This window comes from Ceratotherium simum, chromosome 5, assembly GCF_057802395.1.
Source record: "Ceratotherium simum simum isolate JZ-2026a chromosome 5, ASM5780239v1, whole genome shotgun sequence".
NCBI lineage: Eukaryota > Metazoa > Chordata > Mammalia > Perissodactyla > Rhinocerotidae > Ceratotherium > Ceratotherium simum.
The window spans coordinates 78,915,359-79,059,537 of NC_141904.1; the positions used below are offsets into that span (position 1 = coordinate 78,915,359).

Genomic DNA, 144,179 nt, shown 5'->3' on the forward strand with positions numbered 1-144,179 from the left:
CTGCATTTGCAGGAGGCAGTGGGGCAGGACAATCAAAAGAAAATGACCAATAGCGTCTTATTTTATTTTGTGTGTATTTTCCCATTAGCAAACTATAAAATGTAATTGCTTGGTAGTATAGCTTTAATTTACTTGCATTAGAATATCATAAGAAACGATGAAATCGAGGCATTTGTGACAACATGGATGGACATTGAGGGTATAATGCAAAGTGAAATAAGTCAGAGGGAGAAGGTCAAATACCGTATGATTTCCTTCATTAAGTAGTAGATAATAACAACAATAAACAAACACATAGAGACAGAGATCGGATTGGTGGTTACCAGAGGGGAAGGGGGGAGGGAGGAGGGCGAAAGGGATAATTCGGCACATGTGTGTGGTGATGGGTTGTAATTAGTATTTGGGTGGTGAATGTGATGTAATCTACGCAGAAATAGAAGTATAATGATGTACACCTGAAATTTATACAATGTTATAAACCAATGTTACTGCAATAAACAAAAAAGTAAAAAAAAAGAATGTCTGGAATGGTCCTTTTTTTTTTTTTTTTTTTTTTAGCTTTTACTTGAGACCAGCCAGAACTATCTAAATAGTGTTTTGAAATTACTTAAACTCTTTCTTGGCTTTCCTTTGCTCTCCTGATGAAAATTCAAAATCTCGAGGCTTCCCACAAGGGTTAGACACCAGCTCCTATCTTTCTCTGTGGCTTCACCTCATGACTGTCCTCTTCTTGCTGACTACACTTCAGCTTCCTGGACCTTCTGCCTCCTGCCTATCACCCCAAACTCTTTCTCTCCTCAGGATCTCTGTGTGTGTGTGCTGTGTCTTCTGTTATTCCCCATCCCTTTCCTCCAACTTGTCCTCCTATTTGCCTGCCCTTCCCATCTGGCCCCCTGCTATATCCTGTTAGAGCACCCTGCAATGCTCCCTAGTTGAGCTTAACACCATTGTAGTTATATAGTTATTGGTGGCGTGATTTATTTAATGTTTGTTTTTATTTTCCCACAATGACTGTTTTGTTCAAAACTCATCCTAGTGCATCATACAGTGGTTGGCATCTAATAGGTATTGTTAGCAAGTTTTCGGTGAATAAATGAGCAAGTGGATGACTCAGTAGATGTTTATCAATTACCTTCTTATTGTCTGTGTGTCATTATAACTTTTCTTTTGACTTAAACATGGTATCTCCCCTATAATGTGGGGGGTTGATCAATTAAATCATAAGGTGCCAGATTTGCCCTTCAGGAAAAGTCCCACAGGTTTATCCTCGAGATCCATCTTTGCTGTTTACATCAAGAGCTGAATTCCTCATTTTTTAATGGCTCAAATATCTTAATTCACTTTGTCTTCATGTGAGCACCACCCTATCACCCTTGTCTGGGACAATGCCCATCACACACAACCATTTGTTGAAAGAATGAGCAAGAAATGGGCCAAAAGTTTTCTTTTCGAAATGCATACATCATTTATGAATTGGGGTATGTTCTGAGAAATTTGCAAGTTTTAGATTTTAGATTTAGACAAATAATGAATCATTCATTACTTTGATGTCTTCTCAATGCAAAGAGTTAATGAGGGGAGTTTGCTTCAGGGCTTATGCCCAGGATGTCTAACCTGATCACCAGTGCTTTAGGGGCTCAAGATCAACCAGGTGCCTAGTAGGACAGTCAGCTGGGGGAGAAATCACCAAGCCAGGATGAGGATGAATTGCCATTGACTTTCATGAAGGAGATAATCCACATGGAAAATTCAGGACAAATAGAAACGACCCGTGCTGAACCTGTATGGATTTCTAGCATGGCAAGTCCTTATCTGTTCTACATCATCTCCTCCCTTTTCAATGTGATATCCATGATTGATTTTTGTCTTTCCACCTCTTGCTCTGTACCTTGCCCACTATAGGGCACTCAGTAAATGCATGAAAGAATTCCTTTAGTGCAATACAGAATCGTCAGGCTTCCGAGAATTTTTTATTAAGAATTTCAACTCTTCAGTAACAAGTTTAAAAGTTCATTTTTTTCCAGCCAAAGCATTTTTTGGGTTGCTCTGAAATATTTGGATAACGCAACCAGCAACACTTTGAGTCAGGGATAGGATCTGCCCCATGATAATATCTATCTACTTGTCTATTAGTTTATTATATGTATGTGCCCAGACTGTATTCGAAGGATATGTTTTGGCTAAAATAATGTTATTGAGACAAACATTTAATAACATGCCTAGTTTTCTGCTGTGACATCCCTCCTTTCTTGTGACAAGCTCTGTTTATCCTTCACTTCTATCTTAAATTTTTATGTTCATTGCCACCTCCTTAGTCCAAACCACCATCATCCCTCATCAGAGCTACTCTAACAGCCATCTGATTAGTCTCATCCATCTGCACCTCTCTGCAAACTATTCTTAGCTCTAAATCCAGAGGGACACGTTCAAATCTCAGATTCTCTCTTGTCCTTGCCTTAGCTTAAAACATTTCCAAGTCTTCTCATTTCACTTAGAATAAAGGTCAATAACTAGTCTCTGCAGCCACATTGTTCACTGGGCTTATTACACTCCACATTCAGCCACACAAGCTTCCATCCTGCCCCAGGGCCTTTGTATATGCTGTTCCTTTTGCCTGGAATATTCTTTCTTCTCATCTTCACCTAGCTTACTCCTATTCACCTTTAGATCTTAGCCATCAATTGCCCAGTTAGAACCCTTTCCACCACACACACTTGTATCCACGCTTCTGCAGCAGTACTTTTTAGGACATAAATATTTGAAATTTTACATCTATTTGTGTTATTAATTAAACCTTTCCCCACTATAATAAACGCTCCAAGAGGGCAGGGACAAAGACTTTTCTGACATTCTACTAGCATATAGCACACAGCACTATGTCTGGCACAAACATATTTGATAAAAACAATGGAGTTTACTCCCATAGGGAAACCTAGGCCATCATGGGACATAGGATACATCTTTTCCTAAAGAGTGTTTCAGGGGATCTTGGTTCAACTGCATCAAGTTAACCTTCTTTTCGTCTTGATTGAATTTCCAAATCAAGCAACTGAGATCCTGCCTCATTTGTAACCTAGGTTCCATCTGTAGCCTTTGTTTGCTGTCCTGGAGTCCCTGCTTTGATAATCTCCCTTGTATCTCAGGAGCTCAGTATGGAGAAGCTGCCTTGTTCCCAACAGTCCAATCACAAGTCCACGTGTGTTCCCCGACTTCAGCCCAATGATTGTATCCCTGCTGTCTGTTGTAGAAACATCCCTTCTTGACCACTGTTATCCCTCTCTAGACCTTCTTTTCACTAGCCACTGCCTGAATTCTCCTCTGTCATACTCTCAGGATGTCATTTCAATCCTGTTAGCTTGCCTCTAGCTTTCGTTGCCAAAGCTGAGGCTTCCAAATACAGGCCCATTCTGGAAAAGAAATCTCTTCTCCAAATCCTGGAACTATCAAGAATGGCCTGGTTTGCTGTCAGCTGAGCTCCATGTCTGTCAAAACATGCTTCAGATTCTTTACTTGTAGCGGGTTTTAACAGTTTCTCTGCAGGTCAACATGACATTCATTTGGACTCATCCAAAAAGAACAGCATGTTCTCTTTATGTTTGCATTTTCTAGAATAAATGACTTTCTCTCCCTTAATTTCTACTTTTAGAATCTTAACGAGCATTGAGTTTTAGAGACAGTGACCTTGTTTTCAAGTGTAGGAATTAATTACTTTAAAATGTCACTGTTAAAGGAATATCAGCACTCTATTCTTACTCATGTATTATCATTAACTAAAATCTCACAAAAATTATATCAATTTCTTCTTACAAAACGTCCTAACGTTTTATGTGCAGAGGATGGTTCAGGGTGCTCCTCAAACAATTATATCAAAATTACTTGGATGGGGGGAGGTGATTCTTAAAAATCCATATTCCAGGGCCCCACTGCAGGCCCTATGACCGGAATCTGCCGGGACCTTGGAATCTACAATTTAAACAAGGGATTCCAATGAATTTTAAATACGTTAAAGGTAAAAAAAAAAAAAAAAAAAAAATAAATTTTTTTCATTGAGCACTGTCTGGAAAACAAAAGAGCTGGCACCTTTAACATATGTTTGTTTGTTTATTACATGTACTTTACTGAAATGATAAGTACATTATAAATGATATCTCAAAAGTATTTTAAAAAGATGAGAGAAAAGATCAACATAAATGGAAGCTGTATTTGCTTGTCATACCCTACAGTGGATCTTCTGCACACCCCACATGAGGTAAGCACTCTACTTTGGAAACTATTGTTTTGTAGTTTGCAGAATATGAAATTTACCTCTGGGATTGCTCTGTATTCCATTCTAGCAGAGAATAGGGCCTAGCTTAGATGGGCAACAGGATAAATTTTGCTGAGGGATTGTAAGGGGAGTTGCAGGTGTGGGGGACTTGTAGAAAGGAGTTCTGGACATGCAAGATGCAGTTTAAGGGCCCAAGTGAGGTGGGGGGGTCAAAGGTAGCACAGGGAAGCATTGCTGACAGAGGGACTATATTTGAAGACCAAAGGGGGCACATCAAATAGCTTCTTGCCAACTGAGCCTGGATCAGCACTGTATGCTGTCTTATGTGTACCCCCTCTCTCTTTCCTGCCCCCCCCCCTGCCATATTGTACTGCTCAAAGTGTATGTGATCAGAAGGCCAGTGCCAAACCACAAACTGTTACTGGCCAACGACAAGTATAGAAATTGAGAGTAAGTGTTTAGAAATGTTTAGAGCAATTTGGTGTGGCTGTGACATCTAGTAATTCATATTTATTGTATTTTACAGAAGTGTCAGTCTGCGGTAGATTGGAAATTAAAGAAAAACCAGTGGCCCTTCCCTCTAGATAGTTTGAGAAGCACCACCCAAGATGATGCATGAGACCGAATTCTCCAACCTCTTGCCTTGTTTTAGCCACTAAAGGCCAATGTGCTGGCGTCTGCTTTTCTCACCTGAAGGAGTTTCCTGCCTGGGCTTTTTGGAGGAGACTGGCAGGGAAGGAACAATCTTGAGCTTGGGCACGTCACGTGGCCTCTCTGGGTCCTCTTTGTCATCTGTAAATTGCCATAATGGAACCATATGCTCAACACAGTGTCCTGGGTTCTAATTTTCTATCATCTTGTAAAACAATGAGTGCTTCCTTTCCCTGTGGCTGCCTCTCTCCCGGGAAAGTTAGGGTTACAACCAATGAAGCAAATATCCTGACTGTTAGAGTCCAGAAAATGTTTGAGGAAACTTAGAGGCCACATTTTTGTTGCATCATAGGCCAAGCTCCTGGTGACATGAAGGCAGATTTGTCTTCTTGCATTTCTCCCTAATTACAACCTGCTTACCTGGTTACAAGGAAGAAAAGGCCAGGATGGTATAGTTATTGAGGAAAGAAAATGTGGAATCAGGTAGCATTGTGTCAACCCCCAGCTTGGTGACCTACTAGCTAATGATAAAGCTGCTCTGAGCCTCAATTTCTTAATCTATTCAATGGGCACAATGATCCTATCTAGTAGGGTTTCAGTGGAGATTAAATGACATTATTTTTGTAATGCACTTAGCTCTGTGAAGATGTATAGAACATTTTATATACATTATATTGTTATTATCATGCTTTTTAACTCAATAAATAGATGAGCACCTACCATCTGCTGGGAATTGTACTAATTACTGAGGGAACTATAATGATAAATCATGATCCCCATCCAAAAGGAGCTTGTAATCTAGTTGACCCCAACACAATTCATTTCCTGTGCACTTCAGATTTCCAACCAGAAGGTCAGGAATAGCCTCTGACCCATCTCTGCATCCACAGTGGGTAGCCTGGTGCAGGCACATAGAAAGTGCTTAAGAAATCCATGCTGAACTGAACTGAACTTCATCATCTTCCCCGTTCTTGGTTTGGCTAGATGCAAAGGTTCAGGTGTAAGCAGTTTATTTAGGAAATGATTCCAAGTAACAACCTACGGGATTGGAGAAGTGAGACAGAGCAGGGAAGGAAGCCAATAAAACATGTTTTATTCTATAGCACACTTACCACTGACGGCAACTAGAACTTAATCCTCCTGGGGACATCATGGGAGGCAGAGGGGTGAGGGAGCTGGGTTGTTTATTCATCAACTAGGATAAACTGAGAACTTCTTGAGGGGCGTGGTGAGTATTAATCTTCTAGCACTTCTGCCTGAACCGATGGCCAGAGAAAGTGCCCAGGCACAGAATCACAAGGGCTGGCAGCTGGAAGTCAGCCTGCTTGCGTGGAAATAGTATGTGCCATGAGGATATGGGGGGACACCTATCTTCACTCTATTTGTCAGCTAGTGTCCTAGAATCTTGCCATGCATAGTCTTGCCCCTCTTCTCCACACTGAGAGTGTCTACAATATATTTATGGCTGAACTCATGTCTGCCATCTTCCCTGAGTCTTCCCCAAGCACTCTAGCTCGCACTGATTCCTTCTTCCTCTCAGCTCCTTGTTCACTTATTGTTAATTTTTAACTGCCCTGCCTTTGGCACAGACACACACAAAGTTATTTCAGTGCTCTGTGTGGTTGTCTCACCTTCCCAGCTCAATGTGAACTCCCGAGGAGAGACCCCAGGCTTTATTCATCCTCTGTTCCTGCCACATAGCTCAGGACAAATGAGGCTGCAAGAAATTGAATTTGGGGCCTAATTTAACTTTTAGGTAAAGGATTGGTGATTTGAACTACTTCCCCTTTTTTAGCCGTATCTTCTACTCTGACTTGACTAAACTGACTAATTTGCAATTTTGTTGATTCCAAAGTATCTTGATAAGAACACTAACTACAATCACCGCAATGGGTAGCTACCATTTATTAATAAGCACTTATGTGCCTGGCACAGTGCATTTAATATATTCTCTCACATAATCCTCACAACAAGAGTAGTGTGAGATGAGGAAACAGTCTAAATAATTAAATGACTTACCTAAGATCCTATGTAATTTGTTAGCAGAAGATTATCAATTTAAACTCAGGACTAACCTAGAATTCCAGACTTTTATCTACCCGTATAGTATCTCCCAATTGTTATAAACAATAAAAAATACTGAAAATAGCTAATTCATTGATTCATTCACCTATCAGTCCAACTATTCAACTAAAGAAACACCCAACTTTATGGAGTTTATGTCGTCCTTAGACTGGGCTAGTCAAAGACAAATGAGACTCATTCTTGGGAGACAAAGTGCAGGAACTGTCTTGGGGACCCCTCCATGTCTAAGTTACCTTCTTTTCTCTGTCTCCCAGTCCTCCAAATCCAAGGACACTCCGTCTAGTGTGAAGGCTACAAAAAATTGCCTCTGACATTACATATTCTCCAAAATGGCTTGTTAATGCCTAGACCTTGGTTTCCATAAACACAGAAAAATATACTGTTATAACATATACAAAATATTCCCTTATCCATGTTGGGAGTATTTCCCTCTGTCCCTGAGGTTCAGCCTAGGTGGCACAGATACACTTTGGCTCTCGGCTCTCCCCTCTTCCTTGTACATTCTCTCCCAGCACCCTCCACCTGGAGAAGCATCATTTGTCTGTGGGAGGCTGGAAGCCTTGCTCTGACTCATTAAGCATGTTCCCAAACCCATAGTCTCTGCCAGGACTTCTCCCTTTCCCTGCAAAATGTAAACTCTTGAAAGGCAAAGCCAGGAAGAGAGATTTTGTTGCTCTGCTTATCCTTCCCTTCCTTGGAGCAAGGAGTAGTGAAGCTAGCCTTACCTGGCTGAAGGGAGAAGGGCACTTGGGCATAAGACAGTACAAGATCAAAAAACTGTACCAGTTAATATTTTAGAGAAGAATAGCCATATGTTTATATGCTTATAAATATGTTTATATGTGTGTGACCATAGGTGTATATTTCTAATCTTTGCTAATTCGTTTTCTCTTATTGTTTTTGCCCATGCTGACAAATCAGATTATAGGACCTCCTTATACTGGACGGAGAATAAAAGGCAAAAGTGGTTCAACAGAGAGTCATGAACTGTTTAATTCCAGTTTTGTGTGGCTTGTTGAACTGTTGTAGAGCCAGCTGCTTTATCCCACAGGCCTAATTTCTGTACTATTCTACCAGCACTCAAATGCATTGACCCCAAATGTTTTCTAAGTATGGAATTTGGAGTTTAATCTTGTCTGCAATTTCATTAGAAGATTGTCTGATTAGCCTGAATCAGAAACTGCCTTCCAAATAGTGTATTAGAAAATGTTAGTGAATTGTCTAGCATTTTCTAAAAGAAAAACATGATTCATTGATTGTCTTCTGAGCATTTTCCTTATTGTAATAAATGGAGAATTATAGTGGCCTTGTTTGAATAACTATAATTAAGATTGCTTTGTTGTTTCAGTGATAGACCCCTATTTACTAGATTTTTGAATGGAAAAAAAAAATCCTGCCTTGGCAAACCCTTAAGTATAAAGAATCAGAGGGAGACATGCCAAGATGATTTTTTAAAAAACGTAATACATGGTTTGATGAACTTTTTTAGTAGTCAGTATATGGAGAAATTCCAGTTTCAGACATTAAGCTAGTATTTTATGCATATAAGTCAAGAATTTGAAGTGGGCATTTTTCAGACCATTAATCTGTAATGTTGTGTTGGGAACAATTTGAAAATGACTGACTTAGTTTAGTTTATATTTCACTATATTGTTCTCAGGGATTAACAAGAAAGGCCCATCACAACCCACCACCACTCCCCCACACATATACCCACACACATGAACACACCACACACACACACTCCCACACACACACTCCCCTTCCAAGACTGCTTCAGCACAAGCCCCAGGTAAGCATTTCTGCTCAGATGACATCCAGTCCTAGCTCCAGATCATCCATTATAGGTTATCACGGGCATATCTTTGCACTGAAAAGATTTTCTTCACCCAGCGTTAATGGCTTTTTTCAGAACTATTGACATTTACCTAGTTGGGGCACATTAATTGAATGCTTGCTAGGGTGTCAGGCATAGTGTTTAGCATGGTATGTTCATTATTTTGTTCAATGGTCACATGTATCTTGTGCTGGCAGCTACTTTTATGACATCTACTTTGCCGATAAGGAAACTGATGATTTGAGAACTCAAATGATTTGTTCAGGACTACACAACTGATAAGTAGCAGAGTTGAGAATCCTGTTCTCTCAAGTCTCTGCCATTTTGCTTCAGTATAATTACCTAAAGTGTAAAGACTGGCACCCAATCTCCTTGACAGTCTGCATAATTTGTGGGGCTCAGTGAAAAATGAAATCAGGGCCCCTTATTAAAAAGTTATTAAGAATTTCAAGACAGTGACAGTAGAATGTTAAACTAAGTGAGGGATCCTCTTAAGCACAGGGCCATGTGCATGCCCATGAAGCTGGCCCTACCTGTGAGGAGCTTGGGTGGAATGCTTCCCACCCAACTCGGGGAGGAAATCTAAATTGCTGGGAAACCTTTTTCTTTGGGAATTAGGATTTGTTATTCTCTCTTGCTTTGGGGATGATTTCTGAATTAGGTTTACCCAGAGAAATTGAACCAAATGAGAAAGCACTAAAACAGCTATTCCCAATCTTTTAAAATATTACGACCCTTTTTTCAGAACCAATCATTTTCCTAGGTTGACCAGAAGTTATCCTAAAATCTATTATGCTCAATCTCATGGTTAAAATCTATTGTGCTCAATCTTATGGAAACCTGAGCAACTTATATATCTTTGCCTCATCAAGACCTAACTATTCTTCTAATAAGGTATGAAAAGTAAGAACTAAAAGATTAACTTCAAGAGTACCATTTGGGGTGACCAGCTATAGATGGAGATGATAAGAGGCTAACTTTTACAGTAAACCTTTGGTGCTTAGAGTAGACTTTCAGCTAGAGCATCTTCTGCTATAGGGATAAAGCAATAAGATTAGTCATGTAGTTAAGCTTAAAGAAGGCAAATGAAGCAATGCAAGGCTCAACACCATTCTAGACTCTAATGTTTGTCAGCTTTAAGTACATACTTTCAAAGGTCTGGGCTGCCCCTTGTGTTGGCCTGTTGATTTGAGGACCATGATCCTCAGGATCTTAGAAAATTTGTTAAATAATTTTTGAATAAATTGAGTGTGGCATTTTTCTAAGGAGAGAAGGCAAAAGTAACTATTTCTAAATCCATAGAGACTGCAATGACTCCTTGATAGGTCATGAAACCAAGAGCTCTCGTTTGTGGTGATAGAGCAATTAACACCTTCACAATGTAGGAAGGTCTCTTAGCACTCTGACCCTGCCATTCTGGTAATAGTTCCTTTGGTTGCTTTCTAGCCAACACTTCCAAGTTAGGAAAGCTTTCCCTACTCAAATTTGAATAATTTTATACACTTTTTTGTTTTTTTCCCAAAAAACATAGCTCAGTTCCTTATGGAGCCAATTCCATCCATTTATTATTCCCAAATGCATCTTAGGCTTTTTTACTTCCCCACTTATTTTTCTCATACTATTTTCCTTTCCAGAAATTCCTTCCATATCCATTCCTGGCTAGTCCTATTCTAACGGTTATGAAGATCAAGGTCGTATGCTACCCTCTCTGGGAAACCTTCTCTGAACCAGCATAGGACCTGCATTTTCTTGCCTGGATGTAACAGTCCCTTTATCTTCTTGTATTCCATTTTGAGGATACTCATCTTGTGCTCCTGAGTAGACTCTAACGTTTTTGAAGAAATGGACTCCACCTTATGCTTTGCTGTATGACCATGAGCTCTTGGACTGATGCTTCTATGTGGTAAGTACTCTGTAATAATTTGTTGATTTTTGTTTGATGCTTAGACATTAATGTGCGTTACTTAGATGTTTATACCAGGTTATGAATATTAGACTAGTTCAAAGACATAAAGTTCTGGGTGAGAGGATCTCAATTGTGACCCCTAGGAAGGGAATGTTTGAAAAAATGTAGTTAGATATACAAACAACTCAATGGAGAAGTACAGAGGTAATTAAAAGTCGTGTTAAGAAGAACATGGGGGAATAAGAAGACTGGTTTCTAGTCCAAAATAATCTCACTATATCATACTTCATCATGATTAAATCCCCAGTGCCTAAACCAGTGCTTGGCAGATGCTCATTAAATATTTGTTGAGTGAATGACTGAGGAATGAATGAATGCAAGGGAATGATGGGAGCTGCAGGTAAAACCACTAACACACATGTTGCTGAACGTCTTCAAGCCTATGTTTTCCGAGCAGTAAATTAAAGGGATTGGATTAGAGCATCTTTTCAATGTCTTTGAGATCTTTTCTGTGATCAATATGGTTTTGTACCTCAAAACAAAACATCATGATTACAAGCTGTGATTTGTAGAGTGTTCTAAAACATCTCCTCCTGTTTGTCGCAATGGCTGAGATTTCACTGTTGAAAAGGAAAACTCCTTTGCATTTTAGAGTCTTTTTATTCCTTGAAATTTTCCTGTTAAATAGCCATTTTGAGTCTTTATTAGCTCATACCTTACTGGGACCATTTTAGGCAACTGTGTGGTCAGGCGTTAGGAAAGTGTCCCTGAGAGAGTAGCAGACAATCAAGCAAGTGTGGGAGATGTTACAGACCTGCTCCTGGCTGTCCTAGGTAAGAACAATTTACACTCAGGCCTGGGAGCCTACAGGCCTGGAGGGTCAGAGGTTGGCTGTAGGTAAATATGAAAGGGGATCTCCAGATCAAGATTCACTCTTGAAAGCTGGTGAAACTCTAAAGTGTATCTCTATTTAACTCTGACTACCAGAATTAATTGAATTTTTTTTTCAAACTAAAGATCATTGTTGAGGATTTCTGTGAATAAGAGACACTGTTCTACTTCATCCTCTATCTTTAAAGAGGACTCATTTTTACTCAAGGTGAAGTTTTAAGGCAAAAATTTATTTGACAATTACCCTTTAAAGTTCTTTACCAAGGTGCCCTATTAGAGAACAGTATAAGCACTATGTAGCTCAGAACAGCAAGCTTTTCTGTAAGTACTAGAATGAGTCATATTTTCTTTAACTGAGCCAGCTGATGGAGTTGACTGCCAGTTGATGGAGTTGGCTTGTACTTGAGGGCCATTTTTTCCCTGAAGAACATGTTTCGTTAAATGCTAAGATCACACTTCTACATCACACTCAGTGTAACAAGATGCTCATACTATGAGAGTTACATAGGGCCTGAGACTCACTGGAAAGCATCAGACTCAGGTTTCCTCTGGGGTGTGTGCTCATTAAATGGAATGCTGATGTCCCAAGACCAAGACACTTACAGAAATTATTCTCTCTCTCTTGTTTGTTATCTCCTCCCTCCCTCTCTCCCATTCCCAAACCTGTATAATGAAATAATTAAATTGGCAAAAGGAAACGGGCAGAGAATGCACCCCCATTGTGCTTGCTTACTTTTTCATTGCCATACTTTCTAAACTTGATGGAGTGCTTTCTATCCAAGAATCTGACTCTTATAGACCATGAATTTGTCTTCTGTTGCTGTAATTATAAATTACTACAAATTTAGTGACTTAAGGCAACACAGATTTATTATCTTATACTTCTGTAGGTCAGAAGTCTGACATGGGTGTCAGGAGGCTAAAATAAAAGTGTAGACAAGGCTGTGGTCTTTTTTGGAGGTTCTGGGAGAGAATCTGTTTCCTGCTCATTCAGGCCATTGGTAGAATTCAGTTCTTCGTGGTTATGAACTGAGGTCTCTCTTTCTTTGCTGGCAGCTCTGGGTTGATCCCAGCTTCTAAAGGCTGCCCTGATGCATTGGCTCATGCCCCCCTCCTCTCTTCTCAAAGCTGGCATTGATGGGTCAAGTCCTTCTTACACTTCCAATCTCCCCTGCCTCTTCTTTCATTGTTGCATCTCTTTCACAGACTTTTCTGCCTTTCTCTTCTACTTTAAAGAGCCCATGTGATTACAGGATAATTTCAGGATAATCTCCGTAAGTTACAGTCCATAACCTTAATTCCATCTACAAAGTCCCTTTTGCCATATAATGTAACATATTCTCAGGTTCCAGGGATTAGGATCTAGAAACATTAGGGGAAGGGGGTAGGAAGAGGAGGGGTATTATTCTGTCTACCATGGACCACCCGAAAGGAGCTGATCATTTCCTTTTCTTCTAAAATACAGGGAAGCTTCATACAGTTAGTTTCTGCAAGGAATGATTTTTATGGATAGCTACTTCCAGGAGGTGGGGACCAGGAAGGACAGGGACTTGAAATGGCTCTGCGTCCCTCGGTGACCATACTTATCAAAGATAACAGATGAATTCAAGGTGTTCCTGGCAGGTAAGTAGCCATGATACAGTTCTATGGGAAGCATTGTTACTGTTGGTTAGCTGGAGGATAAAAGTAAGAATAGAGGTAAACCAAATAAAGCGGTGCTAAGTTTTTGTTTTGTTTTCAGGTACAAAAAGGACTGTAAACTAGTCAACTCTCTATTGGAGCTCAAAGAAGTAAACGTTGAATAAAAATGCAGTCCATTGCACTGCCAGAGCAATGTGCTTCCCGAAACAGCTCATTAAGGTGTCATAGCTGCTTTGGTGGGCTGACATTTTGATATTTCTAAGGCTCGCAATTTGCCTTTTGTGTGTTATAGTGTCTCATCAAGGGACCAACAAAACTCTGTTACAATAGAGCTGAAGTATTAGCGCCATCAAAAATACATTCCCCTGGTAATTCAGTCACTTCATATAAGTAATTAACTCCGCTTTTCAAAGCCAGAGACGCCCACTCTTGGTTTAGAATGCAGGTCCTTGCTAACAGAACAGAGCAGATAGAAATGAGATGCAGGGATAGTGTCGTCAGGAAAGGCAGAAGATTCAATCCAGGTGACATTCGGATGCCAGGAATTTGAGCTGGTTCAATTATTTTTCAGTTTCTTAACCAGACTTGTCTATCCATCAGCAAGCAAGGCTTTGAAATATGACACCTTGTTCAGGGTCCTGTGTCCCGTGAGTATAGAGGAAGTGTCTCCAGTTAATATGAAATTCCAGGAAGAGATGGTGATGGCATGAAGACTCTCTTTGCATCTCAGGAAACCCAAATCTTTGAAGTAAAGTGAAATTTTTAAGAGATAAATTAGATCATGTCACTCTTCTGCCCCAAACCCTGCAATTATTTTTACAAAACTCAAAAACTTGACTTGAACCTCCAATGCCTTAAGTCAGTGCTGCTTGAAGTGTGGTCAGTGCCAGTCCACAGACTCTTAATAGTCCTCAATCTGTCCCCAAATAAAATCAACAATGTCACTGAGCACTGTTTAATTCAGCTGATTTTGTTTTTTTAGTAGCTACACATTCTCAATGAAGGAGGGGCTACACTGACATATTTGTATACACACACATACCTACATACATACGTATGTATACACACTTATATATGCATGTGTGTAGGCATATATGTGTGGAGGTGCATGTATATACATGTGAATATTTTTTATTTGCCTCCCTTGCTCCCCGTAGTCTTTGATTTAAAAGTCACCTCAAAAGTGACCTTTTTGGTAAGGCTTCTCTGGCCATTTGTCTACACTTTTACCACCTTCATCCTGCCTAACATTTGCTATTCCACTTCCTTTTTTGTTCTTTCTCCTTAACACGAATCACTAGTTATTTTGCTATATATCTTACGTATTTTTTTTGTTGTTGTTATTGTTGTTTATTATCTTTCCCTGTGGAGGTAAGCTCCACGAAAGCAGAGATAATGGTCTGCTTTGTTTAATTCTGCATCTCAGCTTCTAGAAATGTACCTGGCACATAGCAAGGATTCAATAAATATTTTTTTTGACCAAAAGATTGAATGAAGGGTTGGAAGAATTAATGGATTATTGAATAAATAGATAAACATGTGAATAGATAAATGAATGGATGAATAAAAAAATATATGTAAAAGTAGATGAAGGAGGGGATGAATGAATGAATGAATATTTGATATTATAAAACCTAATGTTGTTTGTCTATTTGTATAAACCTGAAGGAGGAGCCTCTAATCACTGGTTTAAGCTGGTTGACTCTTTCCTCCAGGACTACAGCAATGAGGTGTTTTCTCGTAGATTAATCGCCATGCTTGTGGCCTGACTGTCTCATCTTCTGCCTTGGAGCACATTTCTATCACTTATAAAAGAGTAATCTATGATCTTAATGATGACAATTCAAAAATGTAGTTTTACAGACTAGCTGCTACCCAGAAGACTGACTCATTGTGAGTGAAAAGGACTTGAGATTTCATACTGTGGGAAGTAACAGATCATGGTGACCAATAGCTTGAGCCCGTAAGTTATATCAACAAATAGATCAAATCCTACTTCTGTGTACCATCCATGTGACCTCAGGGACATCCCTTACCTTTTCTAAGCCTCAGTTTTCACATCTGTGATATGGAAATAATTACTTCCTGGGGAAGCTATGAGCATTAAATGAAATAGTGTTTGTAAAGTTAAATTTAACATTGTTTATAAAATTAATATAGAGCCTGTTACAGTATAGTCACTCAATGAATGTTGGCCAGCTCTGCATGCTGTTCCTCCCTCCATACCCTCTAACTCTGTTGTCAGCAATTTTGGAGGAATGTGACATCTGTCATTTTCAAACTTGGTTTCCTTTTACTCACACCGTTAAAAGATTTGTTTTGGTTTGTTTATTTGTTTTTTCCAGTTTCTTAACAGGATACAAATAACCGAGTTTCACAAAGTATTGCACATACATTGCTAGAGTTTGTGAGATTTGTATAGATACATTGAATATTTTTAATTTTAAGCATTATACATTTTAATCTGTATGTGGATAAAACTACAGCGCATACCAAGAAGAGAAAAACTTTTAAAAATACAAATTAAAGAAAAGTAATAGATAATTAATAGTACATACGCTAAGTAGACAAGGCCAAAAAAAAATGCAATGGCCTTAAACTTTAGGAAACATCCATTTGGTTACTGGCAGCTCTAACTGCTGCTACAATGCACTGACGACAGGTATTGTTACTGTCTTGTGTTGCCAGATCATCCTTCCTTGTTGTAGCTCGAGTTGTAGCTCATCCTCGGTTGTTGCATTTCTCTAGGTCCATTGCTCACTTTGTTTCATATCCGGTCTTCTCAACAACCTACTCAAATAAGTCGAGGCAATGTGTCTTATGCTGGTCTTGTGCTCTTCAGTCATTAACTAATTTAATAATGACAACAACTCTATGCCATTGGTAGTAGTATTCATATACTATAGGCCGGGAAACTAAGCTTTAGTGAAGTAAATAACTTGAAAGAGGTTGTGGAAGGTGAGTGGCACAGAAAACTTTAATCTCTCTGACCCTAAAACACCATTTCTTTTTCTTACATTAGCAGTTCTCAACCCAAGCTGCATATTGGATCCTGTTAAAAGTACCGATGCCTGGGGCCTCACAACAGGCCAGTTGATCTAGAATTCTGGGGTGGGGTCTGGAAATGATATTTTTTAAATTTTATTTTTCCTTAATTTTTTATTCTGAAAATTTCAAACTCACAGTAAATTTGAAATAATAGTACAGTAAGCACCTTTCCCTTCACCTAAAGCTATTAATTATTAATATTTTGCCTCATTGGCTTATCTCCATTCCTTGCTCCCTTCCATCATCCTTTTTCTCACATATGCATACACACACATATATACACACACATATACATACTTATTTTCCTCTTTTATTTCCCTAGTCCATTTGGAAGTAAGTGGTAGATATCATATCACTTTACTCTTAAATCTTCAGCATGCACTTACCTAGAACAAGGATATCCTGCTTTGTAACCACAATATCATTTTTACACCCTAGATATCTAACACTGATAAAATAATATGGTTCTTTTGTATATTACATATTGTCCACATTCAAATTTTTACACTTGTTTCAAAAATATAATTTATTGATTTTTTTCTTTTTTGTTTAATTCTGAATCCAATCAAGGATCACACATTGCATTTGATTTTTACACCCCTTTAGTCTCCTTTAACCGAGAATACAGGTTAGAAAACTATAGCCCAAATCTGGCCTACTGCTTGGTTTTGTGTGACTTGCAAGCTAACAACAGTTTTTACATTTTGTAATAGTGGAAAAAAATTTTTTAAAAATACAATGTACTTTGAATTATATAAAATTCAAATTTTAGTGTTCACAAATAAAGTTTTGATGGGACCTGGCTACACTCATATGTTTAATGTATTGTCCATGAATGCATTCAGGGCTGCAAGGGCAAAATTGAGTAGCTGCAACAGAGACCATATGGCAAAGCCTAAAATATTTACTATCTAGCCTTCCACAGAAAGAAGTTTGCTGACTCTGATCTAGAATATTGCACTCCCTTAAAAAAACAAAATTTTTGTGACTCAAATACTTTAAAGAATCCAAGCTAGCTTTCTAGTAGAATCTCCTACCATCTGGAGTTGTTTCCTCATTTTTAGATTTAGATCAAAGATTTTTGGCAATAATGAGATTTGGTGATGTTATATACTTTCCACTGTATTGCATCAGGAGTCATACATATTGGTTTGTTCTATTAGTGGTGATACTAGCTATTGTCATTTGGTTCAGGTGGTGTCTACCAGATCTCTCCATTGTAAAGGCACCTTTTATCTTTGTAAATAATAATTACCATGGTCTGAGTGTGTACCCCCAAAATTCATATGTTGAAATCCTAACCCCTAGGTGATGGTATTAGGAGTTGAGGCCTTTGGGAGGTGATTAGGTCACGAGAGCAGACACCTCGTGAATGGGATCAGTGCCCTTTTAAAAGAGGCCTGAGACTCCCTAGTTCCTTCCACCTTGTGAGGACACGGTGAAAACACAGCCATCTATGAACCAGGAACATCTCACCAGACACCAAATCTGCAGGCACCATGATCTTGGACTTCTCAGCCTCTAGAACTGTGGGAAGTAAATTTCTGTTGTCTATGAGCTAACCAGTCAGTAATTTATTATAGCAGCAGAAACATATTAGGACAATAATCAATGGAATATTTGATTTGCTTTTTTACCTCTAGCTTCTTGAGATTGAAGCTTGGCTCATTTTTTGTTTTTGGGGGGGTGGGGAGGAGCATTTTTCTATTCTAATATATGTATTCTAATATATTCTAATAATGCACTTCTATGCTCCCATTAGCTGCATTCCTGATGTTTTTATATGTCTTGTTTTATTATTGTTCAAGGGAAAACATTTTCCAAACTTCATTTTATTTCTTTAATCTATGGGTTGTTTTCAAGTACATTGCTTAATTGCCAAGCAGTTGGAGGTTTTCTAGTTATATTTTTCTTATTAATTTCTAGCTTAATTTCACTGTGGTTAGAGGAAATACTCTGACAAATAACAATCCTTTGATATTATCTGAGGCTTGCTTTGTGACCCAGCATGTGACCAATTTTGGTAAATATTTTATGTGCGCTTGAAATTAATGTGTATTCTATTGTTGTTGAGTGTGATGTTCTCTGCCAATTTGGTCAATTTTTCAATCATGTTTTTCAGATTTTCTATACTATTTATTTTTTTATTTGCTAGTTCTATCAGCCATTGAAAGACATATGTTAGTCTTCCACTGTGATTATGAATGTGGATATTTCTGCTTTAAGTTCTGTCACTTTTTGCTTTATATATTTTGAAGCTATGTTATTGGGTACATAAAGATTTAGAATTAAGATAACTTCCTGATGGATTGACCCCTCTATCATAATGAAACATCCTTCTTTATTTTTATGATTTCTTTGCCTTAAAATCTGCTTTATCTAATAATAGTGTGGCTATTCTGGTTTTAATTTTGGTTATCATATGATATATATCATATATATATATATACACACAGTGCTAAAATATACAGATATATTATACATACAGTGGTAAAATATGTATAACATAAAAGTTACCATTTTTGCCACTTTTAAGCATACAGTTCAGTAGCATTAAGTACATTCATGTTATTGTGCAACCATCACCACCGTCCATCTCCAGAACTTTTTCGTTTTCCCTGATTGAAACATATTAAACACTAACTCCCCATTGTCCCCACCCCAGCCTCTAGCAACTACAATTCTACTTTCTGTCTCTATGAATTTGACTACTCTAGGTACTTATGTAAGTGGAGTCATACAATATTTGTCCTTTTGTGATGGCTTATTTCACTTAGCATAATGTTTTCAAGGTACTGAATACTTAGGTAATATTGACATTAAGTCTCCCAATCCATGAATCAAGGATATCTTTCCATTTATTCGTGTCTTCTTTAATTTCTTTCAACAACATTTTGTAGTTTTAAGTGTACAAGTATTTCATTGCCATGGTTAAGTTTATTCCTAAGTATTTTTTTTTTTTATGCTATTCTAAGTGAAATTGTTTTCTTAATTTCTTTTCTGGATTGTTCATTGTTAGTATATAGAAATGCATCTGATTTTTGTGCATTGATTTTGCATCCTGCAACTTTGCATTTGCTGAGTTCATTTATTAGTTGTAACAGTTTTTCTTTTGTGTGTGTGGAATTGTTAGGGTTTTCTATATATAAGATTATGTCATCTGCAAACAGAGATAATGTCACTTCTTTCTGATTTAAATGTCTTTTATTTATTTTTATTACCTAATTGTTCTGGTTACAGCTTCTAGTAATATGCTGAATAGAAGTGGTAAAACAAGTTTCCTTTTCTTGTTCCAGATCTTAGGGGAAAAGCTTTCAGTCTCTCACCAATGAATGTGATGTTAGCTGTGGGTTTTTCATCCATGGGCTTTTATTATGTTGAAGTAGTTCCCTTCTATTCCTAGTTTATTGAGTGTTTTTATCATGAAAGGGTGTTGAATTTTGTAAAATGCTTTTTCTACTTCAATTGTGTTGATCATGTGATTTTTTCCCCTTCATTCTGTTAATATGTTGTATTTGATTGAATTTCATATATTGAACCACCCTTGCATTCCCACTTGATCATTGTGCATAATCCTTTATGCTGTTGAATTTGATTTGCTAGTATTTTGTGAGGATTTTTATATGAATATTCATGAGGGATATTGATTTACAGCTTTCTTTTCTTGCAGTATTTTTGTCTCCCTTTGGTATCAGGGTAATGCTGGCCTCGTAGAATGAGTTTGGAAGTGTTGTCTCCTCTTCAGTGTTCTAGAAGAGGTTGAAAAGGATTAGTGTTAGTTCTTTAAATGTTTGGTAGAATTTACCAGTTGAAGCCATCTGGTCCAGAGCTTTTCTTTGTTGGGAGGTGTTTGATTACTGATTCAATGTCCTTACTAGTTATAGGTCAGTCTATTCAGATTTTTTATTTCTTCATGAATCAGTCTTGGTAGGTTGTGTGTTGCCAGGAATTTGTCTGTTTCATCTAGGTTATCCAATTTGTTGGCATGCAGTTGTTCATAGCACTCTTTTATAATCTTTTTGTTTCTGCAAAATCAGTAGCAATGTCTTCTCTTTCATTTCTGATTTTAGTTATTTGAGTTTTCTCTTATATTCTTAGTCAATCTAGTTAAAATTTGTAAATTTTTGTTGATCTTTTTAAAGAACCAACTTTTTGTCTTTGTTGATTTTCTCTATTGTTTTTCTAATCTATGTTTCATTTACCTCAGCCCTAGATGTTTATTATTTCCTTCCTTCTTCCAGCTGGGCTTAGTTTGTTCTTATTTTTCTAGTTCCTTAAGGTGTAAAGTTAGGTTGTTGATTTGAGACCTTTTTCTTTTTTAATGTAAGCATTTACAGCTTTAAATTTCCCCCCTTAGCACTGCCTTTGCTGCATTCTATAAGTTTTGGCATGTTGTGTTTTTATTTTCTTTTGTCTCGAGGTACTTTCCAATTTCTCATATGATTCTTTGACCCATTGGTTGTTTAAAGAGTGTGTTGTTTAATTTCCACATATTTGTGAATTTTTAGTTTTTTTTCTGCCATTGATTTCTAGTTTCAATCCATTGTGATTAAAACGAGATACTTTGTATGATTTCAATATTTTTAAATTTATTAAAAAGTTGTTTTGTGTCCTAAGATACGGTCTTTCCTGGATAATGTTCCATGTGCACTTGAGGAAAATGTGTAGCCTGCTGTTGTTGGGTTGAGCATTCTCTATATGTTTGTTTAGTGCATTAATATATGGTATTTTTCAAGTCTTCTTTTTCCTTATTGATCTTATGTCTGGTTGTTCTATCCATTACTGAAAGTGAGTTATTGAAGTCTCCTACTTTTGTTGTAGAGATGTCTATTTCTCCCTTCAAGTCAGTTAATGTTTGACTCATATGTTTTGGATTGCTGACGTTTGGTGCATATATATTTATAATTGTTATATCTTCTCAGTGAATTGATCTTTTAATCATTATATAATTTCCTTCTTTGATCTCATAACAGTTTGGTATTTAATGTCTATGTTGTCTGATATTACTATAGCCACCTCTGCTCTCTTTTGGTACTACTCACATGGAATATGTTTCTCCATCCTTTCACTTTCAACCTATGTATGTCCTTAGATCTAAAATAAGTTTCTTGTAGACAGCATATAGTTGAATCTTTTTTTAAAAAGTTTATTTTGCCAATCTATGTTTTCTGATTGAGGCACTTAATCCATTTACATTTAAAGTAATTACTGATAAAGAAACATTTTTGCCAATTGTTTTTTGTTTTTTATGTCTTACAGCATTTTTTGTCTTTCATTTCCTCCACTACTGTCCTCTTTTCTGTTTAATTGATTTTTTGTAGTGATATTGTTTGATTCCCTTGTCATATTAAATGTGACTCTTTTCAGCAGCATATTGTTTGATTTTTTAATCCAACTTGACCATATTATTTTTACTTCAAATATTTAGTCCATTTATAGGTAATTTAATTATTCATATCGTTGAGTTTACATGTACCAAATTACTATTTGTTTTTTATTTGACCCACTCGTCTTATGTGCTTTAACTTTTCCTTCTTACCTTCTTCCGGACTAATCAAATGTTCTTCATGTTCCATTTTCCCTCTTATTAACTTGCTACTCTAGAGATTTCCATATGGATTATTTATTTATCACAATATAACACAAATTAATACTTTTACCATGTTCTCATTAACAGAAAATGCTTTGCACTTATTGACTTTATTTGTTCTGCTCTCAACTTTTGGATTATTGATGGCATGCTGTTTAATTATACATATATATGAAACTCTACAAGGCATTACAATTATTGTTTTGCACAGTCAATTTTCATTCATATTCACCCACATATTTCACTTTTTTCTACTCTTGCATATTTCCTGGAACTATGTGTTTTTATAGGGGATCATTTTATCTTTGGCTTGAGCAACTAATTTTAGTATAACTTTTAGTGAAAGTGTGATAGTGAATTTTTTGTTTTTATTGTTTGAAAAATTTTTTTTTTTCATTTTTGAGGTATATTTCTGTCAGGTGTGGAATTATAGGGTGGAATTTATCTTTCAGTACTTCAGCCATTTGATATCTTCTTTATTCTATTGTTTCTTTTTTTTTTTTGTGAGGAAGATCAGCCCTGAGCTAACATCTGATGCTAATCCTCCTCTTTTTTGCTGAGGAAGATTGGCCCTGGGCTAACATCTGTGCCCATCTTCCTCTACTTTATATGGGACGCTGCCACAGCACAGCTTGACAAGCAGTGCATCGGTGCATGCCCGGGATCCGAACCTGCAAACTCCGGGCTGCTGGAGTAGAGCGCGCACTTAACCGCTGCACCACTGGGCCGACCCCACTCTGTTGTTTCTTTTGAGAAGTCAGCTCTCAGCATATAGTTCATCCTTTGAAGGTAGTGTGTCCTTTTTTCCTCTGGCTGTCTTTAAGATTTTCTCCTTGTTTTAGATTTTCAGCAGTTTAACTATGATGTATTTATCTTTGTTTTTATTTGCATTTTAACTTGCTTGGGTTTTCTAGAATGTCTTCATTTTGTGGATTTTTATCTTTTATAGGTTTTGGAAAATTCTCAGCCATTATATCTTCAAACATTACTTGTGTCCCATTCTCTCTCTCCTCTCCACTTAAACATGTTAGTCATTTCCTCCTTGTCCCTCATGTCTCTTATGATCTTTTCTGTATTTTTCATATTTTGTTTCTCTGTTCTTCTATTTAGACATTTGCTATTGACTTTATTCTAGTCCATAGATCATGCCTCATCAATGTCTAATCTGCTGCTATCTATTGAAATATTAATTTGAGATATATTTTTCGATTCTAGAATTTCAATTTGTTTTTTTATTCCAATTCCCTTGGTTAAATTCTCCATCATTTTATCTAATTTTATTTTTTTAATATATTGGCATGCATGTTAATTTTTGATTAAATGTTTCTCCATCTATCAAAAACAATTGTAGAAGCTCTAGATGAAGATTTCTTCCAGAAAGGATTTATCTTATCAGTACTGGTCATATAGAGTAAATAATCACTTTAATTCTATCAAGAACTGAGCCAATTTGAGGCTCCATGGCAGTTGTGTGGGGTGATAGTCTCTCTGTATGAGGTGATAATATACAAATACCTTTCCCCTCTGCCCCTTTCCCCAACTTTTCACCCAGTGGGTATATATCCATTGATCATTCCTGCCTGAATCTATTATCAAGTTGGTTGTTGTAAAATGATGTTTTTCTTCCTCTATTATTCCTCCTTGATTTATTTATAAGCTGACATTCTTATGTAATCAATAGTTTTGTGTTTATTTAGTTTTGTTTTTTAGTATCATCCCTGATTTGGCTAGTGTGAGCTTCTTCAAGCTGCCTTCCATATCCTTTTGACATATCCCCATGCCTTAACCATTTTGGTAAAACAACGAGTCTTATGTCTTCCCTGCCCTAGCGCTGGAATCAAACATGTCTTCATGAATCCCTAATTCCACCAAGTGGAGAATATTGTGAAATGAAGATATGGGTTCCAGGGGTTATTGCTACTTGTCTGTTATTGTTTTTAGGCTATTTCTGTGGAAAGGACTGGGAAATATATATGTGTGTGTGTATCCATGTATATGTATACTTATTTATATTTACATATATACATATATATGATATATATATATATATATCAATCTACCTATTTATATTAAAAAATATGAGTTAATACCAATACTTCAAAATCCAATCCAATATCACCAGGTACATATATGTATATATTTGCTCAAGGCTAGAGGACACTGAAAGTAGTTTCAGGATTGCTGACTACCATATCACTATGAAAAGAGAATCTACTAATTAGAGTTTCAATATTTGTTTGCAGTTCTTTTTCTAACATAAAATTTACATACTGTGAAATTCACAAATCTTTAGTACCCAATTCAATGCATTTTGACAAAAATATGAAGTTTTTAAAACTCCCCAGGTGACCCTAATGTGTAATCAGAGTTCACTAGCTGTGTACAACTCAATGCTGCCTCCTTAAGTTATAAATTGAAATCAACATGATAAGAGATCTTGCAGAAATTCTTTAAAGGGGACAGATCTCTGGTTTTCCCAGTTTCTGGTATTTCAGATAAAGTTATGAAGCAAGTTTAGACCATTGATTTTGTAGCAGTCCACCCTAAGTATTTTTTTTTTTCCATTAATAGCTATTTCTTCACCTTTAAAGAGGTAGTGCAGAAATTTTTCCATTTCTTAAAATTGGATTTACAATTTATGGAATGACTGCTTTGACACTCATGGCCTGATAATTTCAGAGTGCTATCAGAAGAGGGAGCTCAAGGAGGAGAGAAGCTGAAATGCCCACTCTTTTCACACTGTCGATTATCTGCAGCTTTTGAGCAACTAGTCTTCTCTCCATATTCCCTTTGGAGGCTTCAAGACTTCTGAAAACACTGCTCCCAAGATACTTACAAAGTCATTTCAGCTCCCAATCTTGAGTTATTGTCTTCTGTCTCCTTGAGGATATAGAAAAATCACTTAAGGGGATTCTGGCCAATGGAGATTGAGGATTCTTTGATGTTAACAGTGACAGAAGACATGTGTGCTCCATATTTGGTGACTTGGTGTCTCCTACTGTGACAGTCAGTTGTGACTTGGTCATACAGAGAGGTATCTTAGAAATAATATTTAAATCAGTCTTTCAGTCAACAGATAATTATTGAGCACTCACCATGTCCCAGGAACTGGCTCTGGGTGATGGTAGTACAATAGTGATGAAGAAAAACAGAGTTTCTGTCCTCAAGGAGCTTTCATTCTAGAAGGAGGAAGCAAGCCATAAGCATACTAAACAATCTCAAATAAATTATGAAGATAATTTCAGGAAGACCTGTTAGGAGCATAGTTGGTTCATTCAGGCTGGAAATGATTTTCAACTGGACCACATTTTTCATGGTGGATTTAGAGGGAAATGAATGAACTCAGGAGAGATATTTAGTAAGTAAAAGAAAAGAGTGATAGGAGAAGTTTATAGGTTGATGTAAGAGGAGTGTTAAGAATTACTTTCAGGATTCTGGATTTCCACCTTTTAGTGCTTCTCAAATATTCCATCATTAAAGTGCATATAACAGGACTGGCCCTGTGGCCTAGTGGTTACATTCGGCACACTCCTCTTCAGCGGCCTGGGTTTGGTTCCTGGGCATGGACCTATACCACTTGTCAGTGGCCATGCTGTGGCGGCAACCCACATACAAAATAGAGGAAGATTGGCACAGATGTTAGCTCAGGGAAAATCTTTCTCAAGTGAAAAGAGGAAGATTGGCAACAGATGTTAATTCAGGGCAAATTTTCCTCAGCAAAAAAAAAAAAAAAAAAATGCATACAACAGCATAGCATCTAAGTTGAACTCTTTTTCTTTTGTTTATCTCCTGTTCCAAGCAATTTTCAAGCAACTTAGATTAACATTTCTTAGGCACAATATGGGCTCATTTGCTATTCCATTGAACAGCCTATGATGATGTTCTCCTATTCATTAATTCAATTCCATCTTCTCCCTTTTTCTTAATATCTTTGAGTAAACAATCTACCCAACTTTCCAAGCTCACATCATTCCTCCACTCTTCCTGTCACTTTCTCTCCCATCTACCTACTTTAATCTGTTTGACTTCCTTGATTGTTCCTTCAGGATTACTACACCCTCCATACTACTTCTATTCTCTCTTCTCTTTACTATCAAGTGTTTCTCTTGTCTTTAAATACCTATTTCAGAAACTCTGCCTTAACTCTTCACACACTGCAAATGAAAGACTCTTATAAAGTCTATATCTATCTTTGGAAATTATTTTCTTTTTTAGAATTAATATAATCAAATTAAGATGACAAACATTTAGAAGAACTTGAGCTTTGAATGGTTATTCTAGTAGAAGGATGGGGTTACAAAAGATCTTAAAATGAGAAAATTCGAAGGTCTTTAATTCAGTCCTTCATATGATGAGGGGATGCCCATTTCTAAGACTATTATTTATCTTTCCTGATTAAATATCTCCAGTGATGGGAAACTTACTACTCTCTGTGCCATTTTTTGGATATCTCTGACTGCTATATAATCTTACTTATATCAAGCAAAAATATACTTCATTATCAGTAAGGATAAGCTAAGCCATATTGCAATAATAAGCAACACTCAAATCCTAATTGCTTAACCCCTGAAAGTTCTTTTCTTGCTTATTCAAAAGTGCACATCTGGGTGATTCTTTAGGGCAGCTCTCCTCCATGTAGTGACTCAAGAATTCATTCTGTCTTCATTCCTCCACAAATGACTTGACAAGAGAAGGAAGAGAAGAAGGATCACATACTAGTTCTTAAATGCTTCAACCCAGAAGTGACACAGCTCATGTTTACTCCCAGAACTATTTATATAGTTCCACTTAATTGAAAAGCAGCTGGAAAATTGGGAGAGCACATGGATATTCAGAGAGCAGTAAATATCGCCACCACAGTTTGACCTTCTCATCCCGAAATATCCCTTTATTCCCTTTAACCGCTCAGCACAGTCACCCCTTCCTCATGGAGGCAACCTAAAATCCCATCCAGTTACTGCACTGAGTTGAACATCCAGGATCTCTGGGTGATGTGGCATTGTATTTTCCTTATCAAATCCAATCATGGATCCTTTTGTTAACCAAGAACTAAAAACACAAAGAAGCGTGCCCTTCTTGCAGACCACAAATCTTATTCATTTTATTTCCTGCCTATATGGAATGGTGGGAGCTCATGGTTGTTTTAATTCTTGAAAAGTCATAAGTTTAGTTTAGACTAGGTACATTTTGTTTGGTTAACACAACTTTCTTAAAACCTTTTAGGTTTTTCATCTATCTGCTTCCAGTCACTTAAATGTGGCAGTAAACACATCCACCTTTCTTTTCAAGATTTTCTCAAATTCTTGTTTCACTGTATTTTTACTCCAAAGATTCTCTTTCTTAACTTAATGGCAGCTTTCTTGAGGATGTCAGATTTCAGATGAGGAATTGTCCTTCTCATTGGCATCCTTAAAGGATGCCTTTGACTATAGTCAGCATAGAATTCATTGATCGTCTAGCAGTAGTACATGTATGATCTAGTTCACCTTTGATGTAATTTACTCTACATGAATGATACCCAGGACACTCATATACCCTACCTACCCCAGACAGGATGGTGCCTTGTTTCACTTGTATTTGGATGAAACTAAATAGTACAATGTCCAGATCTCTGAGCCTAGAAAGAGGTAAACATTCCCCATGCCCTCATACCTTGAAGAGGTTTTTTGTAACTTTCTAGGAGGGAAAAAAAAAAACTATGAGGCCAGCAGAGGGGTGAGGAAGAGACGATGGATTTGAGAGGCATTTAAAAGGTATGATCAACAATACATAATGACTGATCTGTGTTTTGGTAATATGGATTAAAAAGGAAATGTAGGGAGTTTCCATGTTAAGATGGCATATTGAACGTGTATATCTAATTTCACTCTCTCACCAAAATACACTAAAAACTATCATGAGAATATTTTTTAAATATATGTAATTCCGTAATATTTTGGAAACTGGAAAGTAGAGAGACTGGAAAGAGATAATTGACTAAACGGACTTAAGAAAGTAAGATTCTAAGACCATAAAGGAAGAACTGAGAACACTCCACTATGCATAGCAGAGTCTCTATTTAATGAAAATTACAATATAAATATAATTGGAGTCTGGGGAAAGGGAAACAAAATGGTGGTGGGAGAGAGGTACATTCTCATCTACCAAACAGAAAGTCAAGAGATGATGCCTAAAATGCATAAATTTAAAGATAGTAATTTATATAGAAATACAAAGATTTGTAAATTTCAGAAGGGCTAGTTAAGAGTCATTGCCTCTAGGGAGGGATACTTCTTGTAAGTCTATTAATACTGTTTGACTTTTAAAACTCTGCTCATATAATACTTTGAGAAAATAAGTTACAAAGAAGTTTATGATAAGTTTTCCTGATTTGCATCTTGTACAGATAATAAGAATTATTAGAAGTAGAAGGCATCCAGGAGAATAACAAAGGCCAAATCTGTGCTTTGACAGATGACAAAATTGAGGCATGATATAATTGTGTCTAATCTTACAGTTCTCCAAACATAGTCACTGACAGGAATGCAGTCATTTGCATGTCTAAATTAGTTTCTACTCCAAATAAAAGTCTCAACCATACTAGTAGGAAGGCAAGGATGTGGTCATGGAAATTCAACACCAATGCAATGCTGACTTCCTGGCATTGTGTCACAATGGTAGATTAAACATATTAAACACAAGGCAGACAGCATCGTCTCAATGATTAGCCATGGTAACTGTCAGAAATTGGACTGAAATCTGGATGCTGGAAAAGAGAAATATTTATGTATTTCAATGAGAGGGAAAGTAGAACACGCTGTGTATATATAGGCTGAAGTGAAAGCATACTAATAGGAGTGACAGTAATGAGATTATATGTATTATTAGCACTGACAATTATACTCTCATTAGTAAAATACACAAAGGGAATGAACACAATTATGTAGCAGACACTATGGGACAATGAACTTATTATACCATTTGCACTGTAGTCTATAAAAGTTTGCTGCTAGATTTTATGCTTTATGAGAGCAAAATTAAGCATTTCCCCTTCCATACCCCCATAAAATTTTGGAAAACTAATCTTTGAAGAAATTAGATTAGAAACGGGCCTTCAGTAGTCATCCTGTTCTGGGGTTTTTCTACTGTGCTCCTAGGCAATTTTGAGCTCCTGGAAAAGGGGGAAGGTGAAAAGTATTCCAGGCTCCTTCAGCCTTCTTCAGCCAGAGCAATGCTGCCTCTATGTGTTTTATCAGTTACTTGTCCCTATAGTATTTTAGATAACACGGTTCTACTGAAACAAAAAAGTTTGGCATTCAGAAGTCTTTTTCAACTTGCTTACTTTTGAGATGAGGAGTTTTACCCCTCAAGAGTTTAAGTGGCTTATTTAAGATCAAACTGAGCTAGAATGAGAACCAAGTCCCTGAATCCTTGGTTCCTTCCATGGCATTCCATTGCCATTTGTTCCATTACAAATTGGTTGTGACAAAAGCACCCTTTGTCCATGATGACCAACACTTGGAAGGACTTCATTCAACATGGCATACTTCTCTAGTACTGCAGAAACTGGCAGTGCAGATTAACTCCAAGATGCCAGACCAGCATTGATGACCTTCCAGAAATGATGGCTGAATGGGCTGGGAAGGGCCCTACTTGCCAGACTGTGCTAATTCATTTTGTTTGAAATGATTCACTTCAAGTACAATGGCCTGCAGTAAAAACCAAAAGTACAAAAGCCTTATTAAGAACTTACATGCTAGTTCCTGTATGAGTACTTTATGTAGAGTACTTACAATTAATTCATTTAGAACTAGAGGAATGGATCATTCATTTGGAATTGTGACCACCAGTCAACAAAATATTTCTGTTCAGTTCGTGCCAGATGTGGCTTTTAATGTACATGAAGAATTAAAAAACAAAACAATTAAACTTAGGGGCAGTTACTCCCTGCAAACTGGACTGAGTATGGCTTTTAGAAGCAGCAGTAATTTAGGATGGTAGAAAAGGTGGATAATCAACTCATTTCAATTCAGAAATGATGTGCGTCCCAGTTTTTTGCTGTCTGTCCCGCTAAAGCCAATATCTCTGCCTTGATGTGGGTCCCTGTGGATGGGATCACCCCAGCTTCCTTGTCAGCTCGTTTCCATTGGGAGGCACTAGCAGAAGATTGGCAGGCAGGAGGAGAGAGAGGTTGGGATACACTGCTTTAACAGTGCATCTCTGTTAAGAGATAAGACCTTCCAAGACTATGATTTCCCTGAGGTGGCAAAGTCTCCACGGTTGTATCTCTCACTGGACTTGAGTAACATTATTTCCTCCCCTGTACTGTCACCCAATGGCTTCCCAGTCTCAGCACTGGGAACGTCTCTAGTCTATGGGTACCTCATCATCCTTAACCCTGCCCTCACCTCTTTAAGTTATCTCGTCCTTAAAATCTTTTCATTTGAACTATCTGGGATGAATTCTTTTTCTGAATGGTACTGACAAATGCAACATATGACTTTAAAGTCATGAGAATGGTTTTATTGTGTCACTCAATACTGACTCTGATGACAGTGTCTAGAGTGAAATTTCCACAATGTGGCAAACCATAGCAACTCCACTGGCTTTCTAGAATCACCACTTAAAGAGTAGGTGTCTTTGGATATATAAGATATATAAATTCTGGTACATCTGTTAAAGTTTTTTTTTATTCATAATTTTTCACATACAGCAAGCAGGCTTAAAGAACATCTAGAGGTTTTGTATGATTTTTATAAAGAAAATGCCTTTCTGTGTCTGAGCATGGAATGGCTTCCCACATTTTGTAATGGAAACCATGTTAGACTAAGGACAGAGACCTGAGTTTCATTTCTTGCTGTCTGACTTTAGCACAGCCACATGAACTCTCTGATCCACTTTGCTTTCTTTTTTTAAATCAGTGATAGGAGTCATGGGACTGTTTCTCTCAGCCCTAGTTTCTGTGTTATTGCACTTGTCTCTAAGTGCAAGAATGTGCATATTCACGTGTTTGCACATTATTTGGCTTTGCTTTATATTTACAAACTGATTTCTAGGTCTAGATAGCAAGTTTCTCAAAGAGGGAGAAAAGGAGAAGCTGACCAGCCTAGCATAGTATCACACACTATGAATTCTCTTGGAAAATAGTGGCAGGGGGCTCATGGCGTGTATGCATGTATGCACATTCCTTTATTTTGCAGGTCTTTGGGGCAGTGTTTAAATCACACAGCATTCAGTGCCTCTCATAGCTGCAGATGAGATACCAAAACAGATTCCATTGGAAGCACATGGCTCATTTTCATTTGTGCTCAGTGTTGAAGACCATCTGTTCTTCTTCCCTGCCTGCCCCAGTGCCCCCTCCAGGCTCTGGGCTGTCTTGCCTCTCTTTGCAATTATTTCCCAGGCATGACTAAAGAGAGCTGCAGACTAAATTGCTTTCTCTTCTTACATCTTTGTACGTGTCAGATGAGATCAGGTTCAAACCAGGTTCCATTCTCTGCAGCACTGCTTCAAATCAAATCAAAATATCTGTTACGTGGGACCTGATGGGAAGTATATTTACTGCATCCCCTAATGGTCCTGCCATGTAGTCCCCAAAGCAGGGATACAAGGGGAGCTGTGGACTCAGAATTGCTTTCCAGGTGGAATCTTTCCCTTGGCTCTGCTTCTAGGTTAGTCTCTGCGAACATCTCAATGTTAAGAGGGGGAACATGGGACTTACCCGGAACTCTGACTTTCTCCAACCTTTTGCTTTCAAATTGTATAAATCTGTAGGGTTCCTGCACATTCTTCATTGGTTTGCCACACAGTAGGGAAAACAGTCCCAGAGGAATTTCTGCTCAATGTCATGAAGCTATAGATCTTTGTTCATCTGTGCTGGTCACTTGAACTTCCTCTTTATCTGTCTTTGTGCTCTATTTTGCTTCCAGCTTCTTAAGAAATAATATTTTTCCTTTATGGAATATTCAAGTAAACTGAGCTACATTGGGCTCTCTCTGAAATCCACAGGGTGTCTCTCTTTCTCTGGAAGAAAAAAAACACAAAAGGTTTACCTAAACCTTGTTCTTTTTTCTTTGTTCTGTTTTCACACAAATGCTGTTTTATTTATTCTTTTTTTAAATAAACATTTTTAGATACTAAGAAAAATTTCTGAAATCCCCTCTTATAAAGTCAGTTGGAGACAAAGTTTCAGCTTCCTCTCCTGATCACTTGAGATCACTTTCCAGAAGGATGTATATACAAAGGGTGATGGGACATATTGGTGAGCGTGTTTGGGGGCTCTTGAGATCTGTAGTTTTAGGGCTATGCAAATGTTGTTGGCTGTGTTTGACAACCTTTGTCTCTTCTCTCTTTCAGGGATGATCGCTCTTCCATGAATGAGGGTGAAGAGGTTTTGGGCATTTTCCCTGGTCTTAACTACAAACCAGCTTGTTTTGCAGAAAACAGGACCAAGTAACAACTCTGCAGTCTCTCTGCTTTCTTGTGCACTGGGCAGGCTCATTCCTAGTAAGACTGAACATTTACCAGTGTCACATCCCACCACTTGGAGGAGATAAGGAAGAAAGGGAAAGTGACAGCTGACAGCACTTGACAGCCCACCTGATGGCACCTGACAGGAGGACCTGGATGCATTTGACTTGACTGTTCATGTGACAGTAATCTAAGGCATATGAAGTGGGGATTTAGGAGTGCATAAGTCACTTTCCTGCCACCTGTGCTGAGGACAATCGTTACTGTCAGAGTATGCATCAAAACTGATTTTGAGGTTAGACAATAGGAAGCATGCTGGATGTAACCCTGGGCTTGGCCTCTACCCTCAGTCATTTCCCATCCCCTTAGGACTGAGTTAAGACAAGCTGTCTTGCTAGTCCGCGTATGGGCAGCCATTTAATTTGCCTAGTATCCTTTTTAACTTTAAAAAGGAGTATCCAATGTCCTTTATAAAGTTAAGGGGAAAACACTTCAAATCTTGAAGGGACGGTCAAGTCAGGATGCTCTCCTTCTCCTGTCCAAGCAGTCAATGTGCAAACCAAGCTCTCATGGGAGTTTGATCCCTGAGAGTGACTCAAAGAAGGAAAAGAATTGATCCTGATTCTTCCCACTGGCCTGGCCTAAAGACAGTGCCCTGAATTCTCACTTTCCTGAATTTCCAGGGCTACTTTGGTTCAGGGCCTTTCCAAAGCTTGGTCTTTCAACTTTCTCTTGGACTTTATGACCTACCTACCAAATATTCTTTCAATAAGTTACTTCTTGCTCTCCTTTTTTTTAAGTTGCCCCAAGTCATTTTTTGTTGCTTACTTTCCTCTTCCCAACCCTAATTGCTTTAATCCTCCTCTTTTTTCTTTCTTTCTTTTTTTTTTTTTTTAGCTCACCTTCCATATTGCTTTCAGAATAATCCCCCTACCTCATAGCTGATACATCCTTGCTAAACTGCCTCAGTGCTTTCAATGCCTCACTGATCTATGTCTGAATCCCTCAGCCTGGCTTTTAACGCTTTCCACGTGCTGGCTACACGTTCCTTCAAAGGAGACATTCTCAGAGAGTCAGATGATGGGAAGTAATCAGAATAGGGACTAGAGAAATAACACAGGGGAATTGGTATTTGTGTCTCAGGTTTTTTTCCTCTAAAAACATGAACGTAAAAATAATAAGATGTAATATCCTTTCTCTCTCTAACATTCTGTGCTTCAAATCTTGTCCCAACTTGACCATTTTTATTGGCATGCAGTGGGAATATAGCAATTTGGGGCACAGAGGAACCTATATACATCGGGCTGTCAGTCTTTGGGCCTCCCCACAATAAACATGTTTGAAGTAAGCACTATGTACACATGAAAATGTACACTATGGAAATCAGTGTGTAGTGAGAGAGTACAAATACATTACATTACCCATGGGTGCCATCCATTCTGCCATTTTCTAATTCTTTTGTAACTTCAAGCTTTCTGTCCCAATCCTACTTTCATTATCTCTCAAGGATTTTGCTCGGATGTTCCCAATCTCAAATTATATGCCCCTTCTCTCTTTTTTTTTTAATCTCTGTGTAGTATGCTTTCATATTCCATTGATCTAAGACATGTTCAGGGAGTTAGTTGGTCCAATGGAGGAGGCCAGGAGAGATCCATGCTTACTTGGATGAGAAGCTGGTTTAAATGTTTGTGTTATGTGCTGTTGAACTGGTAACACTATTCTTCGAGGGAAACAGATGCTGATGTTTTGGTGTCTGACTGTGGCTTCTTGTTCTAATGGCTCAGTATCAAGTTTCATGTTAAAGCAGTTCTTTTCCATGTCTTATTTAATGTGATCATTTTTTTTTCTTCTTTGTCTATTTAACTATCATCCTTGGATCTGGAAAATCATTTAAAAAGTATCTTGGCATTAAGGGAGTAAAAATGCATCAGTTGGCTTTGAGCTATTTTCATGAGAAACCTGTCAGTCACAGAGATGGACAGAAAGTATGTTTCTCCCAAATAAGTTTCTACCTCACTTTCACCTTGTCCTTTTCATTTTCTTCAACCCTCTGATGACTTCCATTGGCTTCCATTTCAATGAAGGAATGACTGCATTGTTTGCAATGGTCCCTTTTTCCTAGTCTCCATTCCATCTAAAATTATCTAAATTTACTTTTTTTCAGGTTGTCAAGTTGCACGGTAGATTAATTAAAAATATGAGTACTGATTTTTCTTCCCTGGGTTGCTTGTGAATGAAGTGTCGTTTACATTTAAAGTTATGTCAATGAAGCTTGCTGCTGAATGACCCATGACATCCAATGCAATGTAAGATATGTAAGCTTTCTACTTCCTTTCTAGTAGACCTGTGAGGTCATTGGGGTTCATTAATTCATTCATTCAGTAAACAAATATCTATTGAGTGTCTACTATATGTCAAATACTGCAATAGGCATTGGTGAGCACAGTAAGGAACAGTTTCTGCCCTCTTTGAACTTGATAGGGGAATATTAATCAAATAATCATGTATTAGTTATCTATTCCTATATAAAAAATTACTCCCAAACCAGCAGTTTAAAACAACAAACATCTATTACTTTATTCAGTCTCTAAGGGTCAGGAAACTGGGAGTGGCTTACTGGGTGGTTCTTGTTCAGAGTCTCTTATGAGGTTGTAGTCAAACTGTTGACCAGGGCTGCAGTCTCTGAAGATTTGACTGGGACTGGAATATGCACTTCCAAGCTCACTTACGTGGCTGTGAACAGGAGGCTTCAGTTCGTCACTGTGTGAGCCTCTGCAAAGGGCTGCTCATGATAAACCTTCCCCCAGGGCAAGTGATACGAGAGAGAGACATAAAGGCAGAGAGACAGAGAGTGAGAGGCCAAGATAGAAGTGACAGTCTTTTAAAACCAAACCTGCGAAGTGACTTGTGCCATGTCCTATTTGTCATACAAATCAACCCTGGAATAGTGAGCAGGGGACTACACAGGGTACCATTCCAAGGAGGCAGAGATCATTGGGTGCCATCTTGGAAGCTGGCTACCAAAAACCATGTAAATAAAAATAAATCTAAAATACAATAAGTACTATAAAGGAGACTTTTTTTTTTTTTAATTGAGAGCAGAATGGGAGGATTTGACTTGTCAGATCAGGAAAGCTTCCCTAAAAAATGAGAATTAAGCTGAAATTTGAAGGGTGAGTAGGTGTTAACTAGGAGAAGATGATAGAGAAGAATGATAGAAACAGAGGACCTCGCATATGCAAGGGCCCTATGAAGAGAAGGAACATAATGCTTTCAAGGGACTGAGAGGAAGCCGGATTGTAAGGAGTGGAGAGTAGAAAGAGGAGTGGTACTCAGTGAGCCCATGGAGATGGGGAGGGCCATACTTTGTAGAACCCTTAGACCATGTTATCAATGTAGTCTTCATTCTAATTACTTCAATGGAAGGGGCTTAAGAAGAGGCATCACCTAGTAAGACTGGTTCCTTTTTTTTTTTTTTTGGTATTTGATTAATTTTTTTATTGTGGTAAAGTGTATACAGCATAAAAGTTGCTATTTTAATCATTTTAAGGGTACAATTTAGTGGTGTTAATTATATTCACAATGTTGTGCAACCACCATTTATTTCTAAAACTTTTATTAACCCAAACAGGAAAATCTGTACTCATTAAACAATGGCTCCCCATTTCTTACACCTCCAGCCCCTATATCTAGAATAGGCAAATTCATAAATTTGAATTGAAGAATCTACTTTCTGTTTTTATGAATTTGCCTATTCTAGATATTTCATGTGAGTAGAATCATACAATATTTGTGCTTTGATGTCTAGCTTATTTCACTTAACATGTTTTCAACATTCATCCATATTGTAGCATGTATCAGAATTTCATTTCTTTTTATGGCTGAATAATATTTCATTGTGTGGATATATCACATTTTCTTTATTCATTCATCTGTTGATGGACACTTGGCTTATTTCTACCGTTTGGCTATTGTGAATAACGCTGCAATGAACTTTGGTGTACAAATGTCTGTTTCAGACCCTGCTTTCAATTCTTTTGGGTATACACCTGGGAGTGGAATTGCTAGATCGCATGGCAGTTCTATGGTCAGCTTTTGGAGGAATTGTCAAATTGGTTTTCTGCAGCAGCAAGACTGGTTGGTTGCCTTTGGAAAAGCTTACTCTGGCTGCAGGGTGGACACCTGCAAAACAGTTAATAGAAGGTGCCAGTAGATTCATGGGGAGGGTCAGATGGTTTTGGTATGATGGAATTGATCATCTTGAATTTGGAATATATACCATGAAGCTTTAAATGTTGCATGACCAAGAAGGCATGTGTCAAAGGATCATTGAATATGGAATCTATTGATAGGCATTTGAGTCTTGGCTAAATCACTCAGTTACTGGGTGATTCTCTGGCAGCCTAAGCTGCTATTCTAGACCTTGACCTTCTTGTAAGGAAGGATAATAACTTATACTAACTCACCTTAGTCATTAGGAGCCTATTATAGGAAATAAGAATAGCTTGGGAGAAATTTAACCATGTTGGAAAAATAACTTAAATACTCAGTACTCTGCAAGACACTTAAGTTCAAAGGTTTTATGTGACCATGTGCAGTTTATAAGTTTTAGCTTTGTTACTGCATATTTCAATGTGATAGAAGCACTGGAATTTAAAGGAAAGTTTAAGAATGTCTTTTGGGGAAACACTTACGCACACTTTTACCTTACCTGACAGCTATCTTTTTTTTTTTTCTGTCTTACTAATATGACAGGTAGTTGTAGTCATTTTATAAAATCTCTTTTTAAAGGGTGAGATAATTGTCATATATGTTTTTGTATCTATTCTGTGTCTCATGCTTAGAAAGCATTTGGTAAATATTTGTTGAATATATGAGTGAATGCAATAGTGGTCCAAAAAAATGCCAAAGGTCCTATGGCTAATTTGGGAAGCTTCTTTTGTAAATTTGGTGTAGGAATAAAGATGATGTTGCAATAAGAATCTTGGATTTTGGGAGAATATTGGGAGGAAAATTTTAGGAATTACCTAGAGTGCAGATAAGTCTTTTTTCTTCTCTCCTACTTGGATGATGTCACTAATAATGTGCTGACTTAGCTCTCATGTAATTGTCCTACCATAAAGCAGTTGTATTTTTATTTAATGTGGTTGGGGTCACAGACTGTCTTCTATTGCTTTGTTTCTTCTTTCCCATTTGGACAAACATGGACATAAACTTTGCATTTTATGAATTGATTTATGTTCTTTTTGTACCAGAAGGGTTATGCTTCTTCAGAATTAAGAATATATTCATGCTTGGGCCCTCTATAACCAGGAGTATAAATTTTCAAAATTTTTGCTCTGAATTTGGTCATTGAGACAACAGAGATACCGAAATCATAGTCTTGCCTTCACCTGCTGTTTTCTAATCATTCCTTGAGCCTAGGGTTGGGGGAGGGAATGGCAAGTATTGGAGAAACACTGCCAGGTAAGATGAGGAACGCGTTCCTGTCTCTGAGAAAGGAGTAGCTGCAGGAGTTTTCACCTCCCCAGGCCTAGATACATGTATTGCAGGGATTTTGGATAATGAGCTACAACTTTCCCATTTTTTTTTTTTTTGTGAAGAAGATTGGCCCTGGGCTAACATCCGTGCCCATCTTCCTCTGCTTTACATGTGGGATGCCTGCCACAGTTTGCCTTGATAAGCAGTATGTAGGTACACGCCTGGGATCCGAACCTGCAAACCCTGGGCCACCGAAGCGGAGTGCACTTAACCACTATGCCAACAGGCCGGCCCCAAAATTTCCTATTTTAAGCCCTGTACCACCCTAGCTCTATCTCCTTTTACTTGCTTTTGTAAGCCAGAGGAGGAAATAAAACTTCTACCTTAAGGAAGAAATCATATTGGTGAAATGAAGCCACTTTGTCAGAAGATTTGGGCATTTCTGAAGGAGTTGAGCCTCTCCCCCAGGGGCATTTTGCCGAGATATCGTTGGCATAAATGCTGATGTGGGCCCTCACTAACTTTTTGTCATACGGTATTACAAGATGGGCTGGCCTTGCTTAGGCTGGATTGGGGTAATTACATGCTTAGATCTCATAAAAGTTCAGAGCCGTTGACAGCATTGCCAGCACTTATTCAGAGTCGATGAAAAATGTGATGAATGTTTATTAAAATGTATAATCTATATATATATAGAAAATTCATATAGTAACTCTGTACACATATATTTGCAGTGAAGATATTTATTACCTAATGCTTCTATGCTTTGTTTATGAATTACTAAAAACCTATCATTTTTATAATTAAAATGTCATGTTATGCTAATATATGTTTATGTGGCTATATTTACTGAAACCAAACCTGGCATACATGCTGTGACTGGTAAGAATTTATTAGTAGATAGGGGATCCATAAGAGCAAATATGTGAAATATTCTGAAAAGTCCAGGGCTTTTGAGCCCTGCCAGTTATGTATGTGATTGTTTTGTTAGTCTCAGTTTATGTTTCAGGGATAAAGGCTGATTTATTTTTTCCTTTTTTTTGGCCAGTGGTTAAATTGCATGTTGAGAAAAACGTTGTTACCTATTGTGTCCAGTTGTTGGAATTAAAACCCTTCGATCTCCCAACTGAGTCTTTCTTTAAAGCCTGCAAGTCGGTAAGGGGCATTGTAAGCTCTCAACCACTCACAGAGCAGCCCTTCCACATTCTGCTTGCAATAATTCTGGATCCCAGATTTGACCTTAAGGTAGGTTGTGTGAAGGCATCAACAACAGGGTCAGAGGACTAACTAGCTTCAAACAGGAGGCAAATTGAGGCAAATCATGGAGGCCCATCACACATTCTGCAGCGCGGGAATGGGAGCCAATGAGATTCACAAGGTATAATGTTTTGTAAGGGAACAACCAAATACCCTGTCAAGCACAAGACAAAGCAAAGCACCAAAGCTACTGCCAAAGGCATCGGCAAGTTTCCAGTGAATTGAGTGCAGACTAATAAATTCTCAGGGGTCTGAGGACTCCGAGTGCCATGTGAATCAAGTTCAGGAGTCATGGTTTACATGAGCGAAGGCTCCTTTTCCCTCCAGGATCATGACTCTTGGAAGCCCTGACTAGAATTTTATTTCAATTTTGTCTCATTTTGCAACTAACGGTCCAGAATGTGGGATTAATGTGATTTCTGTTGTTTCACCAATAATTTCGAGTTTAAAGTGTTAGAAATCTTATCCAGATGAAGAAAGTCGTCCATATAGTGAACCACATCACCTACGTAGATTACTGATGGTACAAGCAAGGTGATTTTTAACATATTTGAATATATTTAAATGTAAACATAAAACCATTAAAGTTTTTCATACTTTTGTCCTTGTAAGAGAAACTGGTGTCTTTCTACACAAAATTAAGAATTATTTTTTAAAGAAAATTCTCACCAGCAAATAGAAATCAGCCAACATATTGTTGGTAGTATATGTCCTTTAAGAAATAGAAAAGAGTTTCCTATATGCATTAACATTTCATTTGAAATAGCAGGTATTTTTCTCTTTTGTTACTTTTACCTCCTTTATGACTGGCGATGGGCTTGGTGTTTAGTCGATTTTCCTCTCCATTCGGCCTGGTATGTGTGTCTGTGGGTGAGCTGAGGTGGGGCAAAGAGGCTGAAGAGGACCTTTAGCATTGAGTACTAGGAAGAAAGAGAGGCATCCCGGGAGAGTGGAAAGAGCCTGTACTTGGCAGTGGCTGTTCTAGTTATCTATCGCTGCATAACAAATCTCTTCAAAACTTAGTGGCTTAATGCAAACAACAATCAACTAGTTTGCTGACAAATCTGCAATGTGGGCAAGGCTGAGAGGGAACGACTTGTATCTGCTGAGACAGGATGACTTGAGTTGCTGGAGGCCTCTCTCTCTCTCCATGTTGTCTCAGGCCTTCTCCCCATCATCTTTTCACATAGTCCCTCGATTATGGTGGCTTCAAGGCAGTTGGACATGGTGGCTCAGATCTCCAAGGGCGAGTGTTCTGGAGAACACTCTGGAGATCTCAAAGTGGATGCTACAAGGCCTTTCATGATCCAGCTTTGCAAGTCACTCTGCCTCTCTGCTGCTGAATCCAACAGGTTATTGCCAAAGCTGGAGACCATCTAAAGGGGTAAGGACAGATTTTAATCAGCTACAACTATTGCAATAGGGAAAAGAGTCCATATAAAATTGAACTTAACTTTGATTTGTAGAGGTGACTGGGTGTTTTAAAGAGAGAGGGAATAAAGGGGGGCATGTGATCAGGGTCTCAGTAGAGTCAGGGAAGTGAAAAATTATAAAAAGCAGGAAGCAGGGGTTGGTCCATGTGACACCCATCTGGGTTTGCTAACTGGTGCTCATGGAATTTAGCCTCTTCCTCTCCCACAGAGGCTGGGAGACAGGAGTCCTAGCTTCAGGCAGGAGATGGCTGGAACAAACAGTAAATTCATCTGGCAGCCTTGAGTTTTCTCAGGCAAGCACTTTAAGGGGGGATGTGGCCTTGAGCTGTTAGAAACTGTGTTAATGTTTTGTTCAAGTCCTTATAGGTCAAGGTTGAGGCCTAGTTGAGAAGGAGCTCAGAGGAGCCTGGCTAGAGTTTGGTCAAGGAGAGAATCTTTGTCATTACACAGGGCTAGCTTGGATTCCTGTAGAAGGGGGCTGCAGAAGGGTGTGAATACCAGAGGTGCAGATTATTGGGGGACCACTTTCAAGGTTACCACAATAGTTAAGACTTCTGGAGCCAAACTGCCTGGGTGCAAAGCTGGCTCAGGCCTTTAGACCATGTTGACCGTAGATGAATTACTTCTCTTGCTGAAGCTTGGTTTCCTGGTCAGCAAAATGGGAGATAATTGTCATAGCTACCTCACAGAATGTAATGAGGATTAAATGAGATAGATAGTGCTTGGTAAGTAGTAAGTAAACTGCTCAATAAAAGTTAATTCTCATTATTATCATTGTTATGATATCACTACCATGGTAATTTACATGATAATGTGAATTCTTAGGCACTAAAAGTTTTTTTTGTTACAGAAGACCATTTAAAATTTGTCAGCATCCAGTCTTCCCTGGGTAGAATCCACATTCCTGTACGTATATATTTCCATTTCTGCCCTCTCATACTTACCACACAGGAGAATATCAAGAGATGCTTCTGCCATAAGGTAAGGTAGGGTGAGGTCATCCATGGTGTGCAGACCTCAGGCTAGGCCACAGTGGACACCCTTCTGGTCCTGCGTAGAAAAGATCATTTCATGTGAATGTGAAATTCACAGCTGTGCACTTTGCAAAAACTGTCCAGTGTAAATGTGAACATGTTTTTCTGCTTTTCTTAGAGATTGATATTGTGTTTTGGGCATTTTATTTATAAAATCCACTATTTAGAACAGGACAAAATTATTATGTATCATATAACATATCAAATATAGTCCATCTTACTTCATAGCAAAAGAGCTCTGTGTAGTCTGTACTCTTGTCAACACATACTTAATATTGAGAACAATCTGATTTTAAGTAGATTCAGTTAATCAGAACTCGGCAATGCTCTGACCATAAACAAAGGTTCCTTGATTGCACCAACATTGACGACCCAGTAACTAAACCAAAATGACTGCTGATGGGAAACGTTTAAGCAACATAGATCAATTTAAAATGTGAATTAGTCACCGATGGTCAGTGACATAACTTAAACACACTTCAGAATCACCTCCATGCTGGGAAGAATGTGTCTAGAGCAGAAAACACAGACATGTTTATATCAAAAGTAGATGACTTTGATAAAACTGACTTGCCTTATGGATGACTTTCACCTAGAACTTTGCTGATTCTAGGTCACTTCAGAAAATGAGGATTTAGAAAATCCTACTCTCAATATCAAATAACCTATGGAGAAATATTTGTTATTCTCTCTCACACACACATACACCTCATAAATACCCAATTGGTAAAGCATTTCAAGATTTCACATTTACCCGAGGGTGTGTGATAAAACTGAACAAACTGAGCTTCTAAAATATTGTCTTATACAATAGGTCATCATAATATTTGCATTTGACTTTATGAAGATACCTCCTCTTATTTAACAGGAATTATAAACTTGGTTTGGCATTAATACCGATGATCTCCCTTTAAGCACACATTTTCCCACAGCTGAGGTGCAGAAGGCCTATCAAAATTGTTAACGAAGTACCTAAGTCCCAGAGGCACCCTGAGTTATAATAGACTTTGAAATAAGAAGCCTATGAATAATTCAATGTTGTGGGTCCTCTAGTGGTGGGATTATTTCCCTTAGCACTACACAATAAAAAATTTAGTGCGCTTTATCTTAGAGGTAGGCAGACTAATGGACTGGAATCAAATGTGAGCCATTGGATTTGTTCTAAGGCTTTTATCAGTTGAAATGGAGAGAGAGGAAGAGGTTATGCTTATTTTTGATAAATTGTACAAATAAGTTTGGTTGGAATATACAACAATGTTGCTACTATTATTTTGTTTTAAAAATTAGAAAATACTCAATCTGGTGGTTGTAATGAAAGATTAAAGCTTTCCTGATACCCAAACCAAATGATTGATAGGACTACTCATCTAGAGGGGAGTCTGAATAATTGCTCTTATGTGAATGGTAGGGGATTATAGTCATGCACGGTGATGCAATTTCCACAGGCCATCATTCCTGCTTGGAGTATTCCTTTTCTTGAAGTCATTTATTTGGACTGGTCTCAGGGGTCTCTCAGCTGGTTACCAAAGGAGTAAATACGGGCTTGACTTGTATAACAAATGTCAGAGTCTCTTCTCAAGGCGTAGGTTGGAGGTAGATTCCCATTTGGCAGAATGAGACTTGCTCCAGGACAGATTCTCTTTAACTTGCCAGAAACATAAGCTTTTTTATTTGTTTTGAGCTGGATAGTTCCCCTGAGATCACAAGGCTCTTGAGATACACTGAAGCAGAGCTTTGAAAGGGGATGAGTGTGATTATCATTTTTGGACCAGGGAGTGGAGATCAGCTTTTGATTTTTTTTTTTTTTTTTTTGCGTGACACAAGTATAATCTCAATATACTAGTCCGTGACATCAAAAAAGACTACATTTCCTGTGTGTGCAAAAACAATGTTATCTTTGGTCTCCATTCATACGATTGTTGGCAACGAACTCTTCTTAGAGTGCCCCCTCTCACAAATATTTCTGGGAGTTCCTAAAAGGGTTCCCATATATTATCACAAGCCAATTTGATGGCAGAGCACTTAGCTATGTCTGCTTTGCTCTTCCTCTCTTGGTAATTCTCATATAGCTGATCTTTTGCCCAGGAAGTAACTTAATTAACAGGCTTCACTGCTTACAATCAGACCTCCACTATCAAAGTCAAGGACGTGTCTACAGATCTGAAACATTCATTCTTGGGGTGTGTATTAGTCATGACAGCTACACTATGCTGCAGCAACAAATAACCCCTAAGTCTTAATGGCTTAACACCACAAATGTTTACTTATCTTTCATACAACAGTCTGATTTGTGTTGGGTGGCTTTCCTTGGCAGCTTTCCTCTAAATGGTGACTCAGGGACCCAAGGATTTTCCATATTGTGATGTTGCCAGCTGAAACAAGTGGCTTCAGTGGTTACTACAGAAGGACAGGAGAGTTTTAGGGCAGCTGTTGATGCCATATACATCATGTCTGCCCACATGCATTTCCCTAGAACCCAGTTACATAGCTCCAACTTAACTGCAAGGGAGGCTGTGGAAATATAGTCTTCCTGGGTGTCCAGGGAGAGAAAAATGAAACATTAGCTAAATGTGTAACACAGGGTCTACCACAGGGAACCAGTTTATTTTGGAGTTCTAGGCAGAAGTGGGGAGAATGCAGCATCCCCTGCCTCCCCAACCCCCATGATTCTGGCCGTACTATGTCCCTACCTGAAGCATGAAACATATCAGCTTGAGCTCAGAGTTGCACTATTTCTGGCTCTTACATCTTGAAATATAGAAGCTCAAACCCATTCCAGGGGTCCTGCAGGGAACAGAATACCATGTTCTTTTCCCAATTCTCTTCCATTCTGCCCTTTGAATTCACATCCCTAAGCTAAACTCTTTCTTCCTTCCCTAGTTATAAAGCCCCAATTCCTCTTCACGTTAACCTCTACAAACAAATGTAGGGGAAGAGAGTAGTGACGATGTGGTCTATACTAACATCATTTGAGCTCCACCTCTGTCACCAAATGGGCTCTGAAACATGGGTTTTACCTTATTTTTAGCCTTTTCAGAAGGGTGTGGGAATTGAGGCAAAGATGGAACCACTTAGATATGGAAAGTTCGATCTGTTAAGATTGCTTTCAGCACCAAGTGACCCAATGCTTGAGCCACGGTGGCTTTAAATGGTTAGGGTTCATCTTCTTCCCTTCCTCCCTGCCTTCCTCTTTTTCCGCTTTTTATTTATTTTTTAAATAAGTCTGAAGGTAGATACTTGCTGGCATTGGTTCTTGCCCTTAATGATGCTAAGTCCAGCATTTCTGGAGTTTCCTTGTTCTTTTCCACATCAGCCGTGGTTGCAGAGGCCACGTGATGTGGGATGTTCCATCAGATTGAATGCGGAAGCAGATATGAATTACAAAGATTAGCAAAATATAAAACAATGTCATTCTTTTCCCTATTTTTTTTTTTTTTGCTTTGGAAAAAACATTTTTAATACAAACATTTCTGTTAATGAGTTTATTGTTATTTTGAAATAAATTAAAAAGAAATATTAAATGTTGCAGATGTAACTTCCAAAATAGTAAATATTTAATCCACATAAGCAAAAGTTTTTTGAGGGGGTCCTCAATGATTATTGAAAGTAGTAGAGTGATTCTGAGAAAAAGTTTAAGAAAAGCTGCTTTATAAAGTAAGGTTATTAATTCATTGTGTATCATGTGTATTGCATCTGTTTTTCTCAGTTTATCATTTGGCTATTTTATTGTGTTTTTAGTTATGAGAGTTTTATGATTTTTATGGAGTCTAGTCTATCAATTTATTCCCTATATATTTCCTCTATGTCTTTCTACTATTCTCATGTTTACATATTTTTTTTGCTTTAACATTATTTCATGTTTACATTTTTTGTATGTAAACATATAATTGTTTATATATTGTAATATATGGATATAACTCTTTTTTCCAAATATAAAGCCAGCTGTCTCAATATCATACATAGAATAAGTCATGGTTTCCTACTCTTTTCATTTGATAAATTCTAATGTATATTCCTTATTTTAAGAAACTTCTGATTTTTCCACTAGTCTTTGGCTATTTCTCTGCTAGATAAGACAGGCAGCTCTCATTACCATACCTTTAAAATATGATTTTGACACCCACCTGTTATCAAAAGTGCTCCTCATTTTCCTTTCCCACAATTGTATTGATTATTCTTATCCACTTATTTTCCCAGATAAAATTTAGAGTAATGCTTAAATTACAAAAAATAAAGAGTAATATGTTGATGGGAATTGCATTGAAAGTATGCATGCCGTTGGGGAGAACTGACTTCTTTATACTTCTGCGTCTTCTAGTATTCCTGTGCAGCAGTTTGTCTTCTTATATGTATTCAATAAAAGTTTATATATTCTTTCTTATAGGCCTTGTACTTTTTTGCTAGATTTATTTTCAGGATTTTATTGTTCTAAGTTTCTAAGAATATTTGGTTATATTTTTTCCTAATTAGGAAAAAATTAGGTTAAAATTTTTCCTAATCACCATGCCATCATCAAAACTATTTTAAGTGTCCGCACCTTCATCACCAATTTCAGGAATTTTTATGGTCATTCCTCCCTATGGGCTTCCAATTCCTCTGTCCATACTTATAATAATATACGATTAACATTATGTTAATTCATCTTGTTACATTCTTCTGTAAGGCACTAGAAAATCTGAGAGTGAACAATAGTCATCTTACGGGGCCAGCCCGGTGGCACAAGCAGTTAAGTGCGTGCGCTCTGCTTTGGCGGCCCAGGGTTCGCAGGTTCAGGTCCTGGGCATGGACCCACGCATCCCTTATCAAGCCATGCTGTGGCGGCGTCCCATTAAAAAGTAGACGAAGATGCGCAGGGATGTTAGCTCAGAGCTAGTCCTCCTCACCAAAAAAATAAAATATAAAAAAAAATAGTCATCTTCCTAATATAGATTTTCTAAAAATGTTTCCAAAATGAACTACTATGCCCTGTGTCCCACGGTATCTCTATTTCTAGGACCTGTTTTTTTCCAGCTTCCCAACAGACTCATGTCTTTTTTGAGGCTGTTCTTTTCTTTTTCACTCTGAGTATCTTAAGTTAAGGTTAGACTGCTCCAAAGGGAATTGAGCAGCTACATTGGATGCTATGGATAACCTGAACTTTATGTACTTTCCTGGACTGAAGTGGAGATGAATATAATAAAACTTCTGCAGAATTTTGAAAATTATTTTTTTAGTTATCAAGCGTCATGCAAAATTGTCTGGCCTATGCTATTGGAGTAATCCAGCTCTTTTAGAGAATATATAAATTCAGACACTTTAGCAAAAACTTCAGCTATTATTTGAGCTTTATATAAGAAGCCTTGAAAGAAATAGTTGCCTACTTTAATTTGTAAGGTTAGTTCTCTTGTTTATGGAACAAAAAAAGAAGCATATATTTTTAAAGTCTTATTAGTATAATAATGTTCACATCAAGCAACATGAGGTCTTTCATTTAACTATTTAACTCAATTAATAGCTAATGTTAAACACAAGACAACAGGCCCAAAATGGAGTAGCTTATGCTAAGCCCCACATCACCAAATTGGGACTTGACATAGTTTTGGCTCTCCCAGAAATGGAATGTTAAACCAGTCAATCAGGAATCACCTGGTCATCAGTAGTTATGTAATCTGCCTGACAGACCCCTGCCATCCCCTAAAGGGAAGTAACCTTGCAATAACCAACCTGCTTTTTGCCTAGTATGACTTCCTTTTTCCCACTCTCTTCTGGCTATAGAAGTCTTTCATTTTGTACAGCTCCTTGGAGCTCCTTCTGTCTGCTACACTGGATGCTGCCTAACTCATGAATTGATGAATAAAGCCAATTAGATCTTTAAAATCTACTCAGTTGAATTGTGTTTTTTAACAGTTTAGTGGCAGTGATGGGATCTGGAAGAGACTTCTGACAGCTTTGGGGACAACGAGAAACACAGGTTTCTTGTTTGGTACCCAGTGAATTCTTTGAGTTCTCTGTCTTTCCCACCATTTCTGAGGGCCGTGGGTAAGGTCCTCTCAGATCTGAGATCCATTCTCTTTGTGTTGAGCTTCCAATCTAATTGGCTTTCCAGTTCTGGGTTAACAGGTTAGTCTAGACTAATGAGGTCTCTAACAGAGTGCCAGTCTTTAGCCCTTGGTTAGCCTGCAGTCTCAGTCCAGGGCTTATCTGGTCATCTTGAGCTGATGGGCAGTTCCACCTGAAACCTGAGTCCTGAGTCCCTACCCCTTGATTAGTTCACAGGCCCCATTTGTTGGAGTCTCCTGGCTCAGTCTGTAGTTCCACTTTGGGAATTGCTGGTGGTGTGCACCTAAGGTCTTATCTTGGCCATTCTGCAGCAGCAGAGTAATCTCTTTGGTTACTTCTGGTGTCCACAGTTCTATTTCCTCAGTTACTGTTGGTTCCTGCTAATGTGCACATGAGGTAAAAGAATAACAGATTTATTGTTAGTGGGAATTTCAGTAGCCAAAGCCGCAAAATTGATGGGCATGGGTCGAGCTCATAAAAGGTGTTAGAGCGCTTGCCACCTAACTCCAAGATTCACATGCTAGGATAAGTTGGTCACAGAATGGGTTAGATTGACACTAGGTTACTTGCCAACCTCAAGAAAGTTTCCATACAATGAGGTACACTGTAGAACACCACACTGTCCACAGCCCAGTGGTACATCCCTCTAGGTATTAATTTGGCTCCAAGAGACCCAAGGCTTAGCTAAAGAGACGGGATCCTCAAGTTTCAAAGAACTGAACACACCACCCTCCAGCAAAACTGCTTATTTTATATTTAGGAAATGTGGTCCCAGAAGCTGTAAATATCTACAAAAATGGCAAAATCTTACTAAGACAACCTAGAATTACAATAGCCATTATGGAGAATGTTCTAATTAGACAAGATAATTCACTTAAGAAGTGCACTTGAAAGCAAGGGCTCCCAAAGTGAACAAACAGAAGGGGATACCTATTTTAATTGGCATGTAGAAGCCTCCAAAAGGCTTCAAGATTTCAAAATAACTTCATTGAAAGATTCATTGCAAAAGGCTAATGAAAAATTAAAGACACAAGAGGTACCTACAACAAAAGATGATAAGACTGACTGATGTGACTCCTTCTACTCCCCTTGATCTTACTTTATCTGAGTACTCACAGCCTACTAATCCTTCATCTGAATTGCCTTTCCACTCTGAAGAGACTACAAGATCACAGACAAGAGTTGGCCAAGTTGGTGGCCTAACAGATGCCCCCCATATCTACTCTCAAAGAGGAGCTTCCATGTGAGAACTAAAATTAAAATTAATAGGAAACCTTACCAAATTCTGGTAGATACTTGAGCTACCCTCTCTACTTCAAACCCCACTCACTCTGGAGCCTGAAGATGGGATCCTGAGAAAACTGGCAGAAGCCAGCAAAGGGTGAGAATTCTTACCAGAGTCAGCTCTCCTGAATTTCTGTAATGCCTATTCGTAAGAGGAAGGTAAAATTTTCTATGGTCTCCTCCTTTCCAAATCCATACCTATTGGTTACTGGTCCTTTCTCTTCTGGGGACAGCTATTGCCATTTTCTTTGTCTCATTTTGTGTCCTAGAACTTGGCTTGGCACTGTTATGTTGGGGGATCCAAAATATGACCAGACAAAAATGTGGGTCGCATCCCATTTGCAGCTGGATAAGGCCGGACAGAAATGGGAGTTGCACTCCATTTGCAGCTAGGGTCCTACCAACTTTTGCCATCTCTTGGGGAAATTGTCTAAGTCCTTTCTTTGGGCTATCTTTGGGAGTGGCTCTGGATCTTGGGAGGATAGTATCCTTTGAACCCTCTTTGGGGACACCTCTTGTGTCCATGGGGTCATTCAGTACTGCAAGGAATATTTACTGTTTTGTCTCAGCTGAAACCTGACAAGATATTTGAAAGGATTTTTTTTTTTTTCAAAGTAGCTCTGTGCTCAGAAGTTGGCCAAATCAGATGCTAATATTCAGAGCCTGATGGGATTTTTTGTTAGGCCTTCTCCCTTAAGCTAAAATGAAACTATATACCCAGAGGGAAAGAAAAACATTCCAAAGACAAAATGCTCTATTCTAGAACATAGGAATCGTTTGATTTCCATCTTCATTGAAGATCTTCTCCCTGATATAAAGAAGCAAATTGAAGATAATGTAGTTGGATGGGTGGATCAGATCTGATGTCATTCAGGTTGCAATCCAACTTTCTGAGGAATTAAAAACACTGTCCTTGTAAATTATGTAAAAAAAATTGCCCTTATAAATTGACTCTTTATAGGAACAGAAATGCAGCTCTAGAAGGAATTCAAAGCCCACCTATCCTTTTTACCAGTCCCAAAACCTCCCCTATTCATCACACAGGGCTTGTAGATATTGTAAAAGATCTAGATTTAGGGGAAAAAGGTCCTTCTTTGAGGAACTTACATTCCTTCTCTGGGCATTTTGAGATGTAAATGTTCTACCTGGTCTTCTCCAGGAACCAAGGTAATTCTTATCAGAAAGGAAGAAAGAAAGAAGGCTATTTGAAAATTAGGCCTGTAAAAAAATCTTAAAAATCTTCAACATAAAAATTAGTGAAAAGTTTAAGCCATCTGAGCAGGTAACCTTAATGTATTCCATCTGCCAAAAACACAATTTAAATCCAACTGTTCTTTTATAAACTAGTGAGTTTTGCATTATCACACCCATCTCAGGGCTAAACTTTTAAAATGAAAGTTACTTTATTTGCATTTGCATGTTTATGTATGTCTGTGTTTGTATGTTTATGTACGTATGTTGCAGATGTGTGATTTTTTCTACCTTGGATGGTATTGCTAAAATTAATTTGTAAAGAGCTCTATTTAATTGACTTAAAGACAAACACTATATAAATTAAGTGTACTCTCAGAAATATAAAAACAAACCCAAATGCTTTTCAAGTTCACATGATCTAGGATATCTTCAGTAAATAAAAGCTAGTTTAACTTTGTTGGTTTAATTAAAACAGGCATGACTTTAGAGCTATTGGTATTAGATATAATGCGGATAAACAACTTTTATTCTGCCTAGGTTTACTAAAGGTAAAACAAGCTCATTTTATCTCTGTTATAGAATTTGTCAGCAAGAAAGATAACTTAAGATGACAGCTGTTTAATGTCTCATGAAATTTTCGTGAGTAATCTAAACATTGTTAAGAACAATTAATAGATTTTAGTAAGATAAAAGCTTATAAATAACTTTTCAACAATAATGATGCTTTATGATATGTCTACTTAAAAATAGTTCCCAAAATGTTTTTGGTAACTTGAAACCTTATAGTTATGCTGAGATAAATTAAATGATGGATATTCATTGAATATCTAGAACATTTACAAATAAGGTAAAATACTGAAACATTAACTATTGAACATAGGCTTATCCACTTTTGGCTTCCTTTTACAGAGAAACTAAAGATATTTGGGTCTATTAGTAAACATGTTTTGTGCCACATTGAAATTTTTACTATGAGGAAGAATATACTTCTAGAAATTATGAAATCTATTTATAAATTTGCCAATTCACAGAATGCTAATGTAACAGACAGTCCTCAATAGCTTACTTCTTAGTTTTCACTAGGAATTAAGAATTCTAAGGGTTAAGAATTCTAATCAATATATGTAATTAAAACTACTTAGAAATAATAATAGTGAAAGGAAAAACTGTATGTAAAGTAGGTAGGGAAAGTAAAATGTATTGGTTGTTCCAGAATGAGAAAAAAAATCGGAATGGATATGAAAAAGTTGTAGAAAGTTTGTGGAAAAGGAATTTTGAGAAAAGAATTTTGTGTATGGTCAAGCTGGCTAAGATTGGAATGGATTTATTTAAGTTTTTAAAAAATGAGTTTTAATATCAAAAGTATGCTGGGGTAAAATTAGAATTTGGTTTTCTCTTTGTTAAAAGAATAAAGTTTTCTTGGACATTTTTTTTTGATAAAAAATTGTAAAAATTTCTTTATCTTTAAGTAATCTGTCTGGACAGCAAAGATTTTGTGTCTTACCAAAATAATTTACTGTGTTTCACATTGTCTTAATCCAGGCTTTCATTACTTAAGAAAACCCAGTCTTCTCAATATTAAAAGATCTTAGTTTTGTTCACAACTGTGTAACCTTCTGTATTTGCCTTTAACATCTTCTGTTGTCACTTTGGTTAAATAGGTAATTAAGTATTATTTCATAATGATCTGTGATCTTATTTAATCAAATGTTCATACCATTTGACATTTTCCTAAAATCAAATTCTAAATGGAATCTTTTTGATCTCAAATTAACTGAGATTTTCCAGAGGGCCCTTAGAAAATCTCAAAGGATTTCTCTCTCACCTAGTAAGATGTTAAAATAATTAGGTTTATTTGATATGTTAAATTACATGAGAAGCATTATCAAATAAGAAGTGATGCTAAATCTTCTTAGGTTATATTTGATTGGATGCATGTTACTAATGTAATTGTTCTAGAAATTATATAAAATGCCTAGAAATCTGATGTGATGTGTCCTGGTATAGTGTTAACAGTTATAATTCCAGTTATTATCAAAATGCTGTATATCACAGAAATAACCAAATTTCCTTTTAATTCCATTATAATGAACTCTCATCAGATCTTTAACTATGGGCATTTTTAAGTCATTTGTCATTTACAGGAAGTTATTGTTTTACTCTGATGCTTTTGCAAAAGTGAGATTCATGGAAAGGACCCTACCAAGTACTCTTGACCACTGACTCAGCTGACAAATTGCAAGGTGTCAAACCTTGGGTCCATATTTCATAACTGATGAAGGCTCCACCTGACATCTGGTCCTGTGTAAATGCTGGAGACTTCAAAATCAAATTGACTAGGAAGAGATGTAGCCGACATCAAGGTAAACTGCTTCCTCCCAAACATCAGATCAAGAACGTTTCTTTCCATTCCTCCTTTGCTCTCTGACCATCTTTTTCCTAATTCTAACACTATGAAGGTCTTTATCCTTTATTGTTTTCTTCACCTTTTGCCTTTCTCTCACTTGGAAAGATAATGTCTTTGTTCACATATCTTGGGCCTTTGCAAAGGGAATAATCCAACTTCCAAATGACTGTTGGATTTGCCATAATGCTGGTGATTCTGTAGTGCTGCCCATCACAAACTTCTCCCTGATTTCCAATGTTTCAGTTTCTCTGGATCAAACTCAGTTCCCTCTCTTTCATGTCAGACTCCTTAACCTTGCGGGTCTATTTCCCTGCCTCTGGTTAACAACCTCAAACCCAGAGAACCTTGTGTCCAGGCTCTGTACAAAGAAAGGGACACAAGGCAAGGGTAACCAGAATAAAACCACCTGTGTGGTCTACAGAACCTTAAATTTTACTGGCCTCCATGGCTGTCACCTTTCCAGTGTCAAGCCACAGACTGAAATGAGAAGTACCAGGAGACATTCACGATTCAAAACTAGCTTCCTTTGGCAGATCCCTACTCCTCTAACTAGGAGTAAGTGCAAATGAGGCTATGATCAGGAACCTATCCTTAACTCTTGAAGATATTGTAGAATCTGCGGCTAAAGCAATAGCTGCCTAACAAAAAAATCCCTAGACTCTCTGGCCAAAGTTGTTCTTTTTTTTTTTTTTTTTTTTTTAAAGATTTTATTTATTTATTTTTCCCCCAAAGCCCCAGTAGATAGTTGTGTGTCATAGCTGCACATCCTTCTAGTTGCTGTATGTGGGACGCGGCCTCAGCATGGCCGGAGAAGCAGCGCGTCGGTGCGAGCCCGGGATCTGAACCCGGGTCGCCAGCAGTGGAGCGCACGCACTTAACCACCAAGCCACGGGGCCGGCCCTGGCCAAAGTTGTTCTTGATAAGAGGATAGCCCTTGGTTATCTTTTAGCTGAAGTAAGGAGGTGTTTGTGCTATGGCCAACACCACTTGCTGCAGTTAGATTGACGGTTCTGGGAAAGTTGAGACTCAGCTACATAAGATCACTGAACAAGTCAGTTGGCTTGAAAAAGTGACTCCTTCAATGGGGTCTTTCTTTGACTTACTTGATTCTGATTGGTTTGGGTCTTGGGGACCAAGGCTCTGAAGTGCACTCCAGACATTGGGAATTATCCTGCTTATAATAATCATAATAGTCTCCCTGGTGCACTGTGAGGGAGCTTTCTCTCAAAAGCTTTAAATGCATGTTTGCAGCCTCTAACCACCAAGCAAATGATCCCCCTAAGACCAGAACATCAGAAAAGGAATGAAGAGAATGACCTACTTAAAGAATGTGAATCTGACATCATGAACCGTGAATACCACCGAGAGATTCAGCAAAAAATTGGGAGTAGCGCTGATTCCTTAAACTTTGGTTGCATCTCTCAGTTAGTCTGAGAGTCTGATCAAAAGGAGGATATTGTTAAAAACAAGACAACAAGCCCAAAATAGAGTCACTTGTGCTAAGCCTCATGTCACCAAACTGAGACTTTAACTAAAGTTTCGGCTCTCCCAGAAATAGAACCTTAAACCAGTCAATCAGGAATCTCCTGATCAGCACTAGTTAGGTAATCTGCCTGGTAGACCCCTGCCATCTCCTATAGAGAAAGTAACCTTGCAATAACCAACTTGCTTTTTTGCCTAGTATAATTTTCTTGTTCCAACTCTCTTCTGCCTATAAGAGTCTTTCATTTTGTACAGCTCCTTTATATCTGCTAGATTGGATGCTGCCTGATTCTTGAATCATGGAATAAAGCCAATAAAATTTTAAAAATTTACTCAGTTGAATTTTGTTTTTTAACACTGAGAATTCATGATGGGAAAGTACTGTTCATTGATAAGAGGTCATGTTAAGAACAAAGAAGTTGGATATTGTAACCTTAATAGAATTTTTTTAAATAAAAATTTTTAAAAATAGGCATATGGCTGCAAAAAAGAATCTAGTCCCTTCTAAATCATTGTCACTTGGAGAAACAGCCAAAGGATACTGCAGAAGTAATGACTGTTCGTTACAATGGGTAAAAATAATAAAGAACATTAAATTTTATCTGGGATTCTCTACTTTCAAACGTAAGGACAGGTATGTTTTTTAAGTTTCTATCAAACAGGTCACTTTTTAAATTAGAGCTTAAAGACAAACAATTATTTTAAAATTTCACCCATTTTCTGAATAAATGACATTACATATTACATAAAAATATATACACTAGTACAATGACGAATTTACATTCTCAGGAAAGTTAAGGGTTTTAGGTACACTATTTCCTTGGAGACAGACTATTCAACTTCCATAATTAAAAAGAAGCCCAACTCTGAGATCTATTCATTATAAAAAAGTTGATTCATAATTACAAGTGAAATTTATATTTCATTAAACAATTTTTCCAAGGAATTGACTACTATTCTAATGGCCTTGTTTACTTAAACAATTAAATTAACATTTAATGAAAAAAAAGTTGTAGCCAATTAAAGACCAAAGTAACACACACAGTGCATTTTCCAGCAATTAATTGATAAGTTGCTTACCATGGGCTATCTAACAATTATCCAGGGAAACATTTCCAGGAAATAGAAAGCATTAATGTAAATGTGTCCTGGATTTATTCTTTTCAAATCCATTTACCACATTATCTAATCTAGCATAAGCAGAAAACCCCAAGAAAGATTAATATTCAAAAACACCTCTAAAGACTCTGGTGTTAGGAGCCGTAATTGTTTTGGCAACATAAACTGTTAAAGCAAGGAATTTCTAAGGACAGTTCTCAGCCATCACAGGCATGTGAGTAAAAAAAGGAGAATAAAGAGTTTTCTAGATGTTGCCCTGTATGTTGCAGACTGGCAGCTCTCAGTATGTTCTCAACCCATGTGACTATTGATGTACTTATGCTCACACACCCATGACAGTGGCCAGGGCCATCTGCAGTTAAGGTGTCGTCTCTAAACACTAGCTCCACCACCGAGAAAGCATATTGCAAGGGACTGTGAGCGACATCACTAACCTTGATGCCTCTCTATTTCATATTTAAGAAGTCATTTAAAATTTTTTAACTTGACCTTTTAACACTTACTAATTCAAAATTGAATGTGACCCAAAGTGGGTGCCTGTGCTGTGTCATTACACCATGGTTGAGAATTGCTAGAGTAGAACTTATCTTTCCACCTCCTGTGAGTGGGACCATGATGTTTACTTCTTCAGGTAAAGTGTTGAAGACTCAGCCAAGTGTCCAGGTGTTCAATTAGTTAATGTGACATTTGACTATTTGGGAAAACAACAACAACAGTGCTGGTACAGTGTAAATAAAATATCTAGATCAGGGATTCTCAACCTCAGCACTATTGATGTTTGAGGCAGGATAATTCTTTCTTGTGGTGGGCTCTCTTGTGCATTGTAGGAGTTTAGCAGCATCCCTGGTTTCTACCCACTAGATGCCAGTAGCAGCCCCCCAGTATGACAACCAAAATGTCTCCAGACATTGACAAATGGCCTCTGGGAGGCAAAATCACCCCCAGTTGAGAATCACTGACTAGATCATCAAACAAGAATGCACTGCTTATGTGCACCTTGGGTGGTTGTGTAGGCAAAGCCCTGGAAACTGGTTTTTCAGAGTGATTTTCCCTTAGTGACATATGATGTACTCATATACAGTCGCATATGTGTGCTGCATAACAACATTTTGGTCAACAACAGACTGCATATATGACGGTAGTCCCATAAGATTAGTACCATATAGCCTAGGTGTGTAGTAGGCTGTACTATCTAGGTTTGTATAAGTACACTCCATGATGTTCACACAACGACAAAACCACCTAATGATGCACTGCTCAGAACGTATCCCCGTCATTAAGCAATGCATGACTGTGATAGATTCTGACCCTACTCCAGTTCCTCTTTGAAAGAAAGGGGAATTCTTCAGACAATTTGAAAACGAAAGGTAATGGGCCACGATAACGTCACCTACAGGACACATGTTTTCTCTCCTTTCTGGGAACAGCCAAATGAAGTATTTGACAAAGAAGTTTATAGGTTGCTAAAAATTTTTGGTTCATTTTTTAGAGGCAAATTGAATCTATTTTTCTGAGTGACATGGCATTTGTCACCAGGAAAATGTTCTTACATATAGGAGATATCCTTGGTTTTTGAAACACAACAATCTCAAGTGTTCCACAGGAAAACGAGTCTTGTGTTGACTCATAGTTCATCTGTTTATATTGTCTTCATCTGGGCAGGCAGTAGAGAGAAATTACATGAGTTCCATTAAGGCTTAAACACTACCCATCTATCCCAATAGAACAGTCAAAAAAAAAGATAATTTTTCTCAATATCACCATTGCCTTCAGTCTGTGTGAAATTATTACCTCCACCTACAGAAAACCAATGAACTATTTTAACTATTTATTCCACTCAAGTTGTCAAGACAGAGTGAAAATGCCCATAATTTACAGCTAGGCCTTAACACACTTCTAGCATATCATAGATGGAAACCTAAACACATAGTACACAGCTTTCATCAATAAAAGAAAAATAGCTGGCCAGGCTAGGCTGAACCAAAACCTATGTGGACAAGCCCTCGCCAAAAGGAATTCACATTTAAGTTTTCATTAAATATATTTTTTTCCATTACCTTTCATGCTATTAAGACTTGACAATATTGATCTTTTATTTCTGCACCCTGAAGAGTCTAACCCTGGGCCTGGGACTGAGAAAGCAAAGGCAACAAAATGTTAATTGCATAAATGGATCAACAACAGCTAATTCTGGTTTTATCAGATAAGACTGTTAACATTATAATTACAGAGCAATGTGACTCCTATGTAGTGAAACAAGGAAAAACAAAGTACGTCTGTCATTTTTTTTAGTCTAAAAATTCAACAAAATAAACTGACATTTATCAAAATAAGCACCTGCCTTATAGAATTTTACAAGGTATAAAGATGTTTGTACGTAGAAACCCAGGTGAGATTGAAATTAGAGAATGGTTCAATTATCTTTTTAAAAATGTACTTATTTTGTGAGGAAGTTCAGCCCTGTGCTAACATCTGCCAATCCTCCTCTTGTTTTTGCTGAAGAAGACTGGCCCTGAGCTAACGTCTGTGCCCATCTTCCTCCACTTTATATGGGACGCCGCCACAGCATGGCCTGCCAAGCAGTGTGTCAGGGCACACCCAGGATCTGAACCGGCGAACCCTGGGCCACTGCAGCAGAGCGCATGCACTTAACTGCTTGCGCCACCAGGGCGGCCCCTTAAAAATGTACTTTAACATATCTTTTCATGAAAATATTTAGGGATCAGCCTGGTGGTCTAGTGGTTAAGTTTGGTGTGCTCTGCTTTGGTGGCCCAGGTTCGGTTCCTGGGTTCAGACCTACACCATCCGTCAGTGGCCATGCTTTGGCAGCAACCCATATACAAAAATAGAGGAAGATTGGCAACTGATGTTAGCTCAGGGTGACTTCCTCAGCAAAAAAAAAAAAAAAAAAAAATTTAAATCTAACACATACATGTAGAAAACTTGGAAAATACAAAAATAGACATTAAGAAATTCTACTCATGGGCTGGCCTGGTGGCGCAGCGGTTAAGTGCACGTGCTCCGCTGCGGCAGCCCGGGGTTCGCAGGTTCAGATCCTGGGCGTGAACTGACGCACTGTTTGCTAAGCCATGCTGTGGCGGCGTCCCATAAAAAGTAGAGGAGGATGGGCATGGATGTTAGCCCAGGGCCTATCTTCCTCAAGAAAAGAGGGGAGGATTGGCATCAGATGTTAGCTCAGGGCTCGTCCTCCTCACACACACACACACACACAAAAAAAAGAAATTCTACTCATAATCCTCATAATTCCATTTCCCAGTTATAATACTGTTAATATATTGGGTTATTTTATATAGCAATTATTATAATAAGTTCACATAATTCAATAAATATATCTGATTCTTAAGTTAACAATATATTACAAATATTTCTAATGTCATCAATGTTCTAACACATTCTTTTTAAGAGTTGTATAAGATTTCACTACAATGTGTGTACTGAGATTGACATAATCACATACCTATTACTATCTATTTAGGGTATTTAAGTATTCTCAGTTTTAAAAAAATATGTTATAATTGCTAACTACCCACATATTTGTGTGCCTTGTACCTGGAATTATTATCTGAGGTTATGTCTATTTTTAAGCATCTTGTTATATCTCACCAACTGTTATGGGTTGAATTGGCTCCTCCCTCCATTCCTGTGTTGAAGTCCTAACCCCCAGTACCTCAGAATGTGACCTGATTTAGAAATAGAGTCATTGCAGATATAACAGGTTAAAATTAGGTCCCACTGGAGCAGGGTGGGCCCCCACGCCACTATGACTAGTGTCCTTATTAAAAGGAGAAAACTGGACACAGACATGCATAGAGGAGAGATGACGTAACGAGACACAAGAAGATGGTCATCTACAAACCCAGCAGAGAGACCTGGAACAAATCTTTCCCTCGCAGCCTCAGAAGGAACCAGCCCTACCAACACCTTGATTTCAACTGTAGCCTCCAGAACTGTGAGACAATAAATTTCTGTCGTTTAAACCACTCAGTTCATGGTACTTTGTTACAGCAGCCCTCACAAACTAACACCCCAGCCAACACTGCAGAAAATTTCTCCCTACTCAAAACTCCCTCTCCCTAGCCAGTCCCACCACACCTTCACTAACACTTCAAACAGTTTGGTCAAGACTTTTTAATCTTTTACTGTATTTTATTTCCATTCAGTGTATATCTATCTCTATTTCCTTTTTCTAGCCCATAGTTTTTGTAGAGGGCATTTTCTTAACTTACTATTCCACTGGTCTTGAAATAATTAAAAAAAAAATAATAGCTAATACTGAATGCTTTCTATGTTCAGGCTTCATGCTAAATTAAAGTCTTTATGTTAATTATCTCCTTTATTGCCATGTTAATGAACTCATGGAAATGAAGTGTCATCTCCATTCTTTTGGTTTGTTATATAGGTGGTATCCTGTGCATTTAGACATCCATTTATATGTTGACAGCTTTACTATTCTTGCATAAGTCTTGAAAAATGATTGCCTTCTGATGCAGAGTTCTAACTAACTGGAATTGAACTACAGTGGTCCTCGGAAAAGCAGATTAGAATCGGCATTGGGGTGGCATTTATTCCAGGATTAAAATTTTCACTGGATTGAATTCAATTGGAATTTCACTCGAATTTTCACAGTATTTCAATTCATTGAATAACTTTTTCCCCCCAGAGGGAGGAGAACAGCAGTCAAAAAAACTGTTCAGATGGTCGGAAAGCCAAAGAGGATGCAAATGTTACTAAGTGAATAATCACAAGTGGCATGGATAAATTACACTGAAAACTGAGGGCAGAGCAAGAAACAGCTGTTGGGGGTTGGGGAGCAGCGATTGGCAGAGGCCAGGGCAGCAAGGACGGACGTGTCAGGGAGGTGGCCGGGCAGTGAGTGAGGTAAATGGGGCTGATTAGGCAGGCCAGGGCAGACATGAAGGATGGGACTGGCAGATCATGGTGTGGGAACAGGGGAAGTGGAGAAGAGTTTGTTGCAAGGTAAGGTGGACTCCTGTCAAGAGCAGAAAGGCAAATTAAGGAGAGGAGAGCCGGCTGACGGCAGCTCTAGAGTTTTGTCACTGAAACGGTTGCAGCTGCTGGCTAATGCACGGCTTATTTTGGGGAGATAGCTGTCAAAGCCTGATGTTAGCAAGCCTCCTGCATAAGCACTATGCAAACATAGCCAGGGTAGAGTTCAACAGAGAGAACAAAGTATTTTTTTTCTTTTTTGCTCACAATAATCTATTTCTTACTATTAGTGAAGTAGTTTGGCTTTTACTCTTTGAATTCTGTAAGGACTGCCTAGGAAATGTGTGCTCTCAGATTTATAGGGTAGAAAAGCTGGAAGGGGCCTAAAGATCTCGAGTATTTTAAATAGCGTGAAGCTCTGAAGAGGGTAGGAGTGTGCATTTATTAATTCATGCCAACACCTTCTCCAACAAGAGTGTCTGGCTCAGTTCAGTTAATGCTCTTTAAGATTCTTCACCCAATTCTGATGCATGGGGGTTTTCCCACACCATCAAGCAACTCTCGGACACCAATTGGGTGTCCTACGATTCAACTCAATTCTGACACTACTATGCAGAGATAGCATCAGATTGCACAGGTGAAGGACTCAGTCCCACAAGACTCCACCCAGTTCAGATGCCAATTGCAAGTCCAAGTTGTTACCTGTGCTTCTGACCAACCAGCTGTAAATCAGAGGCTCCCACGGCCTCCTCCTTGGATTCAGTTAATTTGCTAGAGCTGCTCATAGAACCCAGGGAACCAGTTTACTCACTAGATTACCAGTTTATTATAAAGGATATTAAAAGATACAAATCAATAGCCAGACAAGAGATACATAGGAAGAGGTCTCCAACAAAGAAGCTTCTGTCCTCGTGGAGTTTGGAGCCCAGCATGTGGCATGTGGAAGCGTTCTGGTTCATCAACCTGGAAGCTCCCTGAACCCTCTCCTTTTTGGATTTTTTTAAGGAGGCTTCATTACCTAGGCATGAGTGATTAAATCCTTGGCCATTAGTGATTGATTCAACCTTCAGCCTCTCTCCCCTCTCCTGCAATCAGGGGGTAGCCCTGAAAGTTCCCACCCTCTAATCACATGATGGGCTCTTCTGGCAACCAGCCCCCATGCTTAGGTGCTTTCCAGAAGTCACCTCAATCACATTGCAAAAGACACATTTATGGCTCTCATCACAGGAAATTCCAAAGGTTTTAGGAGCTCTGTGCCAGAAACGGGGACTAAGACCAAATATGTATTTCTTATTATAAATCTCAGTATGGCACTTTCAGCCTGGAAGAGTTAATGCTGCTTCCTGACTACATTTTTCCTGCTAGCAAAGTCACCAACGTGTTTTTCCAAAGGTGTGACATGCATGTTTGATGCCTTCACAGAGAACTTGCCTGCCTACTATAAAAGGCCCAGTGTCCTGTTATGTGCAATAAAATATCTGCTATGCATGAGACTAAACATCGAATTTGGCTAAACTGCAGCTGACAGCAACAGCCATAAACCTGTGTGTGTTTCTTCTGGGAGTTCATTAATTACATTCAGAACTGTCTAGTAGTAAAAGATTATGTGCTTGGATTTCTCTAGTTTGAAGTTCATTCATCTCGTATTCTGGTATGTTCCTTATGCTTGCCCCTGCAGCTATACACTACTTATTCCATCTCCAATCACACCCAATCAAAAACCAAACATTTGGGCCGGCCCGTGGCTTAGCGGTTAAGTGCGCACACTCCACTGCTGGCGGCCCAGGTTCGGATCCCGGGTGCGCACTGGTGCACTGCTTCTCCAGCCATGCTGGGGCCGCGTCCCACATCCAGCAACTGGAGGGATGTGCAGCTATGACATGCAGCTATCTACTAGGGCTTTGGGGGAAAAAATAAATAAATAAAATTATAAAAAAAAAAAAACAAACATTTGCAAAACATTGGCCAGACTTACCTATTAGATATTTATTTTATATCCCTGCACTTCATTCAGCAAGATTTTCTGCTAACCCAAGTATGTAGAGAAAATGATTTTATGAACATTTGTTTCTGGCTGATCATTCATCTATTTATCCTATCTTTCAATCAAAATGCACTGAGTGCTTTTTTTCGGTGCCAGGTGCTATGCTAGGTGCTTGGAATATGGTGGTGAACAAAAACAGTCTTTGGATGGCACTTGCCGGGATGGCACTACAGTCTAGCATTACAGCTGTAGACTTCAGAGTTCCCCAGGATGCCTGTCAGCTCTAACTACTGCATCATCACCCCAAAGCAGGACTTCCAAAGTCATTTAAGCTTTATAAAGAGGTCTCTGGGGAAACTTGCAATTGCCTACAGAAATGGCAGCACTGGTGTATCAAAAGTCTGGGGCTGGGTTTTCCCAGTCAGCAGCTTGTGTTTGCAATGCAATCTGCTGGCATTTTGCGTGCAATCGAGTTCCATTCCATTGCATTTCCTCTGATCCTGCAGCCTGAGAATTGGTCCACAGCAACTGAATCCCTTTCAAATCAGAAAGGGAATGTGTTCACAAAGGCTTATTTTCTCCAAGAGCACGTGCAAGATCGAGGTCACAGTTCATAAATTCTACTTTGGTTTAACACTTGATAATGCCGTTGTCTCCACAGGAAAGCTTTTGTGTTCTTAACACACAGCAGGCATGACATTTGACTATAATGTCCGTAATCTGGGATGAATTTGCTGGGAGGCTGTGCTCATTTGACCATTCAAGTTCTATGTAACTGTACTGCTGGCTCTTCACCAGAGATTGATGGAATCCTCCTTCCCGTCAGTCCCACTGGGATGCCAGAGGCCTACATCAAGTCTAAGGGAAGAGCAGTCTCACCTTCTTCCCTAGCCCTCTCTTCTTCTCACACTGGCAAAGTCCATTTTGCATCAAGGCACTGGGGATACAACGGTGGATGAGACACAGCTCTGCCTAGTCTACAGGAGGACCCACGGACTGTATCTCATTTTAACATAACAGAAAATTCAAAAAATTACAAATAATAGCAAAGTCCAGAGTTTGGACTAGAGCTTCAGGATGGAATGAGATTCAGTGATAGGCGACCTGGGATGGGTAAATGTCTGTACCTATGATTTGATAATAAAAATAGGCTTTTATACTTACTGTAAATATAAAGCGAGATCCTGAAATAGATAGTAGAACAAATAAATGTAGTAAAGTGATGGAGGGTTTAAGAATGAAGTCTGTCACAGTTTGGTGTTCTGGTGAGCATAAAGAGAGAGTGATCAGTTTTCCTAGGGAGACTCCTTGGAAAGGTGATACTTGAGCTGAGTCTTGTGAGATCAGCTGTGGACAAGGGAGTAATTTCAAGTAAACAGAACAGCATGAATATAGTCCAAGACAAGGCATTTAGGAATGAGGCAGTATGGTGTATTGGCATAACTCCAGGTTGTTGTTTTATATGCTGTTACATAGAGGACAGGTTTTGGGAGAGATGTTGGAGGCGGGACCCAGATCATGGAGGATTTTGTATGTAAGATTGCAAAAAGGAACCAAGTGGCAGGCATAGTCACACAGATCAGAGATCTTACTTAGAATCAAGCTTTACTAATAATTTAAGGAATGCAATTAATCACGAGGCACATGCCAAAAAGAGACAAGTCCAAGATCATCAACACAGCACCTCAGTCCTTTCTGGCTGAGTCAGGATGCACTCGCCCTGATCAATATATGGGGTCTTTAAATAATGTGCCTGGCTACATTAGTTCCAGAAAAGGGAGCTGTTTTATACTCACAATTTTAATCTCACTTTTATACTCACATAGTTGCAAAGCTTACGTGATGTTTTCTAGGGAGCCATGTTCCATAAATCCATAGTGTTCTGGGTTTGCTTACTATAAGCAGTCCTAAACAGATTGGGCACCTCTTGCTAAAAGCATACCACAGATAAGGCTTCTTCCACTAGCAAATACCATTATGCTTGCCAGGAGGCCTAATATTATGTTATTAGCATGTTTACAAGGAGATTTGGCCTTATTACTTTCTTTCCTTCCTGGGTAATTCCTTCTCCAATCTCCCCACCCAGGAAGGAGAGAGATTGCATTGTAGGTTGGCTACAAACCATTTATTTCTCAGTATGCATTTAGACTACCATAAAAGCTGGTGTTGTTTACAACACAGTCCAGAGACCATCTGAATCACCTGGATTTCTTGGTAAAATGCATATACCTGGACCTTGTCCAAGACCTATGGAATCAGATCTCTAAAGCTGGGGCCCAAGATTTGCATTTTCAAGAAGCTCCCAAGGGGTTCAAGATGGTCTTGTAGGAAGATCCTAAACTCATCTCCTCCCATGGACATGCCGAATCTACAGCCACATATGGAAAAATTTCCTCTGGGGAAAAAAACCTAAAAACTAGCTGAGCAATGACTACCTATTGGGCAAATGAGAAAAAAAAAAAAAACACATTGGAGTGAATAGGAGAGGCTGGGAAAATCTCGCCATGAATCCCACTGCTGGTGTGGCAACCTACTATCAGGAGGGAAATCAAAAGCCAGAGCTTCTTCTTGTGGAGCAAAGGCTTTGAAGCCCACATTGGGCACCCCAACTTTTAATTTTTATTTATTTTCTTCCCCCAAAGCCCCAGTAGATAGTTGCATGTCATAGCTGCACATCCTTCTAGTTGCTGTATGTGGGACGCCGCCTCAGTATGGCCGGAGAAGCTGTGCATCGGTGTGCGCCTGGGATCTGAACCCGGGCCGCAAGCAGCGGACCGCGCGCACCCAACTGCTACACAGCGGGGCTGGCCCCCGGGCACCCCAACTTTTAAGACCTGCCCCCAAAATATGTAGCTTTGAAAACCAACAGAGCTCACATCCAGGAGACCTACAACAGAGAAACAGCTCTTAAAGAGCTTACCTTCTTGGACTCACTTGCCCCAGGCCCAGCACAGATGCAACCAATTGCACCAAGACTTAATGTGAAAGAGGCTTATTTACTAATCTTAAAGCATCAGCCTGAGGGGTAGGATCTAACTTAACACCCATCTAGGGACCTGCTGAGATAGATATACTCCAGGGAACAGTAGCTGGCATGTGCCATCTTTGGATGTCACCTTTTTTTTGTTTTTTCAAAACTCTAGGCCTTCCCCACCCCCCCCACCAGAGGAGGCTATCATTTTTTTTCTTTCAAGCAGGTGCTACCTTTATGCCCCTTCTCTACCTTGCTTAAGCCAGTGGGTGCCATCTGCACACTCTCCCTCTACTGCAATCCAGAGTGCCAGTATCTCCAGGATCTCCCAGAGGGGAACTTTTACACACATCTGGTGCTCTGGCTTTTACATCTGGTGCCTCAGTTTTTGCGGATGCTGCCCAGGGGATACCCCATGATCACTTTGCTCTGGAGGTCAGAAGGGCTTGCATTCCTGGGTCCCATGGGACTGTAACAATTAGAGAGACAGTTCTTGGCAGGCTGTCACCCTCAGACTATGGCAGACTGAAACATACCCCCAGTCTTTCTGTGAAAGAGGTCTATTTGCTTGTCCTGGAGCTTGTGCCTAAGGGACAGGATTGAGGTATGACACACATTTAGGCAGCTATGGGTGTGCTCTCAGGGCACACAGACTGGCAGATGCCAACTTTGCACTCCCCCTCTGCCTCACTACAACTCACTGGTATGTCCCAGATGGGAGCTTATGCACTTGTCTGGAGCCCTGATTTTCATGAATGCTACCCAAGGTACACCTCCAGATAGGCTGTCTCTGGTGGCCAGTGGGGTATATGATTGTGGTCCCTGAGGACTGTATATATTTGCATACTTTTAAAGCTGCTGCCTGAGGGTTGGGCTTCCAATCAGCCTGATCTAGGTGCTGACTGAGATCCTCCCTTTTGGGACAGTGACAGGTCTTGGCACACCCTCAACTGCTGGGAGCCATTAAAAACATAATAGGCTGCTTGGACAATCACAAAGGTTTGAGACACAGCCAAGAGTTAGAGCAGGGTTGAACAATAAGATTCATCTCCTACATGAAGCCACTCTTTCAAGACTGAGACAGGTGGCTGTTTTATCTCATGCATAGAAACCAACACAGAGAGTCAAGTAAAATGAAGAAAGAGAGGAATAAGTTCCAAACAAAAGAACAAGATAAAATCTCAGAAAAAGAAAACTTTACTGAAATGGAGATAAGTAATTTACCTAATAAAAAGTTTAAAATAATGGTCATAAAGATGATCACAGAACTCTGGAGAAGAAAGGATGAACACAGTGACAACTTCAACAGAGAAACAGAAAATATAAGAATGTGCCAAATAGAAATCACAGAGCTGAAAAATACAACAACTGAACTGAAAAATACACTAGAGGGGGTCAACAGCAGACTAGATGAAGTAGAAGAAAGGATCAGTGAACTCAAAGACAGGGCAGAAGAACTCACCAATCAGAGCAGCAAAAAGAAAAAAGAATGAAAAAAAGTGAAGATAGCTTAAGGGACATATGGGACAAAACCAAGCAGACCAACATTTACGTTATAGTGGTCTCAGAAGGAAAAGACAAAGAAAAAGGGGCAGAAAAATTTTTGGAAGAAATAATAGTTGTAAACTTCCCTAACCTGGAGAAGAAAAGAGACATCTAGGTCCAGGAAGTTCAGAAGGTTCCAAATAAGATGAACTGAAAGAGACCCGCAGCAAAACACATTATAATTAAAATGTCAAAAGTTAAAGACAAAGAGAGAATCTTAAAAGCAGCAAGAGAAAAACAACTCGTTATGTTTAAGGGAATCTCTATAAGATCAAGAGCAGATTTATCAGCAGAAACTTTGCAGGCCAGAAGCTAGTGGCACAATATATTCAAAGTGCTGAAAGAAAAATCATGTCCAACCAAGAATACTCTACCCAGCGACATCATCATTTAGAATTGAAGAAGAGATAAAGAGCAAGCAAAAGCTAAAGGAGTTCATCACCACTAAACTGACCTTACCAGAAATATTAAAGGGACCTCTTTAAGCTGAGGGTAAGGGGCACTAATTAGTAAGAAGAAAACATATGAAAGTATAAATATCACTGGTAAAAGGAAATATATAGTAGAGGTAGTGGGTTAATCACTTATAAAGCTGATATGAAGGTTAAAAGACAAAAGTAGTAAAAATAACTCTAAAAACAATAATTAGTTAAGGGATACACAAGAAAAAAGATGTGAAATGTGTCATCTTTTGGGGGAAAGAGTAAAACATGGAGACAAGAGTAAAAATGTAGAGCTTTAAATGTTTTCAAACTTATACACTTACTTAAAACAGACTGTTATAAGTTGTCATATGTAAGCCTTATGGTAACCACAGAGCAAAAAACTATAATAGAAACACAAAAGAGAAAGAGAAAGTAATGTGCTATACCACAAAAGAAAGTCATCAAACCACAAAGGAAGAGAGTAGAAGAAGAAAGGTACAGAGAGGATCTATAAAACAGCCAGAAAACAATTAACAAAATGGCAATAAGTACAGATCTATCAATAATTACTTTAAATGTAAATGAGATAAATTCAATCAAAAGACATAGAGTGGCTGACTGGATTAAAAAAAGCAAGACCCATCTATGTGCTGCCTACAAGAGACTCACTTCAGATGTAAGGATATACACGGACTGAAAGTGAAGGGATGAAAAAAGATATTCCATGCAAACGGAAACCAAAAGAAAACTAGGGTAGCTATACTTTTATCAGACAAAATAGACTTTAAAACAAAGACTGTAATAAGGGACAAAGAAGGGCATTACATAATGATAAAGAGATCAATCCCAAAACAGAATATAACATTTGTAAATATTTATGCACCCAAAATAGGAGAACTTAAATATATAAATCAAATATTAACAGACCTAAAGGAAGAAATAGACAATAATAGAATAATAGTGGGGAACTTTAATACCTCATTTACATCAATAGATAGACCATCCAGACAGAAAATCGATAAGGAAACGTTGGCCTTAAACAACATGTTAGACCAGATGGAGTTAACAGATATATACAGAACATTCCATCCAAAAGCAACAGAACACAGATTCTTTCAAGTGTACATGGAATATTCTCTAGGATAGATCATATGTTAGGCCACAAAACAAGTCTTAATAAATTTAAGTATATTGAAATCATATCAAGCATCTTTTCCAAACACAATGGTATGAAAGTAGAAATAAATTATAAGAAAAGTGGAAAATTCACAAATATGTGGAGATTAAACAACATGCTACTGAACAACCAATGAGTCAAAGAAGAAATCAAAAATTACCTTGAGACAAATGAAAATGAAAATATAACATCCCAAAACTTATGGGATACAGAAAAAGCAGTTCTAAGAGGGAAGTCCATAGCAATAAATGCATACATGAAGAAATAAGAAAAATCTCAAATAAACAATCTAACTTTACATCTCAAGGAACTACAAAAAGAACAAATAAAGCCCAAAGTTAGTACAAAAAAGGAAATATCAAAGATCAGAACAGAAATAAATGAAATCGAGACTAAAAAGACAATAGATAAGATCAATGAAACTAATAGCTGATTCTTTGAAAAGATAAACAAATTGTCAAACCTTTAGCCAGACTCATCAAAAAAAAAAGAGGATTCAAATAAATAAAATCAGAAATGAAACGGGAGACATTACAACTAAAACCACAGAAATACAAAAGATTGTAAAAGACTAATATGAATACTTATAAACCAACAGAATGGACAATCTTGAATAAAGTCTTAGAAACATACAATCTACCAAGACTGAATTATGAAGAAATGGAAAATTTGAACAGACCAATTACTAGTAAGGAGATTGAATCAGTGATCAAAAAACTCCCAACAAATAAAAGTTCAGAACCAGATGGCTTCACTGGTGAATTCTACCAAACATTCAAAAAATTGATACAAATTCTTCTCAAACTCTTCCAAAAGATAGAAGAGTAGGGAACACTTCCAAACTCATTTTACAAGGCCAGTATTACTCTGATACGAAAAGATGCCACAAGAAAATAAATTATAGGCCAATATCCCTGATGAACATAGATGCAAAAATCCTTAACAAACTATTAGCAAATAGAAGTCAACAATACATTAAAAGGATCATACACCATGACCAAGCGGGATTTATTGCAGGGATGAAAGGATGATTCAACATCTGCAAATGAGTCAAGGTGATATGCCACGTTAACAAAATGAAGGATAAAGATCACATGATCATCTCAATACATGCGGAAAAAGCATTTGACAAAATTCAACATCCATTTATAATACAAATTCTCAACAAAGTGGGTATAGAGGGAATGTACTTCAACATAATAAGGATCATATATGACAAGCCCTCAGCTAACATCATACACAATGGTTGAAAAGCTGAAATCTCTTCCTCTAAGAACAAGAACAAGACAAGGATGGTCACTCTTGCCACTTTTATTCAACATAGTATTGGAAGTCCTAGTCAGGGCAATTAGGCAAGAAAAGGAAATAAAAGGCATCCAAATTGGAAAGAAGTAAAACTGTCATTATTTACAGATAACGTGATATTATATAGAGAACATTTTAAAGACTTCACCAAAAATCTGTTAGAACTAATAAACAAATTCAGTAAAGTTGCAGGATACAAAATCAATGTACAAAAATTTGTTGCATTTCTATACACTAATAACAATCTAGCAGAAAGAGAAATTAAGGAAACAATACCACTTGCAATTGCATCAAAAAGAATAAAATACCTAGTCATAAATTTAACCAAGGAAGTGAAAGATCTGTACACTGAAAACTATGAGATGTTAACGAAAGAAATTGAAGATGACACAAATAAATAGAAAGCTATTCCATACTCATGGATTGGAAGAATTAATATTGTTAAAATGTCCATACTGCCCAAAGCAATCTACAGATTCAATGCAATCCCTATCAAAATTTCAATGGCATTTTTCACAGAAACAGAGCAAACAATCCTAAAATTTGTATGGAACCACGAAAGACCCCAAATAGCCAAAACATTCTTGAGGAAGAAGAAAAAAGCTGGAGGCATCACATTCCCAGATTTCAAACTAAATTACAAAACTATAGTAATGAAAACAGTATGGTGTTGGCATAAAAACAAACATAGAGATCAATGGAAGAGAATAGAGGACCCAGAACTAAACCGATGCATATACAGTCAATTAATTATGACAAAGGAGCCAAGAATATACAATTGAGAAAGGACAGTCACTTCAATAAATGGTGTTGAGAAAACTAGACAGGCATATGCAAAATAATGAAGCTAGACCACTGTCTTATACCATTCACAAAAATTAACTAAAAATGGATTAAAGACTTGAATGTAAAACCTGAAACCATAAAATCCTAGAAGAAAACATAGGTGGTAAGTTCCTTGACATCAGTCTTAGTGATAATTTTTTAGATCTGACACCAAAAGCAAAGGCAACAAAAGCAAAAATAAATAAGTGGGACTACATCAAACTAAAAAGCTTCTGTGAAGCAAAGGAAACCATCAACGAAATGAAAAGGCAACCTACTGAATTGGAGAAAATGCTTTAAAATCATATATATGATTAGAGGCTAATACCCAAAATTTATAAAGAACTCATACACCTCAATAGCAAAACAACTAACAATCCAATTTAAAAATGGGCAAAGGATCTGAATAGACATTTTTCCAAAGAAGACACACAGATGGCCAACAGGTACATGAAAAGATGCTCAATTTCACTAATAATCAGAGAAATGTCAATCAAACCCACAGTGAGATATCACCTCACACCTTTCAGAATGGCTGTTATCAAAAAGACAAAAAACAACAAATGTTGGTGGGAATGTGGAGAAAAGGGAACCCTTGTGCACTGTTGATGGGAATGTAAATCAAAAGACAATGCACCATCATATTCATTGTAGCATTATTTATAATAGCCAGGATAAACCTAAGTGTTCATCAATGGATGAAAGGAGAAAGAATATGTGATATATATGTATATATGTACATACAATAGAATATTATTTAGCCATAAAAAAGAAAAAATCTTGCCATTTGTGACAACATGGATGGACCTTGTGGCCATCATGCTAAGTAAAGTAAGTCAGATAGAGAAAGGCAAACCCTATATGATCTCACTTAATGTGGAATGAAAAAAAAAAGCTTGTAGATACGGAGAATGAATAGGTGGTTGCCAGATATAGGTGGCGGGGGAGAGGCAAAAGGGGTGATGTGGAACCGAAGGTACAAACTTCCAGTTATAAAATAAGTCATAGGGATGTAATGTAGAGCATGGTGACTATAGTTAATAATACTGCATTGCACATTTGAAAGTTGCTAAGAGAGACAATCTACAAAGTTCTTATCACAAGAAAAAGAAATTTTGTTAACTACGTATGGTGATGGATGTTAACTAGACCTATCATGGAGAACATTTTGCAATATATACAAATACTGAACCATTATGTTGTATACCTGAAACTAATAAAATGTTATACATCAATTATACTTCAATAAAAAAAATGAAGCTCACAAGATAATTCTTATGCAAGCCAATACTTGAGATTTCAGTAATAAACATTGGAGGTATTTGAAGTGAGTTTCAATGTTTGAATGGGTGGAATTTTGAGACTTCCAGTAGCTTAAACTAAATGAAACAAAGCTAGTACTGAAAACCTAGAAATCAAGCTGAGAGATAAGGAATAAAACGTCCAGGGCATGGTGTCTGCCTAAGACTACTGGAGTGAAAAATGTGTATTATTTCTTATTCTAGTCAGAGCTCTGACAATGCCATTGCTTTGAGGATATTAACTTTTCAGGGGAACTGGAATACCCATTCATCATTAGCATTCTGTGGTTATTCTTCATGACTAATTGGAACATGCTATGATATATAACTCCATCCTTTTCTCCCAATAAAACAATTGAAATTTGCTTGACACACAGTTTTAAAGCTAACATTCAAATATTGTAGAGTGGATATTTCTAAAACCCTCTTGTTGGATTATTTCTAAGTATACTTAGAGATAAACCCATTTCTCTTGAGTGAGGGACTACAGAAATGTCTTACGTGGAACAGGTATTAGGCTCTAACACTTAGTCCATGGAACTGAGAGAAATTAAAGCAGCAGTGATGATAAAAATATATTATCATCTACAATGTATTCTGGTAGTAGTCACATTCATGGGCTTTGTAGCTAGTCAGCCGTAGATCAAATTCCAGATCTACTATATTCTCATTTTATGACATTAGTTAATTTAACCTTTCTGAGCATCAGTTTCCACCTGTGTAAACTGAGGGTAGTTAATAAAACCTACCTTTAAATGTTGAGAGGTTCAAATGAGAGCATCCCTGTAAAGCAGAGAAACTGGAGTAGTACTGAGCATGCAGTAAGTGTTCAACAAATGGTAGCTACTGTTATTAGGGTCATCATATATGTATATGCAGGACATGTGGTTTTAACCTGCATAATAATTTTTTCTCTTTTGTAGCAGACAACACGCTCCTTTTCTTAATCCACTACCCCTTCCCTCATTCCATGTTTTCTTGGTAGGGCTGTCAATCAAGCTACCTCTTTTTCTCTGGCTAAGAAGTGGGTGCTTGACCAACACAAGTTCATTCACAATCCCCCTACACGGAATTGAATCTTAAGAACAGAAAATGTTTGGAAAAGAATCATTTTAAGATAGCCCTTGAAGAACTTGTCCATAATTCCTCCTACTGTGTTCCTTGATAATGACTGTATTTCTATCCTTTCTTAGATTTGATGAGCTACCCAATTTTCTTTAACATATTCCATTACATTTTCAAGAGATTTGTTTTCTGATGCTTATAGCAAAAGGACCCTCAATAATGTATCAATATTAATGTTTACATGGTTATCAATTGACTGTGTATACTCATATCGTTTTTATAAATTTTAGATTTTTATTTGTGCAGTTTTTCTTCCTACTCCTTCATTTAATATTATTATATAAATTTATTCTAATAATATTAAAATATTTGGCAAGCATCATTTTTAATGGCTACCTGCTATTTCACCATACAGTTCTACTGCAGTTTACTTAACTACTTCCCTATGTCAGACATTTCAGACGTTACCAGTTTGTGCTATTGTAAACAAAGTATAGGAATGTTTGATGACTAATTCCAGCACTGCATCAACCTAGCCAAGTATAAATCTTCTCTTTTAAGCACAGACCAAATCAGGGCAGAGTGAGTAAAACTGGAAATCCCGCAACCTTGCACTAAACAGTGTTTCATGTTCTAAACATGACTTTCTCACATTCCCTTCCACTTGCCCCAGTAAACTACCAACCACGTGTTCCATTTATTTGGAGTCTGACTATACCAAGAATGTAGATAAATATTTGAAAGTATTTTTATAATTTACAATAATAAATACACTTCAACAGATAAGTGTTGAATGCTGAAATGTCCTGATACCTATTGAAAATAATCTCTAATTTTGAAATTTTTTTATACTAAGATAGATCATCACAGAAAGTGGTTCAGGTGGTGCCCTTTAGCTATACCAACTCTGCCCATACTCTTAAAGCTGGCTTTGTACCACGGAATCCAACTACAGAACTACAGAAGCCGAGAGAGTCAGTCTCATGAACAGCTTGCACTAAGATATGTTTCAAGAAACAATGATCCCAAACAAAAGTAATCTTGTAATCATCCTACGTAGATCTATGGCCATGCCTTCTTTATGCTTCCAAGTTATAATATTTTTATGCTTTGGAATCCGCAGGTCTTTCTGAAACCTGAACCCAGAGAGGTTACTTTTTCTTTGTAGATGTAGACACTCAGTTCTAGGTGGCTTACTATGCATATGGAATCAGAAACTTGTTAGAGTTCATATAGTATACCATTTTTGAAAAGGTACAGTGTAAGTTTTCATGTTCAGCGAGAGAAAGTGATTTGAGTTTGGTATGGTTTGAGGTTTCTTAAAAGTTCTAGAAATGTTTATAATATATTTTATTAACACAATGAAAACAGCCTCTTGAAACATAATTCTTGTAGTTAATATATTTACTGGGCATCATAAATTCATTTCAGTATTAACTCAAATTCAAATTAACTTCATTATCTTCCATTTGACAAACAGTAGTACTTCAATGTCCTGGGATAGTATAATGAGATCAAATTAATCCAATTTGATTTGGTGATTAAATTTCCCAAGTCCAGGTCTATTTTTCTTGGCACATGTTACCCCCTTGCCTCCTTCTTTTGAAAGCTTGATATTTTTTTTTTGTCCAGGAACCTAACACCCATGAACATGTTTGCTTAGTGTTGCCAACTTTAACATAATATCATTACCTGATTTGTCATTTTGTTCCTTTCAAACAACTCTTTAATTACTATTAGAGAGTGTTGAACCCCTGATACACTTAAATGAGCTGTTTCCAAGTGTTTTGTTCACAAGACCCTGTTAGACTCCTAAAAATTATTGAGGACCCTAAAAAGCTTTAGTTCATGTGAGTTATGTCTATTGGTGTTTACCAAATTAAAAACTAAATTGAATTATTTATTTCTTAATTCATTTAAACCAATTACATGTTAACATTAACAGTTATATGAAAAATAAAACTATATTCTAAAGCAAACAATTAGTGAGAAGAGTGGCATTGTTTTATATCTTTGTGAATCTCAGCTGGACTCCTATCTGCTTCTGCCTTCAATTCATTTTGATATGTTGAAGTAAATGAAAAAAATTCAGCCGCACACACGCAGGTAGTTGGACAGGGAAAAGATAATTTAATATCCCATTCAGAGATAATTGTGGATAATGATCTTTGACACTACAACAGAACTTGACAAATTGTAGTTTCTTAAAGGTTAGTTGCAATGTAGAATCTGAAATCCTATCAACGTACTTTGGGGGCTCTGTTTCATTAACATCTTTTGATCTTTCTTGTATTTTGAATGGATCTTTTTACCCATACACTATTTTGTAACATCATGCATTGGTCTTTAGGAGAATATTCGGTTCACTCTGTTACGTATATTGTTAAAGAAAAATTATTCTGACACTTGTTAAGATGGTAAGGAAGATTTTATTCAGGACTATTGCAATAGGTGTCAAGACTATTACAATAGGGGAGAGAGATCAGGCTCAGTTTTGAATACAGTAAAGACAGCTGGGTATTTATAGCCAATGAGCAGAGTAAGGGGGATCAGTGGATAGAAAATTACTATGAGAAGTAATCAAGGGTAGAGGGATTCTTGCTCAACTGACTTAGGAATTTTGCTGAAGGCAGGTCAGGGACTCATGCATCAACGGTAGGGGATGAGGAACTTGATCAGGTAGTGAGACTGGAGGGATTCTCACTAAACTGACTTAGTTAGATTCTTGCCAAAACTGATTCATGAAGGCCCAGCAAGGATGGGGGCCAAGATCAAGGTCTAGGTAAGAAGATGGCTCAGAGGGGCCTGACTAATGTCTGTTAGGGAGAGATTCTTTGTCAATGTCTCCCAAATATTGACACATTTTAATATACAATTTCTGGAAATCACAGTTGTTAATATCACAACTAAACTCACCAGAAAAATGTTTAAGTATTTGGAAGCTGTCAAGCTGACAGTGGTTGAGTTTTCCAATATTCTAATTTTTACTTTAAAGCTCAAATTCTATAACTGGCAACAAATAGTGTTAATTTTTTCCTTGAGGTGACAGGATCACTTTATTTTTTTAGAAAATGTCTGTCAAATGCTCAATGCTGAATAATCACAGTTTGTCTTTCTGTTGTTCTTTCAAGAAAAAATCGCGTTGCCTGAGAAAAGTGGCTAGTTCAGCTGGCAACCAAAACCATTATGCAGGAGCTCTCTCTTGAGACAACCATCGTACTTCAGTATGCAGAGTGCTTTATGTGTACTTCCAGGAGTGTCATCTAAATGCGAAAAAGACATGCTCAAGGGTTAAGATTTAACAATTTTTACTGCTTCATCAAGGAGAATCTTAAGTGAAACTGGCATTTTTTTTTAATTGCAAGCACATTTTGATGAAGATACAATGAATAGTAGTACAGTTTGGTTTCGCTATTTTGATTCATGCTACGGTGCTGGCAGTTTTACCCATCATTGCTTTTGTGCCAATTAGTGCAAATGTCAACCAGTGAAAAAAGGCAACTACCATCTTATTATTAGGAAAATAGTTTTGACCTCATGGACCCTCTGAAAGGGTCTTGGGGACCCCCAGTGTCTGCAAAACACACTTTGAGAACTGCTGATTTAGATTATCAAAATTTGGGTAATGATTTATATTATACCATCATATGCTAATCTTCAATTTTAATAATTTAATGGGGAGGGGTCCCTAGGCTGAAGTTTTACTACTCTAACCCCACTAAAATTTTTTTTAACGTATATTTGTATGTGTAGGTGTGTGTGTTTAGAAAGAGAGAAAATAAAAGAGACAGAGAGAAAGAAAGTGCAAGAGAGAGAGACAGACAGAGAATGTATGAAGGGCTGTCTTAAAGGAAAAATAACCAACTAAGAGGTGTCAGTTCCTTTATTTTGAGACTCATTCAGACGTGTCATTTGCCTTAGCCTGGCTTCTGATGAAAGTAGAGCCTGAGACAAAGGCTTGCATGTAGGCAATTTATTTGGAAATATGGTCCTCTGAGAATACGATCCTTAGGAAAGGAAGGAAAGCCAATATGATGCATTTTTTGATTTTTGAGATGGCTCTCCACCCCTCCTGTCTAAGAGACCATTGCTCAATCTTACCAGGACCTTCTGAAGATCCTTCAAGTCATTTGCCCAAGAGAAGAAAGGAGAAGCATTTATCCAATGAATCCAGTGCTCCATTGCTCAAGGGTTGCCTCATAGGCATTTACCACTACATCTTCATGTTACTTCTGTGTTGAGCGTGGGTGACTTACGAGTGATTCTTACCTTACCTGAGTCCCATGTTATACTACTACAGAAATCCAAGGGCAGCAGGGGAGAGGTATGACGAGGAGGCTAGAAGCCACTCAGTGGCCAGAGTAAGACATGAAGTTGAGTGTGTGCAAGAGGTGTTCAATATGCTGCTTTTGGCCTACTTGCATGACCATAAGCCTGTAGCCTTCAGTAGGACCACCTGGTGAGGCCTCTATCCCCATGTTAAGTCTTGGCCCAGCTGTCAGAAGTATAGAGCCCAGGTGAAATCTGTGAAAGTAATATACATATGTAAAACTGCTTGGCACAGAGTAGACACTCAGTCAATGTGAGTTGTGTGAGAAGATGCACATGCCCTAAACTGGAGATATCTGAGCATATAGACCAAGCCACTTTGATATAAATAGTATAAACTTGTAGGAGAGTTTAAATTTGGTCTGCTATATGTGATATTGCGATTTATAATAAGAAATACATATTTGGTCTTTGTCCTTGTTCATGACACAGAGCTCCTGAAACCCTTGGAATTTCCTATGATGAGAGCTATAAAGAGATCCTGTGTTATGTTAATGAGGTGGCTTTTGGAAAGCACCTAAGGGTGGGGGCTGGTTGCCAGGAGAACCAACCATGTGATTAGACGGTGGAAACTTTCAGTCCCCCTACATCCTGGGAGGAGAGAGGATCTAGAGATCGATTTCAATCACCAATGGTCATTGATTTAATCAATCATGCATATGTAATGAAGCCTTTACAAAAACCCAAAAGGATGGGGTTTAGAGAGCTTCCAGGTTTGTGACCACATGGAGATTTGGAGAGAGTGGAGTGCTTGGAGAAAGCATGGAAGCTCCATACCCCTTACCCCATACCTTGCTCTGTTCATCTCTGCTGTCTGGCTACTCCTTAGTTATATCCTTTTATGATAGAATGGTAATCTAGAAAGTAAAGTGTTTCTCTGAGTTCTATGAGCCGCTCTAGCAAATTAATTGAACTCAAGGAGGTGGTTATGGAAACCTCTGATTTATAGCTGGTCAGTCAGAAGCACAGGTGACAACCTGGACTTGTGATTGGTGATTGGCTTTTGAAGTGAAGTGGGGAGAGGGTTGCAGTCTTGTGGGACTGAGCCCTTAACCTGTGGGATCTTATGCTGAGTTGAATTGTAGGACACCCAGCTGGCATTGGAGAAATGCTTGGTGTGGGGGAAAAATCCACACATTGGAATTGGTGTCAGAATTCTACTATATGAAAGAAACAAATAAGAAAAAAGACAACTCTACCAAAACAACCATGAGAAATGTTCATACCTAGTGTCTTTTGGATGGATTCATAAAACTTTTATTTTCTAAACATACATAGAAGTAGTAGCTAAAACTTATGGTATTTTGAGCTTGGTATGCCCACCATTGATAACAGGGTGCCTGGACACTGCTGAGTTGTCTCCAATTTACACAAAAATGTTACTCTTAGGCTTTAATGGCCTAACTTCCTAATTTAAGAGACTTAAAAATGACCATACTCTTTGAAACAGTAGCCCTAGTTTAGGAATTTATTTTAAGAAATTATTCAGAGATGAGTTCATAAATTTATGTATGAGGAAGAATTATTTCAATGTAATTCATAATCACAACAATTCAGAAACAAAGTGTTCCAAAAAATAGGAAAATTTTTAGATAATTTATGGTAAATGGTATCATGAGATATTTCACAGACATTAAAATACAATTTTGAAAGACGAGGAAATCCTCATAATCTAAATGACCTAATATAAATGTAGGATATGTAATTACATATTCAAGATAACAGTTGTGATGAAAAAATTATGTGCAAAGAAACTAGGAAGAGAAAATGCATAAACTTTAACACTGCTTACCTCAAAGTGATAGGATCATGGATGATTTGTGTTTTATATCATGTTTGCCAGTATTTTCCCTACATCTTATTGTGAGTATGCAATGTATTATCATCAGGGAAAAAAAAAGAGATGTTAATAAAATATTGGAGGGAAAAGCTAAAAAGAGGGCGGCAAACACATAATAGCCACTGTGATTGAAAGATCAAAAGCAATTCAAGAGATATTAAATATTTAACACTCCAGCCTACTTTTCATGGACTTCTTTCTGTCACCCATGTCAAGCTTAGACTTTGTTAGTAATTTTTCTTCCACCAGAGTGCATTGTAGTAGAGCTAATCAAAGCATTTGTACCCTGACTCTCTTAGAAGGCTCTCTGTCTCTGTTTCTGCTGGTTCAGAGCAGGCTACATCATCATTTCTGAACTTTCAGACTCCAACATCTATTTCTGCCTGTGTAATAGTCAAGAGGAAACTCTGGACAGAGTTGCTAAACTCTATTGCGAAGGCTTTTCCCCAGGCCCATCTGATGCTGCTGCTGCAGCCCAAGGTCCCAGTGGGACACAGAGTGTATTATGTAAGGCTGGAAAAATACTGACCCTGTAGGGTCAGTCATCACTGCTGAATGAATTTAGTCTAATTTTTCTTCTGTATTCACACTCTGCCGTATGAAGGGATGTTCTGCCATCATGCCCCCATAACAGCTAAAAAGACATCTGGCTCAATACATTACTGAAAAGAATGCCAGGGGCCGGCACGCTGGTGTAGTGGTTAAGTTCGCATGCCCCCCCTTTGGCGGCCTGGGGTTCGCAGGTTCGGATCCTGGACACGGACCTATGCACCGCTTATCAAGTCATGCTGTGGCAGGCGTCCCACATATAAAGTAGAGGAAGATGGGCATGGATGTTAGCCCAGAGCCAGTGTTCCTCACAAAAAAAAACTTTGAGGACTTGCCTCCTCCAGATGTTCAGAATCTTTGTGTAACAAGTGTTTCCTTTTATGAGGATATATAAATCAGAGACTTATTTTGTATTATCCATTGTCTCCTGACTGTGCAATACTGAATACGTGTGGGTGGAGGCACTATGAGGAAGGGCATCAACAGCATCTGCTAACCAAAGGAGGCTGAAGTACAAACACATGGGGATTCTTTGGAATATTAATTCACAATTACAAGACGTTTTGGTTGAGGCCTATGTTTGCACATAACACATAGATGACCTCCTCAGAATGGTCAGCAGCATTTGTCTGTACCCCTTTTATGACTTTCACTATGTTCTACTTTCTAGTATAGCTGTTGGTCTACTTTATCACAGTCACTAGATAGTCAACCCCTTGGGAACAGAACTATGACTGAGCCATTGTATCACCCTCAGGCCCGGACCCCTGGCACTCTGGGTGTTCATAAGCAGGGCTTCATTGAAGGAGCAAATGGTTGTGTGTTCATTGAGTGAAAAGCATTCTTTATGTGGATAGACTTTTATCCTCAAGAATCTTATAATCTAGTGGGTATAACCCACTCTGAGCCCCAGCCTCTCAAAATACACTGAGAAACTGAAAGCCACAGTTAATTTGTTGTATAAACCAAATAAAGTAAGCAAAGCAAGGTAAAGGCAAACACTGTCATACCCAGGTCTATTTTAGTCCATATGACACCTATGTGTGAATTATAAAAATAAGCCCTTTCCTCTGGGTAGATACATCACTGTGCCAGAGTATACACATTGGTGATCCGAGTGCAATCTGGTTTTCAGCCCCCATCTACCTACTTAGTTGAGTGATACATGTATGCCTGATCTTTGTTTATCAATTCATAAAGTAAAGGTTACATCAAAGAGCCAGACCCATGATACTTATCCCTCAGGTATTAAACTTGTGTTAACTGGTGGTACCCAAGACACATTTTCAAGCTCTTCAAATCCAACTAGAATTTGAGGGACACTTTAAGGCAGCTCGTAAGTCTAACGAATGCTGTGTAGGGTGATTTTCAAACCACATTAGAAATATGCTCATCAGAGTCTTGTGGCACAATTTTATAGCTACCCTATGGTCCTTACCACACCCTCCCTAAATTGCTGAAAAAAGTGAATGTGTTTCTGGGACACTTCCTAGTCCTCCAAAGAGAAAAGACAGTCTGGGCCTTGCCACAGGCATGAATTTTTATTAGAGAGATGCTTTCTTAACGCTTCGCATTTATATTCCTAGCTGTAAGACACTGAAGATCCCAGACATACCAGGTAAGAAGTGTTTATAGAGAGAGCATAAATAAATGTAATAGCCAACAGGGGCTAAGCGCTTTCCATGGATGACCTTCTTTATTCCTCACAATAGTCTTGTGAGGACTATGGTACTAATTTTATTTGATGAAGAAACTGAGGCTCAGAGAAATTAAATAACTTGCCCAAATTCACTTATCCAGAAACTATAAAACCAGAATCTTCCGATGAGAAAAGCTAGATTTGTCTAGATAAGCATCTTATCTGTAGCATGTTCAGCAAGTGACCTCTCATGGTCTCACTGAATACCTCACATGATGGGGTAAATGATCCCAAGAGGCAGGCTTCCTTGATGGAAAAGTTATAATTACAGGGAGATGTTACACTGAATTGAGACCACCTTGAAATTTGTACATAGAGTTCCATGTCTTGTCCTTTGTATATAAACAGAATAAATTAAATCTTTCTTTTTTGTGTGTCCACATATCACAATGAAAGACAATTCTCATGCTTTAATAAACTTCCTCCTCTCTCACTCCAAATAAAGTTTTCTCTTCTGAGATTTAAACATTCCCAGGTTGTTCAGGTGTTCTCCATATGCCACCACTGGGGTTTGAGCACCTCTGTCAACCTGGGGACCTTTATCTGGGTATGTTATAGATTAACAAAAATACTCTCTATTACGATGCTCCCAAATGGACATAATACAATAAGTGTTGTTTGATCAGTGTAAAACAGGAATGATAAGGCGATTTGGTGAATTATGATCCCTGTTTGTCATTCAGGGCTAGTTATGCTTCCTGCCTAATTGTGGCAAATAGTTATGCCAGGGAGGGTTGACTTCAGTGTATGTAAATTCCCAATTATGGAAGACATGTTTCCTTCTGGAGGGTATTATCTTTCTACCTTCTCTAGTCAATACCTGCTCTCTGGATTAAATGTAAAGTCAATCCCCACTCAAAAATAGGTGGAATTGAAGAAGAATAATTTTTATAGTAAGACAGACATGATATTTAATCCTCACTTTGCTACTTACTACATCTCTGACCTTGGAAAATTATGTAAGCTCCCTGGGCTTTAGCTTCCTCCTCTGTAAAATGGAGATTCTGATCCCTTCCTTTTGGTAGTGTTGTGCAGGTTAAATTTGAAATTAAATTAAATTAGATTAAAATGCTTATCTCAGTGTCTGACACGTAGTAAGAAGTAAAAAAAAAGGGGCCTGTTATTTTTTAATCAAAATAATTAAAACATTTCAATAATTATTCCCCAGTAACTAGGTAGATATATAGTCAAACACATTTTATAAAGGAAATTAACACCCAGAGCACTAATCAAGCCTGCATTGCCACTAATGCTAACAATTCATTCTTTCAATTCTCAAGGCTTTATTTAAGAGATACAAACAAGGTTCCTGATGCATCTACATGTTTATACTCACATTTGTATATAACCTAGTTACTGAGTTTTAAGCTTTTCAAATTATTCTTTCTTAATTACTCTGTACAATGACTACATATAATCAGTTACTGGGAATATATTGGGGCCTCACTGCCAATCTCTAAATTCAAGCCACTATCATCTCTCTACTGGGCTACAGCAATGACTTTGCAACTCACTTTTTCTGAGGCTCAGTTGCTCCAATTTGAAATGCAAACGATAATACCTGACTTACGTGGATGCTTATGAGGATTAATTCAAATGTTTGTATGTGATATAGCAGATACCTGGCTCATAAGTGTTAAAAAACTTAATTTCATTCCCCCACTGGTTAGGAAGAACTTGATAACAGGAATATATCTCACCCCATTGCATGCCCCTGCTACCTATTATAAGCAATGACACTTAAGAGTATCCTGATAAATATACGTTCCATGAGTGATCTCAGATCTGTGTACATGATTTCATCCTTTAGCTGTCAAAAGTCTCTTTTCCAAGGGAGCTATGAGGCTGAGGGCAGAAAAACAATCTTGTTTCACACTCAGTACCATATGCTATTATATTCCCTTTATTTAACTTGCATCTTGAAACAATTGCCTGAGGTTAATGGCAGGAGATGATTGAAATTTATGTATCTCAGTTCAGTTGGAATTCTGCATCTCCATTCCTGTGGGAGGAGGATTAGGGAAGAACTGCTTGATAAGCAGTTGAAAATTCCATTTCCCCTTCCTATGTACCACAATTACAACTGCTATCAGTGAGTGTCAAATATGTGAGATATGCTTCTCAAGAGAACAGACCCCACAGTTCCTTCAAACATCAATGGCAGTGACACAATAGATCAAAAACAGTCGGTTGCCTTCACTCTTTTTAAATACACATGACAGTCACATTCATACCAAATGATTTCAATGAGATTAATGTTATTCAAGTCAACGCCAAGAAATTAATCATTTCACCATTATTTTAGTGTTAACAAGACACTTTAAAGGAATCATTTGACAAAGACTATTAACATTAAATTGAGAGGAGAGGCACAGATGTCAAAAGCTAATTATCAGTGGACAAATTCTACAGAGGTTTATGAGCTAAGTCTTAGAAATACTCCTTGCTTTTGGAAATCTCTCTTTAGGTTACTTTATCTGGTCCTGGTCTCTGCTCTCTCAGCTAGCTCCCAAAATCCAGCCAGAATATGTCATTCGCCTTGATACTCCTGTTTTAGAGAAGGCACTTTTAGAATCCAATTAAAAATCATTATCATCATCATCACAGATAAAGTTCATTGAATAATTACTATATTATAGGAATTGTGCTTAGAACAGCATATTATACAGAAATTATTATTCCCATTTGCAGCTAAAGAAAATAAGGTACAGAGAGGTAAAGTAATTTGTTCAAGTTCAATTTATTTAGGCAACAACTGATTGCTTTCTTATAGATCAAAAACTTCACCCTCAATGCTATTTCAGGACTGTTTCTTTCCATTGTGACATGTTCCTTCTTCAGAGAAGAATGAACTTAAGTTTCTCAAATCAAATAAACAGTGAGCCAGTAGGCAGGGTAGTTTAATATTGAAGAGAAAGCCACATTTTCCTTTGAAATATTGTATTTCTCAGTTCTAGAATCTCCATTTGGTTCTTTTTTTATCATTTGTCTTTTTCTGCTGAGATTTTCCAACTTTTCATTCATTATGAGCATATTTTCCTTTGCCTCACTTAGCATAGTTATAATAGCTGCTTTGAAGTCATTGTCTGCTAATTCCAATATTTAGATATTTTGGGGGTTGTTTTCTGTTGATTGTCTTATTTTGAGTATTGGTCACACATTCCTGTTTCTTTGTATATTGAGTAATTTTGTTTTTTTTTGGTGAGGAAGATCAGCCCTGTGCTAACATCTGCCAATCCTCCTCCTTTTTTTGCTGAGGAAGACTGGCCCTGGGCTGACATCCGTGTCCATCTTCCTCCACTTTATATGGGACGCTGCCACAGCATGGCTTGCCAAGCGGTGCGTCGGTGCGCGCCTGAGATCCGAACCGGCAAACCCCGGGCCGCCGCAACAGAGCATGCGCACTTAACTACTTGCGCCACTGGGCTGGCCCCTATGTTGAGTAATTTTGAATTATATCCTGAACATTTTGGATGTTATGTGTTGGAATCTCTAGATTCTGCTGTATTTCTCAGAAGAGCAGTAACTTTTTGTGTTAGCAGGTAATTAACGTGGTGGAACTTGAAGTACAAACTCTGTCTCTTGGACAACAGCTGAAAAGTCTTTTCAGTTCTTTTATTCTAATCTGGATTATTTGGTGTCTACCCCACACATGTGTGGTTCAGGAGTCAGTCACAGATTTGGGGAGAGAATTTAGGGATTCCTCTGTCTCTCTTCTGTCCATGACTCCCCACCCCCACTTTCCAGAGATTGTGGATGCCTCAAACTCTGTCCTCTGGTTCTTTAGACCATGAAAACTGTGGGTTTTCAGAGTTTTAGGCATCCTCCCTGGCTTTGCCTGTGGACAGCCCTCAGTTTAAGAGAGAGAGAGAAAGAAACTTATTGAGTGCTGTTCCCTTCCAACTTTTGACTCCTTTCTGGAATCTGCCTGTTTTTGTTCACTCTTAGTGCCTTGAGGAAGCTGTTTTTTGTATTCTGTCCAGAGTTTACAGCTGTTGTCTATGAGAGGTTTGGTCTGATAGTCATTTACTTGGCCATACCAAAAGGATTCTCTTTTGAGAATATGAACAAATTAGGAATCTTCCCCTAATAAACATAAATGTGCATGTGCAAATGGATACACACATTTACACATATATAATGTAGCAGACAATTCTTGGGAGTTAATGAAACTTCTACCTATGGTAGATCTCAGGTCAAGAATTCCTGATCCTTGTGCCTAGCGTTGAAATCACAGTTGACCAAGATGTAGTCCTCACCCTCATAGAGCTCTTTTCTAAAGCAAGGGTAAGCAAACTTTTTCTTAAAGAGTGAGATAGTAAAAATGTTAGGTTTGTGGGCCAGCCAAATGACCTCTGCCACAACTTCTCAACTCTGCCACTATAATGCAAAAGCAGTCAGAGACAATATGTAAATAACAGGCATAGTTATATTCCAATAGAATTTTCCAACAGAAAAATAGGCCACAGGCCCATGGGCTATAGTTTGCTGACCCCTGTTCTGGAAGAGAGAGAGAGAATAAAGAGAAAAATAGTTTAGTCAGGGCTTAATGTTAAAGAGAAATCCAAAATAATGAAGCAAGAGAGATTGTGATTACCAAGGGTGCGTGCTGACATTGCGACTTTGTTAAAAAAGCAAAAGAAACTAGCACAAACCTTGTAAAATCTGTTTCATCTTTTTACAGCCAAGATCCAAACATCAAACAACAACCCACCCACCCTACACCTGGCTTATGCATAGGAGTCATATTTTCATCAGTTCTGCAAAAAAACTCCAAATCTAGCTTTGAATTAGCTGTGACATCCAGCTTCTTACTGTTCTGTAGCTGTCCATTTACAGTCTTTATTCCCCACTGAAATGTGCGTCTATGGTAGGGGTGGGTTGGGGGATATGTTATTTATTTATTTGCTTATGCAGCCTTACTTTAGTGTGGCAATTATTACATAGTACTTGCTAAATATATATTTCGGAATAGATGATGGGGCAGAGATTCGTTTAAATCAATATCTATAACACAGAGTAGGAATAACTTCTTAAGAGATGTATACACAGTGCATTAATGTTTCACAGGAGTGAAAAATCACAAGATCATGCCTAAATGAAAGGATCAGTGAGAATTCCATAGGGGAAAGAATATTTAAGCTGTCTTGAAGGATGGATAGATTTTAAAAAACCAACAATAAAAGCGTTCTTTTTATTGTTTTTTCTAACATTTAAAATGTTAGATGGGATACAATGTTATGAACCAATGTTACTGCAATAAACAAAAAATTAAAAAAAAAAAAAAAAAATGTTAGATGGGAAAGAAGATTCCTCATCCCTCTCTTCCTAATCCAAGAATGCTTCTATCCCTTTGTTGACTTCTTTTCTTTCCTCACTTCTCTTTAGGAGGAAGGGATACTAATTTGATGTACCTCCATGTATTAGTAGACAGGGTCAGTGTGGAAAGCAGAATCAAGTAGTCATATTTTCCATCAAGATGATAGAACAGCAACTTACTTAGCCGAACATACTTGCCTATTGGACATTGCTTTTGATTCCTATATTTGTGGCCATGCAGGAAGCAGTAGTATTTCCAAATATTAAGATAGGCATATGATGAAGCAAAAGGGCCTATTTACCACTTGTGCTAAATTGAGTAGTCCTGATCCAGCTTTATCTGATGCCTGCATGTGGTGGCTTGAGCATTAGTAAAACGAATAATAAAGTAGAATCTTGTTTCCTACTTAGTTACCATTTTTTCAGATGGAAGTCTTCTCAGTCTGTCATAATACAGTCCTGCAGGGAGCCAATATCAATTGATTGGAATTAGCTTGGAGGTAAAACCCATTTTCCACCGTTGCTCTGTGGCCATTCTGCCCAGAAGCATATATGGCCATTACTTTTACTTGGGCTTATTGGATATGTATCTATATCATTCAACTGTGGGTTTTCTACTAGGGCTACTTTGAAGCTGTTAGGGGTCACCATGGAGCATCAGTAAACAACTACGTGGGAAGTATCAGTAGGAAAATTCAAATAGTAAGAAAACGGTCAGGGATCATAGAAGCGAAATTGCAAGTGAAACACTCTCAATTTACTAGAAGTTCTTTGAAAAATCATTGGTTGTATGCATCAGAAGATCTTTGGAATAGATTGACGGTCATCTCTTCCCTAGCAGCAGATAAGATTGTATAAAGCAGAGAGTCTTCTTAGAAACCAGTCAAAGAAGTTTGGGGAGTTTGGGTTCATTTTCTTGAGCATTTGGTGACTAGAAAAGTAAGTAGATCAGCAAAGATGTAAGGAGTACTGAGAAATGAATCCCTTACTTTTGGATCAGACAACTGTAATTTTCATGGAAACTGGAGAAAACATCGGTTTGTTATGACCTAAAATCCAAATATTCTTGAACTTTTAGCAGTCTTAGTATTCACCTACTAGGTGTCTTGTGGTACTACATCAGAGCTCCTGACGGTCAATGTTACTTCTCTCCTGACTCTGGTCTGTAAATGGCTTCTATATCCTTTAATCAGTTGTTTATACTGTGATCCATGAATTCCCTGTACCAGGATCAGCACTTGGGATATTTTTTAAAGATGCAGATAGCTACTTACCATCCTAGACCTCCTGAATAAAAATCTCAAGGTCGGGATGCAGTGCACAAGAATCCGAAATTTTTAACAAGCATGATATATGGTTTTGAAACCTAATAAACAGTTGCTGGGAACAACTGTTTAGGCCTGGGCTTAAACTTCAAGCCAGTTTTGTTGCACCACATATTCTTGACAATTCATTGGAATACAGGTTAACGTATTAAGCCTGAGCTAAGACTCTTGGTGTTGTAACCAATGGGAATCTAAAAAAAAATTAGTACAAGTTTTTTCTTCCTCCTATTGTAGCCCCTTTAAGTATAGTTTCACTGGGTTCAATTTTTGAAGGTCTTAAAAGCAACAAGATTGAAGAGGAGTAAAATAAACATCTATTCAAAATCCAGAAGGTTGAGAAAACTAAAGCCTGTTTTTCTTCTTTCTCTGCCCAAGGTAAGCCATGTATTGTTAAAAAATCTAAGTTTATGTTTTGTCTACATGTAAAATAGGTCTCTTATACAGCATGCTTATTTTAATGTCAAACAATAGCCAAATTGAAGGCTCAAGCAAGCACGGCGGGAATGTGCAGCACAATCTGCAAGAAGATGACAATTTAAAAAATTTAAATGTCTTACATGAAGGCATCCATCAATAACTCTGTACTTATATCATTTCTCATCGCAATGTCCGTATAAATACGTTGTAGTGAATACTGCAGATCTTACAACTCTTGTTTGACTCTGCCTTGGCAGAATAAAATAGGATTTTATAACATCTGATATAAATGCATTTAGATTCTGATGACACATTTCTGAATATGACTGTCAAAGAACCAAATAAGGGTGTGGAAAGTGACTTTATGGCAGTGTCTATAAAGGCAAATTAAAGTAGGGGGAAGTGACAACTTTCTAGATAATTCAGGCAAGTGAGGGACAGATATAGTTTGGGTTCTGAATTATTTATTCAAGCTTTCTTTGTTGATTCAATCCGTCCTGGTCATTACTCAATTCTACTTTTCCGTGTTGCTGTAGGATGTGGTGTGTTCCTCCTAGTGTGATTCTAGTAGATTCACAGCGGTCGGAATGGGTTTCCCAATCTTCTCATTTGTATGCAATGATAATTACAGTCATAGTAAACATTTATTGAACATTTATGTACTAGTCACAGCTCTAATTACTTTACTGTTCATTCATACTTTGTAACAGCTCTATGAGGTAGATATTAACATTTCTATTTTATAGTTGAAGGAACCAAGACCCAGACAGATTAAATAACTTGCATAGCTAGCAAGTGGCAGATCCAGGACTCAAAATTGCATGTCTACTTCTAAAAGCCTTGCTTTTTATCAACTACTGTGCTGAGAGCTTTGAAAAAGAGGTTCGATTCAAAGGCAACCTTGGTGTTGCTTTTGGTTCCCATTGTATAGCATGGTTAATAGCAGCTAGAATGTAAGAGAAAAGGATTGGGATAAAACACATAGCCCTGGGTGTGGGATCTGGCTTCCTGGGAGGCCTCAGAGGAGTCAGATATGGCAGCCTGCAAGTATGTGAGGGTGAAGCTTGCTCAATGGAAAACGGGAGGTGGAAGGCACCGAGCAGATTCATTTCCCCTCCTTTCTCTCTGCCATCGACTAAGATATTATCTTTTCAGTCCTTCTGGAGAAGTTGTATGTGGCAAACAAACATATCTGCTGACTGTCTTCTTGGTCTCTGGGTAGCTTTTTGTGAAGTGGTCCCTGGCATGGAAACACATCATGTCACATCACTTTCCTCCTTCCTGGCCTAGCTTCTTTCTTAAATCTCACCTTTGCTGTCCTGGGCTTACACCTCCCAAATAAACTGTCAGCACCATAATGGGCTGCTTAATGCGGTGCCTCAGGGAACGCTTCTTAGAGACAACCTAGGCTAAAACAATGGTCAGTATACACAGAGGCCTTACATGTGTCAGACCCCAATCTCAATGCTTCAGATACATTAACTCATTTAATCCTGGTAGCAACCGAGTGAGATATTATTATTATCATTCCCACTTTACAGTTAAGGAAATTAAGATATAGAATGTTAAGTCCCTCTATGGGACCCCGCATAAAAAAGAATGTTCTGGACATGTTTGTTACACATGAATACATTAATGAATGAATGCCAACTTGCTCAAGAGAATAAAATAATTGGGAAAATTTCCACTTCTAAAATTCACTGGATGCTGTCACTTACACTGTTATGCTATTTGCTGAAAAAAAAGAAATTTCAGCCCTACATCCAGCAAAATGCATTGCACAGAATAGATATTCAATATTTACTTGTTAAAATAATGCATACAATGTTTCCTAAGTCCAGTTTTTTGGTTTTTTTTGTTTTTTTTCCTGAGGAAGATTAGCCCTGAGCTAACATCCATTGCCAATCCTCCTCTTTTTGCTGAGGAAGATTGGCCTTGGGCTAACATCCGTGCTCATCTTCCTCTACTTTATATGGGATGCCGCCACAGCATGGCTTGACAAGTAGTGCGTTGGTCCACGCCTGGGATCCGAACCTGTGAACCCCCGGGCCGTGGAAGCAGAGCGTGTGAACTTAACCTCTATGCCACCGGGTCAGCCCCCTAAGTCCATTTTTTTTTGACAACATATATAAAAATATTTCTTCAAATGTGCACAGACATAAAAGAGATTGAATAACATCGTTGCATCGTTCAAGGAGCTCAGATTATGAGGAAAGAAAATCGTGGGAAATTAACTTGAGAGATATCTTGCTTCACCTTGCTTTATCTGAAATAGAGCTGAGTTGCTGAAATTCAAAATTCCTTAGGGTTGTAAGACCAACAATAAATAAATAATAAATAAAAGATACTGCCACGAAAATCGATGTGGTATCCAGAGAAATAAACAGCCAAGACATGAGCATCTTTTTCTGTGCTCTATGAATTTTCCTTGGCATGAGTTGATCTTTTGTTAATGGTCTTTGATGTGACTGCTCATGGCGCAGCGGCCCCTGTTCTAGTATTGATGAAAGCTTCAAGAAACTTGAGAAAGCTTACAGATTTGACGAGGACAGGAAACAAATGACTAGAGAATGAAAATGATATGACATTGTCAAATATCAGCCCAAAACCTGAGTCTTCTAATACGGTTGGTGTCTCAGTTAGCTTTCCTTTTTTTTTCCTTCTTTTTCCATTTTTAAAGGAGCAAACTGGTTTATAAATGAATTGATTTTATGTAAAGAATAGAATACCCCGAGTTTGAAGTGAAATTTCAATTAAGACGAGTTTATTTTACCATATTATAGATGGTTTCTTGAAAATTCTTTACAGCCTCATAGCTAAGGTTTTAAAGCACACTATCTTCCATTGCACTATAATCAAACATCTAACTGACAAACCACTTCTGCACTTATGTGTAAGGGAAGCTATGGGTGTTTTCATTTCACCTTTGGGGAACTCTTGAATATATTGTCAGGTGCCAGCTGAATCTTACAGTTGCAGAACTAGAATATGAATGTTGATGGGGATGATCTATAAGTCTTCAGGTGAATAGGACAAACCCCCTCATCCCTTTTTGTACCTTGGAGAAATTTCTTTCCTACTGATAGTGTTGATAGCAGTTGTAGCTCCCTCAACTGGCTCCTGTAATCTGGCCCCAGGGACTGATAAGAGGCTTATCTGGGCCATCATCCCATTATCCCACTGCTCTGGTGACTGATTTGGGAATTGGCATACATCCAAAGCCAAAAGCAATCATAGTCCTCTTGTCATTTTTCTGCTCAAGCTAGGAGGAAGGGAAGAAGAATATTCCTATAACCATTTATTTGTCCTTAGAGTTAGTAATCTGTTATTAAAAAAAATTCAGATTTCCCATTTGTTCGGGCAATTTATCTTAGTCGTTTTTCTAGGTATTTATCAATTTTATCCAAGTTTCAAATTTATTAGCATAAGGGATTCAAAATATTTTATTATTTTGTAATGTCTGCAATATCTATCCCCTTTTTCAATCCTAATGTCATTTAATTGAACCTTACTCCTCTCTTTTTTCTCTTGATCAATTTTGCCACAGAGATTTGTTAATTTTTTTAGTCTTTTAAAGAACCAAATTTTGGTTTTGTTGAGAATACTGTATCATTGCTTTATATATCATTAATTTCTGCTCTTATCTTTATTATTTCCTATTTCTGCTTTCCTTGGGTTTATCCAGTAGTTTATTTCATAATGTTTGAAATGGATGCTTAACACATTTATATTTAGGCTTTCTTACTCTCTACAGCACTTAAAGCTAGATTTTTCTCTAAGCACAGCTTTAGCTGCATGACATCAGTTTTTATATGCCATTATCATTCAGTGAAATTTTTTCTAATCTCTATTATGATTTCTTATTTGACTCATTAATTGTTTAGAAGCATGCTTCTTAATTTCCAAATATATGTAGTTTTCCAAGTTTTCTTTTTATTACTGATCATATGATGGTTAGAGAATGTAGTTTATACTTGATCAGATTTTTTTGAAATTTGTTGATATTTGCTTTATGCTGCTATATGATGCTAGGGGGTGTGTGTGTGTCTGTGTGTTAATGATTTAAGTGTGCTTTAAAGCAATATTTGTACTGTATTAGTTGAATTCAGTGTCTTATATGCATATATCCATAAAACAAGTGTTTTAATTGAGTTGTTCAAATCTATAACAAGTTTTATTTTATTTTTCTTTTCTCCTGTTTTATTTATTCTTCCCTTTTGGCTTGTGCTATCAATTCTTAATAGAAATGTGAAAAGTCTCCCACTATGATGGTGGATTTATCTAGTTCATTTTGTAACTTTTTGTTTTAAAATAATTATAGATTCCCAGGATGTTGCAAAAATAGTACAGAGAGATCCTACCTATACTTCACCCAGTTCCCCCCAATGGTTATATTCTACGTAACTATAGTACACAATCAAAATCAACAAATTGGCTTTGGTGCAATATGTGCACACAGACTGTGTCATTTAATAACGTGTAGATTCTTGTAACACTGATACCATGGCAATCAAAAAACAAAACTGTTTTATCACAACTAAGATCTCTCTCTTGCCAGCCCTGTTACAGTCACATCTATCCTAACTCCTGGCAACCACTAAGCCATTTTCTGTCTGTATAATTTTGCCATTTTGAGAACGTTATATAATTTGAATGTTAAAGTATGCAACTTCTTGTGATTGGCTTTATTTTGTGAGAAGATCAGCGCTGTGCTAACATCTGCCAATCCTCCTCTTTTTTGGCTGAGGAAGACTGGCCCTGGGCTAACATCCGTGCCCATTTTCCTCCATTTTATATGGGACGCCACCACAACATGTCTTGCCAAGCAGTGCGTTGGTGCGCGCCGGGAACCGAACCGGCGAACCTTGGGCCGCCGCAGCAGAGCACACTTAACCGCTTGCGCCACCAGGCCGGCGCCTTGAGATTGGCTTTTTAATCTCAGCATAATACCATTGAGATCCATCCAAGTCGAGTGTATTAACTATTGCTTTTTATTATTGAGTAGCATTCTATAGTATGGTTGTACTACATTTTGTTTAACCATACATCTATTCAGGAGCATGCTTCCAGTTTTTGGCTACTACAAATAGAGCTGTTATAAATATTTGTGTACCGATTTTTGTGTGGACATACATTTCAGTTTTTCTGGATAAATGCACAGAAGTGTGATTACTAGGTCATATGGTAGGTGCATGTTTAGTTTTTTAAGAAACTGTCAAACTATTTTCCAGAGTGGCTGCACCATTTTATATTCTACCAACAAAGGATGAGAGATCCAGTTTCTCAGCATCCTCATCAGCATTTAGTATTGTCAATAATTTTTATTTTAAGTTGTTCTAATAGAATAGACCATGATATCTCATTGTGGTCTTCATGTACATTTCCCTAATGTATAGTGATGTTGAACATCTTTTTGTAGCTTATTTGCCATCTGTATATCCTCTATAGTGAAATGTCCCTTGATGTCCAGTTGCTCATATTCTAATTGGATTGTTTGATTTTTAATGTTGGGTTTTGAGAATTCTTTGTGTATTATAGATAAGAGTCCTTTGTCAGATATGTGAGTTACAAATATTTTCTCTCAGCCTGTAGCTTATCTTTTCATCCTCTTAATAAGGTCTTTGACAGAACAAAATTTTTTAAATTTTGATGAAATCCAGTTTATTGATTTTTTTCTTTTATGGAATATGCTTTTGTTGTTATGTCTAAGAACTCTTCACCAAACTCTCGATTCCAAATATTTTCTCCACTGTTTTCCTCTAAAAGTGTTATAGTTTTAAGTTTTACATTTAGATCTACAATCTATTTTGAATTAATTTTTGTATAAGGTGTGAGGTCTAGGTCAAGGTTGATTTTTTTATCAGTAGATATTCAATTTCTCCAGTACCAATTGTTGAAAAGATTATACTGCCTCTATTGAATTGCTTTTGTATCTTTGTGAAAAATCAGTTGGGTGTACTTGTGTGGGTCTATTTCTGGGTTTTCTTTCAATAATTCTGTTAATTTTTTCTTTAATATATTTGGAAGTTACATTTATAGGTACATATACATTTGGAATTGTTATATTTTCCTCTGTATTGAGCCTTTTTTTCAAATTGTTACCCTTTAATTTCTGATAATGCTTTTTTCCCTTAATATCTGTTTTGTTTTATATTAATATAGATATGTCAACTTTCTAAAATTTATATTTGATCAATAAGTCTTTTCCATTCTCTTACTTTCAAACTTTCTGTTTCAGATTTTAGATCTCCCTCTTACAAACAGCATATGGCTAGAATTTTTATTAATTTACTTTGACAATCTGTCTTTTAACTAAAACTTTTAATCCATTTAAAATTACTGATATTTTGGTACTTTTTTCTATCATCTTATTTTGTGTTTTCTATTGTCTTCTTTTTATGTTTTCTATTCTTTCTTTCCTTCTTTTATCTTATATCTTCTTTTCTCATTCAATATTCCATCTACTTGTTTGGAAGTTAGCTTTTATTTTTATTCTGTTATAGTTACTCTTGAATCTTAACATCTACACTTAATTATTAAACATAAAGCTAATCAATACCTTTACCCTTCCCCCAAACACGAAGCCCCTAGAACACTTTAACTACAATTACTCTCCCTCTCAATTTATACACTACAGTCGTCTATTTGTTCTCATTTTTTTACTTATAAGATTTTATTGTGTAATGTTAATGTTTGTTTAGATTTGTCGACATACTTACAACACTTATTATTCTTGATTCTTTCTTCTGTTTTACACCTTTCATCTGGAATCATTTTCTTTCTACCTATAGTGCATATTTTTTAATTCCCTCAAATATAAGTCAGCGGTGGCAAACTCTCTGTTTTTATTCATTTCAAAAGGTCTTGATTTCACCTATATTTTAAAAGATATTTTTTGATTTGAAGTCCTATCCAGAGCAATTAGGCAAGAAAAAGAAAGAAAAGGCATCTAAATCAGAAAAAAAAAAAAAAACTGTCACTATTTGCAGATGACATGATGTTATATATAGAAAACCTTAAGATTCCACCAAAAAACTGTTAGAACTAATAAACAAATTCAGTAAAGTTGTAGCTACAAAATCAATATACAAAATTCTGTAGTGTTTCTATACACTTATAATGAACTATCAGAAAGAAATATTAAGGAAACGATCCCATTTACAATTGCAACAAAAAGAATAAAATATCTAGGAACAAATTTAACTAAGGAGGTAAAAGACTTATACACTGAAAACGATAAGACATTGATAAAAGAAATTGAAGAAGACACAAATAAATGGAAAGATAATCCATGATCATAGATTGGAAGAATTAATATTATTAAAATGTCCATACTACCCAAAGCAATCTACAGGTCCAGTGAAATCTCTATCAAAATTTCAATGGCATTTTTCACTTAAATAGTACAAAGAATCCTAAAATTTGTATGGAATCACAAAAGACCTGGAATAGCCAAAGAAATCTTGAGAAAGAAGAACAAAGCTAAAGACATTATGCTCTCTAATTTCAAACTATCTTACAAAGCTATAGTAATCAAAACGGTATAGTATTGGCATAAAAAGAGACACAGATCAATGGAACAGAATAGACAACCCAGAAATAAACCCACACATATATGGTCAATTAATTTACAACAAAGAAGCCAAGAATATACAATTGAGAAAGGACAGTGGCTCCAATAAATGTTGTTGGGAAAAGTGGACAGCCACGTGCAAAAGAAGGAAACTTGACAACTATCGTACACCACACAGAAAAATTAACACAAAATGGATCAAAGATTTGAATGCAAGACCTGAACCCATAAAACAGCTTGAAGAAAACATAAGCAGTAATCTCTTTGACATCAGTCTTAGTGATAATTTTTTGGATCTGACACCAAAGCAAAGGCAACAAAAGCAAAAATAAGTAAGTGGGACTACATCAAACTAAAAAGTTTCTGCCCACCAAAAGAAACCATCAACAAAATAAAAAGGCAACCTACTTAATAGGAGAAAATATTTGCAAACTATATATCTGATAAGAGGTTAGTGTCCAAAATATATAAAGAACTCATTAGCAAAAAATAAACAATCAATTCAATTAAAAATTGGGCAGAAGATCTGAATAGACATTTTCCCAAGGAAGACATAAAGATGGCCAACAGGTACATGAAAAGGTGCTCAAAATCACTAATCATCAGGGAAAAGCAAATGAAAACCACAATGAGATATCACCTGACACCTGTTAGAATGGCCATTATCAAAAAGACAAGAAATAACAAGTGTTGGCAAGGAGGTGGAGAAAAGGGAATCCTTGTGCACTGCTGATGGGAATGTAAATTGGTGTGGCCACTATGAAAAACAGCATGGAGTTTCTTTAAAAAATTAAAAATAGTATTCTTATTCAAGATGATGATGTATGAGAATCCTGAAATCACCTCCTTCCACAAACACACCAAATTTACAGCTATATATGGAAAAACTTTCTCTGAAAAAAACTAAAACTAGGCTGAGCAACTCCTACACATTGGGTGAATGAGAGAAGACCCATATTGAAGTGATAGGAAAGGCTGGGACACAATCTCATCATAAAACCCACTCCCCAGTGCAGCGACCCACAGTCAGGAAGGAACTCAAATCCCAAAGCTTCTACCTGAGGAGCAAAGGGTTTGAACCCCTCTTGGGGCAAGCCAACTTTTAAGATCTGTACCTAAGAGACAAGCCCTCAAAACATCTAGCTTTGAAACCCAATGGGGCTGGTATCCATGAGATCCACAAGGTTATAGTGATCTGGGAAACAGATTTTAAAGGGCTTATGTACTTGGAGTCATCCAGCCCAGGGCCCAGCCCAGAAGTGGCTATCAAGGGGTATCTGGACTTCATACATGTGGGAAAGCCTCATTTGTGTGTCTTAGAGTTTTGGCCTAAGGGGCAGTCTTCACGTTTGGTACACATCTAGAGGCCTACGGAGGTGCTCTCAGGGAATGTAGGCTGGCGTGTGCCATTTTTGCTGTCTCCCTCCCCTCTGCCTTGCTACAGCTCAACAGTATCTTCCAAACAGGAGCATATGCATTTGTCTGGAGCCCCACTTTTTGAAACTGTTGCCTAGTGGACACCTCTATAACACCTGGCACTGGTGGCCAGTGAGGATTACACTTGAAATCCCATAGGAACTGTATATATTTGCATACTTTTAAAGCTGCTGCCTGAGGGTCTGGCTTCCAAACAGCCTGAATCTAGGTGCTAACTGACACTTCTCCTTTGGGACACTGACAGGCCTTGGCACACCCTCAACTACTGGGTGCCATTAAAAATAAAATATGCTGCTTGGAAAATCACAACTATGTGAGAGACAACCAAGAACTAGGGCAGGGTTGAACAATAATGTCCATCTCCTACACAAGGCCACTCTTTCAAGACTGGGAGAGGTGGCTGTTCTATCCCATGCATAGAAACCAACACAGAGAGTCAAGCAAAATGAAGAAACAGAAAAATGTGTTCTGAACAAAAAAACAAATAAAATCTCAGAAAAACATGTTAATGAAATGGAGGTAAGTAATTTACCTGATAAAGAGTTCAAATATTCATAAAGGTGCTCACCAAACTCTGGAAAAGAAAGGAGGAACACAGTGAGAACTTAAACAAAGAGATAGAAACTATAAAAATGTACCAAATAGAAGTCACAGAGCTGAAGAATACAATAACTGAACTGAAAAATACACTAGAGGAACTTGACAACAGACTAGATGAAGCAGAAGAAAGGATCAGTGAACTCAGAGACAGGGCAGTAGAACTCACTCAATCAAGGCAGCAAAATGAAAAAAAAGAATGAAAAAATGTAAGGATATCTTAAGTGACTTATGGGACATCACATGGTCTAATGTTCACATTATAGAGGTCTCAGATGGAAAAGAGAGAGAGAAAGGGGCAAAAAACTTATTTGAAGAAATAATGTCTGACAACTTCCCTAACCAGGGGAAGTAAACAGACACCCAGATCCAGGCCCAGAAAGTTTCAAATAAGATGAACCCAAAAAGACCCACACTAAGATACATTATAAGTAAAATATCAAAAACTAAAGACAAAGAGAGAATCTTAATAGCAGCAAGAGAAAAATAACTTGTTACGTACAAGGGAAGCCCCATAAGACTATAAGCAGATTTTTCAGAAACTTTGCTGGCCTGAAGGTATTGGCACAATATACTCAAAGTGCTGGAAGAGAAAAAATTCCAACCAAGAATATTCTACCTGGCAACATTATCATTCAGAATTGAATGAGAGATAAAGAATTTTTCAGACAAGCAAAAGCTAAAGGAGTTCCTCACCACTAAACTGGCCTTATCAGAAATGTTAAAGAAAATTCTTTAACATTAAAAAAAAAGTCACTAATTAGTAATAAGAAAACATATAAAAGTATAAATCTCACTGGTAAAGGTAAATATATGGTAAAGGTAGTGGATTAATCACTTGTAAAGCTAGTATGAAGGTTTAAAGACAAAAGCAGTAAGAACAACTGTAACTATAATAATTAGTTAAGTGATACACAAGATAAAAAGATGTAAAATGCACATCAAAAACATAAAACATGGGTGGGGGAAGAGTAAAAACGTAGAGCATTAGAATCCGTTCAAACTTATATTTATAACAGTCTATTTTAAGCCGATAACAATATAAGTTGTCATATGTAAGCCTCAAGGTAACCCCAAAGCAAAAACTAGAGCAGATATACAAAAGAGAAAGAGAATCTAGTATACCACCAAAGAAAGTCACCAAACCAAAAAGGAAGAGAGTAAGAGAAGAAGAAAGGAACAGAGAAAATCTACAAAACAGCCAGAAAACAATGAATAAAACGTCAATAAGTACATGCCTATCAATAATTACTTTAAGTGTAACTGGACTAAATTTTCCAATTGAAAGACACAGAGAAGCTGAATGGATACAAAACAAGACCCATCGACATGCTGCCTACAAGAGATTCACTTCATATACAAGGATATACACAGACTAAAAGTGAAAGGATGCAAAAAGACATTCCATGCAAATGAAAACCAAAAGAAAGCTGAAGTAGCTATACTTATATCAGACAAAATAGATTTTAAAACAAAGACTGTAATAAGAGACTAAAGAAGGTCATTACATAATGAAAAAGAGTTCAATCCAACAAGATGATATAACACTTATAAATATTTATGGACCCAACATAGGAGAACCTAAATATACAAAGCAAATATTAACAGACCTAAATGGAGAAATAAACCTTAATACAATAATAATGGATGACTTTAATATCCCACTTATGTCAATGGATAGATCATCCAGACAAAACTCAATAGGAAAGCACCAGTCTTAAATGACACAGTAGACTAGATGGACTTAACAGATATATACAGAACAGTCCATGCAAAAGCAACAGAATACACATTCTTTTCAAGTGTACATAGAACATTCGCCAGGATAGATTATATGTTAGGTCACAAAACAAGTGTTAATAAATTTCAGAAGATTTAAATCATATCAAGCATCTTTTCCAAACACAATGATATGAAGCTGGAAATCAACTACAAAAATAAAACTGGAAAATTCACAAATATGTGGAGATTAAACAACATGCTACAGACCGACTAATGGGTCAAAGAAGAAATCAAAAGAAATCAAAAAATACCTTGAGACAAATGAAAATGGAAATATAATATACCAAAATTTACGAGGTACAGCAAAAGCAATTCTAATAGGGAAGTTCATAGGGATGAATGCTTACCTCAGGAAACAAGAAAGATCTCAAATAAACAACCAAACATTGCACCTCAGGGAACTAGAAAAACAACAACAAATGAAGTCCAAAGTTAGTAAAAGAAATGAAAAACAAATCAATACAGAAATAAATGAAGTAAAGACTAAAAGACAATATAAAAGATCAATAAAACAAAGAGCTGGTTCTTTGAAAAGATAAACAAAATTGGCAAAACTTTAGCTAGACTCACCAAGATAAAAAGAGAGAGGACTCAAATAAATAAAGTCAGAAATGAAAGAGGACACATTACAACTGATACCACACAAATACAAAGGATCATAAGAGACTATTATAAACAATTATATGCCAATAAATTTGACAACCTAAAAGAAATGGAAAAATTCCTAGAAACATACAATTTACCAGGACTGAATTATGATGAAATAGGAAATCTGAACAGACTGATTACTAGGAACAAGATTGAATCAGTAATTAAAAGCTTCCCAACAAATAAAAGTCCAGGATCAGATGGCATTACTGGTGAATTCTACCAAACATTCAAAGAAGAATAAATACCGATCCTTATCAAACTCTCCCAAAAAACAGAAGAGAAAGGAACACTTCCAGACTCATTTTATGAGGTTGGCATTACCTTGACACCAAAACCAGACGAGGGCAACACAAGAAAAGAAAATTACAGACCAATATCCCTGATGAACACAGATGCAAAAAATCTTCAACAAAATATTAGCAAACCAAATTCAACAATACATTAAAAGGATCATATACTATGATCAAGTGGGATTTTTTTGCAAAGATACAAGGATGGTTCAATATCTGCAAATCAATCAATGTGATACACCACTTTAACCAAATGAGATAAAAATCATATGATCGTCTCGATAAATGCAGAAAAAGCATTTGACAAAATTCAACATGCATTTATGATAAAAAGTAAACAAAGCAGGTATAGAGGGAACATACCTCAACATAATAAAGGCCATATATGACAAGCCCATAGCAAATATCATAGTCAATGGTGAAAAGTTAAACACTTTTCCTCTAAGATCAAGAACAAGACAGGGATGTCCACTCTCACCACTTTTATTCAACATAGTATTGGAAGTCCTAGCCAGAGCAATTAGGCAAGAAAAAGAAATAAAAGACATCCAAACTGGAAAGGAAAAAGTAAAACTGTCACTATTTGCAAATGACATGACGTTATATACAGAAAATCCTAAAGATTCTACTAAAAATCTGTTAGAACTAATAAACAAATTCAGTACAGTTGCAGGTACAAAATCAATATACAAAAATTTGTTACATTTGTATACACTAATAATGAAATTTCAGAAAGAAAAATTAAGAAAACAATCCCATTTATAACTGTATCAAAAAAATAAAATACCTGGGAATAAATTTAACCAAAGAGATGAAAGACTTGTACACTGAAAACTATGACATTAATGACATAAATTGAAGAAGACACATATAATTGGAAGATATTCCATGCTTATGGATTGGAAGAATTAATATCATAAAATATTCATACTACCCAAAGTAATTTACATGTCTAATGAAATCTCTATCAAAATTCCAATGGCATTTTTCATAGGAATAGAACAAAGAATTCTAAAATTTGTATGGAAGCTCAAAAGACCCTCAACGGTCAAAGCAACCTTGAGAAAGAAGAGCAAAGATGAAGGCACTATGCTCCCTGATTTCAAACTATATTACAAAGCTATAGGAATCAAACAGTATGGGATTGGCATAAAAACAGACACATCGATCAACGCAACAGAATAGAGAGCCCAGAAAAACCTCCACACATATATGGTCAATTAATTTATGACAAAGCAACCAAGAATATGCACTGGGGAAATGACAGTCACTTCAATAAATGATGTAGAGAACACTGACAGCCACATGTAAGAGAATGAAACTAGACGCTTCTTTTACACCACACACAAAAATTAACTCAAAATGGATTAATGACTTGAATGTAAGAATTGAAATCATAAAACTCCTAGAAGAAAACATAGTTGGTAAGTTCTTTGACATCAGTCTTAGTGGTGTTCTTTTGGATCAGACACTAAAAGCAAAGGCAACAAAAGTAAAAATAAACAAGTAGAACTACATCAAACTAAAGAACTTCTGCACAGTGAAGGAAACCATTCACAAAACGAAAAAGCCACCTATTCAATGAGAGAAAATATTTGCAAATCATATCTGATAATGGCCTAATATCCAAAATATATAAAAAACTCGTACTACTCAATAGCAAAAAAACCCAACAATCCGATTAAAAATGGGCGGAGGATTTGAATAGACATTTTTCCAAAGAAAGCCTATGGACGGCCAACATGTGAAAAGATGCTCAACATCACTAATCATCATGGAAATGCCAATCAAAACCAGAATGATATATTACCTCACACTAGTTAGAATGGCTATTATCAAAAAAACACGAAGTGGAAAGTGTTGGCAAGGATGTGGATAAAAAGGAACTTTACTGCACCATTGGTGGGAATGTAAATTTGTGCAGCCACTATGGAAAACAATATGGAGGCTCTTCAAAACATTGAAAATATAACTACCATAATATTCAGCAATTTTACTTCTGGGTATTTAGTTGAAGAAAATGAAAACACTAATTCAAAAATGTATATGCACCCCATGTTCATTGAAGCATTTTTCCAAATCCAAGACATAGATACAATCTAAATGTCCACTGATGGATGAATAGATAAAGAAAATGTGGTATAAATAAATAAATACACACACACACACACACACACACACAATGGAATATTATTCAGTGATAAAAAGAAAGAAATCTTGCCATTTGCGACAATGTGGATGGACCTTAAGGAAATTATGCTAAGCAAAATATATCAGACAGAGAAAGACAAATACCATATGATCTCATATGTGCAATCTAAAAAAACAAACAAATAAAAAAACTGAACTCATGCATACGGAGAACAAATTTTTGGTTACCAGAGGCACTAGTGGATTGTGGGTGAAATCGGTGAAGGGGTTTAAAAACTACCAATTGCTAGCTATAAATTAAATAAGTCATGGGGATATAATGTATAGCAGCACGGGGACTGTAGTTAATAATACTGTATTGTATATTTGAAAGTTGCTAAGGAAGTAGAACTTAAAAGTTTTCATCACAAGAAAAAAATTTTAACTATGTATGGAGATGGGTGTTAACTAGACTTGGTGTGGTTATCATTTCACAATATTTACAAATATTGAGTCATTATGTTGTACACCTGCAACTAATATAATGTTATATGTCAATTATATCTAAATTTTAAAAAAAAATTTTTTTGATGAGTATACAATTTTAAGTTGAGTTAATTACTCTCTAAGCACATTGAAGACATATTTTACTCCTTCTGGCTTCTCTCGCTTTTGAGATATCAATTGCCAGTTCAATTGCCATTCGTTTGAAAGTAACGTCTTTCCTCTCTAACTGATTTTAGGCTCTTCTCCTTGTCTTTGCGTCCTGCATATTCAATATAATATGTACAGATGTGGGTTCTATTTTTATTATTATTTCTTTTCTTTTTGTTGTCACTGTGGAATCAATAAATTGTCTTTCATCTATTGTGAAAAGTTCTTTGCTGTCATCTTTTCAAATATTGTCTTTTCATCGTTCTCTCCTCTCCTTTTGGAACTCTGTTTAAATGTAATTTATATACTTTAATTCCATTTTTTGGGCCTATTTTTAATTATTATATTTTCTATTGCTACATGTTCTGTTTGGTTCTCTTTTTTCTCCAAAATTGCTTAGTCTTTTTGAGGTCTCTTGTTCCAACTCATGTTTTTAATTTCTTATTTCATTCAGCATATTCGTCATTTTCTTTTATAATCTGTATTTTATCATTCTAATATAGATTTTCTTTATTGGTCTATTTCTGCTGACTTTTGCTCTGGGACCATATTTCCTGTGTGTTTCGTGATTTTTAAAAATGTATGTGAATTTTTGAGGCCTTATTTGAAAGTGAATTCTCCCAGAAAGAATTTTCAATTGTTTCAGCCAGGTATCTGGGTGGCACCAATATCCTAGGAAAACTTTAAACAAAGTTTTGGCTTGAGGTTTCTAGGATCAAGTAGGAGGTACAAATTGGTCTTCAAACTCACAATGGGTCTAACTTGGGGATGTAAAATTTCAGAGTGGATTTCTTCTTCTCCTATACTTTGTGCTACATTTTAAGATGGGCAGTTTTCTTGGCAGCTCCCTGCAGAGGTAGGTTTACTTCTCATTTATCCTTAAATGAGGGTTCCAGTTTAATGCAGGAGGTTAGCATTAGACTCCTTTTTTCTAGGGCTACTTGGTAGGGGCTTGTTCTGTCCTATGAAACCTGAGAGGCTGTGACAACTGAAGCTCAGGTTTACCAAGTTCAGGAAATACTCTCAAGATTAAAGCCAGCTTCAGTCTGTTTTTATTAGTTTTTGGTCTTTTGAGTATGCCTTACTTTGTTTCAGCATATGGATACCTTTAAAAAGTTTTATTTAAAATATTTTATTCACATACTATACAAAAGCTGAAAACAACTTGAATATCTATTAACAGAAAAATGGATAAATACATTGAATTGTATTCATACAAATTAATACACTACAGCAATAAAAAAAAACTACACACATCAACAAATTACACACAATATAGATGAATCTCACATTTTGAGTGAAAAAAAAACTGGACACAAAAGAGTACATATTGCATAATTCCACTTATATGACATGCAAGAACTGGCAGAAGAAACCAGTGTTAATAGAAGCCACATTGCTGGTTACTCTGACTTGCTGGTGGTGGTGGCAGGGGGCGAGGCGGGGGAGTCGTTGGTTATTGACTAGGGAGAGGCATGATGGAAATTTCTGGGGCTCTGGAAATGTTCCAGATCTTGTTCTGGGTGGTGATTACACAGGTATAAAGCCTCATCTAGCTGTACACTCAGGATTAGTACACTGTACATGCTTTAACTTATGTATGCTATACCTCAATAAAGTAAAAGAAAAATTATCCTCCAGTTTTAGTTGGTTTGGCCAAAGTACTTCATCTACCTTACAACTGCAAATAAAAATCCAAGTGTTTTACAAATATAAGGGATTTATATTCATTACCCACATTGCCAGCGTCAAGTAGAAGATTAGACAGTTATTTAGAGAAGGCAATGAAAAAATAAAACTGCCACTTCTTCCTTTTTGGCAATAGGGTTTTAATATTTTTATCATAACTTAAACTCCACATTTCTTTTTGCTTTTATAGTCAGTATGTGAATGAGTGGAAACATCTCATAGAGAAAGTGTATTAAAACAAAGTATTAAAACAAACGCAAATATAATTTCTAAAGGTAGAGTAAAACCATCATTTTTGTAAAAAAAGTCTTGAAAATGAATGTACTTTTAATTCTGTAATATATGCTACCATGAAGACCACAGGCAGTTAGATCTGAAAGAATGTGATTAATTTTTCTAATGTCTCATTTCTAGATTCCTATATCATTTCTACCACTGCACACTCAGGGCATTTTTTTTGGTGTAAGTGCAGTTCATCTATAAAGTATGTTTGTGTATAGCAGTTTATTACTAGAGAAGAGAAGATGTATTTTATTAGCAAAAGGAAAGGAGTAGTTAAATGAATGTATTTACGTATTTAATAGCCATTGTTTACGCATTTGCTAAGAGGACCAATAATTGCTTTTGCAAATGAGGAGCCTAAAGTAGATGACAAATTGTAGATGATGCAAGAAGCTTATCCTCCGCATAGTGAAGCTTGCAAATAACATTTTATTGTTGGAATGACCGCTATGTCTTTATACATCTTTGTCTTCGTCACCAGGTTTACCAAAGTGCCTAACATGTAATAGACTCTCAGTAATGTTTTCCAAATAAACAAACAATAATAATAACCTACTCCTCCCTTTAAATCATATCTGTTTTTTTCTTTTAAATCATGTCCCCATCCTTCAATAGCTCTTAAATAAATTTCACAGTGATGTGATGGGAAAAGAATAATATTATAACCATTGTTTTGATGAATCAAATATAAGCATATACTGCTACCATTTTTTCCTAAAGCAAAAAATGCCACAGGGTATATGAGAGACTACTTATATCAATCGAAATCAATCATTAACCACTTGATTCCTAAGCATCAAAAATTGAAATCAACAAATATTTACTAAGTACACTGATTACAAGGAATTCAGTTGGATGCAGGGATTCTAAAACTCATAAGACATTACCTCAATCTACTTAGGAGCTAGACCCCTTGATATTAAGTGGTTTCAAACACACTTTCGATGTGATGCTCTAAGGGGACCCTAGGGAAAAATAGATCTAGCTCTTTTGACTTAACAATTGAATGACTATGATAGTCCCCAAGGAATTCTGCAAAGGTGTTGGGGGGAGGTAATTAGTAGTTAACTTTCTTGGTAATTTGTTTGCTTTCACTTGATTATTTCCTCATATTACTTCAAGCAAGCAGAGCTATCCTTTGTGTTTGCTACATAATTTCTTCATATTCCTTTGATTCTACAAAAGCCAAAGATGGATGTGATACCTGCCAGGTGAAACTTAGAAGCACTGGTTCTGCTGTGGAAGAGGGACCCACTCTGCTCAGTCAGACCACGTTGAATGACCTTTCATAAGGCATAATTTCTATACATCTTGGTTTTCATCATCTAATAATTGAGAGTGGCAACATTATTGTCCTCACAGGATGGTTGTTCTAACTGAACAAAATTATAATCTATGTCAAGTGCCTTGTACTTTGCCTGGAACATAAAAACTACTCAAAAAACATTAGCTATCATCATTATCGTCGTCTTCTTCATCATCTTTTGTATTATTTAGTAGCTAAGAGTATAGAGTTTAGAGTCAGACCTGAGATTGTGTCCTCATCTGTCACTTGAGAGGTACACATCCTTGAAAAATGACTTCATATTTCTCATTCTCAATTTTTCCATCTTCCGATTGGGAATAAAAAATAATGCGTTCAGTCACTATAGTAATTGAGATGCATGTCAATCAAGACTTCAGTGCAGTGCCTAGCACACAGTAAATGCCCAGCCAATGTAAGTGATGATGATAATGCCGTCTCTCCACAAGACAATAAATATCTCCAGAGCAGATTATTCATCTCTATGACCTGGTTAATGTCTGAATTCACAGGCCCATGCATTGAAGAAGAGATATAGAGGGGAGATGCAATGTGAAATAGCCTCTTGTGTCATGGGAGCACTTTCAGATCAAGGAAACGAGGGGAGAAGATGAAAGGCAGAGTTTGATTTGAGTAAAAGGACCTTATAGAGGATTATTCACTACAACCTTTTCTAGTCCAAAGAAGCCTTGCAGGATCCTACACAGAGGAGTTTTATCAAATCAGCTAGGCTTAGAAAACATTAGTGCTGGAAGAGTTTAATTATAATAACTTGTTGGAAAACACACCTATGGATCAAGACATCTATAAGGCGAATTTAGGGTCAAGACTAACTTTGCCTGAATTACCTGAATATTTGCCCTAGTATCTAAATTAAAATCCCCACATTCTTAATGACAGCCCTGTGAACTGGCTGAGCATAAGCGTACTCAGAGTTGCCAAAATGGTGGCACTGAGGACTCTGCCAAAGGGTAGCAGAAAAACATCAGGGAACGATGACTTACATCTGTGGACTGCTTTTGTCTTCCTGCCAGTCCCCAGATTTTCATTATCCTAGTAAAAGGCAATTTACGTAACTTATTAGTTGTCCTTTTTGCTTACATTCTTAGCCTGGAAATATTTCCCAACAACAAATGCCTCTAGGTCTTTGTCTTGATGGCAAAATGCTTTCTTTTATGGCCTTTATCACCCTCTCGTCCGTCCTTTATTCCTCCAAATCCTCTTTAATCTTACTCTCACTCCACTTCCTTTGTTTGATAGCAGATGGCCTTGTGGACAGCTTCAAGTGGTCATCATATCAGATAACTCCTGCCTTCCACCAAAACACGTAAGAATAAACTCTAGAGGATACTGAGAAATGATGAGAAATTTGCTGTTGAAGGGCTGAGCTCTTTTATCCTTGTCAATATCTTACCCTGATTTAGAGGGTTTTTTCCCTCCTTCTTGCTGTCACTTACGTTTTCTCATGTCACAAAGGCAAATCTGGAAAAAGACACACTAACTAGGGCTTCTCACTATCCTGTGTAGCTGATGTTATTGAAGAAATTAAGTCACTTGGAAAATGAGTGGAGAGGGACAGCAGTCATTCTGTAACTCGTGAACTCATTGTGCATCCTAGGCATTTTGTTGTGGGGGAAAAAATAGGTTACACAAATTAAAGAAGTAAAACGCGTTTTTTTTTTTTTTTTTCTTTTTACTACTTGACTGCTGAATGCTTTACAGCTTTGTAATTTGGAAAGAGCGGTTCAACTCCTTTTGTGCCTTACTTTATCATGCTATATAATTACATCTGCTAAACCCCAACATCTAATTCTGCTTTTCATGCATGCATACCGTACATCATCATGAGTGACATTTATTTTAGATGTTGCTCGTTGCTTAGCACTTTCATTTTGTATTTTTTTCATCAGTACTAATCCCAGTAATCAGTTTTACAAGGCGTCTTCTCATTGTGACTTGCCTTACTTCCATAAAGAAAAGATCATTGCAAATGGTACATTATAAAATCTGCATGCAGAGGTTTCAAAACAACTGTTTATTTCCTTCCTTCTTTCTTTTTCTCTTTCCTCTCTTTCATCTATGAAGTGTCAGTATGTTTTATACATATTTAATTTGAATTAGTGGCCAACGTTTTGAAATTGGGACATTTCAGCTGGAGCTGAGTAGAAATTGCTCTTTAGCTGGGGGTGGAAGTGGGGTGGATGGGGCATGCACGCTCCATTTTGCATAGTTTATGTCTTTTCCTACAGGTTTCCTGACACCTTGCTTAATTAACTCACATTCCCTGCCAGAACTGTGAGGGCATTTGAGGTCATGATCCCTACTACATGGAGAAGTGTGAGTTGCCATTCTTTGCTTTTTCTTTAAGCAGAAGAACCTTCATACCTGCTAGCTATCCTCAAAGGGTTAAACCCATCTGACAGGCTTCGTGCTTTCCCTAACACCCTGTGATTCAACCTTGTGTTGAAACCATTGCACTCTTGCTCTGTGACTGGGAGGGTGAATTACCTGGCACTTTTGAAAGACAATATATTATTATAGAGTCACGACTCTAATGGCGTTTTGTCTCTTTGGCACAGACATCCTACTCCCAGGAACTTAAAGCCTGATTTTAAAAACAAAAATATATAGGTAGATAGATAGTCATTGAAATGTCTGTAACATCCAGGAAGGTTTTAAAATTTTCATCAGGAAGACTGTGTTAAAACATGTTAAGTGAAAAAGGGCAAATGCAAAATGGCATACAGACTATTACGACAAGTAACCCTCTAGGGATATATGAAAATATAGAGTGTCCATGTTAAACTTTAGGAAGTGTTATCTTTTTAAAACAAATTGCTCTTAATTTTGTTGATTAGTTTATTTAGTAAAACAATCTCAGGTGAATATATTTCATCAAAGGAGAAACATGCCTCCCAGAGTAATTTCCACTCTGGAAGTTTAGTGTAAGTACGATTCATGTTTTTGCAGAGAAATTCAGATCTTGGCAATTTTCATTAACTCAGAATAGGAGCCTTCTTTCCTCATGCCTGCTTTCCTTCTTCCCCCCAAGACACAAAGTCCTGTGTGTAAATGAAATCACTCAACAATTATCAAGCCTACAAATTCTTCTCCCTAAACATGTTTCACCTTGCCACCCCTGTGAACATGGAGATGCAATTGCCTTGCATTAAGATAGAAATGGCGGGAGATCTAAATGCAACAAATGCCCTCAGGAGAATTGGAAACTTCAGTGATGGGAAGAAGCTGAAGCCCTCTGAATCTTATCCACCAAATCCAAACAAGCAGATTAGTGAGTACGGGCTCTCTCAGCCAGTGAGTCTTGGCATCCTTGAGAATACTGTGTGGACTGGCATTTTTGAATTATGAATGTACTTCCTTAAGACTCTAATAAAAGGAAAAGAAGAGAAAACTTCATATGATCATTTCAATAGATGCAGAAAAAGCATTTGACAAAATTCAACACCTGTTCATGATAAAAACTTGTACAAATTAGGTGTAGAAAGAATATATCTCAACATAATAAAGGCCATAGATGACAAGCCCACAGCTAACATCATACTCAATGGGGAAAGGACGAAAGCTTTTCCTCTAAGATCAGGAACAAGACAAGGGTGCCTACTCTCACTGCTCCTGTTCAACATAGTATTGGAAGTCCTAGCCACAGCAATCAGGCAAAAAAAAGAAAAAAAAGAAAGAAAGAGAAAGTATCAGAATTGGAAAGGAAGCAGTAAAATTGTCTCTATTTACAGGTGACATGATTTTATACATAGAAAATCCTAAAGGCTCCACCAAAAAACTGTTAGATCTAATCAATGAATTCAGTAAAGTTGCAGGATACAAAATTAACATACAAAAATCACTAGCATTTCTATACATGAACAATGAATTATCTGAAAAAGAAATAAGGAAAACAATACCATTTACAACAGCATCAAAAAGAATGAAATACTTAGTGATAAATTTAATCAAGTAAGTGAAATTTCTCTACACTGAAAACTACAAAACATTGATGAAATAAATAGAAGACACAAATAAATGATAATGTATCTGTGTTCATGAATTTGAAGAATATTGTTAAAATGTCCCTACTACCCAAAGACATCTATAGATTCAATGCTATCCCTATAGAGGTTCAATGGCGGTTTTTACAGAAGTAGGAAAAATAATTCTAAAATTTGTGTGGAACTACAAAAGACTCCAATTAGCCAAAGCAATCCAGAGAAAAAAAGAACCAAGTGGGAGGCATCACATTTCCTGATTTCAAGATATACTATAAAGCTATAGTAATCAAAATAGTGTGGTACTGGCATAAAAATAGACACATAGACCTATGGAACAAAATTGAGAGCCCAGAAATAAATCCATGCAGACACAGTCAGCTAGTACTTGACAAGCGAGCCAAGAATACTCAATGGAGAAAAGACACTCCAACAAATGGTGCTGGGAAAATTGGATATTCACATGTAAAAGAATAAAACTAGATCTCTATCTTATACCACTCACAGAAGTTAACTCAAAATGGACTAAAGAATTAAACGTAAGACTGGAAACCGTACAACTCCTAAAATAAAAACCTAGGGAAAAAAGCTCCTTGACATGGGTCTTGGCAATGATGTTTTGGATAGACACCTAAAGCATAAGCAACAAAATAAATAAAAAATGAACAAGCAGGACTACATCAAACTAAAAAGCTTCTGCACTGCAAAAGAAATGATCAACAAAATGAAGAGACAGCCTACAGAATGGGAAAAAATATTTGCAAGCCATATATCTGGTAAGAGGTTCATATCCAAAATATGCAACAAACTCATACAACTCAATAGCAAAACAACAAATAATCCAATAAAAAAAATGATCAAAGGCCTTGAATAGTCATTTTTCCAAAGAAGATATATGAATGGCCAATGAATGCTACATGAAAAGGTGCTCAAAATCACTATTATTAGGGAAATGCAAATAAAAACCACAACGAGATATCATCTCACCCCTGTTAGAATGGCCATCATCAAAAAGACAAAGAAATCAAACAAAGACAAACAAAGACATCAAAAAGAGATAACAAATGCTGGCAAGGATGTGGAGAAAAGGGAACCCTTGTACACTGTTGGTGGGATTGTAAATTGGTACAGCAACTATGGAAGACAGTACGAAGGTTCCTCAAAAAATTAATAATAGAACTATCGTATGATCCAGCAATTCCACTTCTGGAAAAATATCCAAAGGAAACGAAAATGCTGTGTTGAAGAGATCTCTGCACCCCCATGTTCATAATAGCATTATTTACAATAACCAAGACATGGAAACAACCTAAATGTCCATCAACAGATGAATGGAAAAGGAAGATGTAGTATATTTATATACAATAGAATATTATTCAGCCATAAAAAGAAGGAAATCTTGCCATTTGAGACAACATGGATGAACCTTGCGGAACTCATAGAAAAAGAGATCAGATTTGTGGTTACCAGAGGTGGGGGTTGGGTATAGGGGAATTGGAGGAAGGTGGTCAAAATGTACAGACTTCCAGTTATAAGACAAATAAGTACTAGAATGTAATGTACAACATGATGACTATAGTCGATATTACTGTATGGATATGTAAATGAAAGTTGTTAGGTGAGCAGATCTTAAGAGTTATCATCATAAGGAAAAAATTTATTTTTTCTTTTTCTTTTGTATCTGTATGAGATGATGGATATTAACTAAACTTACTGTGGTAATCATTTCACAATATATGTAAGCCAAATCATTGTGCTGTTTACCTTGAACTTATACAGTGCTGTATGTCAATTATATCTCAATAAAACTGGAAAAAAAAAAAAAGAAATCCAGTCCCACATAGTAGTAGTTCTTAACACAGTTGATATCCTTGGCTTTTAAGACAATAATAAAAATTTACCTTTAGCATTTTGTAGGGATTTTTTTAAGATGCTTAAACATATGTTCATTTTAGCAAGTTTCCATGAGTCCTTAGAGAAATGCTTACCATACAACTACCATGGGTTTCCTCATTGTTTTTGAATTCTGGTTTTCACACCTGGAAACAATATCTTTAAAATTTTTATTGTTTAAAATTATGTTTCTATGTGATGTACTTTTTTGGTAATAAACTATGAACTTTGAAAAAAAGAGAAAAAATTGAGGAAAGTCAGATCTCAGAAGAAAACAATCTTGGTTTTCTTGGTTTATAAATAATCTTGGTTTATAAATAAAAGCAGTAGGCAACTATGTTTTTTCTCTGTAGAGCTGTGTTTAAATCAGGAATTGAAATTATTATCACAAGGACAGTGCTTGGCCTATATACAGAAGTATTTAGAATTGAGGTCACTTAAATGGAACAAATACAATATAATTCTTGAGTGTGTACTATATCCTGGATGTCAAGATAATTTGTCTATGCTACCAAGAGAAGTTTTTTTCTCTGGTAAAAATCTGTCTTTAAAAACAAAAACAAATAAAAACACTACCCAAAACCCACTCTCCCTGATTCTTGTAAAATAGTTCCCATTTTCTTTGGGGAAACTATCCTTCTCCATTATTAACCTATTTTAGGTGGTTAGTACGTGGAATAGCTTGGCCCATCAGGAAGTTCCAGCCTCCTTACCACTATAAAATGGCCCAAATCTATTAGAACAACGGAAATGCCAGGAATTTGTTAGAATTTTGAGGAAAGAAGGTTCTTTCCACTGGGATTATGGAATTTATTAGAAATGCCACTATATAAGAAAAGGGTACTTGAGATGGAAGATTACATAAAAGAAAGGGGAGCCCAGAGATGGGAAGAGAGCCCCCACTTTCAGCCACGCCTGAAACAAACCAACCCTGCATATTTTAGTCCCCCTTTTGGCTTAATTGAGTTTGAATTGAGTTTTTTATTTTGCCAAAAATGGTATGATTTATATAGCATTTCATATAACTGTCAAACTAAAGGGAAGCTCAGAAACAAACCTCGTGAAGCTATTTTTCTGCTCAGAAAATTTTAATCTAAGTATATGTATAAAAAGGAAGGGGGCCAGTCCAGCAGTGTAGCGGTTAAATCCACACGCTTAGCTTCAGTGACACAGGGTTTGCAGGTTTGGATCCCAGGTGTGGACCCACACACCGCTTATCAAGCCATGCTGTGGAAGGTGTCCCACATATAAAGTAGAGGAAGATGGGCACAGATGTTAGCCCAGGGCCAATCTTCCTCAGCAAAAAGAGGAGATTGGGAGATTGGCAACAGATGTTAGCTCAGGGCTAATCTTCCTCAGCAAAAAGAGGAGATTGGCAACAGATGTTAGCTCAGGGCTAATCTTCCTCACCGGAAAAAAAACAAAAAAAAGAGGGAATATTATTTTCAAATAGAAAACAACTGATAATACATGCATCTTCTTTTCTGGTATGGTTTTACTTACCAAGTATGGAGTAAATTGAAGACCAGTTAAATAATTTTCAAGGCACTTAGATATATCTCCAAATCCCTTAGTCTCAAAAAGGTGTCATATAAGTATTTCTTTTAAAATCAGCCAACATTTGTAGGTGGTCATGAGCTCATCAAGTCTCATGGCTATAATGTCATCTAGAGGCTGACTCCCAAATTTACTTCTCTAGTCTGGACTGCTCTCCATTTCAGGCTCAACTGCCCACTTGACATTGCCATTTGACTATCCAACATGCATTTAAAACAGATATAAAAGAGAACTGTTGACTTTACATCTACTTATTACTGGGAAGGGTTTTAATTCCCCAAGACCAAATCATACTGATGGGAGCAGGATGATTACTCACACAAGTATTGGGTAGCAAGTGGGAAGCAGCCTTGTTTTTAAAACTCACATCTCCACGTATAATGCTTATCTGGATAGTGAAAATTGACAGCAGTCAGGGTCAAAACGAAAAAGGCAACCAAAACCAAGAATGGTTTACAAATTATCTTTGCTAGTCTCCTGAAATTTAATAAATTTCTGGACAAAGAAGAAAGAAAAGCTTTATAATTTATTTTTATGTAGGTATCTAGGAGTAATAAGAGATGGGCTAAGGCTGCTGAGATAAAACCAAGTAGAGTATTGAGAGAGTTATTTGGATGATTAATTCCAAAAGAAAGTTATTATGGAAAAGGAACATTAATTTTCAAGAGAATTATACTAGCTATGCAAATTTATTAAATTCTCTGTATACCTTAGTCATTTCTCTACTACTTTGCCAGAAAGAGCCCATGGTTTGAGAATTTTCCAAAAAAGTCTGATACAGTATAGGCTTAATAACTGATGACTTTTGTCATTATTATCATTACTATTGTTGATATGTTGATCAGGTGAGAAAAAAAGCTATATCTCATTTATATATATTCTATATAGATAGCATATATTATATATATACACATATATAATTTCCAGGTAAGATATGTATATAATACACACACATATATATGTTCATATATATATACCATATTATATACATGTATATATGTATTATATATACATTATAATTCCAGGTAAGATTCACATGGTTATAATTCACAGGTTAATGCAGATGGTGGTAAAAACTGGCATAGTTGGTGGTGGTGGGGGGCAGAGGTTTTAAGCAGAGATGAAAAGATCTGGACCAACGACCATAGAATGTTTGCTGCTTGGGTCTATATGTACCAGCCTGTGTCAGGCTCATCTCGCTGTGATGTGCAGAGTGTCTGTCCAGAGATCTTTTTCCTGCATGCGGGGTCCATTATTCAGGGCTGAGCAGTCTTCAAGGAAAATGATCATTTATCATTTACGCATTTATCCTTTAAACTCCAATAAATCAGTGTCATATTCCCCTATCCCCTTTTAAGGCCCTTTGGTAGACTCTCTCTCTCAGGCTCATATATTTGATTCATTGTCAAAGGACATTATTCCCATCTGCAAAACAGCTAATCCTCATTTAAGGGGTTTGCAACACGGGCTACAGATGTTTCTCAATCTTAAGATATTTTCAATTATATAGCTTCTAGGACACTACACTTTATGTTTTTTGTTTGTTTGGTTGGTTGGTTTTTGCTTTTTTCCTACCTCACTGGTTATGTTCTTTGGTTGGTTGGTTTTTGTTTTTTTCCTACCTCACTGGTTATTTTCTTCTGTCTCATTTGCTGGTTTTCTGCTCAACTTTTAACTTTTAGTGCTCCACGGTTCAATCTTTGAACTTCTGATTGTTCTCCTCCTAAGCGAGCTCATCAGGTCTCATGGCTATAATGTCATCTAGAGGCTGACTCCCAAATTCATTTCTCTAGTCTTGACTGCTCTCCATCTCAGGCTTAACCGCCCACTTGACATTGCCACTTGACTATCTAACATGCATCTAAAACAGTTATAAAAGAGAACGATTCCCATGACTCCTACTCCTCATCTACTCCTCCCCTAGAATTCCCCATTGTAGAAAATGGCACCACCTGTGCTCAAGCTAAAAACCAAGGAGTTTTGATTTTTTAAGTTCACCTTTCCTGACTTTTTAATCCATAAGGAAGTTCTGTAGATTCAATTTCCAACATATATCCCAAATCCCAGTGCTTCCTGTGACATATATACTGTCATCATTCTAATTAGATCCATTATCTCTTAACTTGATTAATTTCATGTCTAGTAGCTCCCCGTTCTTTCTCCGCCTTAGTCATAACGCCTTTCCTCTTATGTCAGAGACTTTGTGCTTGTTATTTCCCTTCCAGGAATGCTCTCACTCCAGTTCTTCCCATTGCTGAGTTCTCATGTTTCAGGTCTCAATCAACTTGATGTCCTCAGAGAGGCTTTCCCTATGACTCACCTAAAATAAGAACATACTGATGCTCTATCACATCACCCTATTTTATTTATTTCATTTAACAACAGTTGAACCACAAGAAATGACTATCTTTTTTCATTTAGAAATGATAAATTTCTTATTACTCAGCCTAGTACTACGAAAAATATTCTCATTTATTAAGAGAAGAGACCTTGTTTGTGATATGTCATACGTTTCCCAATGCCAGAACTGTGCCTAAGACATAGGAGTTCAAAAAATATATTCCCCCAAATGAATGAATGACTAAATGAATGGAGACAATGAATCAATAGTAGGCGGATTTGGCCTAATCAGAGAAGTCAGGAGGGCTTCCATGTGTAGAGGTTTGATGACTTTGTAGGCATGATGTAGTTTTCTTTCTGAGAGTGAGTGGTGGGGGAATAGGAAGTTGGAAGTTGCACATTACCAGCAAGAGTGATGACATATGCAAAGACCCAGTGGTAGTTGGAACCTTGGTTCACTGGAGGAATAATAAAAGGGCTCATGTGCCAGGAGCTAAGTGGGCAAGAGGGCTGGTGGTACAGGAGATGACTTGTTTCCAAATTGTTTCTCAATGAAATCTTTTTTCCATAAGCAAAACTTTATGTGGAATTCTAATATTTTCCTAAGGCCCACCCACACCTCCAGCCTCTTGTTTGTGAGGATCCTCAGAAATCTGTATAGCCTACCAATTAAAAATGACCAATTTGGGAAAGCATAAATGCCTAGTAGGGAAGACTGACTTTTCGGGATTTGTTTATTGGGCTATACTGCTTTGAAAGGGAGGTGCCCACTTTGTGTACACTGCCAAGCCCAGCCCTGCGATACTGGGAATTTGGTACTGAAATGCCCTTGGGGAGCTGAGGTGGCAGCTCTGGGCTGGGTGTTGGAATACATGGGCTCTCATCCTAGAGTTGCTGTGTGAGATCAGGACCCTCATGCCTCAATGTGAAAACACATACCTCTATGGCTCATGCATACCCTACCTCTCAGAGCTACAGCTTTCTCCAAAAAACAAAAACAAAAACAAAAAAGGCAGCAGAATATAGAGCTCATACCTTATTCCAGAGGGAGAAAGACCTGGAATTAAATTCTAGCTCTGTCAGTTGTTACCAAGATAATCATGAGTGAATTATCTCACCTTTCTGAGTTGTGAGAATTAAATGGAATCATATAGTCCCAATCCTGGAAGAGTGCCTGGTACACAGTGATGGCATGATTGAAATTATTATTCATTATTATCGTTGTGGTTATTAATATTAACTTTCTGTGAAATTGTTTCCTAAACTGGTCAAGACTTAGTTCTGTGGTCATACCATAACGGTGAATTCTGTGGTCACTGTAAAACAGTGGGGCAATTTTGTCCCCCAGAGGACAATTTGCAAGGTCTGTGGACACTTTTGTTGTCACAACTTTGGGAGTACTACTGACCTCTAATGGGTAGACATCAGAGATACTGCTAGAATCTGCAATGCACAGGACAGCCCCCTGCTTTGCCCCACAACAAAGAAGTATCTGGGCCCAAATGTCAATAGTGCTGTGGTTGAGAAACCCTACCCTACAAAATTAGTCTCTGTAATTTTCCCATGGGGGATAAAGCTTGAGTATTTGGCTTTGTTTCCAAATTTGCTTCCTTTCCCTGGATCCCACTAACTCAAACAATTAAACTTTGCCTGGAACATAGCAGGAAGTAGATAATATTTTGATTAATTGAATGCAGCCAAAGGAATAGTTTGTCTCTTCCTACTCCAACTGAGTTAACTTTTGCAAGGAATATTTGGTAAATTGAGAGTACATCTGTAATTAGAACTCAGATTACCAGCTTTCAGGTTTGAATTAACCTCTTCCACTTAATTTACTAAGTATTTAGAAGCAGAAGTAAATTTTAATAACTGCAAACACAAATTTTCATCTCTAGTGTATGTCATCAATTTAGCTACAGGGTTAAATTGTTTTATTTGTTTTGTTCAGATCCCTGCAAGAAAGACACGTTTGGAAGAGAATTTATGCTCGAGAGACTGTTATAAAAGTGGCCTATCATACCCTTGAAGCGGACAATGCTGACTTAAGGGAAATGACAATTTCATGTCCTGTACCTGAGGTTTAAGAAACTCACCTGAAGTCAACTGAGAAGCCTCCTTTCAAGAGGCAGAGAGCACTTAGAACTAATGAGGCTATAATGGGCTGAGGCCTATGCTGCTCAACCCTGGCTGCACATAAGAATCACCTGGCAAGATTAAAAACCCACAGACACCTAGACACCCAACCCTCACAATTTTGAGTAAAATCTCTGGGTCGAGTCTAGGTGGCAGAGTGTTACAAAGCTCTCCATGTGATTTTTATGTACTGCCAGGGCTGAGAACCCCTGGTTTAGGTGAAGAAATAAATGACCGTTATAATAATATTTGAGCTGTTTCGGAGAGCTAAATCTGGCAACGTTGCTGGGTTTTTAATTTGCAATATTAATAATGCCTTGCTATGCAAGGAACCAACAAATCTTACACAGTATACTAATAATAATACCTTACATTTGTGTTTTTATTGTCAGTTTTCAGAGGCACATATATATATTTAATTCTCAAAGCTACCCTCAAGAGTAATCAGAAAATATATTCCATTTGTTTTTTAGGTGAAAAAATGAGCTCAGAAAGCTCCCTTGACTTACCCAAATTCAAATTGGTTGGGTCCTTCCTTCTTCCCTCCGTTCATTTATTTCTTCAATAACGTATATGGGATGTCTGATATCTGATGGAGGCTTATGAGGTAACTGGTTCAGGGATTACAGCAGCAGGACATGGAATTCCAGACAGGAGAAGGCCCCGTTGAGACAGGAACGTGGCATCAGGAAAGTGGCATCATCAAGCAACTGAAAGAACAGGTTTCCTGTGAAAATTTTCCATCATAGGATGCTGTGGCAGGATCTCACATAATTGTAAATTCATCGGAACTGGGGTTCACTCCAGTGATCTCAGTTTCTTGTCTTCAGCATTTATACTCTTCTCTTTTCTCCATTCCAGGCATTTAATCTCTATTTTCAGCAGAAAGTCTTCTTTGTTAGATACTTTTTTCCCATTGTGATACTATCCCTCCACATGTGCTTCTGCTACAACTGTCAATCAAAGTGTTCTGTCTTCTCCCAGCCACTATATTGAGCATGTGACTGAGGGCTGGCCAATCCTGGTACTGGTTCCCTCTGTTCATAGTGATTGGTCTAAAATGTGGGTATGTGTTTCCAGTGTGGCCAATCATAGATCTTCTATGTGAGTTCGCTTGAGCATACGGGGAGACAGTGTCTCTCTCTTCCTTGTGGATCATGAACTATGAGATGCCTTCTTTTTTGTCTCTTGAAGAGAGAGCTGTCTGTGGCAGGAGACCCTAAGGTCAGCCTGCAAAGAGGAGGACCAGCGAGCACAACGAAGATATGGAGAGAGTGGGAGCTCGGCCCATATGGTGCTGTGCCTTGGATCCACCCGTGCCTTGGACTTCCCCGTTACTTAAGCAAATAAATTCCTCTCACCGCATCAGAGAGTATGAGTTGTATTTGTCAGTTTTGTGACAGAAAATAATCTGATCATTACACCACATGAGTCCTAAAGACTTGGGGCATTTGAATATGCTTTTGATTAACCAGTTTCAGCTCAGAATGGGGCTGTTACACATAACTGAAAATATTAAGGACAATCCCCCTCCAATCATAGCCTTTGGCCTTAGCTACAAAGGACATTCCTCTAAGCATCCTGGAGTATAAAGCACGTGTTAGTGCCGTGATTTTCCAAGTGCAGTCCTGGACCAGCAGCATCAGCATCACAGGGAAAACTTGCTAGAAATGCAGATTCACAGACTTTCCGGGGACTTACTGAATTGGAAACTCTAGGTGGAGCCCTGCAATCTGTTTTAACAAGCCTTTCAGGTGATCCTGATGCACGCTAAAAGTAGAGCGCTAATGCTGTAGATTCAAAACATGTTCTGTCTTTTTTATGAGGGGTAGTTAAAGCATATTTTGAGTGTAATATTATGAAACGTTTATCGCACACCAATCCTCCTTGTCTAAATAATTTGCCAGACCTACACAACCTGAAAGTGTCTTAACTTATTTCTGTTGATAATGATAATAAATAGTAAAAGTAATAGCAGGTAAACTTTATTGAACGCTTATATACGAGGGATCATACCACTTTCTTTACACGTATTACTTCCTTTTTGAAAGTTGACACTGGAACTTTTTGACTTCAGTGTCTGCCCCGAATGAGTTCCCAATACCCTGGTAACCATCCCTGGGTTAGTGACTTAGTAGGTACATCTCCTATATTTGTGGGATGCATTTTTGTGGCCCCTCTTATTCTCTCAGAAGAGATAACATCCTTCAAAAAAACCAAGAAGATATTTTTGATGGTGAAAAGGAGAAGCTTTTGCGAGGAGGTTAGAGATTAATTGCAATTAATTCATTATTTGCCTGTTATCACCTAAGCATAACCCAGGTGGAAGGATGGTGCAATTTACAAGCCATCTGTTTCCAATATGTTAACTTGAAGCTAATAAAAATAGTCTGGTACTGTGGAGAGGGAATTATACATTATTTAGTCGTTGTTGTTTTGAGCACTTGAAAGACTATCAGAGAGATTCTACTGTAGTAGTTTCAAATGCTGATCTATACCAGCCAGCTGTGCGTCATAAGAATCACCCAGGTGCTTGCAGAGAGTTTTCTGAGACTGAGTCAGATAATCTAGCATGGAGCCCAGGAATCCGTATTACATGAGAAGGCTTTTCAGCTAGATCTAGGACCTTTCTAAATCAAGACCATTTGTTTCAAACCGTGCACTAATTGTTTGGGGGAATCGTCATAATGGCTGTGGGCAATCAGTGAGCGACTGCCACTTTGATCTGTTTTATATTCTGAATTTTGGTGTAAGGCTTCATTTAAAGAAAAGGATGTGCTACCATTTTTTAAGTCACTATTTTGGTTTATTCTTTTGTTTAAGTTTGTAGGGGAATTGGGACTGGAGTCCAGGCTTCTGACTCCCATTACAGGGCTCCTGCCTGTACCAGAGGACCAACAATGATCAAGGACCATTGAGGGAAAGAGAGTTTTCTGAGAACTCGCTAGCTTTCCAGCTGTAGGGCAAGTTTAGGAATAGGATAATTTGGTTGGTTCTCTGTAGTTTCTAACTTGTGATACTCACCATTTAAAGTCTGCCCCTTTCAGAACTTGGCTTGTTCATTCACAGAAATATGCTGAGAGGTTACGTTACAGCTGTGTGTGTTCGCCGATGTCGTGAGTGATAGCTAAAGGGAGAATGGTTACAGTTGGGGTGGATATAGGGTTTAGAGCAGAGAAACTTGCACTTTTCGTTCTTCCTTTATCGGGGGTTTCCTCTTGGATCTTGTTGTGCATCTTTTTGAGGAGATATGACACAGGTTTTAAGATTCCTGTTCTGGGAATAAAATTAAAGAAACTCTATGTTTATAAAACTCCAGGAGGGCCAATTTTATGATTATGAGATTTCAACACCGATTTTGGAGAATTGAAAAGTATTCATTGACAAATACAGCTAACAAGATATTTAAGGCATAGGTTCATAAATTGGGTTTGTGAAAAAGCAAGGAAGAGGTTGTGCAAATATGTGTGTATAATCTGTGTAGAACCCTCCTCCTGCTAACATACACATACATATTCTGTCTCACAGAGGATGTTTCTAAGTTTCCTTTGTAAATATGAGGCAAGCAACAGAAAAAAAAATTATGATCCCTCTTACTAACTGGGATACCTTCTGTTGGTGGCTACGTATGTCCATCTCCTAATCCACAAAGGCCTGGTTTTGTGCCCAGCAGATGACCACAGGACAATATGGTATTCCTCGCTTTATAGAACATTGCCACTTTTGTTTGTTTGTTTTTAGTGAAAAGAAAAGATATGTTAACCTGAAGTAAAGGATTAAGAAGTTTGTTTACCAAAGGAATGTTCAAGTACTTGCCCTAAACATTATCAAGTCAGAGTATTAGGAGCTGTGCCTCTTGTTGAGATAACATGTTCCATTGTATTATCCAAAGGAGGGGGTAACTAGTCAGGATTCTTCAGAGAAACAGAATTAGTAGGATGTGTATATACAGAAAGAGATTTATTGTAAGAAATTGGCTCACGTAATTATGGAGGTGGGCAAGTCCCAATGTCTGCAGGGTGAGTCAGCAAGCTGGAGACTATGGTGACTCAATGGCGTAATTCCTGTCTGAATATGAGGAATATGGTGAGTCAATGGTGTAGTTTCTGTCCAAATCCCAGGCCTTACAGCGAGGAGGAAGTGGATCTTTTATGGGCATCCAGCTAAGTAGAAAATGATCAGACCTTGACATGTAGGCAGACTCAAAGGTTAAGTGAAATTGTAGAAAATGTTCTTGATTATACTGTGTTCTTCAATCCCCAGGGTTAGGAAATTAAAGTCACAACAGTATTTAAACTATTTTCTGTGTACTTGAACCCTTAGCATTCATAAGTTGAGCCTTAAATAGTTTGACACAAGTTTCCAAATAACTTCCTGGAATCAATAGAAATAACATTTGTCTGTAAATTGTCCCAGAGCAAAGAGATATGATGGGAGTCGGGGAGACTTTTTTCCCTGATAGAATAGTAATTCAATTTCACTTAGACCTGTAATATATTGTTCCTTCTAAGGGCCTTCCAGCCTCAAGTCCCAATATTGAGCCCAGTATGTAGTTGGGGTGCCTGTGTCTGATCAAATTCTCTGTTGGCCTAGTAGATTATTTCTAGATATCTTTATTCTTTTGTGTCTATTCCATAAATCCTTATGAGACTAGACTTTGAATGTGGTATAAGTATCAATCCCCAAATAAGAGAGTAGATTCTGACAGAGCTATATAATCAAAAGTAATTTTCCTTTTGCGACCATTCCAGAAAGAAAAATAGAACATTTGAAGTTGTTCAGCTACTTTCATTGTCTTACATTAGTATTCTTTTTTGAGAGTTGTCATATAAAGCTAGGGCAAATCTAAAATAATAATGTCCTGTATCATTTTGTTTTTTAATTTTTTTATTTCTCCCCTAACTTACCGCCTGTCTCTTTTCAATATTCCCACTATCCTCTTATATTGCCTGCTGGGCCAATCTTCTCTCAAATCAAACAGTTGAATTTTCTTATTATGTTTCAAGTATCTCAAAGATGCTCCTGTATCTCCAGGGCCTCTTGCAGCTAGGCAACAGTTCCCTGAGCTCCAGCCCACATGGGGAGAAGGAGAATGTATAGCCTGGGGGACTTGGGAAAGGAAGCGAAGGCTTGAGCACTAGGATCTCCCATCTTCTGACTTGGACTTTGAAGATGAACGAGCCCAAAGTGTAAATAAAGACAGGTCTGGAGTTTTTCAGAGAACGTGGTGCAAAGTTGTGTTCTAATGAAATCAAACTAAAAATAGAAACAAGTTTTAAAAAATAAGCATTTGGAGAGGAAGTTTCTCACCCCAACCCCAAACCAGAGCACATCAAGTTCTAAGTTCAGAGATAGACGTGCAACCATGATTCTTTTTAAAGTTGGCAGAAGGAGGTGATGAGCCAGAGCAGCACAGAGATGTGGAGATTCGCCTGGCTCAGCATGTGGGTGCCAGTGCTACTGGGAAGTTGAGGAGGAAGGCCTAGGACATATTTCATGCATGGAGAGTCCAGAGGGCTGTGAGGGAAGATTCCATAGAGCAAGAGGGATTTGAGTTATGGCCTAGATCACATATTCTATATACTGCTGCCAAAATTCTTTGTCTTAGGAATGATGCAGCTGTAAGTATAGAAGCAATCTGTCTGCTTGACACTGTAGATAGCAAGTGGCATTCCCTGTGCCACACCATCCAACATAACCAGAAATGATAACGACCAAAGTCAACCTTCATTGAGTACTTAATATTTGTCAGGCACATTGGTAAGTGCTTTGCATACATTATCACACTGAATCTTCCCAGCAATATAGTGAGCTATCCCTACTACCACTTCACACATAAAGAGATGAGATTGAATAATATACAGTACGTTGTCCATTCAGCTAGAGAGTGTGGGAAAAGGAATATGATTCCAGCAGAACCAGCTGCATAATTTGCAAGATCCTTTGCCAAAAAATACTATCATTATCTTTAAAACAGCTTTGTTGAGGTATAATTGATAGAAAAAAACTGCACATATTTAACGTATGCAATTTGATGTGTTTGGACATATGCGTACACCCATGAAACCATCACCACAATCAAGGTAATAGACATATCCATCACCACCTAAAATTTCCTTGTGTCTCTTTTGTGTGTGTGTGTGTGTGTGTGTGTGGTAAGAACAGTTAACATGAAATCTGGCCTCAACAAATTTTTAAGTGCTCAACGTAGTATTGTTAACTATAGGCATTACGCTGTATAGCAGATCTTTAGAACTTATTCATCTTGCATAACTGAAACTTTATACTCATTGAGCGACAACTCCTCATTTCCCCGTCCTCCCAGCCCCTGGCAACTACCATTCTATTCTTTCTTCTATGAGTTTGCCTATTTTAGATACCTCATAAGTGGAATGATGTGATATTTGTCCTTCTGAGACTGGCTTATTTCACTTAATATAATGCCCTCCACGTTCATCCATATTGTCACAAATGGCAGGATTTCTATCTTTTTTAAGGCCGAATAATATTCTATTGTATAAATATACTACATTTTCTTTATCCATTCATCTGTCAATGGACATTTGGATTGTTTCCATATCTTGGCTATCACGAATAATACAGCAATGAACATGGAAGTGAAGTTATCTCTTGGAGGTATTGATTCCAATTATTTTGGATATATACCCAGAAGTGGGATTTCTGGATCACATTGTAGTTCTATTTTTAATTTTTTGAAGAATCTTCATACTCTTTTTCATAGCAGCTGCAACATTTTACTTTCTCACAACAGTGTACAAGGTTTCCAATTTCTCCATACCCTCATCAACATTTTTTATTTTTATTTTTTTATTTTTTATTTTTTTGATAATAGCCATCCTAACAGGTGAAGTGATATCTCATTGTGGTTTTGATTTTCATTTCTCTGATGATTAGTGATATTGAGCACTTTTTCATATAGTAGGTGGCTATTTTTATGTCTTTGGAGAAATGTCTAGTCAAGTCCTTTGCCCTTTTTTAAATTGAGTTATTTGGGGTTTTTTGCTTTTGAATTGTAGAAATTTCTTACATATTTTGAATATTAGCCCCTTATCAGATATATGGTTTGCAAATATGTTCTTCCATTTGATACGTTGCCTTTTCATTTTGTTGATTGTTTCCTTTGCAGTGCAGAAGCTTTCTAGTTTGATGTAGTCTCGCTTGTCTATTTTTGCTTTTGTTACCTGTGCTTCTGGTGTCATATGTAAGAAATCATTGCTAAGACTAATGTCAAGAAGCTCTTTCTCTATGTTTTTATCTAGGAGTTTTATAGTTTCAGGTCTTACATTTAAGTCTTCGATTCATTTGGAGCTTAATTTTGCCTGTGATGTGAGATAGTGGTCCAATTTCATTCTTTTATATATGGGTATCCAATTTTCCCAGCACGATTTATTGAAGAGACTATCACTTCCCCATTGTGTATTCTTTCTTTCTTTCTTTTTTGCTGTGGAATATTTGCCCTGAGCTAACATCTGTTGCCAATCTTCCTCTGTTTTGTACATGAGCTGCCACCACAGCATGGCCACTGACAGATGGGTGGTGTAGGTCCGTGCCTGGGAACTGAAGCCGAGCTGCCAAAGTGGAGCACGCCGAACTTAACCACTGGGCCACTGGTGCTGGTCCCCCCTTTGTGTATTCTTGGCACCCTTGTGGAAGATCAGTTCACCATACATGTGTGGATTTACTTTTGGGCTCTCTATTTTGTTCCATGGGTCTATATGTCTGTCTTTATGCCAGTACTATACTGCTTTGATTACTGTAACTTTGTAATATGTTTTGAAATCAGGAAGTATGATAGCTCCAACTCTGCATTTATTTCTCAAGATTACTTTGTCTACTTGGGGTCTTTTGTGGTTCCATATGAATTTTAGGATTGTTTTTTCTATTTCTGTGAATAATGCTATTGGGATTTTGTTTGGGATGGTATTGAATCTTTCGGTCACTTTGGGTAGCATGGACATTTTAATAAAATTTTTAAATATTAAATTTAAAATTTAAAAATAATAAAATTAAAATGTAATAAAAATAATATAATAAAATATAATAAAAATAAACTTTAAAAATAATTTTAATTTTTCCAATCCATGAACATGGAATGTCTTCTCATTTATTTGTGTTTTCTTTAATTTCTTTCATCAATGTTTTATAGTTTTCAGTATACAGATCTTTCACCTCCTTGGTTGAATTTATTCTTAAGTATTTCATTCTTTTTGATGCTACTGTAAATGAAGTTGTTTTCTTAATTTCCTTTTAGGATAGTTTGTTGTTAGTGTATAGACACGAAACTGATTTTTGTATGTTGATTTTATATCCTGCAACTTTACTGAATTTATTTACTTACTAGTTCTAACAGTTTTGTGGAAACTTTAGGGTTATATATATATAAGGTCATGTCATCTGCCAATAGAGATAATTTCATTTCTTCCTTTCTGATTTGGATGCCTTTTATTTCTTATTCTTTCCTAATTGCTCTGGCTAGGAATTCCAGTACTATGTTGAATAGAAATAACAAGGATGGGCATCTTGTTTTGTTCCAGATCTTAGAGGAAAAGATTTCAGTGTTTTACCATTGAATGTGATGTTAGTTGTGGGCTTGTTTTATATTGCCTTTATTATGTTGAGGTAAATTCCATTTATACCTAGTTTGTTGAGTGTTTTTATCATGAAATTGTGAGGAATTTTGTCAAATGCTTTTTCTGAATCTATTGAACTGATCATGTGATTTTTATCCTTTATTATGTTAATGTGGTAGATCACATTTGTTGATTTGCATATGTCAAACCATCCTTGCATCCTAGAGATAAATCCCACTTGATCATGGTGTATGATCCTTTTAATGTGCTGTTGAATTTGGTTTGCTAGTATTTTCCTGAGGATTTTTGCACTTATCTTCATCAAGGATATTGGTTTGTATTTTTTTTTCTTTTACTGTCCTTATCTGGCTTTAGTATGAGGATAAAGATAACCTAGTAAAAGGACTTTGGGAGTGTTCCCTCCTCTTTTTTTTGTTTTGGAAGAGCTTGAGAAGGATTGGCATTAATTCTTTGTTAAACGTTTGGTAGAATTCACTGGTGAAACAATGTGGTCCTGGGCTTTTTTGTTGTTGTTGAGATGTTTTGATTACTGATTTAATGTTCTTTTTTGTTATTAGTGTGTTCAGATTTTCTGTTTCTTCATGATTCACTCTCGGTTGTATATTTCTAGGAATTTATCCATTTCTTCTAGGTTATCTAATTTTTTGGCATATAATTGTTCATAGTAGTCTCTTATGATCCTTTTATTTCTGTGGCATCAGTTGTAATATGTCCTCTTTTATTTCTGATTTTATTTATTTGAGTCTTCTCTTTTTTTCTTTGTCTGGCTAAAGGTTTGTCAATTTTATTTATCTTTTCAAAAAATTAACTCTTTTTCTCGTTGATTTTTTCTATTGCCTTTGTAGTCTCTATTTCATTCACTTATTCTTTGATTTTTATTGTTTCCTTTCTCTGTTAACTTTGGACTTAATTTGTTCTTCTCTTTCTAGTTCCTTGTGGTGCAAAGCTAGGTTGTTTATTTGAGTTTATTTGAGAATATAAAAAGATGTAAATTGTGACATTAATAACATAAAGTATGGTGTAGAGGGAGTAAAAGTGTTTCTATGCTATGGAAGTTAAATTGTTATCAGCTTAAAATAGAGTGTTATAACTATAAGATATTATATGTAAGCCTCATGGAAACCACAGAGAAAATGCCTATAGAAGACACAAAAAAGAAAGAGAGAAAAGAAGAGAAGAATATTGCTACACAAAATCAAAAAAACACAAAGGAAGACAGCAAGAAAAGAAAAGAGGAACAAAGAACTACAAGACAGGCAGAAAACAATAAACAAAATATAATAGTAAGTCTGTCCCTTTAAATAATTACTTTAAAAATAAATAGATTAAAATCCTCAATCAAAAGACATAGAGTAGCAGAATGGATAAAAAAGACCCAACTGTATACTGTCTGCAAGTGACTCAGTTTAAATTTAAGGACACATATAGGCCGAAAGTGAAGGGATAGAAAAAAGATAGTTCGTGAAAATAGTAAACAAAAGAGAGAAGAAGTGACTATACTTATATCACTCAAAATAGACTTTAAGTCAAAAATGGTCACAAGAGACAGAGGACATTATATAATGAAAAAAGGGCCAATTCTTCAGGAAGATATAACAATTATAAATATACATGCACCCAACATTAGAGCACCTAAATATATAAAGCAAACATTGACTGAAGAGAGAAATAACAGCAATACAATCATAGTAGGAGACTTCAGTTCCCCACTTTCAACAATGGATAGAACATCCAGATAGAAAATCAATAAGAAAACAACAAATGTGAACAACATTGTACTGGACTTAACAGACACATACGGAACATTCCACCCAGCAGCAGCAGAATATATTCTTCTCAAGTGCACACGAAGCATTCTCCAGGTTGGATCACATGTTAGGCCATAAAACAAATCCTAACAAATTTAAGAAAATTGAAGTTATACCAAGTATTTTTTCCTACCACATTAATATGAAATCAGAAATCAATAACAGAAGAAAAATTGGAAAATTCACAAATATATGGAAATTAAACAATACACTCCTGAACAACCAATGGGTCAAAGAAGAAATCAAAAAAGAAATCAGAAAATATCTTGAGACAAATGAAAAGGAAAACACAACATACCAAAACTTATGAGATGTAGCAAAAGCAGCACTAAGAGGGAAGTTTATAGGGATAAATACCTACATTAAAAAAGAAGAAAAGTCTTAAAAAATTATTAAAAATTTCAAGATGGTGGCAGCAGAGCACTAAAGCAAGCATGACAACTTTCTAAGTGAAAGGCTCTGTGCAGTTGCACAGGTCACACATCCATGAATTTGGCCCTGGTTCCCAGTTATAATGACTTTTAACTGCTTTTGTCTGCATTTTTCTCCTTATATCTATTGATTCTCTTTATTATGCATCTTTTGTTCTTTTTTTTCCCCTGCCTTTTGATTTTTCCCTCCTTTCATTTCCTGCACATTTATTCATCCACTTTTCTGTCAATGTTTCTGCAGCCCAGTACCTATAACTCTTTAGTGTCTAGATGTAACATAGAAGAAACATAGAGCATTTGACCAGAAGTAATTTACTTGGCATGTATCAAACTATGGAAATTGGTGATGTCCCACACAAAGCCTAAACCAGAAATGGATACTTGTGAAACTCTTCTAGTTTTATTCTAGTTATTCTTCCTTCCTTCCAGAAGGAAACCCACCTCATGAAAGGTTTAGAAAAAGACATTTTTAATGCCAACTTCTCAAGGGAAACTTGTGTCTTCCAATCTGCCATTATTTTAACCCTTTAAAATAGACCATGCCAGATTCTGGAGCTCCCTGGACCAAGAAACCAAAATTAAAAGTTACTAATACTTTCCACACAGGAAGGAAATATATATATCCCCCATCCTTTCTAACTACACTCTTGGGAGCAAGGGTCTGCAACTGGCCCTGACACAGTAAAGCAGTTTCCAGGACACAGCAGGAAATCAAATATGGAAATATCTGACCATTCATGGCTATTCCTCATTAGGGAGATAACGTCAGAGCTATTAGAAAACAAAGTCATGATGGATTCAGAAGTTATCTGGCCTTCTAAATTCACTCCAATGTAACTGATTAATTCTCTACAACACATCCTTCTTTATTCTCTTTCTTGTGTTCTTCTCTGACTTTTTCCTTCTATTCATGCCTACCCCAACACTCTCTTCTCTCTTGCCCATATACTCTGTACTTCTATATGGCAACCCCACTGCTGGTAAAGTCCATTTATGTCCTCCCTTTTTCTCCTCCTCCTTCCCCTGAGTTATTTCTTCCTCCTCTGCCAGTTTGTAGCCCTGGTCATTCATTTGCCACCCTCTTAGACTCTAAGAGAAGATATTCACCTCCAGATTAGAGATCAGTGTTTTACACTTGGATCTTTTGTTCTGGTAATATTGGAATTTTCCAGTGCAGACATGGTGAGATTCAATGAGATATATCAAAGTGTGCATGCCCTGTGAGCCATATGAAAGAGAGGTGCTGTATAAATCAAATCAGGTATTTCCATTATCACAACTTTAGTAGCAGCAACCAGCAGTAGTCTGCCTTTGACGTGTTTATTCTCACCTGGACCTGACCATGCATTTACAAGTTAATATTTAAATGCTTTGAGGCCTGTTTTTTACTTTATTTGAAAATAGTAAAGTGATGGTGATTTTATCTTTTCGTTTCTATTATGAGAGGACCACAGGTGGTATCTCCTACGGCCTGGACATGCATATTACTGGAAGATGTCTGCTATTTTTATAGCTTTGGCTTGGAACTCTCATATACTTCTAATGGGATGAAGTGATATGCTCTCCATTACTTTCTTACATACAGTGATTTTCATATCAGTTGTGAGGTCCAAAAAACTTGCAGGAAGATCTCAGTGAATAGTTGTTCCAGGCGGCTTAGCCTTTTTTTCTTTCCTTTCATTTTTATTTATTTATTTACTTATTTTGAGCCTCTGTCAGTCAAAAATCTCTCATTGGGATTACGTTTGCTCCAAGGAAGGTAAGAGTTTTGAAAAGAACTTTACCCCTCAAATTTCAGAGAGAGAGGGAGGCAGAAGAGAGAGAAAGAGGAAGGTTAGGGAGAAAAGGAGTGTGATGATCGCATAAATGAATTAGAAGATAAGGAAAATTTCAGAAGAGACAAAGGATCTATCAATCATTTTTCTCCCTCTTTGAAAAGCATAGCAATGTGATTTTATGTCTTTCAAATAGATTCTAAATAGTATTCTTCTAAATTAAAGATTTGAAAAAAAAGAAGAGAAAGAAACAGACTAGCTTTTGCAGAAGTGTACCTTAGCAAAGAGATAACCCTGAGTGGGAGGAGAGAGGCGGAGGAGCAGATTTTAAAAAGCAATATTCTTAGTTTTATTTTATTATTGAGCCACCAGTTAACATTTTTCAATTGGTTAGTAGTTTCTTAAGATTTTGAAAGTGAATGAATCTATTACTGGCTTTATTGTCAGATCGAATATTCTAGGCATCCTTATGCCTGAAATTTCAATTTTACACCAGGTGCTTTCAATTCCAATTGCTGGAAGAGATTGGTTTATGAGATATGAGCAAATACAATTTGAAAAAAAAAATTCTTTCAGCTCTTGTTCTGTACATAGCCCTGGGCATCACGGAGTATACCTTAGGAAAGAAGACATCATGACAAGGCGTATGATCAGCCACGTGGAACAATTCAGGGGCAATATGAGGCAGCTTGTGGCGGGACTCAAGGGTGGCATCACTGTAAACTCTTAGGGAGATCAGAGGGAGGAGGGATTGTGTCAGGTGAAGTGGGGCTTGAAGAAATGTTAAAAGGGTACGAAGGTTACAGATAAGTTGCAAGGGAAAGAAACAGTAGGCGTGGGGGCCGGCCCCGTGGCTTAGCGGTTAAGTGCGCGCACCCCGCTGTTGACAGCCCAGGTTCGGATCCCGGGTGCGCACTGATGCACCATTTCTCCAGCCATGCTGAGGCCGCGTCCCACATACAGCAACTAGAAGGATGTGCAACTATGATGTACAACTATCTACTGGGGCTTCGGGGGAAAAAAATAAATAAATAAAATTAAAAAAATAAAAATAAAAGATAAATACTAAAATATCTTTAATAAAAAGACTGTCCTTCAAAATAGAATGGCCTTAGATATTAAAAAAAAAAAAAAAAAGAAACAGTAGGCGTAGAAAACAGTCTGGGAGCAATCTGGAACTGTGTTAGCCCCCCGAGTTTGTAAGGCACAGTAAGGATTGCTGCCAGATGTCTTAGATACTGTGAGCTAGTGAGTAGTAGGTGAAAATGGAAGCGTGTGTGTATAGTACACGCTTTATTTATTAAATGCCTAATGTGTGCTGGGCACCATTTTAACAATTAGTTTAACAATTAGTATTGTTAAATTACCATTTTTAAAAATAAGTAAGATTTGATACTCTAGAATCTCACTGTCTCCTGAAAGAGCCAAACAAGCAAGTCAATAATCACAAAATTAGTGTAATACACACAATCATGGAGGTTTAAGATCTCCTAGTGATAACAAGAAAGGGTATCATCTAGGTGGGGATTGCTAGAAATAAATACAGTCTCTTTTCTGTCATAGTGTGCAAATCAGAAAACTGAATCAGGTATTTTTGTGTGGATGTTATGGGAAAAACCCTAAATGGCAAAGATGTGAATTATTCTTTCTGCAAATCAAGTTCTAATGTGTTCTGACTTAAAAGCAGTGGCCCTTTCATCTGGCCCATTCAGCCTTAGCATTGCAGCTGACATTTTAGGGGCCTGACAAACTTAGGGGAGAAAAGAAAAAAAAAGACCTGGAAGCAAAGAATATTTTCGACTCTTGCGGATACGTTTATAAAAGCACACACCCCCTTTTAGAGCAACATAAGCTCTGCAGACACAAGCTTCTGTAGTTTGAAAGCCAAATGGATTGTTTGAGGGAATGTGGTTTCTGCTGATAATTGAAAGAAGGATAAGGTTATAAACAAACAATGGGCTGCAAAGTCAACATAATTTAGAGAACAATTTTATTTGGTATCTCTATTTCTTATAATTAAGTCTCAGCTCAGTAATTTGTTTGGAATTCAATTTTCAATAATTTTTTGCAAGTCATAGGATGCTAAGTCTATGGGTACACTAACAGTGTCAAGCTGACCTATTGAAGTTAAGGTTGAAGAAATACAGAAATGTTGTGATGAAGTTTTAACTTCATACTGTTGCATACTGTCTACATTAGAAAATTGTTGTCATATGGAGAGGAGGAGAAATAGGTCGCTTTATTTGTAGACATTACAAAAAATTCAACATTCATTCATTCATTCACTCATTCATTCATCCACTCACTAAATATTTATTGAGTATCTTCCATTGGCAAGGCATTGTGTTAATCTCTTGTTAAGATTTGAGGATCAGGGGCTGGCCCCGTGGCTTGGCGGTTAAGTGCACGCGCTCCACTGCTGGCGACCTGGGTTCGGATCCCGGGCGTGCACTGGCGCACTGCTTGTCCAGCTATGCTGAGGCCGCGTCCCACATACAGCAACTAGAAGGATGTGCAGCTATGACATACAACTATCTACTGGGGCTTTGGGGGAAAAAATAAATAAATAAAATTATTAAAAAAAAAAAAAAAAAAGATTTGAGGATCAGGCAAGTTTTGTCTCTGAAATCCAGTTAAGCAGTTTGCAGTAGTTTGCTGTAGTAATATAACAATGCTAGCTAATATTTGTTGTACACTTACTGTGTGCCAGGCGCTCTTCTAAATATTAACTCATTTAACAATCTTACATATTTTATGAGGTATTATTATTATTATCTTCTTTTTACAACTGAGGCAAATGAAGCTCAGAAGAAGTAAGAAACTTGCCAAGGCCCCACAGCCAGATGCTATTCCAATCCAGGCAGCGTGACTTCAGAATCTAGACCCTTGGATACTTTGGTTAAATATAGTGCATATCTTGTCTTTCAATCAACAAGAATGCACTGAGTGTATCCACTTATCTGTGAACTTTTCAAGGTCAGAGACCTTTTCTAGATTATCTCATGCTCAGCACCTATAATGGAAACCCATAATAGATATTTAATAAATGTTACTGAGTAAATACTGCAAGGAATACTCAAAATATAGAAGATAAGTTTCTTACTTCAAGCTGTTTATAGCCTAACTACCAGTAACTACACTTTATATTTGTTAAGAAAAATTTTTGAAAATTTGGAAATAAGGCAAAAATGTTTAGAATATGTCCATTCAAAGTCCTGCTTTTGGCCCCACTCAAGAATTAGCAGGCCAACCAAGAATTATTTCATTCTTTAGGAAAATGTACTTGTGTTTGACTTAGCTATTTACTAATTAATTAGACTCAGACACTAGGAACTTACATGTTTACTTGTAGATTTCTGTATGGTAGAAAAGATAACTCCAAACGTTACAGTTTTATTGCCCTATAGGGCATTAACCAGTTTTCCTAGCAAGCTGATTCTAACATTGATTTTTTTAATCCTCATATAAATAAATATTCAGTTCCTTACATGATCTTGGGACCAGCTTTACCGTTTTACTGGTTACTCATTAATAAGTTAATATATTTCTGTCATATAATCATTCTATATTTGTATAAGACTCATGTTTTGCAAATTTTAAATTTATACTTTGACACCTTCCTCATCAGAATTTAATGCAAAATATAGAGTTTATATCATCTAAACATTTGATTATATGATAATAATCATAACTAACAATTATTAAGGCATTATTCCAAATGTACTCTATGGATTATCTAATTAAGCTCTTACAACAGCCTTGTGAAGAAGGTGCCATTATTAACCCCCTTTAGATGTTGAGGTAGCTGAAAAAGAGAGAAGGTAAGTGACCTGCTTAAGATCACTCAGCTGCTGTTGGTGAAATCTGGAGGGATTTGAAGTCAAACAGCCTGATTCCAGAGACTACGCTATTAACCCTACACAAAACCCCTCCAAACACATGATCCCTAACATCCCAACACAATAATGACATTAATATGAATTAGTACATTAACCTACATAGATGGGCTAAACAATAACTATCATTTTGCATATTTACCATGGGTCAGACAATGTGACAAGAGCTTTCCATACAATATGACTTCACCATCACACAACATTATAATGTAGTTATTATTCTCATCCCCATTTTACAGAAGAGGAAACTGGGACTTAGAGAAATTAAGAGTCTACTCTAGGTTACAGTTACACAGTTACATAGCTGGGGCTTAAAGATAGTCTGGTCTGTATGACACAAAAGCCATTTTCTTAAACCCTTTTTTATTTGATTCTCAGAAGATTATACACTGCTAGAATATCTTTTAAAATACCTCATAGTGTTAGAGCTGATTATAGCAAGAGGAGTCATTCAGCTCAACTGTCTTCACATTAGCAGAGCATGAGTTAGAGCCAACCTAGTTCACACTATTAGCTAAGCTTATCACAGAATTGGCATAAATAAGAATACTGATGGTAATTATTAAACTACAATTTTAGTTATTCACTATGTGTGAGAAACTATAAGCAAACATTTGGAGATCATGGGCAAGCACTGACAAAGATACTAGAAACAAAAATCATTTTTAAATCATAAACAAGAATAATTTTTTACAAGTTAGGTTGGGAATGTTGAAGATAAACACTCAGAGCCTGAAAGACACTGAACACTTAGGAAGCCATGGAGATTTCTCTCACTTACAGAGAATCTATCTGGCTATCTGGCTCTGGCTCTGCCTCACACACACACACACACTCACTTCTCGCAGAACTTACACTGTCTTATAGATACATCATATTCCTGTCTGTTTTATGTAATTTCTTGCAATACCTTTGCACCTCCATTGTACCTTTCACTTATCTAAATCCTACGCACTCTTCCAAGCTTGACTCAAAAGTCCATGCGAACTTCCCTGGAAACTCCAGCCCCAATCATCTCCTTCATATTCCTGTAGCACAGATTCTCAAATTGTTTAAAAACCTTGCCGGGTGCTTATTTAAACACAGATTGCTAGGCTCCTCCCCCAGAGATTTTGAATCCATAGGGCTGAGGTGAGATTTCACACCAAGAGATCTGGGGAATCTGTCATTTTAACCAGTCCTCCAGGTAATTCTGATTTAGGTGATCTGAAAACCAGATTTTGAGAAGCACTGTCCTGAGCTTTTAGGATTCTGAGATGAGATGGAAATGCATTTATTTGATCAAAATATGAACATCTCCAGGCCTTCTCTCTTTGCTCTCTTCTGTATTTGCCTGCCTGGTTCCCTGAATTTTTATTAAACAGGATCAGGAGACTAGGTAGATAGAGACAAGGCTAGAGAGGCAGAAGAGAAAGAAGTTTCTCTGCTTAAAGCCCAAAGAAAACCAGAGAAGATAAGAAATAGGAAGAAAACAAAGGCAATCTATATGATGAAAAATGGAGGAAAAGATGGGAGAGAGAAAGGCAGGAGAGAGTAGACGGAAGGGAATAAACTGGGGGGAGGGAGTGTTTTTGGCACTACGGTAGGGCTGAGATGTGAGATCATTCCGGAGGCAAGGAAGAGAGATTTGGAGAAGTACTGCTGTGGGTTATGAATGGGCCCCTTTTGATGGTCTTGGAAAGACACAATCAAGAGTGAGATTTCTTTTAAATTATTTTTTGCTCTTAGACTACTAAGAGTTTCTCAAGTGCAATTCTGTACAGAAAGTGAGCCACATGAGGGCTCCAAAATTTATTAAAGTTACAGGGAGAAACTAGACTGTTCTGATGCTCACTATCTGCTTGTGGAGATAAGACATGAGTGCAAGGGTGTAAGTGTAGTCAAAGGTGCAGGATCTGGCCTCAGAGACCGGCCTTGGTGTAAATGGCTGGGAAGTGGGAAGAGAGAGGTCTCTAACAGCTAGTCAGTCTTGCTATTCTATGACTTCCATATCCCTTGTCAGGGTGAAGGTTGTTACACTTTTCACATTGTACTATAATTTCTCTTGAGTATTGGGACCATGTCTTATTCATCTTTGCATCCTTATGGCCTAAGAGGATGCCTTGATGTCTGTGCTTTCAGGAAATGATTGCTGAGTCAGTATGCCAATTAATGCCAAGTTGAGCTTCCTATGAATCCGGTGTCCTAGTTTCACTCTTCTCACACACAAAAAAGGAGATATGGAACTATTTATACCAATTGAAAGTTTCTAATGTCATAAAGAATTAAAAAGAGACACTTAAGATCTTTGTTAAAATAGCCATAGATTCCATGAGAAGGCAGAGGGAAATATTATAACATTAGGTGGAATAGAGACCTCATAATAGTTCCCTTGCAAGTGTGGTATCACTCTCCCTTTCACAAAGGGAGACAAAGAAAATGAACGTCACAGCCATTGAATAAGATAAATTTAATGATACCTTCATCATTGCAATTAAGAAAGTTAATTCTCAAAGAAGCATGAGAGAGAGACAATATGAAGAGATAATAACATTCTCCAGGATTAATTCTTATCCTGGGCACATAGTACATGCAGCCTCTGAATCGCCTTAATTCATCTCTGTCTGTTACTCTGATTCAGATGATAGAGTGGCTCAGTTAAATTGAAATTGAGTTAACTTGACAACCAAAGAGTGGCATTGTTACTGGCTGAAAATCATTAATTTTGATGTGATAAATTCCCTTCTAATGGGGGCATTTTTATTATCTCTGGTGTTTTTGTTTTGTTGACTTTTTCCAATAATGTCAATATTTCAAGTAAGCCAGAGGAGAAACAAAACAGCCTTACACTCCTTTCTCCATTATTATTATATTTTTAAAACTCCTTGCTGCCCTAGTCTGCTTAATATAAGATGAAAAATTAACAGAATCAAGAGCGAAGATTATAAAGCACAACAAAATCGTGATTGTAATGTACTTATTAATTCTGAGGTTTTATCAGCATATAAACATGGAAGCAAGTGTGAAAGAGTCTACATCTGGAGGTCATCTGGAAGTTTAAACCAACTAGGAATAAAACCCAGTGATCAGACAATGCCTTAATCAGCAAATGTCCCTCCTTGGGAGCATGGTGTGTAATCAGTTAGTGTCTTTGTACCCAGAAATTCAAGGATGCATTTCTTGTTTAGCCACAATGGTTCACAACCTTAGCTGCATATTGCCATGTTGGAGCTTTAAAGAAAATCCTGTTGCACACTAGAGATTTGTGTTTCATTGGTCTGTGGTGCAGCTGGGCAATAGGGTTTTTTCAAGATTCCCCAGGTGATTTTATTATGAGGTCTAATACAGTAACTGAACGGGGGCTTGTCTTTAGACGTGTTCAATCATCAACCCAGAATGTTGGACTCAAAAGCATTAAGTGAGAAATCCCTCACACCAACATGATGGCGAGTAGGTCTGCTTTTGCCTGGCAACTTGACAGATTGGTAGTGGCTGGTTGGAGATGATATTGAAAAGGATACTATAGCTACATGTGGCCTTGGGAGGAAACAGTGCTATGATCTACTCGAGATGGGAAGAATGAGTGTAAACACCATGTATTGCTCATCCCTGAATTCGCAAATATATTGGTGTTTAAATTATGTTTAATTCAGGTAGAATTCATGTTTAATAAGTAATCCCAATTCACCAATGAATCAGCAGAGTCTTCTAATGCAAGTTTTTTGTCGCAAAATTCTCTGTCTTGATTTTTTCTGCTTCCTTTTTCTCCATTTCCACAATTTCAGCCTTGACTAGGTGACAATAGAAAATATTAATTAAAAGAGCTCATAACACTCTCTTTGGACTTGGAGTTTCTTGAGGTCAGAAATTATGCTTTATAATCTTTGTATCTCCAGCACCTAAAACAGGGTTTGGCACATGGGTACTAAGATACATAGTCAGTGCATTCAAAGGACTTCACTCAAGCCCACTTTCTGAAGTACATGCCTTCTTTACCTTTAACAGCCACTTCTGCTTTTAAACTATCCTTCTTCTATCTCTTCCCCTGTGTTTACTTATTTGGGCGTTGTTTTGGCACTGCTGGGTGGGAGGTGTCTTTGGTCAGGAAAACTTTTATTTTTAGTCTGATAATCTTCCTGGACTGTCCCAGCTTCTGATGTGTCCTGCTGCACTGCTTCCTGAGGAGTGTCCTACCGTGGGATAGGTTGTCTTTTCTAAAGATGGTGACCACATTGTCTCCCACTTCTCACGCTCCTCTACAGAATGACCTGGCCACTCTTCCATCAAGAGGTGGGGTCTATTTCTCCACCTCCTTGAATCTAGGCAGCTTCTGTACTGCTTTGACTAATAGATATGGTGGAAGTGATGCTGTGCCTGTTTTGAGCATAGCCCTTAGCTGTCCTGATAGCTTCATATTTCTCCCACTTGGAAGCCAGCAATCTCATAAGAATTGTGTCTACCATGAGGCTCCCGTGCTGTGAGAGCCCTGAGCTAGTGTGGAGATGCAATGTGGTGAGGGAGAGAGAGGCTGAGGTGCACCAAGGTGCTAGATGTGTGAACAAAGAGAACTTGGCTGTGGGTCCTCCAGCCCCGACCATCGCAGCTGGTGCCACATGGTTCAGACTCAAACTGCCCAGCTGAGCCCTTCCTGAATTTCTGGCCCATAAGATTTGGAGCAAAATAAAAATTAATAAAAATATTTTTTAAGTCACTAAGTGTTAGAGTAGTTTGTTATACAGTAACAGCTAATAGGGACAGACTCTGATCAATTCTTGCCAGCCCGTGTGTTCCCTCCACAATGCTGTGCTTTCTGCCTAATAACCTCTCCTTGAGGACAAGTTTCAAATTCCCAATGCCTAACCACATGGTCAAAATAATTCTGGAATCACAGAGATTTCCTTGACTCCCAGCCCCACCTTATACTAGGTGTGTGAACTTGGACACATCATTTTCCCATTCCGAGTCTCAATTTTCTTGTTTTGTAAAGTGGAGTCAACAATAGATAATAATAGTGTTGGGGATTAAGTAAGATATTGTACATAAAGCACTGAACACAGTGCTTACCTTGTTTTAAGTGTCTAGTAAATGGGAGTTGTTAAAAACTGGAAATGATAGGTTTCCTGCTTCTATTTTTTTGTTCTGCTGATTATTGGCCAAACTGAGCAACTGTGCCTCATGTATTGTCCTAACCTCATGCTAGTCACTCTGGGACACTCACATTCCCAGAATTTGGAAATATGTTTGGAACTTCAGCCCATGATGGTTCCTTTGTGACCACTCAGCATGGCTCCCTGTCCCCATCATTTTAGGTAAGAAGGAGAGATTCCGAGGTAGACTGCCTGTTGATAGGCAATTCCTAAGGAAACAACAGATTCTCTCCTCCATGATATTCTCTTCTTTATTTATTCATAGAATGTTCCCTTCTCTCACAGATGTGGGACAAGGGAGAAGATGGTTGTGTTTAATATGCAGAAGTTATGGCTGGCAGGTAAGTTTATAATTGTTGTATATAGAAGCTGTAGGGGTAAACCAAGTGTGGCATTCAAAGGCAATGTTTGCCGAACTCTTTATCCTGTATTGTTGGCTGTTATTTTAAGCTTCTTATTTTCCCAACAGCCTGTGAGCTCCTTAAAGTTAGAGGCAATGCTATTTACCTCTTGTGTGTGGAGATAGCTTTTTCACAATTCTGAGTACATGAAACATTTATTTAAATAAGAGATACACTCGAATAGAGAAAAATTATCTAATGAGAGCCAATTATGTCTTAGACCTTCACCTGTTATCTTATTTAAAGTACAGACTCTACAGTATCTTGATTAAAGTAGGCAGGACTACCTTAAAAAATAGACCCTGAATATATAATTGCTCATTGTAAGGCAGTTCTTCTGCCCAGGCTCTTTCCATTTTGTGGTTTCATCATCATTTAGGGTTTTGTCTATATAATCCGTGTAGCAAGAGACCTGCCTACTCTTTTATTTATTTTTATTTTTTGTAATTTTATTTATTTATTTTTTTCCCCCAAAGCCCCAGTAGATAGTTGTATGTCATAGCTGCACATCCTTCCAGTTGCTGTATGTGGGACGCGGCCATCAGCATGGCCAGAGAAGCGGTGCTTCAGTGCGCGCCCGGGATCCGGGCCCAGGCCGCCAGCAGCGGAGTGCGGGCACTTAACCGCTAAGCCACGGGGCCGGCCCCCCCCTACTCTTTTAAAATCACCAGCCCATAAGCAGCACACATCACTCCTGCTCACTTTCTACCTAGTCATATAACCTCACCTAAATTCAAAGGGCAAAATTCAAGGAGACAAATGGGTTTGGATAGTTCTTTATGTAGGGAATGCCATGTAGGATGTTTAACATCGTACTTGGCCTCTACCCACTGATGCCAGTGGCAACCCTGCCCACAGTTGTGACTATAAAAATATGCCTCCAGATGTTGCCAAATGTCCCCTGGGGTATAAAACCACCGCTGGTGGAGAACCTCTACACATGCCCAATGTGCAGTGGTGGAACAGAGATAGGATGATCACAATAAAAACTCCCATATAAAAGGAGAAGGATGCAAAACAGTCATCAGTCTGGTCCATTGCCATGATGGGATCCTGAGATCAGACGTTGTGAAGACCCCCGGCAGTGGAGGAGATTCCTTGACTAGAGTCATCAGACCCTCCTTCTGCTCTCTGGGAGGAACACCCTCTGGGATGCTCTTCCTCACCTGTTTCTCCTCTGGCCACATGTGAAGTGCACAGAGGTGCCCATACGGAGCTTTTGCAGCCTGCTTGCTGCTGGTACAAGTTTTGAGCCCTTGGGATGTTTTATGACTCGAGCAGTTAAAGGCTTCTTTAGGCCAGGCTTATGCTTTCATTGGCAATACAATTCTCTTAAAAACTTAGTAGACTTTTGATCTATTTGCTTCTAGGGAGTTCTAGGTAGCAGCAACCATGTCATAAGTTTTTGCCTAGATGCATCTTCTATATTTCTTTTCTTCCTTGTCCTATGCTTCTTTCTCTCAAATTAATAGCACTTACCTTGAGGCGACCTGAAACAAAGGGCTTGGGTAGAAATATAACAACCTTAATCTATCTTTGCCACAAGGCTATGTTCCTTTTTTCTTTTTTAACTGAGAAGTCTTAAATTGTCTCCTGTTCTTTGTGATCTATGAGAAATTGGCTTCTTCAGCCCTGTAAATTCTTTAATTTCTGCTTGCAAAACTCTGCTTGTAATTACTTGCTATAAGCAGCAAGAGACAACCAGTAAGCACTAATGTTCTAACATTCCATCTGCTGCTTCCAGAGCAAGAGGCTCAGTAAGCACTTGATCTTCCTTAGAAGAGATTGTAGGTACGGTTTTACCAGACGTGTCTCCATCTTTCCAGATTGTGAAATCTATTTCTGTACTACCTGTTGTGGGTCCGATAAGTTCTTAATTGCTATATATTTTATTAGTGTTCGGTAAAGCAGTACTTCACTTGAAAATGCTAATTCTTGTAAATGGTGGGTTAGATTGAATTGCTTTAACACATAGATATTATGTGTTAAATATTTAGCTATCCATATTAATATGTATTAATATATTTGTTAATATCAATATATTAATATATCTATATAAATTCTATATAAAATATCTAAATTACACATTATTTATATACGTATAAAAATATAAAATAGTTCAAACACACAAGAAGCTTATTTCTTGATCATATAACTACACAAGGCAGGCAATTTGTGGGTTGCTTTAGATATTTATATTAATATATTTATTAATATCAATTTATTAATATATCTAAATATATATTAATTTATATAAGACATATCTAAAAATATAAAATGGTTCAAACGCACAAGTTTATTTCTTGATCACATAACTATTCAAAGCAGGCATAATTTGTGGGCGGCTTTGCTCCTGAGAGTGAGTACAGGGCATTTGTTCCTTCCATTGTACCGTTACGCCATCTCTGCGGCCTCAGGAAGGGAAAGGAAGCAGAGGAATCATGTGACACTTCCACTCAAACCCTATTGGCTAGAACTTAGTTGTGTGATTATTATTCAGCTCAAAGGTAGGCTGTGACATGTGCTCTAGCTGTGTGACCAGGCACAGAAAGTGATAAGGATCTAGGCAGAGGCGGCTGCTCCTCGATGCCCTCTACATTCAAGTGAGCCCTGATCCCACTCTGAGTTGCTGACTTCTACACATGGATGTTTCATATTCCACTTGAAGAGAGTAGCGGAATATGCCACTAGGAGTTCAGGACACGCCACCTCAAAATACGCTGCATTGGTATATTGCTCGTTTTGAGCTGTAGGAACTGGAAAAACAACAAATGCACGCTGAGATGTTCTCTGAGCTCCCCTTATCTGTCTAACAACAGATCTTCCAAAAGGAACTCAATTGTCATAAATCCCCCCTCTGGGAGTTTCATCAACAGGGAGAATTAACTCTTAAATGACAGGAGTGGAGACTAGAAGTCAACATCACAGCCAGACAAACTTTGTCACAAATGATCACACCTCTCCTCTATTCTTCTAAGGGTCCATTCATCTTTCCTAAAAATCACTTAATCTCCCCTAAAGAGGCCTACATCTCTTTTCCCCTTTCCCTATTAAGATGCTATTTAATCCTGAAGTCTAAGTCACCTCAGGGTGTTATTCATTTTTTCCAGGGTATCTCCCATGTATACATGAGGTATACATGTTAATAAATTTCTGTTTGTTTTTCTCTTGTTAATCTGTCTTCTATTACAGAGTTCTTGCTAAGAACTCAGAAGGACAGAGAGAAAATTACTTTTTCTCCCCAAAAAACTCAAAATGAATTCTTGTTCTTCCATCTCAGTAAATGGCATGATAGTCCACTTAGCTGCTCAAGCCAGAAACCTGAAAGGTCCTTCCCTCACTCTACCATCCAGTTCTTTTCCAATTTCTGTCTTTTTGTTGTTCATTTTAAATGCAGCTAAGCAGAATTAGACTAATCATAATCTTTGATTCATGACATTCTCTGTGGCTTTCCCTATACCATCTTTGTACACGTCCCTGTCTGAAGTAACTGCTGTCTCTAATCTTTTCTTTGCTTTTTCTTATGATATTTTATCACATATATATGTATTCCAGAAAGCATATTGTTTAGTTTTTTTAATGTTTATAAAAAAAGAGTTAGGCTGTTTGTAATCCTCCAGGAGTTAAATCTTTACTCAACATTGTTAGTTAATATTTCTCCATATTATTGCATGTACCC

The 144,179-nt window shown here is 37.4% G+C and overlaps 1 long non-coding RNA gene across 2 annotated transcripts; it reads right to left on the reverse strand.

The window, feature by feature from the left end:
- Positions 1-24,960: 24,960 nt before the first annotated feature.
- On the reverse strand, positions 24,961-119,364 carry LOC147917098 (uncharacterized). 2 transcript variants are annotated; one of them, XR_015552370.1, is made up of 6 exons: positions 118,961-119,364; positions 99,876-99,929; positions 97,682-97,723; positions 41,481-41,586; positions 31,617-31,918; positions 24,961-25,095 (listed from the first exon to the last, which is right to left on the reverse strand). It is a non-coding gene; the product is annotated as an uncharacterized LOC147917098 (long non-coding RNA). The 2 variants fall into 2 exon arrangements; XR_015552369.1 differs by lacking the exon at positions 118,961-119,364 and having other exon boundaries at positions 99,876-100,112.
- Positions 119,365-144,179: the final 24,815 nt, after the last annotated feature.